Below are 144,179 nucleotides of genomic sequence, written 5' to 3'. Positions count from 1 at the left end.
GTCGCGCTCTGCTTCGCGCTGGGCATTGGCGGCGTCGCGCTGTGCATTGGCGCGGTCTCGTTCGATGTTCTCTTCCGTCTGAAGGCGCCTTTCCTCCAGTCTTATGCGGTCGTCCTCACTCCTTTGTTGCGCCTGGAAGCGCTCTCTTTCAGTTGCAGAGTGTTCGCGTTCACTAAGGGCTTGCGCTTGGAGTTGCGCGTGAAGGCGCTCTCGTTCCGCTGCAGTGTTCGCGCTCGCTGGCTTGTTGCGCCTGGAGGCGCTCTCGTTGTTCGTGCTCGCTCATCTGTTGAGCCTGGAGGCGCTCTCGTTCCATGGCAGAGTGTTCGCGCTCACTTAATTGTTGCGCCCGGAGGCGCTCTCGTTCCACGGCAGAGTGTTCGCGCTCACTAAGGGCTTGCGCTTGGAGTTGCGCGTGGAGGCGCTCTCTTTCCGTGGCGGAGTGTTCGCGCTCACTAAGCGTCTTTGCTTGAAGCCGGTCGCGTTCGGTGGAGGCTGTCAGTGTGGCGATCAAGGCTTGCGCCAGTATCTGGTCCGCCTCGCTGGGGGATGACACTGATGGAGGTGATCGGGTGCTGACAGGGCTCGTTGGAGATCTGTTCTCCTGGCGCGCCCCGAGGTCCATCTCCTGGGCGCGTTTCTCTTCTCTTGGTTGTGTGTCGGGTTCTATCCCTGGAGCGCTTTCTTTATCCTGGAGCGCTCCGGGGTCTATCCCGGTGACGCTGTCTGGAGGTATAGTCATGTCATGTCCCACCTGGTCCCCCCCGTGAGCTGAGTCAGTTTCGTTTGAACCCACTGGGGTCTCTACTGGCAGGGTCGCCAAGTCGATAGGATTTGACATGCTTTGACTATCCGCTTTATCCGTATTTAACGTCTGTTTAGATAAGCTAGGGGGTAGAACGAAAGCGAATTCCTCTAGATATGGAGGTGGCTGACGTTTGCGCTGCGGGCGTTCTAGCTTTGGGGAGCCGCTTGGGGAGTGTTCACCGCTGGCCATGGTTAATATTAATATTATATTAAATATTACACTGATACCATCCGGCTCGAAGGACCAATTGTAACTGAGGGGTTACAAAACCCTGACTGTATTAAAGATTGTGATATATTAAACCACTGCTAGTTATGTACTTTAATTACTGGCCAGACAGTACATCAAATATAGATGGTGAACACCCACAAGAACACGGCATTGACACAGAAATACTATTGGAGGGTAATTTATTATTATTATGCAACGTTCGGTTACAGAATGAGAATTAGGGTCGCGCTTGTATGGCGAAGAATATACGTAAAGTCAGTCAAGAGCATAAGTCACTAAGAATAGCAGGAATCCTATGATGGGTCTAAGCTGACGCCACCTGTTGTATAGTAGCAATTATATAGGGCAACACCGGTACCAACTGGAGACAATGGGTAGAGGAATGTTCGGGTACTCCGTCTGAGTCAACGAGGAATAAAGAGACTCCAGGTACAGGAGTCGGTGCTTGTACTCCCTTGATCCGCAGACAAAAGCAATAGTTGTAATCCAAGATGCTCGACAGCATTGACGACAGCTAGCCAGCCCCTTCCACGAGGCAGGCCCGAGTGGTAATCCTCACGAGGTTAAATCCCAAATGATAGTGGAAATCAACGGTGCTCTTCTCCGGTAGTCACGGTCCCAAAGCAATATAATCCAACCAGGAATGGTTCTGCAATCGCCGGCGCCGATTCTCCTGTGTACATGTCCAACGGTTCTCGCCTAGGACTCCTCGGGTGTGGGCGACGTATTTAGGCCACACAGCCTGGATAAGTGCACTAGCTAAAGACACGACGAACCGATGGGTAATGCTACACACGGAAGAACTGTGGCCGCACGATATACAATAAATGATCGACTATTACTTCACATTAGATTAAGTCGAACTCAACGTTACTTCATTAAACTCTGACACTTTAACATTCTATTCGCACGCGGTTCTCAATGCTCTATTTAGACGCAAGGTTCCTCACTTCACTGCACGTTGACTCGTGGTGAAGGTGGTAAGGTACTGAACTGAACTACTGCTGTTTACACCTGCGCCGTATTTATACTTAAGTGAATATCTAGTCCCAACCTCAGTCCTTGTCTCGTATTACTACGCAGACTCTGGGCATGTTCTGACATGCCTGCAGTTGTCTTTGAACTTGCCGTTGGGGGCTTGCGCGTTGGCGCCTGGGGGCGCTGTCCAATAGGAGAGCGAATATTACTCTGGTCTGTACGCAGGTAAAGGGATATTCCGTGTATATATATAAATAATATACAAAGTATATCAAACGATACATATATATATTCAGTTTAATCTGGCCCTTCACAACACTGTGTACTGTGAATAATGTATACTCAGTAGATAGTAAATTATAACACTACCTTATGCATACTGCACCTTATGTGACACTGTGAATAATGTGAATATTTCTTCAGCTAGTCAGATAGTAAATTATATTGACCATATTGACCAAATTGTTTACACTGCCTGTGTTGTTTTTACTACCTGGCTGTACACTGTGTTGTTTTTACTACCTGTACCCCCCCCTCCCCCCCATGCTGCTATGATGCCTGAATTTCCCCAAGGGGATCAATAAAGGAATATCTTATCTTATCTTATCTTATGTATCTAAATGTCTTGATGAATTGAACATTCATTTAAGTACCTGTATTATTCAGTACATAAAAATTAAACTTCTTCAACTTGAACCTGTGTGTTATGTGTATCTGGTCATCTGTGTGTGATGGAGGAGATATGGTCAGCTGCCCGACAGAGCCTTTATCCTCTCCTCTGACGGAGGCTGTGTATGTTTGAACTGTAAAACCCCACAGTCAGAGCTACTGTACCAGATCGGTCTGAACTGTAAAACACCACAGTCAGTTGCGGGGAGGAAACTGGAGGAAACCCACAAAGACACATGGAGAACATGCCAACTCCACACAGAAAGTACCTGGATTCGAATCGAATATTTGCATCTCTGTGGGGTCCTTATCAAAACAATCGCTTATCAAACCCATTGTGTTTACTGATATATACCATAAACCATTAAGGGTGTCAGTCAGACAAGAGGGAAGACTGTCAGGTTTTAAACTGTGGATACCAAACAGAAGTTAAAGATGACTTTGAACTGTACAGTAACAGTAATCCAGAACTATTTCATTGCACTGATTTTATAGTATGTCACATCAATGTCATTCATGTCTTTCACATTCTACTAAAACTGAATCAAACCATAAACAAGGTGGCCTGTTGGGATGTTAGATCCTAATGTGAAAAACTGATTTTATGTCTGAGGAGAAGACTGGTATTTAGTTCATTAGTCTCTCCGTCTATGTAACTAACCATCTTGTATGTCACACATTTAACAGTACTGTATATGATTGAATTGATTGATTGAAAACTTTAATGAACAGATTGCAGAATGGGTACAGTAGGCCTACAGTACAGCTCAATACACACAATTATTATTATTATTATTATTATTATTATTATTATTATTATTATTATTATTATTATTATTATTATTATTATTATTATTATTATTATTATTATTATTATTATTATTATTATTATTATTATTATTATTATTATTATTATTATTATTATTATTATTATTATTATTATTATTATTATTATTATTATTATTATTATTATTATTATTATTATTATTATTATTATTATTATTATTATTATTATTATTATTATTATTATTATTATTATTATTATTATTATTATTATTATTATTATTATTATTATTATTATTATTATTATTATTATTATTATAATATAATCATTATTTGTAGATCTGGTATGTCATAAATGTCTAGATGTAACAGTACTGTCTATCTGTATGTCATATATGTTATGATGAATTGAAAATGGGGGACCCTGATGTAAACCGTCGGTAGTGTGATAGTAAAGGGTTAACGATAGGTTATGTAGATAACCTAGTTATATTAGTATAGGCTAAGCTCCCGCTCTGAGCCTTACGAGATACTCTATATCGCCTGTGATACCTAATGTATCTCCCACGAACAAAAACACATGCACCCCACCTGTATGGGGCCCCGCCCCTTATGGTGGCACCACCCATATAATCATGACTCTGGTCATGACACACCCTTCCTCGCCAAAAACCCGTCCCAGGAAAAGATCCCTCAAGAGGGAACTCAGGGCGCGCAGAGCGGGAGCTTAGCCTATACTAATATAACTAGGTTATCTACATAACCTATCGTTATATTTCGTATGGCATCGCTCCCGCTCTGAGCCTTACGAGATAATGGGGAAGAGCGGGTGCGAGACCCGACAGATGTACCCCCTGAGGACCCGTAAGCCCACATCAAGGGGTGCGGGGAGCCCTGTCACCCCATCCTTCCTAACGAAGGGGGGGCGCAGTCAACTCCACCTGAATGCGAACAAGAGGGAGCCAGAACCCCTTGAACACACCGTACAGGCGGAACCACGTGTGACTCAACACACTGCGGCCCATACCCATACACTCCCGCTACCCGACCAAAGGACGGGAAGCAGGAAAGGCCACAGACCCCAGAACCGCCTGGGAGACAGAACCCCCGGTCATGTCCATGAGGTAAAACCTTACAAAGGAGCCCGGGGAGGACCATGAAGCTGCAGCACAGACGTCCTCCACCGAGGCCCCACCCAGGAGAGCGGCAGAGGCAGCCACCCCACGAGTGGAGTGCGCCCTGACGCCCCCAGGGGGATCCTGCCCAGCCAGCGTGTAGCAGAGGGTAACACCCTCGCACAACCAATGGGACAGGCGCTGCTCCGACAGTGCCTTACCAGCACGAGCCCCACCGTAACAGACAAAAAGCTGGTCGGTAACCCTGAAATCCTGAGTACGGCTGAGGTAAATCCCCAAGCACGGACTGGACATGACAGGTGAAGGCCCGCATCTAACTCACCAGTGTGAGGAGGAGGACGAAACGCCTGAACCACAATATCCCGGGAGCGGAAGGAACTCCGGATATTCTCAGGCACGAAAGCAGGATTAGGTCGCAGAGTGACACCGCAATCGGTCCGAAAAGACAGGCACTCTGGACGTACCGAGAGAGCACAGAGCTCACCTACGCGTTTAGCGGAAGTGACAGCCAGAAGGAACGCGGTCCTGAAGGACAGCTGTCCCAACGGCGCCCGCTCGAGCGGCTCAAACGGGGCCAAGGACAACCGACCGAGGACCAATTGAAGATCCCAAGTCGGAGCCAAGGAGCGTTGCACCGGCTTAACGCCTCAACGTACCCGTCCCAACAACTGACCTAACAGATGTATGGGGAAGAATCCCTGGCGGCACGGCATCGGTCCCAGACCTGCCTGGCCATGTCCAGACGCAATCCTCACCCGTCAGGATGAGGGCCGCCCCGCGACAGTACACCTGCACCCACATTCTCCCTGCCGGGGATGTGGGGAGCCCTTAGGCCGCGCAGATGGAGGACGCCCATAGCCAGCCGCCCGCCGCCTGGTGCAGACAGGGGGAGCGTACTCCTCCCCGTCTGTCGATACACGACACTGACGTCGTATCGTCCGTCCTGATCAACACCATTTGTGGACCAGAAGGACCGCTTTCAACACCAACACATTGAACGTAGCGCAGACCGGGCAGCATGGTTTGCCAGCTGCCCCCTACTGCGTTGGCCCGACGCATCACCAGCGAGGGAGGCGTCGGTGAAAACGCGACGTGAGACAGCGCCGTAACCGTCCTAGGACGGAACCTCCCGAGCGTGTTGACAACACGCTCCGAGATGGATGCCCATAGCCCTCCAACCGTTGACTGGGAAGAGGAATACTCTACATCCAGTCTACAGCAACCCCAGGCTGGTAGAGACCTGCCTGGTACGAGACCTGACGATCCACCTTGACCGCGAAGGACCAGAACGTCATCAGGGCAGAACACTCCGTAACCCCGGATGACGCAGAGGCCCCAGTGCGGCCTCCACGCACTTGGTGAAGATGCGGGGAGCCAGAGAAAACCGAACGGCAGCCTCTGGTACTCATACGCTAACCCTGCAAAGGAAGCGTAGGTAAGCCCTAGGATGGAAGATCGGGGATGCGCATACGCATCCTACAGGTCTATGGAGGAGAACCAGCCCCCCACCTGACAGTGTTCAACAGGTAGGAGACGATCCAAAAAATGCTGAACCTTCCCATGGGACAGGTCCAGCCTGGGTCTTACACCCCTCCCTCCCGACTTCTCGGGCAGAGAACACCGGGAGGAGAACGCCACGACGATGGCTTGCTTCGTCCACAGAGATTGGATCTCGTCGACCAGAGCTGTCCCTGCTGGAGACCCCGACAACAGGGTCTGTACCAAACCTGAAAACGGGTGGGGTTGTGTAAACACAAGTCCCCGCCTCACCATTCTCTCCATCTACCTCGACATATGGTACTGCCGTAGTCATATGTGACGACACTCCCAACGCACCCGCCGTCACGTGGCGCAGGTCCGCCAGGAACTGTAGATAGTTGGCCCGGTCCCCCCCGCTGTGCGAAGACAACCCTGGAATCGTGCGAGGAGCGCGTTCCGTGTCGGAACACCTGACCCTGACACCACCCACGAGGCAATCGCACCCAAGGGGGAACCCCGACAGAAAAGGGCCTGTCTGATACGGGGGGCTTCCGATCAAAAAAGCCCCCCCACTGAACACCCCTCCAGAACATGCTGAAGGAGTTGTTCCGCAGCCGGACATGCAAGGTGTAAGGCCCCCATGGGTTCCTACACACCGTAGCCCTGCAGTGATATCACTACCACCCCAAACCATGTGAGCTGCGACCACTTGCCAATATTCCAGGAGTGGGAGCACCAACATGATACCTGGCCTGGCGAAGGCGAGGCCGGGGAAGCCCGCACTGTGTGCCTCAAAAGGTTTCGAGCCCCCCTGCTGACAACACTTAAGTTGACAGACGTAACACCAGGCTCAACCAACACAGTTCAAGGTGTGGGAGCCGCTTGACAGCACAACATTCTCACGGACAGACCCAGGCTCAGCCATCAACTGGGTGTCAGCCCCTGTCTCCATGAGAAGCGAAGAATGGGGCCGCATACGCTTCAATGAAGGTTCGCGGCCCGCAGCCAAAGGAGAATGCTCAGAGCCCCGCCTCTGGGGATACCAGAGAGAGGATTGAACGGGGAGCGGGCTGCTCGCGGCAAAATGACGACGGAGTGGTTTACCAACACCGAAATCACCCAAAATGGCCGATCCCTCGGCCGCCAAGACTGTCGGCCTCGCGATACCCTGTCGATTCTCCAACCAGGGCACCACTGGCGGGGGAAACATGGCCGCCTGTCGAGGGCCCCGTCATCGCCGCTGACGAGGCCGTGCTCTCTCTTCTTCTGGCTGCGCGGTGTGAGGCGGTGTAGGGCCTAGGACAATACCGCCCGCGCTCCAGCAGAAGACCAAAATCCCCTGCGGAGAGGGGAACCCTGAGCGGTTATAGCTTGCGGCTGGGTCAAAGCTAATAACGTCAACATCCTCGACGGAGTGGTTTACCAACACCGTGCGCGATGTGTCGACGTCGGCCGGCCCTCAAGGCCCCTCCACCAGACACCATCTCGCCAGGCCGACCCATGGTGTCGGCCGGGCGGGGCATTGTTTCAATATATCAAAAACAAAGGACTGACGTTAACATGGAGCACCAGTGGTGATTGCAAACAGCACCCTCCACTGTGGTGTGGACCATGAAAAGGTTAAATGAATAAAAAGAGCTAAACCACAAAAACTGTAGAATGAGCAAACCCATACACACAAAGTTTAAGGGGAGACGGACCAGACCCGTCTTCATTCAAAATATTCACAACAGAACACCAGCCCTAGTTTAGCCCATTTACCAAAAAAGGTAAACAAAGCCCCCCCCCGCACTACTCCCCCAGTATACCGATTGACCGTCAGTATGAATGGTTTGAGAGGAGAGAAAGCTGTAGCAAGACAGACCTTCTCATAGCAGAGTGACAAAATGAAACAATAGCCCCCTACACAGGGCCGCCCCAGGAGATGGGGGGCCTCGCGTCTAAAAACGCACAGGGCCTCACATTTCTCCCAAGCGGCCCTGCCCTTATACTACTGCAGCCTAACGCCAGGCAATGTGGAACCCAAGACAACAATTGCCTGTGCACAGACACGCAACATGTTTACCATGTCGGCTGGACCCATAGCCCCACTACCCGACGCCAACCCAGATGGGAACACCGTTCAACAAACCCCGCCGGAACACAAGGTAATACCTGGCTAGAACCTAGCCACGACCTACCCCGTTGTCAACCCATTTACCCGAAAAAGGTAAATAGAACTCAAAACCCCACAACAGCTACCGACTGACCTTCATTGATGAACCGGGCAAGAGGCGGGAGAGTGACAACATCTCACGGCGGAGACATTAAAACAGCATAGCAATTAGCAGTAGTGATAGCATGCGGCAGTAGCGATAGCATGTTAGCATAGCTTTAGATGTTTTAGCAGCACGCCCAAGACAGCTTGGAAACCGTTCCCTGCAGAGAACGTTCACCAAACCATCTTGCCCCTGGCGCCAACACACAACAAGGTTGTGTTAACAACACAAACCAGCATTACTAACACTAATACCCATGCCTGAAGACACAGGGCCTACCTGAGTACAAGCTGGCCCGACAGCCAGCCTTGTACAGCTGAACCTCGATGTGCAGTCATCAAACGAGGAACATCACAGGCCCGTCGTGTCGCCGAAAACATGCGTCGAAGATGCCAGGGGCCAGCAACCTCCGGTAAGCTTCCAACATTATTAATCTTCCTTAATCTTTTACATTCCGCTAGCTCGCATGGTGCAAAGCATCCAGTGCGCTGGGACGAAAATAGAGGAAGGGTGTGTCATGACCAGAGTCATGATTATATGGGTGGTGCCACCATAAGGGGCGGGGCCCCATACAGGTGGGGTGCATGTGTTTTTGTTCGTGGGAGATACATTAGGTATCACAGGCGATATAGAGTATCTCGTAAGGCTCAGAGCGGGAGCGATGCCATACGAAATATAACCTTATGTAGTGTGGCAGTGAAAGGGTTAACCTGTGTATTGTCGCAGTGAAAGGGTTAACCGTTTGGTAGTGCGGCAGTGAAAGGGTTAACAATTGTGTGTATTGAGCTGTACTGTATTGTACCCATTCTGCAATCTGTTAATAAAATGTTCAATCAATCAATCAATCATAAATGTAACAGTACTGTATATCGAAGGTTATTCTATAACCCTAGTTATATGAATACTGACAGAGTGTCTCGCTCTGCCATATTGAGATATCATCTATCTCCATGCACATATTGTGCACGTGAAAAAGTTGACACATGCACGTCACTTGCACGTGACCACGCCTACTCCTGTGTGTTCCTACAAAACACAGGAAGTGGTCACGTTTACACCCTTCTTCGTCTTTTTCCAAGCGTGAGACTGTTCATATGCACTTTCAACCAGTGGAACGTTATTATGAAGCAAAGGGAGAAATTAAACAATGTTGGACTTTCACCGGGGGTTCACCAGCCCCCGGACCCTCCCTCGGCCGCCGAGGCTGTCGGCACAATGATAACCTGTTCTCTTTGTTTCCAGGTTATCCCAGGCGGGGGACACATGGCCGCTGGTCGGGGTCTCGCAGCAGCCGCTGGCGAGACCGTGCTCTCATCCCTGGCTGCACGGTGTGGGGCGGCGTGGGGCCCAGGTCAAAAGCCACCTGCGCTTCCGTTGACAAACCAAAAAGTCCATCCACGCAGTAGCGGCCGCTGACGCTGGTGCCTTGTAGGTCGCAGTTCTCGTTAATAGGTCGAGTTGAAAATGTAATGATCTGAGATGCTCTGGAGCAATCTCTCTCTGTCTCTCGGATCAATCAAATCAAATAATTAACACATGTATGTTGTCATTTTAAACAACTCACCATTCATTCATTATGCATCAGCAGCAACACAAACACGCACAGCTCTCTCTCTCTCTCTCTCTCGCTCTCTCTCTCTCTCTCGCTCTCTCTCTCTCTCGCTCTCTCACTCTCTCTCAGATGATGTCAGAACCATTCAATAATAAACACATTTGTAAAGCTCGTTATTTTAAACAAGTTACCATTCATTGTCTGAGTGGTTATGTCCCACATGCAGCGAAATTAGAGAGAGAGAGAGAGAGAGAGAGAGAGAGAGAGAGAGAGAGAGAGAGAGAGAGAGAGAGAGAGAGAGAGAGAGAGAGAGAGAGAGAGAGAGAGAGCGAGAGCATTTTACTAGTAAAGTTACATTTTCAACAAGATTGCTGCTATTTAAACACTTAATGGAAACGGGGTAACGTTAACCTTATGTCGACTGTAGTATTGTATGACCTCGACATAACGTTTAAACGTTAACGTTACTCCATTTCCATGCAGGAATTATAAAAGTGGCCGGCTAACGGAGCTAACAGCTAGCAGTACTGTAACGTTACGTTATGCGGCATCAGTAGACAACGTATCATGTATTAAACTAGAGTTAAGATCGCTAATCTACCTTGTTGTTGGCTTGTTGTTGTTGATAAAGTATATCCACTCCATGGCATTGTCCATCCAGCCTGTGTTGATGTCCATCCATTGTCCATACATGTCCCTCCATGACTGCATCCATATTATAGCTTGCAAGCTGTGTGAGTGAAGAGCTGTGCCTTTGTCCATGTCCGCCTCGAACAGCCTGCAAACTACCTGGCATTCTATCGCCATGCTCTAAGACAAACTCTAACCTTAACCAACTTTGAAAGAGTGCCTAAGCTTAGCCTCAGTGTAGTTACTTGCTGTTGTTGTTGACGAGTCAACTGAACTGCTCTCTGTAAGCCAACCCGAGAAATGCGGCTATGGAAAAAAACTGGCATCGCGTCGGCCAATCAGAGAGCGTCTCCACGAAATGCGGCTATGGAAAATTCTTCACGGAAGTTCACGCGGCTGGGCTAGACCGCTTCAAATCGCGCTCGGATTCCAACATAATAGTCATATTTCAACGCACAACGCCGTATGCACTGATTGGCTGTGACGGAGACAGCGATCAAACTGTGACGCGCACGCAGAGCGCTATCGCTTCTTGCCCGGGCGAGAAATACGAAAAAACAAAAAAAAAACGTCACTTCCTGCCCATGAAAACGCTGTTTTTTTAATTTAGATAATAACGTTATATTGTGCATTGGAAATACAAACATACTTAAAATGAGTAAATATTATTAATTTTAAACATGTTTATATTATTTATAGGGCTATAAAACAAAAAACAAAAAAGTTTTTTTTCTTCTTCTCTCATTTAACAGGTGGGTCGGCGCCCTAGCGCCACCAGTGGCGAGCCGCCACTGCATCCACGGAGAGAGGGGCCCTGAGGAGGAGACTTCTTCTCTTCTCCTCCAGGGGAGACTGCTCCAACCACAGATGTCTGTGAATAAGAGTCGACAGCATCCTAGCCCTCCCTGCGGTTATAGCTTGTGGCTGGGTCAAAAGCTGTATAACCTCAAAACCCTGCACGATGGTTTTGACGTCGGCTGGCCCTAAGACCCCCTCACCCGACACCATTTTCGACAGAAAAGCAGCCAATTGAGCAATGTTATCAGTGGCTGCTAAATTCTGTACTGCGGCGGTATAAGCCTCATCAGCCCACTCAGCCACCTGCCGGGCCGACTCGCCCCTTGGCGTCGGCTTCCGGGAGGAACATTGCTCTACCATGTCAGAGCAATGGACAGATGCCACCTGCTTCTCTAAGCCTGGCACACCTGTCCTCAGCCCCGTCGTCAGACCGCCCACCCGTGTAAAGGGCAAATAAGCCTCAGCCAAACTCCCAACATTAGACACCGATTGACCTTCAGTAATGTAATGGTTAAGCGGCGGGAAAACTGGACACAGTCCCTGCGGAACTCATGGGAGCGGAGTCCCGAAAGCATTAGTATTAGCAGTAGCTGCGCGCGCCATGATAATTGGAAAAACATTTAACAACGTGTCATGTTGACCAGAACCACATTCATCCAAATACACAGCCCCCCGCGCCATCACACCGCCCGGTCGTCTCACGGGACAACAAGCAGCAGTGAAAACGCTAGTACCAAAACCTGCCGGTGTCTGCCCTACCTGTGCGCGGCGTGGCTCGACCGCCGAACGCCGCGCGAGGTCCATCGGTCCACTGCCAAGAATCAAGGACAGACCAGAATAGGGCCACCGTTCCGTCTGGACGCGCAGAGGAGGGTCCGGGGGCTGGCGAACCCCCGGCGAAAGTCCAACATTGTTTAATTTCTCCCTTTGCTTCATAATAACGTTCCACTGGTTGAAAGTGCATATGAACAGTCTCACGCTTGGAAAAAGACGAAGAAGGGTGTAAACATGACCACTTCCTGTGTTTTGTTGGAACACACGGGAGTAGGCGTGGTCACATGCAAGTGACGTGCATGTGTCAACCTTTTCACGTGCACAATATGTGCATGGAGATAGATGATATCTCAATATGGCAGAGCGAGACGCAATGTCAGATATGAAATATAACTGTATGTTAGATTCTTATCCGTATGTGTTGTGTATGTCATAAATGTCATTATGAATACGTAGCGAGAGAGTATTGGTGTGAATGAATGAATGAAAACTTTATTTAACAGATTGCAGAATGGGTACAATACAGTACGGCTCAATACACACAATTGTTAAGGGGATGCAGACCAGAGAAAGACGTTTGTCTTGTTTACATCAGGGTCCCCCATTTTCAATTCATAGTGACATTTATGACATACACAACATACATGACATACAGGTATTTAGTACTGTTACATTTGTGACATATACGATATGCAAATATACAGTACTGTTACCCATAGATCCTGACAGAGTATATATGATGGGGAGGGGACTGTACATTAGGAGGGGGTGGGCGGGTGGGAGAAAAATATACATACGGTGGGGAGAGAATATGGTGGGGAGGAGACTGTACATTAGGAGGGGGTGGGAGAGAAATATACATACGGTGGGGAGAGAATATATACATGCGGTGGGGAGGAGACTGTCTATTAGGAGGGGGTGGGGGTGGGGGGGTTTGGACATTTACGTGGCCAGTTTCGAATTGCAGCCTCCCGTAGGTGCTCTTTAAGAGCGGTTTTGAATGTGGGTAGGGATTCACATTCCTTTACAACTTTGGGTAAGGCGTTCCACATTGATGTGGCATAATTGCGAAACGTGTTTAGTCCCTTGTTTGAGCCGAATCTGGGTTTAACATGATTTGTTGAGCTTCCTCTGGTGTTGTGGTCGTGGTATTCACTGACCTTTGGGAAGTATTTTGACATGTACATGGGTACCTTAGTCGTATAGTGTATCTTGTAGACCAGGCCCATTGCAAGTTGCTGTACTGTGTCGTCTACTCTAAGCCATCCTAGGTTGTCAAAGTGGGCAGGGGTGAGGTGGGTTCTAGGGGTAAGGTCAAGTAGAAGTCTGACCAGTTTGTTTTGTGATGTTTGTAATCTTGTTTTTAGCGCCTTTGAGGTGCTTTGGTACCATGAGGTGCAAGCATAGTCGTAGTACCCTTGAATGAGTGCTCCTGCCAGAGTCTTCAGGGTATTCTTGTTTACCAGAGAGGAGATCCGGTACAAGAATCTAGTTCGTTGGTTGACTTTTTTTATTACCTTGGATGCCATTTTGTCACAGGAAAGATTTGCCTCTAGGATGGAACCTAGGTATGTAATTTCATCTTTCCTTGTGACAATATTGTCACCCACTGTAACTGAGAAGCCGTCGGTCTTGCTGAGTTTGTTATTTGATCCGAAGAGAATGGATGCTGTTTTACCCAGGTGTAATGATAGTTTGTTATCAGCGAGCCAGGTGCAGATTCTGCCGAGTTCAGAGCTGAGGGTTTTTTCAACCTGTAACTTGTTCTTGTCAGAGACCAGCAGGGCTGAGTCGTCCGCGAACAAGAACAAGTTGCAGTCACAAGCTGACGACATGTCATTTGCATAAATTAGGAACAGTAGCGGTCCTAGTATGCTTCCTTGTGGAACACCACAGCTCACTGTGAGGGGGGGGGGATAGAGTACCGTTTACCTCCACCATCTGTTCTCTCCCCTCCAGGTAGGATTGCATCCAGCTCACTGATAACTATCAAAACCAATTGCTTTTAGCTTGTCAATCAGAATGGAGTGATTGACAGTGTCGAAGGCCTTTTGTAGGTCCAGCATGACCATGCCGCAGTATTTGCCCACGTCCACCTCTGGTTTGATGTGGTCGTTCAAATACAGAAGGCATGTGTCAGTGGAGTGGGATGTTCTGAAGCCAGATTGGAATTTGTAGATTAGATTTCTTTCCGCCAGGTACTTTTCGACCTGACTTTCGAGATGGAGGTAAGAATAGAAACAGGGCGGTAGTTGCCTGGGTCTAATTTGCTGCCCTTTTTGTGCAGAGGGGTCACTCTCGCAATTTTGAATCCTTGGGGACGTGTCCCTGTTTTATGGAGAGGTTTATTATGTGTGTGATGACTGGGGTGATGGCGGCTGCTGAGTCTCTGAGGAATTTGGAGGGGATGTTGTCATGGCCAGTGGCCTTGTTAGGTTGGAGGGCGCTCAGTTTTTTGAGTACCTCATCGGTTGTTACCATTTCTAGTTTGAAGTCGTTTTTGCGGACCCCTAGGTTTTTGTAGTATGCTGCTGTATGTGTTCTACCCCATAATGCCCTGAGTGGGAGGGTAGTTTGTTTACCAGTGTTGTGGCCAGTGGCGGCTGGTCAATGGGGGCGCTAGAGCGCCGCCCTCCCTGTTAAAAGAGAGAAGAAGATTATTTTTTTCTTTTTTATAGCCCTATAAATAATATAAACATGTTTAAATGAATAATATTTACTCATTTTAAGTATGTTTGTGTTTCCAATGCACAATATAACATTAATATATCAAATATAAATAATCGTTTTCATGAACAGGAAGTGACTGCAGTGGCGGCTCGTGAATTCTTCTCCAGAGGGGGCGCTATACCAAACATTTTGCAAACATGTACGCACGCATTGGCGAATATTATCACCATTGCCATCAATCAATATATGATCACAGTCAGTCAAATGCAGCCATGCTTCCAATATGCCCTACACAATCAGAGAGAGAGTGAGAGAGAGAGAGAGAGAGAGAGAGAGAGAGAGAGAGAGAGAGAGAGAGAGAGAGAGAGAGAGAGAGAGAGAGAGAGAGATATCGCAACTCTTACTAAGTTGAAACGCACCACTGTCCAGCAGGCAGAAGGGCTTGATAAAGTATATCCACTGTCCAGACTGTGTTGATGTCCATCCATGTCCACACTGCATCCATATATAGCTTCTTGTTAGCCTTAGGCAACAAGTACTGTGTGAGTGACGAGCTGTGTCTTTGCCCATTTCCGCGTCGAACAGCCTGCAAACTACCTGGCGTTCCTATCGCCCTGCTCTAAGACAAACTCTAACCTTAACCAACTTTGAAAGAGTGCCTAAGCTTAACCGTCGAAAGAACTTGCCGTCACGCTCTAAGACAAAGTGTGACTGCATCTCAACAACACAACAGCTAGTATCGAGTAACTATATCTACTAACCAGAAACTGGCGTCGGCCAATCAGAGAGAGTGTCTCCGCGAAATGCGGCTACGGAAAAAACTGACGTCGGCCAATCAGAGAGCGTCTCCGAGAAATGCGGCTACGGAAATTATAGTCGCTGCTTGCTTAGACCGCTTCAAACCGCGCCCGGCTTCCATCATAATACATCATATTTTTTTCTTTTTCTTTTTTATTGATCTTTTTCCCCCTCCATTTTCCTCCGATTTTCCCCCATCCCAATGTTAGTCGTTATGCCAATTTCCAATCCCCTTCCTGGTCGCTGCGCACTTACCCCCCACAGTCGGTCTGGGAGAGTGGAGGCTACCACGTGCTTCCTCCGACACACGTCCAGCCAATCAACCGCTTCTTTTCACCTGGCAGCGCGGATTCTCACTGAGAGGGCGTAGCGTGTGGAAGGATCACACTATCCCACTCAAGTCCTATCCGCGCTTAGCAGGCGCCCCGACCGAACTGTAGGAGTCGCTGTTTACAACGACCCGGACCCACCCCGCCAGCTTCTCCCACCCTCTAATACTGCCAATTGTATTAGTGTGAACGGCCAGCCAAGCTGGTGACAACCCCGGAGCTGTGAGCTGGATTCGAACAGGCGAATCCAGCCGCTCCGGGGTTTAGTGACGAACGCAATCTCCGTTACGCCACCTGACCGCCCCATAATACATCATATTTCAACGCACAGCGCGTTACGCACTGATTGGCTGCGACGGATACAGCGATGAAACCAGTGCACGGCGTGCACGCCCACTGTAAGCGCTATTGCGTCTAGCCCGAGAGAAATGCGGCTAGGAGAAATGCGGCTACGGTAACGGAACGTATTCTCTATCAGACAGTCATGGCTATGTTTGTGAAGAAGATGTTTAAGTAATTGGCTACATCCAGTTTGTCTGTGATGAGCGTGTTGTCCGTCTTTATGTTTATGTTTGAGAATCTGGTTTTAAGTTTTTTACTGCAGCCTAGTTGATTATTGAGTAATTTCCAAAGTTCACATGGTTTGTTTTTGTTTTCCTCAGTTTTGTCATTGATGAAATTTGTTTTTGCGGTTTTGATCATGGTGTTTACGTCATTTCTTAGTCTGTTTCTTTGAATTTTTTGTTCAACCACATGGGCTTGGAGTTCACTGTTTGAGCTTTTGGAAAGCTTTGTCTGACTTTTATGAAGTTCAGAGCATTTTTTGTCTCTGGTTTTCATAGCGGCCAGTATTTCAGTGTGCATCCATGGCTCAGCGCGATTTTTAACCCTGGTGGTTCTTAGGGGTTGATTGAATTGATTGAAAACTTTATTAACAGATTACAGAATGGGTACAGTACAGTACAGCTCAATACATACAATTGTTAAGGGGATGCAGACCAGAGAAAGACTTTCGTCTTGTTTACATCAGGGTCCCCCATTTTCAATTCATCATAACATATATGACATACACGACATACAGATAGACAGTACTGCTACATCTATACATTTATGATGACATACCAGATTTGCAAATACAGTACTGTTTGTGATACAAAAAGAGTCCAGAAAAGAGAGTATACATTTGATGTAGAAACTGTACATTAATGGGTGCCATGTTGTTGAGTATTGTTGTGAATTTGGTTTTGAATCCAAGCTATGTTTCTTCAACCTGTGTACCACTGAGTTCATCTGACCAGTCCATGCTCTCCAGTTCTTGGTTAAAGGCCTCTCTAGACTAGAGTAGGTTTTGAGGTCCCTAGATGTGACTGTTTTGTGACAGCCGGCCTTTTGTTTTAGCTTTTTGCGGGTACAGAAAATCATATAATGATCACTTAACCCGCATGCTATCACCCCTTTATTGGAGATCATGGACTTGTCAGAGGTCAAAATGAGGTCAATGGTGGTTTGTGTTGAATCACATACCCTTGTGGGCAGTGGTGCGTTATTGAAATCATCTGTGGTTGCATGCACCACGTGCACGCGCGCTCCCGGCGCGTGCGCTCGCTCCCGCGAATGCGCATTTAATGTCCCCTCGCTTGAGCACAGACTAAAGACAGTGCATAATTGCCTCTACGAATGGAATGTAACACATGTCTTCACAACAAGTTAGGTGTGAATGTATCTGAGAACATATTTAACACACCTGACGACCGGCGCTATTGATATGCAAATAGCGAGTACTTATCTGGGGTTGCACACCCCGTCCCATGAAGAACGCATGCCTGCTTGTGGGTTGGGTGATTAGCTGGCTGAAACCGTGCAGATCAGAAAACCTACTGAAGGCCTTGAAGACGGGTGCTGCTTTACGTAGCATATCCGTGTTCCAGTCCCCAATAAGAATTTTTTCTACACCCTCCACCCCAGCTAAACACCCATCAAGTGTGTCATTGAAGCCACTCTGTTCTGGCGGTCTATAGATTGTGCCTACTAGTACTAGAGAATATCTAGACAGCGCCTCTATAACAGACGGTCCTGCACAGTAGCGCAGCGACCGGAACAGGAAGTTGAGACGCTACTTGTAAATACACCTGCAGTCGTCCGAGACTTATTTGTATATTGTTTCCTTCTTTATTAAACTGGATGGAACAAATGGAATATCGTTCTTATTTATATACAAATATCTGGATGTAGTCCAATGGATATGATCAGTGGACTGTGGATCAGAGGAGGACGACGAGGTGCGCAAACAGACCGGAGAAAGTCGGATAGTCGACGGAGCCGTCGGCAAACAACACGGCACCTTGTCGACTTAAAGGACCAGGACACTGTTAACGTCGACAATTGGTATGGATTTTTTTTTGCTTTCATTGGATTATAGTGGACTTTTATTATTAGTTCCAACGGAAGATGCCAAAAGGGATTATTTTTTTGGAGCTACAGCTGTAGTCTGAAGTAATTTTTATACATTGGAAGCAAGCTATTAATTATTCATCCAAATAACTGACAATGGTGCTTATAAATGCAGAGTGCCCTATTGAGGATTGTGACTATGTAGCTGAGCATGTAGCGGCGGCCGTGGTGGCGGCCATGTTAAGTGTACACGCCACTATACATGTCGCAGGCGCAGCCCCCTGGGCGCCGGGCGCAAATGCTAAAATGGAGAAGCTAAAGCGTCCCTCCATAGCACTGGCCGGAACGGGCGAGGCCTGGTCATACTTCGTAACCCGCTGGGGTGAGTATAAAACAGGCACCAAACTGGTCGGGCCCGACATAGTTTCACAGCTACTGGAGTGCTGCGAGGAGGATCTGAGGAAGGACCTCACACGCGCGGCAGGCAGGAGCCTAGCGGGCAACGACGAGGAGGACGTCCTCGCTGCCATGAAGGCACTCGCCGTTCGCGCAGAGAACACCATGGTAGCTCGGGCAGCCCTGTCTAACATGCGGCAGGGTTATGAAGAGCCCATCCGGTCGTTCCACGCCCGCATCAAGGGGCAGGCGGACACGTGCAAGTACCAGATGAAATGCACTAGGACAGGGTGCGACCAAGTCAACGACTTCACGGAAGAGATCCTACGTGACGTGATTGCCCGTGGCATTGCAGATTCGGAAATACAGCTCGACCTGCTCGGTGAGAAGAACCAGAACATGCCACTAAAGGACATGATCGAGTATATCGAGGCTAAGGAGTCTGGAAAGCGCTCGGCATCGCGCCTGCTTGACCCTCAGAGCGCGGACACGGTCAGCAGTTCGTACAGGCGGGTGAGACAACAGGACACCCGCGCCAGAGGAGGAGCCAGGCTAGAGAAACCAAAGGCTAAGCCCGAAGGGGTATGCATCCACTGCGGCGAGGTGGGCCACGGCAAAACACCCCAGTGGCACGCCAGACGTGCCGAGTGCCCAGCATACGGTAAAAAGTGTCGGAAGTGTGGCCGCCAGAATCACCTCGAGAGGGCCTGCCTGGGTGGCCGATCGACTAGGCCCCCACCCGGAGAGACAGACTGGACGTGTGACGAGCTCAACAAATGGGCCTAAGCGCAGAGGACCTCATCCCCGTATCCATGACCATGAAAGCTGCGAACAATAAGGGAATTCGGATCCTCGGAGCTGCGGTAGTCAGATTCGCCGGCAACAGTGGTGACGCTCGAAGGTTGGAGACACGCCAAATCGCGTATGTGACGGACACCTCAGACCGCATATTTCTCTCCCGCGCAGCCTGCGTGGACCTGGGAATGATCTCCGCCCAGTTCCCAACACTCTGGGAGGTGAATCTGGCGACATCAGAAGTATGTGACTGCCCCCGGCGTGCGGAGCCGCCGACCAGGCCAACCACACTCCCCATGTTGGCGATCGAGGCTAACAGGAAGGCGTTACGGAGACACTTGTTAGAACTGTACGCTCAGAGCACATTTAACACATGCCCCCACCAGACATTACCGAAAATGACCGGCCCACCACTCCGCCTCATGCTTAATGAGGATGCGACACCGGTTGCCTGTCACACCCCCATCCCTGTGGCCCTACACTGGCAAGAGGAGGTAAGGGCAGGCCTCGACCAGGACGTCTGCCTCGGCGTGTTGGAGGAAGTACCAATCGGTACACCGGTGACGTGGTGTCATCGCATGGTGATCTGCGCGAAGAAGACAGGCAAACCGCGACGCACTGTCGACTTCCAGGCCCTGAACAAGTATGCACTCCGCGAGACCCACCACACCCAATCTCCATTCCACCAAGCGAGATGTGTGCCTAACGGGAAACTCAAGACTGTGTTCGATGCCTGGAATGGTTACCACAGCGTCCCATTACACAAGGACGATCGCCACAAGACGACGTTCATAACCCCATGGGGCCGCTACCGGTACCTGTCGGCCCCGCAGGGGTACATGGCATCGGGGGACGGTTACTCGCGACGGTATGACGAGGTTGTCGCGGACATAGGCAACAAAACTAAGTGCATAGACGACACGCTACTATGGTCAGATACGATTGAGGAGAGCTACTTCCAGGCGGTCCAGTGGCTGGACATATGCGGCCGGAATGGAATAGTCCTCAACCCGGAGAAGTTCATTTTTAGCGCACCCACGGTGGACTTCGCTGGCTTTACAATCACCATGACTGATGTGCGACCGTGCAGTCGCTACCTGGAGGCGATACACGACTTCCCACAACCACGTAATGTCACGGACATCAGGTCGTGGTTTGGGCTGGTCAACCAGGTGGCCTACGCCTTCAGTATGGCCAAGCGTATGCAGCCATTCCGGAAGCTCCTGAAGAGTGGAGAACGCTTCGAGTGGTCCGCGGAGTTGGAAGACATATTCCGTGAGTCAAAGGATGTGATCATCGAAGAAATTGAGCGTGGTGTCCGCATTTTTGACAAAACCAGGCCAACATGTATCGCCACGGACTGGTCAAAGGAGGGCATTGGATTCTGGTTATTCCAGAAACATTGCCGATGTATGCCAGTCAGACCCTTCTGCTGCACTGATGGGTGGAAGATAACCCTGGTTGGCAGCAGATTCACGCATGCGGCGGAGTCCAGGTACGTGCCCATAGAGGGCGAGGCTCTTGCGGTCGCGGACGCATTGGACAAGGCACGCTACTTTGTGTTGGGATGCGAGGACTTGATTGTAGCTGTAGACCATAAGCCGCTGCTGAGACTCCTTGCAGACAGGGCGCTCGATGACATACCAAACCCACGCCTACGGAACCTCAAGGAGAAGACCTTGCGTTATCGTTTCCGCATCGTGCATGTCCCGGGCATGAGGAACAAGGCGGCGGACGCCATGTCACGTAGGCCGGTTGGCACCACACGGCCATCACTTATGGACCTTCCAGATGACAACGCCCACCTCCCACCCAGTACGCACACTGATGTACTGTCCTTCCTACGCCAGACCGAGCCAGGGAATGACGACGACACTGAGGAGGATGACCTGGCATGGTGTGCTGCGGGCCTTGAATCATTGCGGTCAGTGACATGGGATCGTGTCAGGGAGGCCACCAGCAGCGATGGTGAGATGCGCACCCTGGAGGAAATGGCGACGGACGGCATCCCCGACTCAAAATTCGAGATGCCGACGACGATCCGTGACTTCCACCAGTACCGTGAGAACATCACATCAACTGATGGGGTGGTCTTGTACAAGGACAGGGTGATTATACCACTCTCTCTCCGCAGAGAAGTGCTGAGCGCCCTACACGCTGCCCACCAGGGCGTATCGATGATGACCGCCCGCGCAGAATCCTCTGTGTTCTGGCCAGGCATGTCGGCTGACATCAGCGCCACTCGGAGGAACTGCGAGCACTGCCACCGGATGGCACCTTCACAGCCTGGAGCGCCGCCAACCCCGCCGATCCCAGTTGTTTACCCTTTTCAGTGTGTTCGGACTTCTTCATGCACAGGGGCGTGCACTACCTCGTGACGGTGGACCGGTACTCAAACTGGCCGATCATCTCGAAGGCGACGGGGGGCGCCGCCGGCCTCATAAATCACCTACGTCGGGCCTTCGTGACGTACGGGACGCCAGAAGAGCTCACATCAGACGGGGGCCCAGAGTTCACCTCCACCGAGACCAGGTCATTTCTATACAGATGGGGCGTACACCACCGCCTCTCATCTGTGGCCTTCCCCCACAGCAACTGCCGCGCTGAGATTGGGGTAAAGACAATGAAACGCCTTATCACTGACAACACCGGCCCAAAGGGGGAGCTTGACACAGATGCTGTGCAGAGAGCGATCCTGCAATATCGTAACACACCTGACCCTGACACGAAAATATCTCCGGCAATGTGTGTCTTCGGCCGCCCGATACGTGACTTCATCCCGGTTGTACCTGGGAAGTACAGACCACACGAGACCTGGCGTGAGACACTGACGGCAAGGGAGGAGGCTCTCCGCAAACGCCACATCCGCACAGCGGATGCCTGGGCAGAGCACACAAAACGCCTCCCGCCACTCATGGTAGGGGACATGGTCCGTGTACAGAACCAGACAGGGCCCTACCCCAACAAATGGGACAGGACTGGCAGTGTTGTGGAGGTACGCCAGCATGACCAATACGTGGTCAAGGTCGACGGCTCGGGCAGAGTCACACTTCGGAACAGGAGGTTCCTGCGCAGGTTCAGCCCTGTTCGCAACAACCTTCCACCTCCTCGATCAATTTACGACCTGGCGACCCGTGTCACCGTACCACCAGCACTCGTTGTCACACCACGTCTGCCTGACCCCAACTGCGACCTTGTGTCCCCCACATCGCCACCGGTACTCACGTTGGCGAGCCAACCCCGGCGCGGGACGCCGCCTGCTTCGCACACGGTCCTTCAGGCGTCACCACCGGCCCCTTTGGACCCGGGAGCCGATCCCCCACCGGGGCCCACTGTGTCGTCCCCTGCACCTAGGGCGGACTTACGCCGATCCACCAGGGCGACCAGAGTGCCTGCCTGGCACAGGGACTATTCCATGGGCTAGTCACATAATGGACACATGATTTATAGTCACATAGCCTGGGTGTGGGTTATACAGGTATTTGTCCACGTTTTTGTGTGTTTGTTAATTATTATTTCTCAGCCTTTACACAGTATGTTAAAGACTCTGGGGGAGATAGAGAATATCTAGACAGCGCCTCTATAACAGACGGTCCTGCACAGTAGCGCAGCGACCGGAACAGGAAGTTGAGACGCTACTTGTAAATACACCTGCAGTCGTCCGAGACTTATTTGTATATTGTTTCCTTCTTTATTAAACTGGATGGAACAAATGGAATATCGTTCTTATTTAAGTACTGATTTCGCCCTATCGAATAAGATTTCAATCCAAACAGTTTCAATTTCGTCATGGTTAAGGTCAGTACGGTTGATGAATTTGGTATCTTCATCTAATTTGGTGTCTCCGCTAATGTCGCAGCAGGAGAGAGAGAGAGAGAGAGAGAGAGCGAGACAGCCCTCATCCGCATGTGCAGTAGTGCACCGCACAGTACAGGCCCCCAACGCACAGTACAGGCCCCCAACGCACAGTACAGGCCCCTCCTATGTATGGGGCTGCGGCACTGCACATTTACCCTACTCGGCTGCGGCACTGCAGATTTACCCTATTGGTCTCTGGTGAAAGCAAGTCAAACTGCACACAGTTTCGGTTTCGTTTCTGGCTCTGTTTTGGGGAGAAATGAGAACGGGCATTAAGCAACACGCGAACGGGGCATACTTTGCTCGTGACAAAGCAAGACAGTTATGTTTTCATGGGGAGAGAACACGCGTTATGGCTTTGGTTTGGTAAAACCAAATGGGTTAGAGAAAAGTACAGAACCCGGAGTCGATTTTACACCAGTCAGAATTGCGCACCTGTCCGCCGGTAACAACGCGATCGCGTTTGTCAGGGACGATGGGAAGGTATCACTTGTTCGGATGCAAGCTCAAGACGGGAAAATAATAACTGGTAAACCAAGTAAGTAGGCCGACAATTCATACCTCTAATGGCTTAATTCAATTATTTGTATCCTCTGAGTTGACTTTGTTGTGATGTGATCATGTGCCCGTTTTAGAGAGAATTGAGTGCAAGAACATTCCGAACATTCAGGCTGTGTGCTGTGGAGATGCCAGTCTCTTGTTGCTGTCCACTGACGGCGACGTTTTCTCTGTCAACCTCAAAGAATCCAGCGTGCCAAGGTAAGACTGTTATTATTGTTAATTTTAAATGATAGGCTAATAATCATTACCTAACTTTATTCCAACCGGTTTATTCACTGTAATTTTTGCACATTTCATGCAGATTGCTGGATAATCTGCACAACAGACGAGTAACTCAGGTTGTATGTGGAGACCAACATTCCATTGTTTTGACTCAAGGTAAATAATTATGACTAATCTGCAAATCTCAAATGTTTAAAGTGGCAGTTCACCCGTAAATGTCTGAACCCAAATGTGTTCCCTCCCCCTCGTATGTATTTTTACTGTTAGGACCTGTTTAACAGTACTGTATATTTGCATATCTTGTATGTCACAAATGTAACAGTACTGTAATACTGTATATCTGTATGCCATGTATGTCATAAATGTCATGATCAGATTAGATGATTAGATTAGATTATTATATATCTGTATGTTGTGTATGTCAACAAGAGCAAACACAGAGTTGTACCAAACTTGTGCTGTATATAATATATTGCATTTATATAGCGCTTTACAATTTATGCCTCACATTCACTGATTCACTCACACATTCACTCATTCACTCACACATTAACACACAGATGGCGGAGGCTGTTGTTGTAACTAACAGATGCACTGAATTCTTACATTTTAGGCATAGATCATTGTGTACAGTCACACACATGGTCAGGAGTGATTGCAATACCCCCTCGTCAGCGTTTGGCACATGGGTGTAATGAATGAAGTCTTATTTGACCTGTTCTTTTGGTCCAGATGGTTCAGTGTTCACATGGGGCCAGAACTCAAGTGGTGAGTTGGGTCTGGGGAAAAAGGATTCAGACATGATCCGCTCCGCCCAGCTCGTCAAGTCTCTATCAGGGATCCCCGTGGCTCAGATCTCTGCTGGGGGACACCACAGCTTTGCACTCTCCCTCTCTGGTGCTGTGTTTGGCTGGGGCAGGAACGGTGCTGGGCAGCTGGGCCTTGGAGACACAACAGGTAGGATGGGAGGGGGGGGTATTTCCATAGTAAATGTAGCTTGAAAGCAGTCAGACAGTCACGGTTGACACCTGTCATTGAATGACACATGTCTGTCACCTGTATACTGTTGAAGGGAAGTGATTGCACTTATATTTCAGTGGTAATTAGAAAAAAAAAGTCTTACGTACTGTTCAGATAGGCCTACAGCCGCAATTGCACAATATCACATGAAATGGTTTTATCGGTCTTAGTCAAGCAGCTGTGGCAGTTTCTCTTAATGTGGACACAGAGTAAAATCTAAATAATTTGAATTCACTCTAAAACCTTTTTGTGATAATTTGTATTTATTGCAGCAAGATTACATAAAAAAGAAAGTTCAAACAATAACAACCAATCTTTTTTTTTGAGAAAATAAAAATCACTGAAAACTTCATGAAGACATTATGAGATTTTTCATTTTTTTCATTTCAACCTTTATTTAAAATCGTAAGCATCTGAGGTTTCCCTCATTTACAGAAACGACGATTGTACAGTACATAATAAAAACAATATTCACAGAAATTTAAACACCAGATTAAAACAAATTAAAAACGTTTAAAAATCATTTTAAAATATCAACTAAAACAGTTACAGGTAGTCACACAATGGTCTGAAATCATACATTTAAACATTCCAAGGGAAGGGAGAACCTCCAATTTTAGCGTGAGTTGAAGGACATTCCATGAGTTAGAGGCATCAAAGGAAAAGGCTGACTTCCCTAACTCAGAACAAATCTGAGGAACCCTAAGAACCATCCAGTCATTCGATCGAGTTGAATAGGTTCCAATATTCCAATTTAACAGTGAGGAAATATAAACAGGTTGTTTACCAATAAGGGCTTTAAAAATAAATAAATACCAGTGTTTGTTGCGCCTTTCTGCAAGAGAAGGCCAACCCACCCTATCATACAGGACACAATGGTGAGTATCATATCTGTCACCAGTTATAAATCTGAGAGCTGAGTGATATGCAGAATCCAGAGGTTTAAGAGTTGATGCCGCAGCATGCCTATAAATTACATCACCATAGTCCAAAACTGATAAGAAGACTGATTCCACAATTCTTTTTCTACTAAATAGAGGAAAATTGGATCTGTTTCTGTACAGGAAACCAATTTTCTGTCGCAGTTTAGTGGCAAGATTTTCCACATGGAACTTAAATGTTAATTTCTCGTCAAGCCACAAGCCAAGATATTTATACTCAGTGACTCTCTCTATACAAGAGCCACTGACAGTAGATATCCTCACATCATCAAGGTGTGACCAGATGTAGCGTGATTCACTCTGTGTTGTGTCGTGTAGATTGAAAAGACACCGCTACAACAGTAGGGTCAGTTTATGTCCATTTTATTATTCTCCTGTTAACAAACAAAGACAATACCCGGTGATCAACAACTCTCCAACAGCAGCACGTTGTGCTACACCTCGTCCTTCACTGGTCCAGTCAGAAGGGGGGGGGGGGGCAGAAAAACAGAAAACCCCGCGAACAGCAACAGACACATAAAGTGCGCACCCACACAATGCAGTGCAACACCAACATACATACATACAACCAAATCAGGAAGATATTTACAAAATAATAGAAAGGTGTGCAATTATCAATTAAATAAAAAATAAGCGGAAATACAAAACAACGCTACATACCTGTTATCAAACAAAGAAAGACAATACCTGGTGACCAACAACTCTCCAACAGCAGGAAGTTGTGCTCCACCTGCCAATTATCAACGAAACAATCCAAATTACACGACAGTATTTTAGCTGTTTGACACAGTGGACAAAATAGTTATCAAACACCTGAAAATTGCAGCACCAAAACTAAACCAATAACACACAATAGCAATGCAGACGTAGTAATACAACCAAAAATAATGGAGCAACGAAATGCGTACCTCGTCCTTCACTGATCCAGTCAAAAGGAGCACGAACTAGCTCAGTGAAGGACTTTCACCCAAAACAGGTGAATCCATTATTTACATTAATTTATATACACTAAATACCAAACCAAAAAGATTATCTATTACCACTAAACACATTGTAATAACTAAGTAAGATTTCGTTTGGCAAATCAATAACTCAACACTTGGAAATTAATATGTCTAGGGCGGCTGGGTAGCGCAGCGGACTGAGCACTCGTCACCAACGCGAGGGACACTGGTAGCGAATTGGGCTGTCAGCGTTGCCTCCGGCTTGGCCGGCCGTCATACTGGCTCAATTGGCAGAGTCAGCGGGAGGGAAGCCGGTGGGGTGGTATTCTGGTCGTTGTAAACAGCGACTCCTACAGGTCGGTCAGGGCGCCTGCACAGCGAGGGAGGGCGATGGTGAGGGTAGTGTGACCTCCCACACGTTACACGACCTCACCAATGAGAGTCTGCGCTGGCAGGTGAAAAGATGCTGCTGGCTGTCTCCTATGTCTCGGAGTAAGCATCTGATAGACTTCAGGGCTCCCTAGACCGACCAGTGGGGGGCACATGCGAGCAACGACCAGGAAGGGGAGGGGGGAATTGGCATAACGACTAAATTGGGATGGGAGAAAAACACAGAAAAACAGGAGGAGAAAAAGTGGATCAAAGAAAAAAGAAATGAATATGTCTAAAAACCAGGAAGTTACCCCCAACAACATAAAAGTCGAACTTGCCCACTTTGCTCCTTCAAAATAAAAGTGTATCTGCCTTAACTACTAATTTAGATGAAAATAAAGGTTTCTGGTTATAATCTAGCATAATAACAACATTGCACTGCTACACAGACACGAATAATAGGGGCTTGGACATCCATCTAAAGTGTGATTTATTATTTACTGAGGCAGGATGATATACAGTGTGTTTTATTCTTGCATTCCATCTTCTGTAACAGACAGACACACTCCGGTACCCGTTGACTGCATGGACGGGAAGAAGACCGTTTCTATTTCTTGTGGAGAAAAACACACTGCCATTCTGACAAAGGTTGCTTTTATACTCTCTGCTTTCACACAAGCCATTTGTTAACCAGATGTAGCAACACGTGTGCACGCTGCAGAGACGGGGGCTTTCATAGCTGTATCTACTGTAGTTCTGGCGATGGGATACAAATCGCTATTAGGGATCATGATTCAGTTTTGTGATATATTATGATACTATAAACACTGCAATATATTGAGATTTTCTTGTGATGTCAAGGTAAAAGAAAAAGTTATTCAGCTGGAACTCAACTACATAGAATTACATAGAAAAATAAGGACGTAATTGAATAGGTGACTCAAGATATTGTGCTCATTTGATGCAATTGAATGTGGTTGAGTCTACATGGTCCGCATTCCTAGTGATTGAAAATCTTTTTGATGCAAGTTTTAAAGGAAAACTCCAACATTTTGGGAAATTTGCTTATTTGGCATCTACCCTGGAGTTAGACAAGAAGATGCATACCTTTTTCTTCTCTGTGCATGCAGTAGGAGTAGGAAGACGTTGGGAACTAGGCTAATGGAGGAACCTACTTCCAGTGACTGACGCTAAGCTAGGCTAACTCCAGGGTTCCCAAAATGTTGGAGTGTTAAGATACATACCCTTTTCTTCTCTGTGCATGCAGTAGGAGTAGGTCAAGACGTGCACCGTTAGCCTAGCTTAGCGTCAGTCACTGGAAGTAGGTTCCTCCATTAGCCTAGTTCCCAACGTCTTCCTACTCCTACTGCATGCACAGAGAAGAAAAAGGTATGTATCTTCTTGTCTAACTCCAGGGTAGATGGCAAATAAGCTAATTTCCCAAAATGTTGGAGTTTTCCTTTAAGAACAGTGTTATTTTCACATTGATGCCCATGCATGTATTATCAGTATATGATGGCTTTTCAATATTGGTCAATTGATATGACGAATTGGGCTGCTATTGGCTGTTTATAAAAAAAAGTATAATCTTCAGCCGATAGATACTGAAGTTTGAATATCATCCCGTCTGCATCATCATCTTTCACGGGCTGTAACAGGCTAAATTCTAAGCCTAGGACGAAGTAGCCATACCATAGCTAGCTTACAGAAAAAGAGGCAAAATATTGTTTAGGTTTTGCAGAATTTTGACAGAAAGAATGGGCCTCTTTAATATCCTTCCTATAGACCTGTTTGCTGTATACCCCAGACTCAGTGTGTGTGCGCATCAAGGGGGCAAAAGGAACGTAATCCTGGTCAGAACAACAGGGCAGACTACAATATATTTGCATTTGTTAGCCATGCTAGCGATCTAAATAATCAATCCATGCCAAAGCTAGATATGTAAAAGGTGAAAGACTCACACTCACAGCCATGCTGCTGACTTGGCAAAATTACATCCAGCCGTTTTCGTTCCAAACAACTTTTAGTCAGGGGAGTGTCATGGTTTCACCATAGAGCCCCGTCATACTTTTTTAGCGCAGCAGCTTTGCGCAGGTAGGGGGCAACTTAGTCACGTGACTCAGTAGGTATTGCTGATTGGCTCGAACACGGTATGTTTACTTTGTATACAGCGAACAGGTCTATACAGCTATCAGATTTGGCCACCTAAATTCACCATTAATCGGTTTTGATATAGGTTGGGGGAAAAAACCTGTATCTGTCCACTCATTTCCATTATGAAAAGTTGATGTGAGGTTTTCATTGAACAGTAGAGATATAATCCTTAATATTTCTGAATAGGCTAATCGTTTGGATATTACATTCCAGGGAGGCTTGGTGTTTACATGCGGCAGTGGGCGTTACGGCCAGCTTGGACACAACTCTCTGAGAGATGAGCTACGACCCTGTTTGGTGGCAGAGCTCTGGGGGGCAGAGGTCACTCAGATTGCATGTGGGAGGTTAGATTTTTATTACATAGGTCAAAGCTTTGTAAACACGTTTTCATTGTAAATGTGCAATGCCCTCAATACCGTGTGTATATCATATTAACACGAACATCGAGATTTCAGTTATTGTTGAAAATTGTAAACTGTTGCTTGCTCACCTTTAGTTTTGTTCCGTTTGTTAGGCATCACACACTAGCATTGGTTGGTTCCTCTGAAAATATCTACTCATTCGGGTGTGGAGAGCAAGGGCAGCTGGGAAATGGAGTCAAGACGGTCCAGTCTGTGCCTCTACCACTTCACCTACCACTAGGTACGCTACTAATTCTATCAATTCCTATTATATCATGAATTGCTCTTTTTTGTTGTTGATTGAACAAAATAATCCTGAAAACAGTAAACCTTTTGATTGCATTTAATAATTGTATCTTTGCAATCTCACCACAGATACAGAGTAGTTTTATGTTAATTACATGTTAACAACACTGTGCATTGTCCTTGCCTTTTCTCTTCTCAGAAGACAAAAATGGCAATCATATTCTGAGGATATTTGCTGGTGGAAACCAGTCCATAGCGTTGTACCCTATTGCTCAGGTATTTACATGTATTTTTGCTGTTACACTGGTATATTTGCAATATATTTGAACTTACTCGATAATATAGTTCTTAATTATCAGTAATTTTAGAATTGTTAACAGCATATTGCACTTATATTATTTTTGCAGGGGTTTGAAAAAGAAGTCAAAGTGATTAAAACTTTGGACGAGCATACAATAGAAATGTGGCTCTCACAGTGTCAGAATGCAAACTCATGGAAGAAAATACAGAGGTGAGCTGATATTATCAAACAATATTGGCATTGTTTGAACCTTGGTGATCCAAGTCTTCAAGGTATAAGTCAATCAAAAGAAACACAGAGGCCTACAGGCACATTGTGTAATTAACATAGAACAATGCCTTTTATTTACAGAGACATAAAATATATATTCTCCTCTGCATCATGTTTGAATGGCAGCTTCCTTGACACAAGGTAAGACTCGGCTAAATGTATACATGTTTCTCAATTCAATGCTGAAATCATTGTAGATAATGAAAATATGTTTCACATTGCATGTATAATGGTAGTTTGACGTATTGAGTTGTTGATCTTGTTTTCTATCAATTGTAGTCATGGCAACAATCATTACCAGACCTCTCTGAGAAGATCTGGTCTGGACCTGTCTCTGGCTCGGACCGCTTTTGAGAGGCTTGCAACAAAAGACAAAGTGCTAAAAGAGGTATTCTCTTCTTTTTTTTCTCTCCACTTTTTCTCCTTATTTTCTATTTTTCTATCATCCCAATTTCGTATTTCCAATTCTTCCCTCCCCTGTCTTGAACATTGCTAGAGTATGCCTCCCACTGGTCAGCTGTAGTGAGGATAGAAGCCTTGCATCACGTGTCCCCTCCGGTACACGAGGAGGCAGCCTGTTGCATCTTTTCACCGCAACAGCTCAAACTCTCAGTGGCGAGGAGTAACACGCGGGAGGCTCACGCTGCCCCAGATACTTCCTGATTCTGCTGTACAGGCGCACCAACCGACCTGTAGGAGTCGCTGTCCACAACGTCCAATCCCCACCCACCGGCAGTCCAGAGGAAACAACCAATCTAGATATGTCACGATTCAATGCTTTACTTCTGCGCACTGGGCGACGGAGAGATACAAAGTCAATGTTGAGATCACAATCTCCTAGCCCCTTTCGTGACTGTGATGCACAGAGTGAATCCACAGTCACTTGCTCCTCAATAGGAAACCAACCTAGATTTACCATGAAGGACTGGTTCTAACCGAACCGTTCGTTATACAAGTATCACAGAGACGTTTCAAAGGTACTCACAGTTGCACGAGGGTTTCGGACAGACATACGGGATGGTTTGAAATCTCGGTGTTGCTAATAAACATTTGAAATATTCTTTATAAACTGCTCAAAACGGCATTATTTCTGGCGTTGGGTGCATGATGCGCATGCGCTGTGATCACACCAGGCAGCCAACGCCGGAATTAATGCCATTTTGAGCCGCTTATAAAAAATATTTTAAATGTTTATTAGCAACGCAGAGCTTTCAAACCATCCCGTATCTCTGTTCGAAACCCTCGTGCAACTGTGAGTACCTTTGACATTTCTCTGTGATACTTGTATAACGAACGGTTCGGTTAGAACCAGTCCTTCAGGGTAAATCTAGGTTGGTTTCCTATTGAGGAGCAAGTGACTGTGGATTCACTCGGTGCATCACAGTCACGAAAAAGGCTAACAATCTCCAGATTCTGAAACTAAATATGGCGAGTCCTTATCACAAACTAACTATATATATACTAATTACAACAAGACATTCATTAATTGCATTGTACTGTTCACGTGTGGTGCCGTCGTCGCATAAGTAAGGATAGTTTGAATGACATTTCAGCACCAAGTCCACCGAAGTTATTATTACTTCAAAGCGCTACTGCCTATATGGATAAAACAAGGTGTAATAAGGATGTTTTAGGTGGTGGTAGTTTCTCTGTTAGGACATTATAGCTGAAATATATAGCCTAGCTAGCCTATAGTCGGTCTGATATATATTAGAGAAATAGTAAAGTAATATTCGCCAAACAATCTGACGGGCCAGATATTATCACGGCCCGCCACAGCATGCGTAGTGAGCTGTGGCATCATCTAGACTATGCGTTTACAGTGGCTGCACGGATCCACTGAACGGATATTTTGGAAAATCTTCACCTTAAAATGCGTTTAAGAAAATCTTCGTTTATGTCTCTGAAAACACCCTTTACGTGTGGATGAAAGGCCCAATCGTGGAATAAAATGTGCGTTTGGCAAAAGATCCAGATACGTGGGGACATGGCCTTATACTGCACACAATGGGGTATATGAAGGGGTGTGGAGCTTGATAGCTGACGAGCCTCAGCTGCTGCTGCACTGGGGTGAGTTGCTGATTGACCAGCTGCTGCTGCAACTGGGACTGGGAGACACCTGAGAATGGGGATATGTAGACGCAAGAGGGAAACAAAACAACAACAAACAAAACATGCCTATATATACAACAGATAACATACATAACTCCCTCTATATACATACATAAGGACAGGGTCCGTAACAGCCGCCTAGAGCAGGGCTCTACAGTGCGACCATATTGCTCGCATATGCCCCTAAAAATATGTGTGTGCGAACCTCAAAAATCAATTACGCGCACAGTGTGCGAATGCGGGTAACAGCCTCAGTCGTACTTTTTATTTCTCTGCTGAGAATCGTTAAAAAACTACAAGTCCCACATTGCACTCAAGCCAACGGTCTAATCACAGTAGAGTGAAGTGACTGGTTTCATGGGAAATAAAGCAAATGACCAATCGGAAGCTCATTTTCCTTGTTTACTTCCTGAAACTCCGCCATTGCGATCAGGACTCTCGTTTTCCGAGACACTAACTTATTATAGTCTCTCTCTTACCAATAGCAATAGATTTTAGAACACCTAGATTTATCGATAGCAATAGTAATATAACGTTAATGCAACAAAACGAATGCCTTGCTTTGTTAATCATAACGTTGATGCAGTAGCGTATGTCGGTGTGTTGGCTGTAACGGACATGACAATAACATAACGTGTACACATTAAAATTGCGATAATCTATTCTAACATTTTCAAATCGATGCAGTTGAATTTCCCCCTTAGGATCGATGCATTGTTACACCCCTACACCAAAGTCACTGGCCCACTGTGTATCTGTGTGTATAATAACTTGGCTAGCGTTATCAACAGCAGAGATGGGCAATAGGGTCCAGCTGCAGCGCCGGACGGCCGGAGTGCAAGCGGTGTGATGTAATTGGCAGACTCGACTGTCAATCAATGGTCTACCTAACACGCAAACTCATAAACAATGTTTCTGTACTGGAGGTGTACAGTATTTCAATAGGCAACCCTGAAAGGATTATTTTTCTAGAAGAGCAACACAGCCAAAACATAGACATTGTATGCATAAAAGGGGCTAAAGTTAAGTGACTGAACCTTTTGTAGCAGTAGTTTGATTTGATAGTTTATTTGATAGGGACAGCACATGTTAATGAACATCAAGTACAAAATACAAAATGTAAACATGCAGGGTTGTAGCAAGAGCTAATTTACACCCATGCACGCACAGTACAAATATACATTTATTTTTGAAAAAAATAATAAACTCTGTTACTTGAAATATTTTCACTGTGCTCCTAAATATGTTTGGGTGCTCCTAAATTTCTTTGTGTGCTCCTAAATTTTTTCATTTAGGAGCACATGTGCTCCTTGGGAAAAAGGTTAGCGTAGAGCCCTGCCTAGAGGTATTCTCTTCTAGCGACAAAGGAAAATCATCAAATCCTCTTTTTTACAACTGTGCTGAAACTTCTCTGCCTTTGTTGTGCAATATTTAAAGTGGGTGACATCCTATTAACGTAGTAATAACTTTAACTGTTATAGATTGAAGCGGTAGTCCGACGCTCACTCCTCCCCTCGCTGAGTAAGGAACCTCCTGGCGTCGAGGGCCTAAGAGTTTACCTCATTCTCCCCGAGCTCCTGAGGGTCCTGGTTGAACCAAACTGTGGGTCACTGCTCACTGTGGCTGTGGCTGAAGCCATCCTCTCCCTGCACCCTGACAAACTCCAAGTGTTAGGTAACTGTTATGGAACTGATTATTTACTTACTATATACAACCATCCACTTTTTATTCTTCTTGGATTAAAAAACCCTGTATCTATTTGTATTACTTACTCATCTTGTTTGTTTTATAAGTAGGGCACTACATCCATCCTGGGTGATATCTCAGGGGGCTTTCCCACTAGGCATCCGGGGCAGAATCCGAGCATGATTACCCTAAAAGTAGTGTAATGAGAATGCTACGTTCCGTCCCCGGACACGGATAATCGGGACAACTTGAAAAGGTGGTTTGGGGAGCGAATCAGTGTCCCCGGCGACCGAACGATTGCAAATGTGCAAACAACTGTACCAAAACACGGAAGAGGCTTGCTGTAACAAGAGCTTCTGCCGGTCTGGATTGTCTCTCTCTCTCTCTCTCTCTCTCTCTCTCTCTCTCTCTCTCTCTCTCTCTCTCTCTCTCTCTCTCTCTCTCTCTCTCTCTCTCTCTCTCTCTCTCCTCTGAGAGAGACAGTCAAGAGAGCACTCGCAAAATATCACTGTCAACTGCTGCCCACCTCTCCGATCCCGACTGGATAACAGGGCTACAGTAGCATATTTGTCTAGCATATTTGCTAAAATGAATGGACTTAAAGGGGAACTATCTTATAAATTGCCTTTTCCAGTGTTTAGCATTATTTTCTAGCTATGTGGACTTATATTAATAGGATCTATGTCTCTAATTCTCAATTTGGTGCATTCTTCCAATTCTCATCTCACAATATTGTCCCTCACTCAAGTGAGTCATCTGCAATTTAGCGTATCTGTGACGTCAGAGGTTTCTCATCTGCATAATAACGCCCGCCCCATCTATGCTTGTAGCCAACTGCCACAGAGCTGACCCGGCACAGGTCAGGAGAGGGGGCCTCGTTCTACTTAGCTAAGTGGAAGGTTCTGCTTTGTCTGGGGTCATGTATCAGGGCTAGGTCGTTTACAGATTTTGTATTTGTATTTGTAGCACACATCGCTACATTGTCATGCAGCCAACACACACTTGTGAGATGGACAACACATAGGAACACACACACACACACACACACACACACACACACACACACACACACACACACACACACACACACACACACACACACACACACACACACACACACACACACACACACACATGAATTTTCTTTTACCCATCCCGTCGTCCTTTCCCCTCAAGGGCAGTCTCTCTCTCTGTCACTCAAATTGCATTCCGAGTATGGGCGATTCCGAGTTCCATAAACTCACAGGAATTGTGTAAAATTGCCCAAATAGTGAAAGAAATAGTAAAATAGTTCCCCTTTAATCGGTCACTACAAGGTGAAAACACAACCATCCTGTCGCTCAATGATAAAATACAAGCGTTCATGAGGAAACTCGAGCGCTGGAGTAGAAATGGGCCGGATTTCCAGAGCTTAATGAATTTATGGAGGAAAATTAACTGAATGTGAACACAGTGAAGATGTCTATAACAACTCACCTCCAAGCCCTTCTTGAACGGTTTAAAAAGTATTTCCAGAGGAAATCAAGCAGACAGTGTTTCAGTCCAAGCATGCAATCCAGTGTTTCAGTCCATGCAATCTTATTTATTATTTAAATATTGTATTCAACTTTGCCATGGCACTGCCATGTTGCCACTGACAACATCTGGTGTCTTTGTTAGTGGGAAAGACTGGCATTGCACCAGTGTATTGTAATCTGGTATGAGCCGGCAGCACAGTTAAATATTTTCATTATATCAAATGCAAAGTAGATATTTCTGGGGGGGATTATTACAGGCTAGTGTCAATGATTAGCAACAACACTGATTGATTTAAAGTTTTTTGTAATGTCAGATTTAACAACAACTCTTTTCAGAAAAGTGGGAGTATTTCATTTTTAATCTGACATTACAAAAAAACAAGAAAACCGAAAAAAAAAAGATTGTTATGATCAGGGCTGAAGTTGTTCCCCACCTAGGTTATCTAACTATCGCGCCGCCACAACTAGAAACACTGGCCTGGCCTGTTTCTAAGTTCAGTGGCCTGACTGCGAAAAAAATGTACTATAATTATTTATATATATATATATACCGGTATATATATATTTTTTATTATATATCTGCACAGGCCAGGCCACCGGGAAAACTCCCGGTGCTCCCGATGGCCAGTCCGGGCCTGGCCGGCAAACGAGAAGTGCCGTGCATGACGTGGAAACATATGGGTGATTTTGCACAAGCTCCCACACGCTCGCCCGTATTCCGATCCATGCAATAATATTCACAGGGGTATGTCTCGTCATGCGAAACAAGTTCCCAATGCATTGTCCTGTGGGACTATGCCCCCCCCCCCATGGCGAGTAGTTTTCACATACAAGGAATTTGCTTTGGTCGTTTTCGGTGCGACATTAGCGGACAGACATTATCAGACAGATAATCCAATAAAGAGGTGGAGTAAAATAAAATGAGATATGAACTAAGATTAAGCACAATAGAATATAATATAACTATGAAATCAAATATAGACCAGGGCTGGACAACTGTCAAGAGAGCACTCGCAAATATGCAGCGCATATCACTGTCAAGTGCGGTGCGCGTCTCTTGCTAAATCCTGTGTATTTACAGTGCATTTTATGTATTGTCCATTAATACATGCTGTCCCTTCCAAATAAACGAATAAATGAAAAATCGAATGAAAAAATGGTAATGACACAACTGTGCAGTTGAGATATAAATCTAGGCAACACAGGGTTTTCTCTCTCAACAAAGATCAACCACTGTGCCACTGTGGGTCGTTTCGGGAACAAAACAAGATTGTAGTGTGGAAGCTGGCCAGTCGGGAACGGAACGGAGCAACCGTTCCTAATGAGAAAACACCCTCAGACACCACTGTTACGATTTTGACAATCTGGGAAAATGCCACTGTATTCTGGAAAAGGACAGCTGAGCTCCAAACATAGCTATTGTCTCAGCTATGCTTGCCACTATGATCTCCAGCCGATTAGCTACAGTATGGAATTAGCCATTAGCTATGAGTCCAGAGGCCAGCCAGTGGCTCTGACTAGCATAAGAAGAAGTAGAAGAAGGCTTTAATTGTCATGCAACACACACATGCGAGATGGGCGACACATAGGAACACACACACATCATGCATTGAGTCGTCCTTCCCCCCCAAGGGCATCCGGGAGCAGACATGGGTTGCGGCGTGGGCCGCACCCGGGGACCAATCCAAGTGCTCCTGTCCGTCTTCGTCAGGGATACGGCAATGTTAGCGATCTGTTCTGCATGTTTTTCCATTTGGTTTATCTTATTGGGAGGGGAAACCCTTTGCGAGCATGGGGAGAACATGCAAACTCCACACAGAAAGGCCCGGGAGATACCCCCCACACCTGGGTACCTGGCAACGCGACAACCTGGTCCCCAAGCGGGAATCGAACCCAGGACCTTCAAGCTGTGATGGATCACGGTCTATGTGGGTTTTATTTTAGTTTATTCTAGTGTGCTTTGGATGTATTTTCGTCAATCACCAGACACCAGGGCCCTCATTTATCAATGGTGCGTACGCACAGATATGTGCGTAACCCGTGTGTACGATCATTTCTAAGCAAAGTGTGTGACATATCAATTTGAACGTGTGCTTGACTTTGCTTATATTTACGCACAGCTCCGACCGTGCGTACCTGGCGCCCGGTGGTAGAATATTATTATTGCAACGCGGAAATAAGCTTCCGTGCATTAGTTTCAACACTGGCGTGTTCTGTAGTATGACCCGTAATTCATTATAGTTCATTGTAAAATAGCGACAGTAGTGTAATTATTGTCAAACCCTATAAATATAGCATTTGGAATAAGTCTTTCTTTCCGAATGAATGCAGCATGGTTTATATATAGGGTTATCGGAATAAATGGGGTGCACTGACTGGGCTCCGCAGGGAACCGTTTTCAGAGATAGCAGATAGGAATGAATGAATGAATGAGGGGCAGTCTAATTGCAGAGAGAACATAAAAAATATGAACTAGAGTCCGCTATACCCGAGACACCTCCTTCATTTGTACAGCAATTTAAGACCGAAATTGGAGCGTGGAACAAAACGCACAAATGCCATCCCTGTGCACATTCAAGTCAGTCTCCACCCTCTGGTGTTTGGCCACCGGCACGGTCCATTGTGATATTGGAGATGGATCGAGCAATAGACTGTTACTGTACCACCCATGTAGCTGTCAAAGCTCCATCACAAATGCAGTTCTGTGAATAGAAATGTTCTTGTATATGCTCTCGTATTATTGTTTATATAGGCTACCTAATACCGACATCAAAATAGTTTGTATGCCTCTACAAATCATATGCAGGTAGAACATTTACGGAAAATCCGTCGCGATTTGGAATGAAATTGACGGAGAACTTTAATCCCTGGGTATTAATCGAACGAAACGAAGAAAAAGCAGTCATATTCCAGCATGGTTATTAATGACACCAATGGCAAACAGTGGTTAATGGTCTTTATTAGTGTTTGCGCTGCCCAGGCAGCAATGGTCTTTAAGTTAATAGATATCATATCCGACATCACCGCACGTGTACACTTCTGTCAGCTTGTCGCATATTTCTCCCAGGCGTTCGCTCGGCTTAGTCCATTTTTCCACATTTCATGGGGATGTTCCATTACCGTATATGGTTAATTACGGGCGGTTCTATATGCAAATACGTAAAACCGTGCACGAGCGCGGAGCGTAGATCAAGTGATATTTATCAACAGAGAGTACTTGCAGGTGTGCGTGGGACACGTCTACGCACATGTGATAAATCCCAATTTTTCTGTACATTCTGTACACACATTCTAAATTCTGTGCTTAAGAACGAAAATAGAACACTTTCTAAGAATTGTTGATAAATGAGGGCCCAGTTATTTTTGGTTTTCTCATGCGGCATGGTAGGCGTGTGGGCTTGATTGCCACCTGATCAGGTCAGGTGTGCAGTGCCTTTAAGTAGGCTTGGTTGACTGTGTTCAGATGCTTGTCTATTTCATGTTTTCCCTCAATAGTAGAGGAGTGTCCCAAGCTCATGTTTTTATGGTTTTCTCTGTCTCTAGTGCTGTTGGTTTTTTGTTGTTTTCAACTGCTAGGCAGTGGTGGTTACTTTGGGTTTTTTCCCCAGTTATTTTATACTGGTGTTTTGTGTTTCCTACAGCTTTTATCTTTATTTATTTTATTCTTGTGTTTTCCCCCACCCTCTCTCATCGCTCTGCGATTCCAGTGGTTACCCCTTTTTGTAGTGCGGCTGGGTGGCGCAGCGGAGATTGCGCTCATCACCAATGCAAGAGACTCTGGTCTCGAATCCGGGTGTCAGCGTTGCCTCCGGCTTGAGCCAACCGTCATACTAACTCAATTGGCAGAGTTAGAGGGTGGAAGTCGATGGGTGGGGATTTGGACGTTGTGGACAGCGACTCCTACAGGTCGGTTGGGGGACGCCTGCACAGCAGAGACAAGAAGTAGCGGGGGTAGTGTGAGCCTCTCATGCGTTACACCTCGCCACCGAGAGTCCGCGCTGGCAGGTGAAAAGATGTGACAGGCTGCCTCCTCGTGTACCGGAGGGGACACGTGATGCAAGGCTTCTATCCTCCCTACAACCGACCAGTGGGGGGCATAGTCGAGCAACGTTCAAGACAGGGGATGGGAGAATTGGAGACATGAAATTGGGATGGGAGAAAAAAATTGAAAATAAGGAGAAAAAGTGGATAAAAAAACAAACAAACAAAAAAAAGGTTCCCCTTTTTGTGTGTGTGTCCTACACCCCCCTCCGATCCTGACAGAATGGACAAGCCATCACAGGACACAGCAGATGCCCTTACCATGTTAGGCTCTCATGAGCATATTCTTCACATTATCACAGAACAACAGAGCACACATGCTGAGATGTTGAAACAAATACTCAACCATATCCAGAATCCGCCAATAGTACAAACTCCTACACTTCCGGTACCACAAGCACCTCTGGTCCCACTCCATAGTAGTACCGAGCAGAGGATGCTTACACCGGTCCGTTATGATGGGCATCCAGGGAGATGTAGAGGGTTTATCACCCAGTGCAGTCTGGTTTTTGAATTACAACCCTCTACTGTATGTTCAGCACGGAGAGAGCCAGAGTGGCCTATATAATTTCTCTTCTCTCTAATGAAGCCCTCTCATGGGCTACAGCCATGTGGGATCGGCAGACTCCGGTCTGTCCTGATGTAAATCTTTTCATAGCGGAAATGAAGACCGTTTTTGACCATGATGTAAGCGGCCATGATGCGGCTAAGCGACTGATGGGGTTACGTCAGGGTTCAGTCAGCGTGGCAGAGTTCTCTATTCGATTCCGTACCCTAGCCACTGAACCAGGGTGGAATAGGAAGGCTCTGATGGCAACTTTTACCCATGCCTTGTCAGAGAGAGTCAAGGATGAATTGTGTAATGTATTGTGGAGAGACAGGTCATTACCTTCGCAGGTGCCCCACAATGCAGGGAAACGAGTGAACTCGTCAGAACTTGGGGAGGTTCTGCCGAGGTGGAATCATATCCCCACAGCAAGTGATAACCGCACATTCGTCAGTCGAACTGTCCTTAGGTAGAAATAAATACAGCCTCCCTGCTTTCGTAGACTCGGGAGTGGCTGGTTGTTTCATTGACTTGACCCTGGCCCGTAATCTTCACATACCTTTATTTTCCCTACCTGTTCCCCTTGACATCACTGCGTTGGATGGTCGTCCTCTGGGTTCCGGGAAAGTGGAGGAACCTATGGGTCACATTAACTCATTGACCGCCACACTGTTTTCCCAATGGCGCCAGCGTTATTGACAATTTTTGCGATGTTTGCTGACCCATTGTGTGTTCTGTATTATAGCTATGGAGACAATAATAGCTCATTTGACAGGCATTGTTTATAGTCCAACACTGACTAACCAGTTAATTTCTACATACTTTAGTTTGTGCGCTATTCCATGCTAAACATCGCCCCTTTCCAAAATAATCCAGTCTTTTTTTCTAGATCACGCGATATGACATGTTATGCATTATGCCCAAATCGTTCGCGTTGCTCGCCTGAAACTCTAAATATTTCCAAATCAAAGGTATATACCATATGTTTCTTCACAAAATCATCAAGGTGGGGGGGGGGGGGGGGGGGGTCGTTTTACCTCGAAACTGCGATCGTTACCAAAAGCAGGTTTTAGGTTCGGTAAAATACGACACTGTGATCGGTACAAAAGCACCGATTGCTATGTCCTGATTCCCTCTCTGAGGGGGAGGAGTTCCAGCAGCAAAGAAAAAGCAGAGGGAGAAAGACAGAGAGACCATACCCAGTTCAAAAGGTAGGTGATACTGCCACCTGGCGGGATTCGATCGTCATTGACCTCCTCCCGGGAACGACACCCCCCAGGGGGCGGTTGTTTTCCCTGTCAGGGCCTGAAACCATCGCTATGAATAGCTATATCGACGAGGCTCTCGAGGATGGTTTCATCCGCCTTTCTTTGTCCCCGGCAGGAGCTGGGTTTTTCTTTGTGGGGAAGAAAGACGGAGGGCTCAGACCCTGTATTTACTATAGGGGCCTGAACAAGATCACTTTTAAAAACTGCTACCCTCTCCCTTTCATGTCCACGGTATTTGAACGCCTGCAGGGGGCGTCCTTCACTAAGTTGGATCTTAGAAATGCCTACACAACCTGGTGCGTGTACGGGAGAGGGATGAGTGGAAGACGGCCTTTAATACCCCCAGAGGACACTATGAATATCTCGTCATGCCTTTTGGCCTTTCCAACTCCCCTGCGGTCTTCCTCCACTGTCGGCTTTTTGGGGTACAAAAAGTTAACTGACAGTTAACCACTACACCACCACATATTGTTGCTGTTGCTCTGGCTGTCAGCTAGCTTTCCCCATTCTGGACACCCATCCAACATAACGCCATTCGCAATAGTTTCCAATAATTTCCAAACATTGCCCCTTATGGTTACTCCACTCTCATGGGCTTGTCCATAGGTATCAATGTCAAGGTAGACCACCCTCTCAGTATATGACACTGGGTGCTGAAATCCCAAGGATTATATGGAGGAAAGCAGGAGGCCGGACCAGCACTCTAAAGTACTGGTCCGGCCTCCTGCTTGTCCATAGGTAGTAATAGGATGCTGAAATAGTGGCAAGTTAAGTCACATCTAAGAGATAATAGCTACATTTGGAGCGCGGCTCTGCATATTTTCATATGGGGCGCTGCATCCTCCACACATCCAACTGTGTCTCAAGCAATGTACCAGTCACCACTGAACTTCATAAAAGTCAGACAAAGCTTGCCAAAAGCTCAAACAGTGTTTTCCAAGCCCACGTGGAAGAACTCAAAATACAAAGAAACAGACTAAGAAACGATGTAAACACCATGATCAAATCCGCAAAAAGAAATGTCATCAATGACAAAACTGAGAAAAACAAACCCTGTGAACTTTGGAAATTACTCAACAACCAACTAGGCTGCAGCTAAAACTAAAACTAAAAACCAGGTTTACAAACATAAACATAAAGACAGAAAACACTCTCATCACAGACAAGCTGGATGTGGCCAAATACTTAAACACATTCTTCACTAACATAGCCACAACACTGGTAAATAAACGACCCTCCCACTCAGGGCATTTTGGGGTAGAACACGTCCTAGCATACTACAAAAACCTAGGGGTCCGCAAAGACGACTTCAAACATGAATTGGTAACAACAAAAAAACTGAGCGCCCTACAACCTAACAAGGCCACTGGCCATGACAATATCCCCTCCAAATTCCTCAGAGACTCAGCAACCGCCATCACCCCAGTCATCACACACATAATAAACCTATCCATAAAACAAGGACACGTCCCCAAAGTCTTCAAAATTGCGAGAGTGACCCCCCTGCACAAAAAAGGCAGCAAATTAGACCCAGGCAACTACCGCCCTGTTTCTATTCTTACCTCCATCTCGAGAGTCATGGAAAAAATTGTCTACGAACAGGTCGAAAAGTACCTTGAGGGAAAAAATCTAATCTACGAATTCCAATCTGGCTTCAGAACATCCCACTCCACTGACACATGCCTTCTCTATTTGAACGACCACATCAAACAAGAGGTGGACGCTGGCAAATACTGCGGCATGGTCATGCTGGACCTCCAAAAGGCTTTCGACACTGTCAATCACTCCATTCTGATTGACAAGCTAAAAGCAATTGGTTTTGATAGTTCATCAGTGAGCTGGATGCAATCCTATCGGAGGAGAGAGAACAGATCGTAGAGGTAAACGGTACCCTACCCCCCCCCCCCCCAGTGAACTGTGGTGTTCCACAAGGAAGCATACTAGGACCGTTAGGGTTCCTAATTTATGCAAATGAGATGTCATCAGCTTGTGACTGCAACTTGTTCCTGTTCGCGGATGACTCAGCCCTGCTGGTCTCTGACAAGAACAAGTTACAGGTTGAACAAACCCTCAGCTCAGAACTCGGCAGAATCTGCACCTGGCTCGCTGATATCAAACTATCATTATACCTGGGTAAAACAGTCCATTCTCTTTAGATCAAATAACAAACTCAGCAAGACCAACGGCTTCTCAGTTACAGTGGGTGACAATATTGTCACAAAAAAGTCAACCAACGAACAAGATTCTTGTACCGGATCTCCTCTCTGGTAAACAAAAATACCCTGAAGACTCTAACAGGAGCACTCATTCAAGGGTACGACTATGCTTGCACCTCATGGTACCAAAGCACCTCAAAGCACCTCAAAGGCTGCGGTTACACTAGCCATTTCATTTAGTTTCATTTAGCTTTTCAGAACGCTGCGTATTGGCAGGCAAGTAAGAGTTAAGTTAGACGTTGTTTTGTTTCGTCTACTATATACATGTAGTACAATGCCAAAGCAGTAGGTGGCGATGTAGTTCAAACATGAAGGCCATTTTCAACCAATCAGAAAGGTTAAACGAGTCACTCCACATCCTGCTCAAAATCTCAAAAGCCACCATCTTTATACCTCGCATGAGCCATTTAGCCACATAGCATTTATTTTTCAGCAAGAAATAAAGTGCAATAAACAAAAATGGATACATTCACTGTGTTCTGCCTCATTTGTTGATGATTTGTTGATGAAACAAAACTAACATCAACACAATTGACCACCAAGAGCGGAGTTTAGTCTCACAAAAATATCGTCGATTTTGTTAGCTTACGTGCTAACGTGATTGGGATATGCCAGTATAACAGTATAGCATTGTGGCTAGCAGCGAAGTAACGTTAATACTAGCAGAATGAATGGATTTAAACGTTATTTAACAGATTGCAGAATGGGTACAATACAATACGGCTCAATACAAACAATTGTTAAGGGAATGCAGACTATTGTAGCTTGTTATATTAATCAGCGTCCCCAGAGCGATAGTTCAACTTGACTAACAGGGTCTGAAAGTAACGTTAGCTAGGTAGCTAACGTTAGCTCACGAGCGACGCTAGCCAGCCAGCACCTGCGAAAACGAATGCCAAACTGATGATATCAGACGTTGATATCAGGAGCTATCAGTAGCTAGATAACATTAGACAACGCCTCATGTATTAAACAAAAGTGAATAAATAGATGACTGGGCCATATTGTTTAATGCTTGTTATGTTGAAAGAGGAGCTCTGAGCTGCTCATGCAGTCGACTCTTGCGTGGTAAGGGTTTGTTGACATGACATGGGTCTGGGAGGGGGAGAATTTGGCGTCTGTCTCTACTGCGCATGGGCATTGGGCAGAACGGCTCCGTATCCGGCTCGCGCAAATTACATGGCACCATTGTCGGCGAGTTTCAGCAAGTTTCCAAAACGAAAACACCTTTTCAGCGTTCCCGCTAGGGAAACGCGTTTTTCTGCCAAAACTGCGTTTCTTTTTAACTTGGTCATGCAAACGTAATCATTCAGCAACAAAACGTTGCTGTTTTAGCCCAGTGTAACCATGGCCAAAGACTACTGCTTGACCTTACTCCTAGAACCCACCTCACCCCTGCCCATTTTGACAACCTAGGATGGCTTAGAGTAGACGACAGAGTACAGCAACTTGCAATGTTCACTGCTGACTTTCACCCAGTATTGTGATGGCCGCCGTGTGAAGTGCTGAGCAGTACTCCTTAGCCTAAACCTCTGTATTATGCCTTTAATCATTGTTTGATCTGTGACCAACGCAAATTTTCTCAAACTGGATTCGCCCCGTCAGAAACGGTAGAGAGCTTGGAAGCCTACATTGACTCGTTGTATCACAATAAAGTTATGCTGAACCAGGCAGACAAACGAACTAGGTCTGAACTGGGCTCTACCGACAATGACGACTCATCGGGTGACATCCGTGAGTCTCTAACACCGATAAAACAGCAACTCCAGAAACTTAATTTACTTGATCAACTGACAAATGACGTGAAAGATCTCAAATCTTCTGTGGAGTGGAATAACTCGCTCATCGAAGTGCTAAAGGCGGACAATGCCTTACTTCGGATTGAAGTCAACAAACTGAAATGTTTGACAGGCGAACTACAAAAGGATCGAGCCAGCATGGCTAATGACATTCTGGATCTTCAATGCAGAAGCATGAGGGATAATATTATAATTCATGGACTTGCAGAAATACCAAATGAAACTCACCTGAAATCCGAAGGGCTGTTAAAGTCATTTCTGGCTAACAACTTGAAAATGGGGACGGAGGAAACCGAAGCAATCCGCTTCTCCAGGGTGCATCGCCTGGGGAGGGCCAGAGTCGACCAGCAGCGGCCCCGTCCGATTGTGGCCAAAGTTATCGACTCCAAAATGAAATACTCTGTCATGTCCAAGCGGAAAGAGCTGAAAGGTTCCAAGTACTCCATTAGTGATCAATTCCCAGCCGAGATAATGAACAGACGGAGGCTGCTGTACCCGATCTTGTCAGAGGCGAGGAAAAACGGAAAGAATGCTCGGCTCTTTGTTGACAAACTCTATATCGATGGCATCCTTTATAGGAATCCTCGTACAACATATACTGGCTGAGTGGTGGTGAAGATTATATCGTTTGCGATGCTCAGGATGATCTTCGGAATATCCAGCATGCTGCCCCAGTAGCCCTGAAACGTACGAGCTCGAGCGGCATGCCTCGTAGGGCTACTGCCTCAGCAACTGTAAACATTTGAAGCATGAGGACGATGCCAGTAGTTCGGTGATTCTGCAGCACGCATGCTTCACAGCCGATGTAAACATGGACGCATGGTGATGACGTCAGCAGCACGCTGTCCTTACCAAGACTACCTGGACTGCATTCTGTGATGTTGATACTGCAGACAGCTGTAGATAAGTTTCTCAAGACATTCTTTTGCCTATTTTCCACTTTCTTTTAATGTTTCTTCTCATATATTATTTCTTCTCATATATTATTATTTCTATTACTATTAATATTGGTTATACTAGTTAATGAATTGATTGGTTGGTTTATTGATTCATAATTAATATTATGTTATTTTCCTTTTCTTTCATTTAGATTTCATGTCTTTTGCATTATTTGTATGCACGTAGATATTTATGCACATATGTTGGTGTGCATGTTTGTATGTAGGTATGCATGTTGTGTGCATGTTGCGTGTGTATGTGTATATATATGCATGTTGAATGTTTCTCTGTGCGTATGTGCATATGTATGTGCGTGTACCTATTTGTATGTATTTCTGTATGCACTGATATCATTGTCCATCCGATCTCTCTCTCTCTCTCTCTCTCTCTCTCTCTCTCTCTCTCTCTCTCTCTCTCCCCCCCCCATCTATATTCTCATTTTTTGGCTAGGGAGTTGTGGTTATCGTTAGGCTACTCACCCAAAATCCTTGGGCCTATGAGGTCAAGGTTAAATGGGCTGGGTGGTTCTGTGTTGGTTGTTGATTTGATATTGTCTGTCTGTGTCTTGTCTGTTCGTCTTGTCTTGTCTTGTCCTATCTGGTTATGTCTTGTCTTGTTATGTATTGTCTTGTTATGTCCTGACATGTTCATTATGCTTGCTCAACTCTCTATTGTTCCTGGATCTATGCTGTTTTATTGGGTCATTGATGGTATTCTCCTAATTACTAAAGATCAAGATGGATAATACAAAAGGACTTAAAATTATACACTTGAACATAAGGAGTCTCAAACACAAAATTGACCTATTGCGGCCGTGGGTGGAACAGCACAAACCCAATGTAATTACACTTTCTGAAACCTGGCTTAATAACAAGATATCCAACAATGAAATCAAGCTAACTAATTATGTCATATATAGAACTGATAGAGGTTTGAGAGGTGGTGGTGTAGTCACTTATGTGTCATCAGATCTTGCTGCTGAATTAATTGTGCCTGCAGTTGTCCCTGTTAATTTTGAGGGCATTTTTGTGAAGGTAATCCTACACGAGAACAAATATATAACTATTGGTAACATCTATAGACCTCCTTCAGCTCCTGCTGATTCCTTCAACTGTTTAGTCTCCACCATAAATTCAATTCATGACAAAAATGAACTTGTAATTTTAGGAGATTTTAACCGTTGCTGGTTGGATAAAGCCTCAAAAAATGCTAAAAACATAGACGGAAACGCTCGCGGTTGAATCCGTAAAAATATTTTTTCGGATGTGCCTTTTGTTCATACGGCAACGCCGTTTTTGCGGGGAGAATCCGCAAAAAAGTGAAACCACCTTCCTGGGTGGAAATCCTAGAAACGATACACCTTCGGCCCTTCGCGCTATCATCTGAACAGTCAAACCGCATAAAACTATGACGAAAGGGGAGCTCCCGTATCTCGGCGCTATTTCGGCGTCAGGGACAACCGTGCTCGTCACGGATCTGGGGTACACGAGTTCGACTCCCGGACTCGCCGTATTTTCTCAGTGTCTTCCCCTGATCTATATCCCATTCAACCTGTTTCTGTCGGTCATGCTTGACCAGAAAAAGCGATAAACGCTAAAAAATGAAGTTTAAAAGAAAAAAAGAAAAAAAACGATGACGAAAGGGTTCTCAAGGCTCTCGTTGCGTACTGCTTACGTCGGAGGCATGCGCCAGTAGCCTAGAAGCACAAACAAAGCGAACAAGCATGTCTGATTCTATCCATGGAGATCACCTGAAGGCTACATTGGCAGTACTTTTAAATACACAAGAATCAGTCCAGCGGCTATCACAACTAGTGACTGGAGCCACTGTCTGTGAGTGACTCTGCTTTGGTCCAATCACATTCCCCCACCCACAGTCTGCGAATCAGAGACAGAGTAGGGCGGGTCTTCACAGCATGCCTGGTTATCTCAACAACCTGAGGCGGTGTAGCGTATGGGTTAGCGGGGCTCTGTCGTCTCGAGTCGACTACACTTTTACAGCCTTGTCTGCACGAAGAATTCCCTCCCAAAACACTAGTCTAAACGCAAAATTAAAAGTGAGATCGCAAGACGACTTCTGCGGTTTCTGTTGAGACTCTCTCCGTCTAAACATGGCCTAACCCAGCTAATAAGTGAGCCCACTCGGGTTACACCCACTTGCCAATCTCTGCTCGATTGGATCTTGGTCTCACACCCTAATCGTATTATTGATTCAGGTATTTCGGCATATTGTCTTAGTGACCATTGCATGGTGTTCTGCATTTGGAAAATCAAATTACCCAAACTTCCCCCAAAATTTCAAAAAATTTGACAAGATAGAAAAATCAATGTTGATGAATTCATTATTGATCTAATTTCAGTTAACTGGGACCGATATCAAATCATCTCAAATGTTCATGAAGCTTGGGAATTCCTTCACACGGAACTAACCAGAATTATCGACAAACATGCACCATTCAAAACTATCAAAGTCAAGGGTAGTCACCTTCCATGGATAACTTCTGACCTCATCAGTACCTTCAGGCAGAGAGATAAGGCATGGGCCACATATCGTAGGACTAAGGATCATGCAAACTGGGAAACATACAGACAGCTTAGAAATAAAAGTAAAATATTTACTCGGAATGCAAAATCAAATTATTATAAAGAATCTCTCAACTCTGATTTTAAAAACACTAAACAATTTTGGAAAAAAATTCAAACTAACTAATTCAACTGAGAAAAATACTCATTGTAATCAATTAAAAGTTAACACCATATTGCATAATCCTCTTCTTGTAGCTCAAGCCTTTAACCAACACTTCTCTTCAGTTTGTACTCCCACAATACCGGATCCTTATGTCATCTGTAACAATGCACCACCTTGCAACAGCTCCTTCTTGTTCACGAAAATCTCACCTATTGATGTTCTGAATGCCATAAAAGACCTCAAAGTGTGTAGTGGCCCAGGCCTAGATGGTTTAGAAAGCAAATTTCTCAAACTTGCTCCACACATTTTGATGTACCCCCTCTGTGATCTCTATAATCTGTCTTTATTATCACATGAAATACCATCCATCTGGAAGCACTCAAAAATCACTCCTCTCCACAAAGCAGGCAATGTACTACAGTAGATCCCAATAATTACAGACCAATAGCAATTATCTGTTCCATAGCAAAAGTCTTTGAAAAGTTAATTTATAAACAACTGTCTAATTATCTCAGCAACAACTATATTTTATCACCTTCGCAATCTGGTTTTCGCTCCAATTATTCCACAACTACTACTTTAGTAAAACTCACTAATGATATTTTCTTCAGCTGGTAATGGTAATCTCACTGGTGCAATATTTATTGATTTAACAAAAGCCTTTGATTTGGTCAACCATTATCTCCTATTAGACAAACTGTACGCTATTGGCCTCTCACGCAATGCCCTACTCTGGTTTAATTCATATCTGCACAACAGAAAACTGTGTTGCTATACAGGATGGTAGATCTGAATTGGCAGTACAGGAACGTGGGGTGCCTCAAGGCTCAACATTAGGCCGGCTCTTGTTCTCAATATTTATTAATGATATCCCCTCAATTTTCACAGGTTATAATGCTCAACTCTATGCCGACGGTGATATATACATCTCAAATTACCTTACCTCAAATTCAGTCAACACTGCAATCAAATTTCAATAAACTCGAATCATGGCTCTCTGCTAATAAACTACTACCGGTAATCAACAAAACTAAAACTAATACTATGCTCTTTGGGACCATCCATAATCTTGCATCCAAAACCATTAATCAACCATTTAATATCACTTGTCTGGACGGTACACAACTGCATAGAGTTGATCACATTAAATACCTTGGTCTATGGCTTGATTCAGAACTCTCATACAAATGTCACATAGATAATATTGTCAGAAAAGTCTACTTTAGTGCTGGTGTTCTCTACCGCAACAGAAAATGTTTCACACTCCCTGTCAGAAAGAAACTGGTTCATCAACTAATTTTACCCATCATGGATTACGCTGATGTAAGTTAGTTTACCAAACTGCATCTAAAACCAACCTTCTTCCACTAAACACATTATTCAACCGTTTATGCAGATTTGCTATTGGCTGCCCATATTTGACACACCACTGCACCATGTATGAAAACCTTAAAGGGGAGATGAAGCATAGCGATATAAACATAGTCATAGCATCAAATTAGTATTTAGATAAACCACAGAAAAGATCACGTTATAAAAATAAGGCGTTTCTAAGAAAAAACGATTTGTTATGTCCATTTATGTAGCATTTATGAACATGTGCACCGCCATTTTGTTGCTGACGTCACGGTGTTGGTTTGGTCTGGCTCCTGGTTTACACTGCTGGTTAGCTGCCTAGTAAACATGGAGTGTCTTGAAGGTCAGTCAGTAAATGCAACGTTGCCTACCAAACAACGGGACCGCCGCGGTGGTTCTTTTTGTATTGCTCCTGGCTGTTCAAACTAATTTTACCGTGTGAAAGAGAGAGGAAAGTTGGTTAATTTCCACAAACTACCAGTGAAAAAAACAGTGTTGTTGGCACGTTGGCTGGCTGCACTCAAGCGGCGCGATCAGCCTGTTGGACAGGGAATGAAGATCTGCAGCGAACACTTCATTGCCTCGGATTATGTTGTTGATGGTGGGAGGTTTGTCCAGAAGACCACTAATCAGCTGAAGCCCGATGCGGTTCCCTCGGTCTTCGACAGACAGACCGGCCCAGGCAGTTCAACCAGCGTCGCGGAGCATTTAGCCTGCTGGCTACCTAGCTACGGTTCAACCAGCGTCGCGGAGCATTTAGCCTGCTGGCTACCTAGCTACGGTTCAACCAGCGTCGCAGAGCATTTAGCCTGCTGGCTACCTAGCTACGGTTCAACCAGCGTCACGGAGCATTTTGCTGCTGGCTAAATTCTCCACGACGCTGGTTGAACTGTCTGGGCCGGTCTGTCAGGAGCAAGGAGCAATACAAAAAGAACCACCGCAGTCCCATTGTTTGGTAGGCAACGTTGCATTTACTGACTGACCTTCAAGACACTCCATGTTTACTAGGCAGCTAACCAGCAGTGTAAACCAGGAGCCAGACCAAACCAACACCGTGACGTCACCATCTAAAATGGCGCCGCCATTTTAGACATCAACTGAGACACTGTGCACAGCTATTTTTTAAAGTTCCAACAAATGTAACCACCTCAGTTGGCAAAAAATCATTCATGTTCAAAGGTCCATCTGACTGGAATAATCTTCCAGTTCATATTCGATCTATAACATCCTCCCAACTGTTTAAAACTGCGCTGTCCTCTCACCTTGAGATTACTTGTTCATGTTTCCACCAATAATAGTATAACAGATCTTTGAAGCAATCACTTGAATATGTGCTCTGTGTTTTATTGTTTGTTTGTCTTATGTTCCTCTTGTTTGCTGTTGTTTGAACCTGTTTATTATTAATTTTATCTTGTTTTGTGTTTGGTTTTTGTTTGTTTCTTTTTGTTTTGTTATGTTTAATACAGATATGTAATTTATGTATTTTGTAAGCTGTGGACCCCCTTGAAAACGAGATGGTTCATCTCATGGGGTAATTCCAAATAAAGAATTTCAATATATAATGGGCCTGGTCTACAAGATGCACTACACCACTAAGGTACCCATGCACATGTCGAAATACTTACCAGAGGTCAGTGAATACCATGACCACAACACCAGAGGGAGCTCCACAAATCATGTCCAACCCAGATTCGGCTCAAACAAGGGACTAAACACGTTCCGTAATTATGCCACATCAATGTTACGCCCTACCCACAGCCGTAAAAAAATGTGAACCTTCAAAACCGCTCTCGGCACCTACGGGAGGCTGCAATTCTAAACTGGCCCTCGTAAATGTCTGAACCCCCCTCCCACCCACCCACCCCCTCCTAATGTGTTCCCTCCCCCTCGTATGTATTATTTACTGTTAGGATCTGTTTAACCTCTTCCATCCGTGCCGTCCGGGGCCGGACCGCAAATGACATCACGTCATAAATCAATCTGTCTAGACTCAAGTATAAACATCATAACCATGTCACAACAGCAGTTATAATGTATATTATCATCAATACGTTAGTTTACCAATAGGTTAAAGTGTTACGTTTTCGTTTTTCTATTGTTTTGGTCGCGAAAGTCGACCATTTTGGAAAAGATTTACATTCTATAATAATATTTCAAATTGCATTGGTCCGGATGGGAGAATTCAGTACTGTATCTACAAAACCTTCTGTTTAATCATCTTCCCTTTATTAATTTCCTTAGGTTTTCTGTACACATGATCTCAAGAAGGTACTGAATGAGATCAGTGGCAGTTTTTCATGTCTGGTCATTTTTAGCATGGTGTTATTCACTGTCAAAGATGCAAAGAAAAATCATAATTCATGTTCTCCTTTGTTTCGTCACAATTTAAGCAAGCCTAGTAATAGACACAATATTTCTATATTATATATATTATATTATATATATATATTATTCAATATTAGATTAGATTATTAATCTGTATGTTGTGTATGTCATAAATGTCATTATGAATTGAAAATGGTCCCATTTCTTTGTTGTTCAGTGGCCAGTCAAGAGGTATTTTTCTGACTTTGAGGTCGGACTGTATGCAACTGTACACATTTAGTCTTTTTTGGGGCTCAAAGGTAGCCTGACACGCCAGACCTATGGAACGTATGCAAGCTAGTTCTCGAGCTAGCCCACGTTCCATGGATCTGGCATGTCAGGCTAGCTCGAAGGGTGACTGCATCAGTTGTCTGGGCTGAAACTTTTGCTGTTGCCTTGATTTTGTATGTGTTTTCTGTTATTTGTGTAACAGGAATCTGTGTTTCCTATAATGCTTTCAGAGGGCCTGTGGTCAAGAATGCCCCACTCTTACTTCAGAACGGCAGTAAAAACATTCCAATCTGTCACAGCGTCACTGTTGTCCATTGAAGATGAAGAGAAGAGAATAAGTGACGAGCCACTGATGAGCACTTTGGGAGTCCTGCAAAAGCTGTATTTTGTGAGTGTTGTGCAAATGTCACAGTTTAAATAAATTTTTCTAATAGCAGTAGTCAACACACAACTTTTAGCTAATTTATTTTTAGCTAAACTATTAATATAAGGTAAGAAAATATCAAGAAAAGAAGAAAAGATCTACAGTACAAGTAGAGATAGAACTAGTACATGACTAGTAAGAGACATAAGGAATAACTTTGCAGGTTATCAGCATTAATGAGAGTTATCGGGTATGGAGGTATTGAGGTTACGTGTGGTATGGGAGAGTCTTGACAGTGACGTGTTTTCCGTTCTTGCTTGGGGAAGCCAGCAAAAAAAAAAAAAATTGGAGATTTTTGGCAAATGAAAGACAGATTTGCCAGGTCATTGACTGTAAAAAAAACTGTTAAAAAAACTGTAAATGTCTGGCAGCAAATACTTTTTTTGGGGTGTTTTTACATATAATTCAATGTAATTTAACATTCAAGAGAATTAAGCAATCGAATAATCATGTAAAAAAATTATTCTTATTAAATCGATTTACAGATTACAACCTTTATTTATTGGTTAATATTTTTTTTTTTTTTTTTTTATCTTTTTCCCCCTCCATTTTCCTCCGATTTTCTCCCATCCCAATGTTAGTCGTATGCCAATTCCCAGTCCCTTCCTGGTCGCTGCGCACTTACCCCCCACAGTCAGATCATCTGGGAGAGTGGAGGCTACCACGTGCTTCCTCCGACACACGTCCAGCCAATCACCGCTTCTTTTCACCTGGCAGCGCGGATTCTCATCGAGAGGGCGTAGCGTGTGGGAGGATCACACTATCCCCCTCAAGTCCTATCCGCGCTTAGCAGGCGCCCCGACCGAACTGTAGGAGTCGCTGTTTACAACGACCCGGACCCACCCCGCCAGCTTCTCCCACCCTCTAATACAGCCAATTGTATTAGTGCAGACGGCCAGCCAAGCTGGTGACAACCCCGGAGCTGTGAGCTGGATTCGAACAGGCGAATCCAGCTCACAGCTCCGGGGTTGGTGACGAACGCAATCTCCGCTCGGCCACCTAACCGCCCCTATTGGTTAATATTTTGATCAAAAGTCATTTACTGTATTTTTATGGCATTTACACTTAAAGTAGAAAAACAAAAGTACCGTAAATCCTCAAATATAGGACGGGTCTTCTATTTACCTCAGCTGCAAAGAGCACCAGGCCTTTATTAGAGAGAGGCTTATATAAGAGGCAGGCCTTAATTTAAAAAAATTACACTCATGGACATAATCCCTTAATTTTCAGACTTTTATTGTATTATTATTATTATTATTATTATTATTATTATTATTATTATTATTATTATTATTATTATTATTATTATTATTATTATTATTATTATTATTATTATTATTATTATTATTTTTATTTTTTAATACTTACATTGTCTGTCTACATTTATTTAGACTAGCATTGGTATTTAAATATTGAGTGCAGTTGAGTAATTGTGGGATTAACGTAATTCACACACTGAAGTTGGAACTGTCTATACTAGGTTGCGGGGTCCGGGGACAGTTTAGCGTGTGGTACCTTCTCGACTTCCTCAGTCGAATCGAGTTGTTGACATGTAGGCAATAGCTTTAGCTGACGCTATCATAGCATCATGATCTGTAATGTGTCAACTGGACAACGCCAGCCTCATCTGCCAACGCCATATAGATAGCGAACGTTAACGTTTGCAAACGAAGTCAACGTCATCCAGCTGACACCACAGATCTAGATATTATGACAACGTTAGCTAGCTTTGCGACCTTATATTAGAGACCGGCCTGTGTTTGTCTAAATGCATCAAACCCCTGGCCATTATAAGAGGCCCCTCCTTTATTGGAGGTCCCTCCTCTATTAGAGGATTTACGGTAATCTGTAAAATAATACTGTTTTTTTTACAGTGTAGCCAGGTCATTGAGCCCTAGTGTTAATAGGGGTGGGACGATACATCGATCCAGATTGATATATCGATCTATTATCAATAATCAAATAGGATCGATGCAACGTAAAAAGATCGATTCATATTGCGATACTCTTATTTTGAAAATCCTGAGAGTCATATCCGCCGGCGCCCAGTATTGTGAAACTCCGTGTAGACAGCAGAGCAGTGCTACAGAGCGTCTATTTTGCGACCCGATATAAGTCTGTGCAGTTTTTTCCCCGCAACGGGTCAAATGCATCTAACATGCTTTGCATCGTCGCCATTCCTTTATGCCCACGTCGCGTTAAATATCTAAATGAACGTCACGTTGGCTGCTTAAGCTAACTAAGCTAAGCAGTTAACCGAGAGAGAGAACAGGAGAGAGGACAGGGGAAGGAGGAGGAGGGGCGGGGGCATTCTGTGTGTGGGGACTGGGGGAGGGGCATTCTGTGTGTGTGTGTGTGTTACTGAGGATGGACAGATAATGTTGATATTTAAACATGAATACATAATAAATGTATTCATGATCATCATGCAACATAAAACAATTGTAGGACGTTTGGGAGAGGAAGGGGTTTTAGCTTGCGTGTTGTGAGTTCCAAAACATTTTACTTAAAGTTTAAAGCTCAATATATAAAAAGTGAACAGGAGGTCTATTTGTATTAAAAACAATAGATTGTTTTTCATTTAAATGTCTGGAAGAGCTCAAAAATAAAAACATCAATTGATATTTCCGTAGCCTTTTTTTAGTTGATCTAAATGTGACTGATTGTGTTAAATGGGCACATAATATCGCCTCATATCGATCGCAGGCACCTGAATCAAATTGTATCGTATCGTGGCAGACTTTGTGATATCGGCAAATATCGTATAGTTGTCCAAAGAATCGATATCGTATCATATCGTGATGAAACTGGTGATTCCCACCCCTAAGTGTTAACAGGGCAGTTGGGTAGTTATCACACTGGAGGCAGAGGATAATACTCTTCTGTACCCGCTCCAGCTGGGATGAAAGGGCCCGTGTGATGGCAGCATTCCATGCAGGTGCAGCTTACTCCATTAAAGGTCATATGTATCCAGTCAGTAAGTCATCTGTGGAGATGGAAAATCATTTGAAACGCATGAGGAAAAATAATTTCCTATTAGTGTTTAATAGTCATAGCATCTACCTGGCTGTTCCAGCGAAGGTCATTCTGATCAATGAGACCAAGGATCTTGAGTTTATCGGAAATTTACATAGGTGATTATTGTGTGATAAGTGTGTTATGTTATTATTATATGTTTCCTGTACTGTAGGTCAACAGCAACAGTCCAAGACGACTGTCAGACAAAGTCTTCCACATAAACATCAGATTTATCCTTCGGGGTGTAAGTACCTGCACTAACTTGAACTATTACAGGCCAGTTTAAAGGGGAACTCCACCCAAATTAAGAATGAACAATGTTAAGGGGGCCTAGGTCAATTAAGTAAATATTTGTGAACATGAGCTACTCTCTCCCAAAGCCATAAAACAGAGAAGTAAGAATCAAACTTGTGATGTCATCAGGTATAAAGACTGGAACTTCTCCACAGACAATGGATGGGAGACAGTTTGAATGTTTGTTTGAGTTTTTATTTTTTTATACCTAAATGAGCTTTATTTAGTAGTGTTCTCAGTGCCATCTTTACTATCTTTCCCAGTGCATTGTCAGGGTATGGAGCAGATTCAGACTTTATATCTGATCTCATCACAGGTTTGCGCTTTTAGCACTATTTAACAATATATATACCATTTATATAGTAGGAATGACATTTATGAATTCAGAAATGTGATGTTGTTCCTCTTTAACACTTTCACTGCCCAAGTTTAATTCCTTATTAGTCCCTTGAATGCCCAGGGCCACTTCAATGTTAGCGTTAATATCGCCTAATCTATGTTTTAAATTATGGCTATGTGTCTAATCTGCCCGTCGCTTATCAAAGACTCATTTTCCAGTCAACATTGTTGTAGCAGATTGTTTTTGTATCGGTTCATTTCCGTTTTCTACCATTCTGAAAAGCACTCGGTTTCACGGAAAAAAGAAGAGATTCCCTGATAATCGCCTTTTCCTGGAATATTCTAGAACGTTGTCATTTTTCGGGCCTATTTATGAATCGTTTTCAAATAAACGCTAGATTATCGATAGTATATGTGTATGCATGCACGCTCTTGCGGCGAGCCGAAAATCTAGTCTCCTATTTCCTGACGGCGCGCACAGTCAAACAGCGATATCACATAATCACATAAAAACGTATATATCCGTGAAAACACGTCTGATTATCCTTAGACTGGTAACATAGATTCCTTACCTGAGATCAGATGGTATCCAAATGGATTATTCCAATTCCTGATCGCCATTCGAAAAAATCGCTCCTTTTAGTGATCCACCGTGTATACTGTAAAACACATATTCCCCGCTGCTCTGAGAGTCCAGCATGAAGCTGGTAGACGCCGGTTGCATGAGTGAGAAGTAAAATGTGGAGTGCAGGGTTTTTTTTCTCATTCATTTTCATTGAGTTTAATCCAAAAGGGTGAATTACCATCTGGGAGACGATAGGGGGCGCTTTTTTCACATCTGAGCGCCTGAGGTAGCTGAATTTCCAACGGTAGACACGGTTGATGAAATATGATTTCAGATCGCTAAAAAAAATTAAATAAAAGAACAAACGAATATTCTCGTGATTGGGCATTCAACCCGGGCGGTAATAACCAGAATAATCTCGGGCGTGGCATGCAAAGTGTTAAGTGTAAATGTACCACAAGCTAATAAAATTAAAAAAAAATGTACCATAGAAACAATGCTGATTTATTTTTCTAACAATCTCCCAAGGACACAATCTTTGTTATGTTTCATCTGTCTGAGCGTTCTGCTCTAGCCTTTATTGGGGATATTCGTCATCCGCACACTTATTGTGCGCACGTTGAAAAAACTTCTATGCACCTACATCCACCGTGGCCACGCCTGCCCCGTGTTTCCTTAAAACACAGGACGTGGTCACCTCCACGCCCTTCCTCATTATTTTCACGCGTGAAGGTAGCTATATGCGCCATCAAACAGTGAAACGTTACAGACGTTATGAAGAGAAAAGGACATTGGACTATCGAAGTCTTTTCCAGGACTTCCCCAGCGCGTCCAGATGGAGTATCGCTGGGTGCCCGATGCTGGACTTTCTTCAGATTCCCGTCACCAGCGTGGCAGAGGACTGGAGAACGTCGTCAGACGGTATGCGGTAGTCGAACCGAACCGTGTCCAGGTATGGCCGTTAACGGCAACACGCGGCGCTGTCACTGTCGCCCATTGCCCCATGCAACCGGGCGGCATGTGCACAGCGCAGTGGGGTTTGTACTCGGGTGAACGCAGACAACAAGCAATGTTATTACGTGTTTTTCCCAGTATTATGCCGTTCGCGGCCACAGCCAATGGGGTTCCACTCCCGTGTGTCGGGGGGGGGGGGGGACCCGAGCCCGGGACCCTTATATCGCTGACGGACAGGTGGTGTCTAGTGTTAAGGGCCTGACCGAGGCTTATCTACCTTTTGCACAGGTAGACGGCCTGGTGGGGGGGCTTAGGACTGGCGTGCCGCGCTTAGACAAGCTGCTTGCCTCTGTCCTTTGCCCAGATATGGTAGAGTGGCACCCCGACCGGAAGCCGACGCCGAGGGGCGAGTCGGCCCGGCCGATGGCTGAGTGAACCGACGAGGCCTATACCGCCGCAGTACAGAACCTGGCGGCAACCACTAACATTTCTCAGTTAGCTGCTTTTCTTTCAAAAATGGTGTCAGGCGGTGGGGGCTTGGGCCCGGAGGACGCCAATACCCTTGCGCAGGGTTTTGAGGTTATGCGGCATCTGTAACACAGCTGCAAGCTATAGCCTCAGGGAAAGGGATGACGCGTTCAACATTGACATATGTGGTGGGAGCAGTCTCCCCTGGAGGAGGAGAGGAGAATTCCGAGGATGGACTTTTTGGTTTATCAGCGGAGGCGCCGGCGGCCTATAGCCAGGCCCCCACGCCGCCCCACACCTCACAGCCAGAGGTGAGAGTATTGTCTCGTCAGCGGCTGCTGCGAGACCCCCGACTAGTGGCCTTGCGACCCCTGCCCTAGACACCCTGTGTAAAGCACATAATGACACAGAGACATGGGTTCTCACGGTGCCGACAGACCCGGGCGGCCGTAGGTTCAGGCGAATTTGAAGTGCCCGGCTCCCCCCCGGGAGTAGACCGACATCATCTCACTGTGTCTATTAAAACTATCTGTTCACCCCCTCGTATGCGATACGAAAATAAAGGCTCTGTTCCCGCTCTGGCGTTGGGCCACGTTACTATTCCTGCCGGGAAGCGTAAGCGGCCCGACATGTCACTTCTCATGGCAGAGGCTGATACCCAGGTCCTTGCTACGCATGGGTTTGTCTATGAGAATGTTGTATTTTCAGAAGGCCCCTCTGCCACACGCTCGGCGTGTGCGCTTGACGAGCCTGGCGCTACATATGATGACGGAGCGGGTTCCCCTGTCTCAAAAAAAGGTTGTCAAGAGTGGAAACCCCTGGCCGCATCACAGCAACGTAGTGTCACAGCGCGGGTTCCCCCAGCCCTGCCCTCGCCAGGCTGGGTATTAGGCTTGTGATTCCCCCGTCCGGACTACCAGTCCTAGCAGCGGCAGTGTGTCAGGCACACGTAATTTGAGTGATAGTAATATCATTACAGGGTTACAGTGTGTGACGAACTTTTACTCAAGGCAAAGTAAAGACCACACGTTGTGCATGTCCAGCCGTAGAGCAGGCCATCCCCAGCTGGCTCAGCGCTTTGCTAAGACGGGACAATGCTCAGCGGGGGAACCGTGTCATCCACTCCCTGACATAGGCATGCTGACTGCTGTTCCCCCCGTTTCAAACCGCCCCTTTCTGTCGAGGTCCCCCCATGGGTGCAATTACCCCGACCCCAGCCTCGCTGGTGGAGTCAGGGTGCAAAACCCCGACCCCACAAGATACCTCGCTGGCAGAGTCAGGGTTCGCAATGCACAGCGGGAGGGACCGGGCCTCCTATCTACAATTCTTAGCAGGTCAGCGCCAGTTAGCTGCGAGACCGCTTTGCGATTTGTCGGCATGGATAGAGAGAACGATGAGATTGGGGCTCGTGTTGCCATTTTCACCCCCCCCCCCCCCCCCCCCCCCTCCGTTTTTGGGTTTGAAACGGACTCTGTTATTAGAGGCCAGTGACAGCCCTGGCAGACGAGATTCAATCTCTGTTGGCGAGGCAGGCCATCGTCACAGTCCTGAAAAAGACGCTGGGGGACGTGATGAGTGGGGTCGACTCCCAATATTTTCTGATAAAGCAGGAAAACAGGGGGTATCGGACCCATACTGGACCTGTCCTCGTTCAATCATTTGATTGCGGGGAGACGGTTCAGAATGTTGACCCTCACCTCCATAGACCTGAAGGATGCGTATTTTCACATCTCGATTTTCCCTCCTCACAGGAAATTCCTGCGCTTCCTTTTTCAGGGAATAGCGTACAAATACCAGAGACTGCCGTTCGGCTACTCTCTGACCCCTTGCACTTTCACCAAGTGCTTGGAGACCGCGCTGGGGCCTCTGTGCCGTCGGGAATAAGAGTTTTATTCTACCTGGACGACATTCTGGTCCTCAGCCGGTCGGAGGAGGTCGCCAGGTCTCACACCAGGCAGGTGGTGGAACACCTCACCAGCCTTTGTTTAGCTGTGAACTGGAAGAAGAGTACTCCTCTTCCCAGCCAACAGGTGGAGTACTTGGGCTTGATTCTAAGCTCAAGGTCTATGAGGGAAACTCTCTCAGAGCGACGTCAAGAGGATATTCTCGGTGCGCTCGGGGGGTTCCATCCTGGCAGGACGGTTACGGCATGGTTTGTAATGTGCCTGCTCGGCAGGATGGCGTCTGCCCACTCTGTGGTCCCACTTGGTCTCCTCTTTAGGAGGGAAATACAGAGGTGGTTTTTCAGTATGAAAATAGACCATGTGAGAGGCAAACGGAAGCGCCTGAGAGTCCCCACTTCAGTAATAGGGGACCTCAACCACTGGAGGAGGCCGGGAACCCTTACCGACGGGGTCCCCATGGGCAGCAACACATCGCACATGACGGTCTTCTCCGACGCCTCCCTCACAGGATGGGGGGGGGGACATGTTGGACCAACGCGGTAGGAGGCTTGTTGGCCTGCTCTGTCTACCCTACATATCAATGTGTTGGAATTGAAGGCAGTGCTTCTAGTCCTCAAACGGCTCCGCCCTCATGTGATGGGCGAGCACGTTCTGGTCAGGAAGAACAGCACAGCGCCAGCGGCGTATATCAACAGACAGGGAGGAGTGCGCTCCCCCGTCTCCACCAGGCAGCGGTCAGACTCTGGCTATGGGCATCTCGCAATCTGCGCAGCCTGAGGGCTCTCCACATTCCCGGCAAGGAGAATGTGGGTGCAGATTTGATGTCACAGGGAGGTCCCCACCCAGATGAGAACTGCCCCCTCTGAAAACTCTTTTAAAAAACAACTAAAAACACATTTGTTCAGACAGGCCTTTGGTCATACATAGGCACTTTTTCTTGTCCTCACTGTTCATATAGTTTTGTTTTTTAATTAGTGATTCATGATTTTATCCAAATTCTTTTATTCTACTTTTTTATCTGGTTTCACTGTTTTTTAACTGCTGTCTGTTGTTGTTGTCATTTATTTCTGATTTAGTTTTGTTGTGTTTTTTATATAAGCTGTAGTGTAAAGCACCCTGTGAATTTGTGCTGTGAAGGGTGCTATATAAATAAAAGTCATTCATTCATTCATGAGGGGTCTGGACCCAGACATAGTCAGACTGATATGGAACCGATTCGGGGAGGCCGCGGTGGACCTGTTTGCGAGCAGCCAGTCCCATCAGTGCCCCCTGTGATTCTCGGTCAGTCGGAAGGACAAGCCCCCTCTGGGAGTAGATGCCTTCTCGACGTACCTGTGGCCGCCCGGGATTCTATATGCGTTCCCCCCCATACATCTGATAAACCAGCTGTTGGAGCGGGTACGCCAGGAGCGCATGACTTTGATCCTGGTCACGCCAGACCGGGGCACAGCTTTGTGGTTCCCAGCCCTATTTCAACTCCTGGTCGCCCCACCGCGGCCTGGTCGACGTGGGCCCTCTCTCAGGCATACGGCTCGGTGTTTCTACCACCTGTCCTGGGGCGGCCTCTAATGGCTTGGCTGCTGAGAGGTTGAATTTGCAGGGGATGCGTCTTAACACTGCTGTGATTAACACCATCCAGAACATGCGTGCTCCGTCCACTACCGCGGTTTACACAGGGACGTGGCGTATGTTTCGAGAGTGGTGTGAGGCCTGGACCCAGTATCATGTCCCCTGAACTTGGTTCTGTCCTTCCTCCAGTCTATCCTGGATAGGCTCTCGGCCTCGACAGTGAAAGTATATGCCGCGGCTATATCTTCTTGTCATGTGGGTTTTTTATTTTATTTTTTTATTCTCTCTTTCTCTGATTTTTCTCTGTTTTTCTCCCCGTCCCAATTTAGTCGTTGTGCCAATTCCCCCCCTCCCCTGCCTGGTTGTTGTGCGCATGTTCTCCTACTGGTCGGTACAAGGGAACCCTGAAGTCATCCGCACGCTTCCTCTGACACGTGCGGCGACAGCCAGTGATTCTTTTTTCACCTGGCAGCGAGGACTCTCATTGGTGAAGAGTAACGCGTGGGAGGTCACGCTGCCTTCATCAAGTCTTGCCTCCGCTGAGCAAGCGCCCAGACCTGACCTGTAGGCGTCGCTGTCCACAATGCCAGATTCCCACCTATGACTTCCCTCCCCCTAACTCAGCCAAACGAGTTAGTATGACGATCAGCCCACGCCAAGGCAATGCTGACTCCGGGAGTCGAGACCGCAGCCTCTTGCATTGGTGACGAGCGCAATCTCCGCTACGCCACCTGACCGCCTTGTCATGTGGGCTTTGAGGGCAAAACGTTATTCAGCCACCCTCTCGTGAGACGTTTCTTGCTGGGCGCACAGCGCCTCAAGCCTGTTGAACGTGCGCTAAACGCGTGGGTGAGCTATGCGCTCTTTCGGTTCGGCCCGAGTGTCTGTCTATACAGGGTAATAGCAGCGTTACTCTGAGGTCCAATCCAGCCTTTGTGCCAAAAAATATCCGGAGTTCTTATCGCTCCAGGGATATTGTGCTACAGGCTTTTCACCCTCCCCCTCACACAGGTGAGGCGGAGAGGAGCCTTCACCTGTTGTGTCCTGTCCGTGCGCTGGCGGTGTACCTTAGACGCACACAGGACCTCAGGGCTACCAGTCAACTACTTATCTGTTACGGTGGCCCCAACACGGGTAAGGCGCTGTCCAAGCAACGCCTGTCACATTGGTTGTGCGAGGGCATTGCCCTCTGCTACACTTTGGCCGGACAGGTAACCCCCGCAGGCATCAGGGCACACTCCACTCGTGGAGTGGCAGCCTCTGCTGCCTTGCTTGGGGGGGGTCTCGGTGGAGGACATCTGCGTTGCGGCCTCTTGGTCCTCCCCAGGCTCTTTTGTCAGGTTTTACCTCATAGACATGACTGGGGGCTCTGTCTCCCAGGCAGTCCTGAGTACCGGGACTTCTCCTGCGCCCCGCCACCAGGTGGGCTAGCAGGAGTGTGTGGGTGTGGACTGCAGGGTGTTTTCACATGCGGTCCCACTCATGTTGTGCGTCCTAGAGTGGCTGTTCCCTATTATGCATATTGGTCCGAGTTCCCTATCCCCCCGCTCCTTGTTAGGACGAGTGGGGGGACGAGACCCCCCTCTCCATTTTGATGGGTGCAAGGGCCCTCAGGGGGTGCATCTATCAGTGGCTGCCCGTCCGCTCCCCCTTTTTGGTCCCAATAAAGGCTAGAGCGGAACGCTCAGACAGATGAAACATAACAAAGGTTATCCTATAACCCTAGTTATGTGAATACTGGCTGAGCGTTCCGCTCTTCACGCCCTGAGGACCCTTGGCTGTTTTTTCACGTGTGAAATTCAGACTCGGAAGGGCGTGGAGGTGACCACGTCATGTGTTTTAAGGAAACACGGGGCAGGCGTGGCCACGGTGGATGTAGGTGCATAGAAGTTTTTTCAACGCACGCACAATAAGTGCACGAATGACGAATATAAATATTGTATTGTCAATATATAATAGGCTAGAGCAGAAAGCTCAGCCAGTATTCACATAACTAGGGTTATAGGATAACCTTCGTTATTAATCTTTTGTTTACAACAAAATGAAATTATGTAGATCAAGAAATAGCATAGCCTAAAGATTTTTATGGGGGGATAACGTTTGTAGTTCTTAAGTTAGAAATATATTTTATATACTTAGTACTGTGAATAGGATGTCTTAGGAATTAAAATCAAAACAAAGCATTACAACCACACATCTAGTGAACTAAAGACCATAGCATTGAGATGAAATGCCCCTTTAAATACTTGGTCAAGCTGACAAGCACCTGTTTTCTAATTCTATCTTTAGATTCGATTCCTGGAGCAAGAGCTGCGATGGATACAGTTCCCTTTTCCTGAATCTCGAATTCGGGATCCCAGCAAGGTGGCAGAAGCCTTGAACTTTGGCAAGGTTTGGTGATTTACCTAAAGTCATTGAAAACAGTATCATTACATTAGGGCTGGGTGACAAGGAAAGCAATTATATCACAATAAGCAGACAGAATAGTTTCTATAGTGATAAAAGCTAGACCTATATCACAATATTTGGTAGGTATGGAAATAAATAACATGTTTTTTTATTTATTTATTTTTTATTATCTTTTTCCCCCTTCTTTTTCCGTTTTTCTCCCATCCCAATGTTAGTCGTTATGCCAATTCCCAATCCCCTTCCTGGTCGTTGCGCACTCTACCCCCTACCATTGGTCCGGGAGGGCGGAGACTATCGCATGCTTCCTCCGACACATGTGTACCCAGCCCACCGCTTCTTTTCACCTGGCAGCGCAGACTCTCACTGGGAGAGTGTAACGTGTGGAAGGTCACACTACCTCTCCTAGATCGTTCCCTTGCTGTGCAGGCGCCCCGACCGAACTGTAGGAGTCGCTGTTTACAATGACCAGGACCCACCCTCGCCGGGTTTCCCACCCGCTAACACTGCCAATTGTGTTAGTATGGACGGTCGGCCAACCCGGAAGCACCACAGCTGGATTCGATCCCACTGTCTCTGTGGTGGTAGACAGACGCTTAGTCCGCTGCGCTACCCGGCCGCCCTATAAATAACATGTTTATAATCCAATCCAATAATCCAATTGATGGTAATACATTTATACATGAGACATCTGATTTAAATGTTTGCTTTGTAGCAGTGGGCCTATACAAAACTGTATCACGATTCCACAACATAACCCCCCCCCCCCCCCCAGATAGACAATCAACTATAAAAAAAAAAAAAATGATATATTGCCCAGCCCTTGTTTCCATTATATCACTTAACCTTAATTTCTTTAATTAATTCTTCCTCACAGGATAGGCTTTCCCTCCTGATGACATATCCCTGTATCTTAGATAAAGAAACCAAATATGAATCGTGGGTGTTTGACAACGCAAAAACCGAAGTAAGTACTTAATTGAAGAAAAGTCTACTCTGTGAACTCTTTTGGACACATTGATCATTTTTATACTTACTACAGTATGCGTCTGTGTTATTTTTCTTTACATCAGGCTCGTTATCTGGAAGGCCTTGGCATCTGTTTTAGAAATTACATGATTGTGGGACGTGAAACACTGCTACATGATACCCTCCATTGCCTGCGAGAACGTTGCTGCTTCCTTGAAGTGCCTGGTCCTGTAGAGGTTAATTTTGTTTATAATTTTCATTATTTTTGCAAATATGATTCTTGGAAGTCCTTCTCTCTTGCTTGCTTTTCATTTTGTATTGTCAATATATAATAGAGCTACAGACCTTTCTTTGCTATACAGAATTACATTAATTAATGTCCACGTCACCAACAGACCATTTCAATGTTTCTAAACAATAACACAATATGGGCCTATGTACACATGGGCAACTTATGATACTCCTGGAACATCCAGTATGACCGGCGAGATTGTGCATGGAATGGGTGATGTTTTCTAGTGTGAAACACAATCACAAAGGTGGCTTGTTCTGAAGATATAAATGTTTTCTTTGATAAAAGCCCTATAGCCAAAAGAGAACTTTGAGCACCATATTTTCCCAGCACCTTAATAACATTTCATACTGCAAAACCTAGGCAAGACTAGGCAAAACATACGGTTATCCTATAACCATAGTTATATGAGTATAGCGAGCCAGTGGCGGCCGGTGGGTACTTCGCCACTAGGGGCGCTATACCAAACATCTCTCCCTCTCTCCTTCTCTCTCTCACACACAGCGCGACGTGGAATCGATTTGTTACACAATCAGACCTATTATATACCAAGAATAACTTCAGTATGAGTACAGGGCTGTACACATATTTTGCATATTGTTAAACGAGCCAAGGCTAGCTATTAAACTATGGATATGAATCGAAAATCTGGGACCCTGATGTAAACAAGACAAACGTCTTTCTCTGGTCTGCATCCCCTTAACAATTGTGTGTATTGAGCCGTACTGTATTGTACCCATTCTGCAATCTGTTAATAAAGTTCTCATTCATTCATTCATTCAAACATAGACGATATTGAACAAGCCATAATCCACGTATTTTCAATCCGAGAGAGCTGCAGTAGTTAAATCAATGAGCCATCGACATAGTCAGTGTGGTAACGACGTAACGTTATTATTGCATCCAAGATTGATACACGGCTGGCTAGGCAGTTGGTAGTCATAGTCTTGTGTTATAAAATAAATAAACAATCTGCAATGTCTCGCTTCATGAATGGCCAGCAGTAGCCTAACAGTACTGCTCCTAAAAAAAACTATTTACAAACGTTAACATTAACCACAGAGAGAGAGAGAGAGAGAGAGAGAGAGAGAGAGACTCACTGTTTAGTTGAAACGTCCAGGGCAGGAGAGCTTGATAAACGTGTATAATCCACTGATGATGTATTCCAGACCACTGTCCACTGTAGTCTTGTCTCCAGACTACATCCGCCATATAGCTTGTTAGCCAAGTGTTAGCTCGTTAGCACAACACAAGTACATTCCTTTGTCCATTTCCGCTCGAACAGACTGCAAACTACCTGGCGTTCTATCGCCATGCTCTAAGACAAACTCTAACCTTAACCAACTTTGAAAGAGTGCCTAAGCTTAACAGTCTAAAGAACTTGCAGTCACGGCACGCTCGTCTAAGACAAACAGCTGCCTGCATCATTCTCACAACAACACAACTATCTCCACCGACCAACCTAGGAACCAACCTAGCCGGAATAACCTAGAATTGGAACATTAGAAATTGGATTCGGCCAATCAGAGATCGTCTCTGTGAAATTCTGCTCCGGAAAAAAATACTGGCGTCGGCCAATCAGAGAGCGTCTCCGCGAAATGCGGCTACAGATATTCTTGACGCTACTGGCTAGACCGCTTCAAATCGCGCCCAGATTCCAACATAATAGTCATATTTCAACGCACAACGCGTTATGCACTGATTGGCTGTGACGGATACAGCGATCAAACTGTGACGCGCACTCAGAGCGATATCGCGTATAGCCCGGGCCGAGAAATACGGAAAAATAAAAAAAAACGTGATGTCACTTCCTGCTCTGGAAAACGAGTGTTTTTTAATTGCGATAATAACGTTATATTGTGCATTGGAAATACAAACATACTTAAAATGAGTAAATATTATTCATTTTAAACATGTTTATATTATTTATAGGGCTATAAAACAAAAAACAAAAAGATACTTATTCTTGTTCTACTCTCATATAACCAGGCAGGGCCTGAAGGGGGGGCGGCGCCCTAGCGCCCCCCAGTGGCGGCCGCCACTGTAGCGAGCGCTCTGCGCTCTAGTGGAACTATCCCTTTATCCAATCTAGCACTGAATAATTTTTCTCCATGTACACACCCATCCGCCTGGCCACACCCACATCCGCTCCTCTACATAAGCGGGGTCGTGGCCATACGAACAGCTCCTTCCCAAGTCTTTCACCACCGAAGGCGAAGACTACGGGGTCCTCAGTGAGTCAGCGCAGAGCGCTCGCTATACTCATATAACTATGGTTATAGGATAACCGTATGTTATATATCGTATAGCTTACGCTCTGCGCTCTAGTGGAGCACAGGAGCTGAGCAGAGCAGAAGCTCGACAAATGTACCCGCTGAGGCCCCCCACAACCATCAGAACCGGGGAGGACCCGAGCCCCCGGACCCCCCTAGAGGGGGACGGGAGGGAATCGGATCCGACTGTGCGAAGAGGGTTTAGTAACTCAACGCACAGGGTGAGCAGATCGTGGGACTTACCTTCACACAGAAGGACCCGCGACTACTCAGGCGCGCATCCCACATGCCACTAGGGAATGAACGGGAAGGGAAAAAAACCTGTTACAGCCCCTAACATCACGGGGTCAAAGGCCAAGAACCCAACCCCGTGGCAAGGCCGTAGCAGCGGAGCGCGAAGGAGGACCCAGCCCCAGGAACAGCCTGAGGGCCAGGACCCCCCGGAAAAGGGGGCCTGGTGAGGCCAACGATGCCGCAGCATCGAGACCCCACCAGACGGTAACTAGTGACACCACCCCCCACATCGCCAGCGTATCGGACAGGGCCCAATCCAAGAGCAGGCCCTTCCCCCCTACAGCACGCCGCCCTGAAGCACTCCACAGAGGCTACACCCCCACAACACTGTGGGGCCAGTCGGCGCACCGGGGAGACAACCCCCAAAGAGGTTGATCCCTCAATTCTGGCAACAGGTCAAAAGCGTAACTCGACCTGTGCCCGGAGCACTGCGGACTAGACAGGCGCCTAAGGGGTCTACTGTGAAACAGCACCCTGGCGGAAGGGGCGTTCGGTATGCTGTGCACCATGTCGCAGCCTCCACAAAAACCCGACCCCCTAGAGAGGCCGAGGCACAGAAGGCTGACATGATTGGCAGACGTCATGAAAAGTGCGGGGGCACACTCGCAGGCAGACGGGGTCAAGCCCGGCCTAACCCGAGAGTCGACTCCGCTATCAACACACCGGCGGGGAACCAACCACCCCCCTATGTTTAGTTTAACAGGAGGCGGTTGTTCCCTTAACCCACCAAGAAAAACCTAGAAACAGAGTGTTTCAGTTTTCAAAGGGTTAACCCAGGCCAACAGGTCGACGGGAATGAGTCCGGACCTGGGCCTGGCGGACCGGGACCTACACAGGGATGCCTAGAGGGGTTGACAGCAACCACCTCGACAGCCCCCTCCCATACCTGCCCAGCAGGGGGAGGGAGGAGTGACACAATGGAGAAGGACCAGGCCCCCTAACACAGCGCAAGGTACAACACAGTATGGACCAAGCACGTCACTGTTATGGGCAAGCCGTAGTGGCATACACATGACACACATATCCACGACATCAATCCCTGCGAAGCCCGGACAGAGCACAAAGTCCTTCGGGGTACCAGAACAGCAGATATGCGCCCCGGCGGACAACGGGTTAACTGACTTGGTCCGGCATGACCAGAACCAGTCCTGCGTCCTAGTCACGCCGCCATCCCCAGTCGTAAGAGGGGGGTAGGTACGCGTGTCGATCTAAAACATCACAGAGGGCGCCACCAAGATGGACAGAACGTGAATGCGCTGCACCTGGCGGCCCACCTCATGGGCGTGAGACCCCTCCGCCAATGTAATGATCTACTCCGTCATCTCCCCCCGGAGATGCACGCAAGTCACCGAGTCTTGCACTGGCGCTCGGTAGAGAAAAAAAATCTCCTTCCTAGTCGCCCGCATAAAAAACGCTGTTTCTATAAATTGGGCAACCAAGGCGCGCCGGCCCAAAATGATAGGTTATGTATATAACCTAGTTATGAGTACTGGCTGAGCGTCTCTCATCAGGGAAAAACCCCCTCAAGGGACCTCAGGGCGCGCTAAGAGCGAGACGCTCAGCCAGTACTCATATAACTAGGTTATATACATAACCTATCGTTATATACTCGTACTGGCAATCGCGTCTCGCTCTTCGCCATATCGAGATATGGGGCAGAGCAGACGCGAGGCCCGACAAATGTACCCCCTGAGGACCCGTAAGCCCTACCACCAGGGGGGAGGGGAGTCCCGTCACCCCCCCTTCCTAGTGAAGAGGGGGCAGCAGTCAACTCCACCCAAGCGCGAAAAAGAGGGAACTAGAACCCCTAAAACGCACAGCACAAGCGGACCATGTGTGACACATCACCTCGTGGCTCACACCCACACATCCCTGCTAACCCACCGAAAGGCGGGACGCAGGGGAGGTTCCAGACCTCAGAACCGCCTGGGAGACAGAACCCCCAGTCATGTCCATGAGGTAAAACCTAACGAAGGGACCCGGGGAGGACCAGGAGGCCGCAGCACAGATGTCCTCCACCGAGGCCCCCCCTAACAAGGCGGCAGAGGCCGCCACCCCACGAGTGGAGTGCGCCCTGACCCCCCCAGGGGGGGCCAGCCCAGCCAACGTGTAGCAAAGGGCAATGCCCTCGCACAACCAATGTGACAGGCGCTGTTTCGACAGTGCCTTACCAGCGCGAGAGCCGGCGCTGTTTCGACAGTGCCTTACCAGCGCGAGAGCCACCGTAACAAACAAAGAGCTGTTCGGTAGCCCTGAGGTCCTGAGTCCGGCTGAGGTAAACCCCCAAAGCCCGGACTGAACACGACAGGTGAAGGCTCGCCTCTAACTCATCAGCGTGAGGAAGCGGATGAAACGCCTGAACCACAATATCCCTGGAGCGAAAAGAGCTCCGGATATTTTTTGGCACGAAGACTGGATTAGGCCTCAGAGTCGCACCGCTATTGACACGAATAGACAAGCACTCAGGCCGCACCGAGAGAGCACAGAGCTCACCCACGCGCTTAGCGGAGGTGATGGCCAGCAGGAAAGCAGTCTTGAAAGACAGCTGTTCCAAAGACGCCCGCTCAAGAGGCTCAAACGGGGCCTCGGACAACCGGCCGAGGACCAGTTGAAGGTCCCAACTCGGAGACAGAGAACGTTTCACTGGCTTAAGGCGCCGAGCGCCAAGCAGGAAACGCTTCACAAGAGGGTGGCTGAACAACGTAATGCCCTCAAACCCCTCATGACAAGAGGATATAGCCGCAGCATATACCCTCACCGTCGAGGCCGACGTTTATCAAAAATAGACTGAAGGAAGGTAAGGACAGCGTCCAGGGGGCAGGACACCGGGTCCCAGCCCCCCACCTTACACCACTCTTGGAAAATACGCCACCTACCCACGTAAACCGCGATAGTGGAGGGAGCATGCGCGTTCAAGATGGTGTCGACCACAGAAGGGTCCATCCTCTCCAGACTCACCCTCTCACCAGCCAAACCATCAGCGGCTGGCCCAGCACAGGGAACTGCCACAGAGACCCGTGCGCTTGAGAGAGGGCCCGCGATGACCAAGGAACAAGCCACGGCGGGGCTACCAAGAGCTGGATCAGGACCGGGAACCACACAGCTGCGCCCTGGTCCGGCGCAATCAGGATCAAGGTCCTGCGCTCCCAACGTACCCGCTCCAACAACTGACCTATCAGATGTATGGGGGGAAAAGCGTACAGAAGCCCGGGCGGCCATGGATACATCAAGAAGGCATCCACCCCCAAGGGAGGATCGTCCCCCCGACTGACCGAGAACCACAAGGGGCACTGGTGGGACTGTCTGCTCGCAAACAGATCATCCACCAAGGCTTCCCCGAAGCGGTCCCAGACCTGTCTGACTATGTCTGGACGTAGTCCCCACTCATCGTGACGAGGACCGCCCCGCGACATCACATCTGCGCCCACATTCTCCCTGCCAGGGATGTGGAGCGCCCTCAGGCTGCGCAGATTGCGAGACGCCCACAGCCAGAGCTCGAACGCCGCCCGGTGCAGATGGATGGAGCGTACTCCACCCTGTCTGTTGATATACGCCGCTGCTGTCATGCTGTCCATCCTGACCAAGACGTGCTCGCCCACCACCAAGTGGCCGAGCCGCTTGAGGACCAGTAGGACCGCCTTCAATTCCAACACATTGATGTGCATGGCAGACCGGGCAGCATGGACCGTCCAGCTGCCCCCACTGCGTTGGTCCGACACGTCCCCCCCCATCCCGTGAGGGAGGCGTCGGTGAAGACCGTGACGTGTGACCGCCTGCCGCCCATGGGGACCCCACTGGTGAGGGTACCAGGCCTCCTCCAGTAGGCGAGATCCCCCCGTATTGACAAGGGAACCTTCAACCGTTTCCACTTGTCTCTCACCGGGTCTATTTTCATACTGGAAAACCACCTCTGTATCCTCCTCATGAAGAGGAGGCCAAGAGGGACCACAGAGTGAGCAGATGCCATCATACCGAGCAGGCGCATCACATACAGCGCCGTAACCGTCCCGCCAGGACGGAGACCCCTGAGCGCGTCGAGGGTAGACACTCGCCACTGCTCCAAGAGGGTTGCCCTCATGGGCCTTGAGCTTAGAACCAAGCCCAAGTACTCCACCTGTTGACTGGGAAGAGGCGTACTCTTCTTCCAGTTCACAGCAAAACCCAGCTTGGTGAGGAATTCCACCACCAGCCTGGTATGAGACCTGGCGACCTCCTCCGACCGGCTGAGGAGCAGAATGTCGTCGAGATAGAAAATAATTCGTATCCCCTGACGACGTAGAGGCTCCAGCGCGGTCTCTACGCACTTGGTGAATGTGCGGGGGGCCAGAGAGTAGCCGAACGGCAACCTCTGGTATTCGTACGCCACGCCCTGAAACAGGAACCGTAGGAACTTCCTGTGAGGAGGGAAAATCGGGATGTGAAAATACGCATCCTTCAGGTCTATGGAGGTGAACCAGTCCCCCACCCTGACAGCGTTTAACAGGTGTTTGACGGTCAACATTCTGAACCGTCTCGCCACAATCAGACTATTGAACGCGGACAGATCCAGTATAGGTCTGACACCTCCCGTTTTTTTGGGCACCAGAAAATAACGGGAGTATGGGAGCTCCCGTAGCTCACCGCATATCTCGGCGCTATTTCTGCGTCGGGGAAAACCGTGCTCGTCACGGATCTGGGGGACACGAGTTCGATTCCCGGACCCGCCGTCATTTCTCAGAATGTCTTCCCCTGCTCTACATCCCATTTCAACCTTTTTCTGTCGGTCATGCTTGACCAGAAAAGCGATAAACGCTAAAAAATAAAGTAAAAAAAATAAAAATAACGGGAGTAGACGCCCGACATCGCGTCCTCCTGTGGGACCACGACTACGGCTTGCTTCGCCAATAGAGATTGGATCTCGTCGGCCAGAGCTGTCACTGCTGCCGACCCCGACAACAGGGTCTGCACCAAACCTGAAAACGGAGGGTGGGGTTGTGCGAACTGCAAGACAAGCCCCCGCCTCAACGTTCTCTCCATCCACTTCGACATATGGCACTGCTGAAGCCATATGTGATGATACTCCCAGAGCGCACCCGCCGCCATTTGGCGCTGGTCCGCAAGGAACTGTAGATAGGCGGCCCGGTCCCTCCCGCTGTGCGTAGCCAACTCTGAACCCGCCAACCGTGCGGGCAGGGCGTTTCGTGGAGTCGGGACAACGGTCCCTGATACAACCCACGAGGCAATCGCACCCAAGGGGGGACCCCGACAGAAAGGGCCGGTTTGATACGGGAGAAGCTGACATCATACCAGGTGACAAAAGCTCCCCCACTGAACACCCCTCCAGAACATGCTGAGGAGTTGTTCTGCAGCTGGACATGCAAGGTGTGAGGCCCCCATGGGTTCCTACACACGTAGCCCTGCAGTGATATTACTACCACCCAAATCACGCAAGCCTGCCAGACCACTGCCGATCTTGCGGGAGTGGGAGGCACCAACGTGCTACCCGGCCTGGCGAAGGTCAGGTCGGGGAAACCCACGCTGAGCATTCTTTCGAAGAGGCCTCGAGTCCCCCTGCTGACAACCTTTGAAGGTGACAGACGTAACACCAGGCTCACCAATCGCAGACGCATAACGCGTGGCGAGGGAGCCACGTGACAGCACAACATTCTCACAGACAGACCCAGGCTCAGCCATCAACTGGGTGTCAGCTCCTGTCCCCATGAGAAGCGAAACGTGGGGCCGCAAGCGCTTCATTGAAGGCCCGCGGCCCGCAGCCAAAGGAAACGAATCAGAGCCCCTTTTCCTCTGGTGTTGGGGGAGGGAGTGATCGGAGAGCGGGCTGGACACAGCAGGACGGCGACGGTTTCTTAGGCCGTGCTCATCCAATGTAGCCGATCCCTCGGCCGCCAAGGCTGTCGGCCTTGTGGACACCTGTTGACGTAACGCCCAGGGTACCTCCGGCGGGGGAAACATGGCCGCCGGTCGAGGGCCTCGCCATAGTCGCTGACGAGGCCGTGCTCTCACCTCTGGCTGCATAGCGTGAGGCGGTGTGGGGCCCAGGCCAAATACCGCCCTCGTTTCCGCAGGACGACAAAAAAGTCCTTCCGCGGAAAGAGGAGCCTTAAGGAGAAGAAACCTTTCCTCCTCCCCATGGGAAGACTGCTCCAACCAGAGATGCCTATTAACAAGTGTTGATATAGCATCCTGATCCTCCCTGCGGTTATAGCTTGCGACTGATTCAAGATTTCTATAACCCCAAAAACACGCACAATGTTTTCAGCGTAAGCTGGCCCTGTAGCCCCACTACCCGACGCTAATGTGGATAGAAAAACAATCAGCTGAGCCACGACACTGGCCGCAGCTAAATTCCATCCTATGGCAGTATAAACATCATCAGACCATACTGCCACCTGCCGGGCCGACTTGCTCTCAAGCATCGGCTTCCGGGTGGTACACCGTTTAACCCCGCCGGGGCACAGGATCGATGCTACCTGGCTCTCCAGCCAAGGCACACCTGCCCTGCGCCCTATTGTCAACCCATTCACCCGTAAAAAGGGTAAATAAGTCTCAGCAAAACCCCCCACATTAGCTACCGACTGACCTTCATCAATGAACCGGTTAAGAGGAGGAAAAAGCGGTGACATCCCACAGCGGGGAACATTAGAACAGTGACCCAGAATTATAGCATTAGTATTAGCAGCGCGCTCCAGGATAGCCTGGAAAACGTCCAACTCAAAGTCACGTTTACCCAGATATCCTGCCCCTTGCGCCAATACACAACTCGGTTGTCTCACAGGACAACAAGCAGTATTACTAACACCAGCGTTAATGCCTGATGGCACAGAGCCTACCTGAGTGCGAGGTAGCCCGATAGCTACACATCGCACGCCGTCCCTCGATCTGCTGTCAAAAGACGAGGAAACCCCAGGACAGACCCGACATGCCGTTGGAACATGCCGAGAAGATTCCAGGGGCTGGCAAATCTCCGGCGAAAACCCAACATTGTTCAATTTCTCTTTGCATTTCATAACACTAGTTACACAGGGTGCAAAGCACGTCCATGATGGAAAACGAAAAAAGAGGAAGGGCGAGTATGACCACGCCTGGTGACTTATAGGAGGTCACTGGGGCGGGGCCTGGTCAAGTGCAAGGGTGCTTTGTTTTTGTTCATATAGTACAGTAGGTACAGGAGATGAGGTATATCTCGATATGGCGAAGAGCGAGACGCGATTGCCAGTACGAGTATATAACAGTGGTTCCACATAGGAAGCACCCAGGGCCAGCGCTATATGCATGTCAAGAACCCGAAACACATCAATGGTGAATTCTAACAAGAAAACACCAGACGACGTCCCCTCCATGCTGTCTGGGACGAGCAGCAGGAAGCCGGTCAATAAGATACAGACACGGGCGACTGAGGGCAACCCCGTCAATTCCGCTCCTCACATAAGAGGGGAAGACAGAAGTTCCCCCAGAGAGACCTCCATGTGAGTACAATTGAAAAAGATACATGCAATAATAATTGGGCCAAGTGACCAACAGCCCAATACACACTGTAATAGAGAGCAGAGCAGAAAACGAACAGTTTTCGAATGCAACGCATCGTCCAACTTTGACAAAGACAGCGGTCTGCAGCACAGAGCCTGTAACCTCACGGACGTCTCCTGGCCAATAGGAAACGCACCCAGTGACGTATCCCATGGCCGGGGGGGAAATCCTGTGACCCACCCATCCCTGTGACGCGCTGCCCCTCAGCCGACAGGGAAAACTGCCAGGCAGGAGGTCCCACCTCCCGGCCAATCAGTAAAGGGGGGGAAGGATTTTATCAGCCCACCCCTCATGACCCCTCACCCCTGAAACGATGCAACGACAAAGCAGAGCCATGACACCAGTCATAGCGTGCCACATGAAGCGCATTTATACCTGTTAGGGTAACAGCTTCACATTCTGCACGCCAGCCACAGACGATAACCTCGCCTGTGCAAAAACTGGTTTTATACATGGCTTCAGGCTAATGTGCGAACCTGCGACGCCCCCCCACCCCCCTCCTGCAGCCGGACATGGTGCAGGCCCGACTACATCTTCTGCCAAAGATTATGTCGTAGTCAGAGTGCCAGGGCCTGCTATTCTCACGGCTATGCCAATGGTTGTAGCACAAGCTAAACCGCTAACTCTAGGCTAACTGATAGCATCAAGCTAACGTTCCCAGCCGAGCACAGCCGGCAGCTAACGTCGTAGCTAACAGCTAACTGGCTAACAGTTAGCTCAACCCGGCTATTGCTAGCCACTAGTTCATGCAGAAGCAAGCTAAGCGGCTACCACTGAAAACTGTACAATGTGAGAAAGCAATACAGGCCAACACTTCAGACAGCCGCTGTCTTTTCCTCTTCTTATCCGAAGAAAAAAAGGGAAAAAAGGCAACACACGTCCCTCTTCAGAACGGTGTTTACCAGACACAGCGGTGCCGGCAACAAGCCCCTCGTTGTACGCGGGCTTATAGCCAACTTGAGCATGGAGATATTCTCATAACGAACACCAAGCTCACCTCCCTCGCACCGGGTGATTTTCATCTTGAAAATCGGGGCCAGCACTGCGACAGTGGGTATCCGTTTGTCCAGAGACTCGGGGAATTGAACCGCAGATTCGGAATCACAGTCCCAGGAAAACAAAGCTCTTACTTGAGGAGGAGCTAATGTTAACATGGGGCATCAAGCTAGAACCCCCTCCACGCCGCTAAGGGGCAGCGAAAAGGATCCCAGCCTGGAGCCGACCTTCGTAAGCTGTGTAGTTGTTCCCCCCACAACCAACACACCTGGTGCCTGCGTCGCAAAAAAACACAGCCGATCGCCTCCCAAGCAAAGTGTCCAGCTGCAGAGCCGGAGGCAATGCCGGCAGGGATTGCTCAGCGACGCGAGCCCCTAATACGAAACGCCGGTGGAGGTCAGAACCCGATCATCTTAATCTAGACACTCCGGTGGCGAAGACATTATCGCTGTATAATGTCAACGCAGCTCCTTTCCTCCAAACGTAGCTCCTTTCCAATAACTATTTCGGCACTAAACTCAAGTGGTGTATACAGACACTTGTCGTGGTGAAAATAGGGAAGGAGCTGTTAGTATGGCCACGACCCCGCTTATGTAGAGGAGCGGATGTGGGTGTGGCCAGGTGGATGGGTGTGTACATGTGGAGAAAAATTATTCAGTGCTAGATTGGATAAAGGGATAGTTCCACTAGAGCGCAGAGCGTAAGCTATACAATATATAACCCATTTCTAATGACATTAAACATTTGAGTTTAGCATTACCTCAGATTGTGCATGGAATGGGTGATGTTTTCTAGTGTGAAACACAATCACAAAGGTGGATTGTTCTGAAGATATTTATTTTTTCTTTGATGAAAGCCCTATAGCCAAAAGAGAACTTTGAGTACCATATTTTCCCAGCACCTTACATTTCATACTGCAAAACCTAGGCAAGACTAGGCAAAACCCATTTCCAATTACATTAAACATTTGAGTTTAGCATTACATCAGATTGTCAAGCTGTTTTCAATGTCAACAATGGTGTTATTACTAGACTGTCTACAGATAGGTGTCCATGCCAGGCTACGCCTGTGCAAATGTATGAACACACAATGCAGGGGTAAAAAGCTAGTGTGATCTCAATCAGAACAACAGGACATATTAGTTAGGTGAGGTGAGTGATATAAACGACAATGAACAGATGAAAATGTCACACTTGCAACCATGCTAATGTGGAAACATTTTATTTTCTCCATTCAAGGTCTCTTAACTCCTATTGGACCTTTCAGAGCAGCACTGTGTGAAAGACTTATTTTATGTCATGTGTCGTCACGTGTAGTTCTCATAGATTTATAACTTTACACAGGTATTCAAGCTATCGCCATTGCTTAGCAGACAAACATGTGACATGACTCATTTAAACCATTAAATGCAGACTACAAAGAGTGACACGTTCAGCCGAACGCACAATTGGAGGGGGGCTTCCCACCCTCCAGAACATTTACAACAAGCGGTGCAGGGGGAAGGCTAAAAGAATCATCAAGGACTCCAGCCACCCGAACAACTGCCTCTTTGAACTGCTGCGGTCAGGCAAGCGATACCGGAGTCTTAAGGCGAGCACAGAAAGACTCAGAAGAAGCTTCTATCCCCAGGCCATCAGGCTGCTCAACGAACAACAAACACTATGCAACAACCATCAAATGCACACAGCACACACATCCACACACACTCACTTTAAACTAACAACTCACTGCAGCACCCACTTTACACACTTTAGAACACCTAAACACACTTACACTTTATATTTATTGGTAAAGGATTTGCACTACAACTCGTACACCTTACTGTAAATTGTACCTAAATTGTACCTCATCCCATTTCTGCTCTGCACTATATAGTATTGTATATTAGTACATTGCATAGTATATTGTATATTGTATGGTAACTCGGTTACTTCTATTCTGCATCGAACATTGTACATATGTCTATACCAGACCTGGGCATTGTACGGCCCGCGGGCCGGATACGGCCCGCGGGATGATTCTGACCGGCCCGCGAAAGATTACATGATAATAAAAAAAATATATATATATATATATTTTTTTTTAACTTTTTTCTTTTCATGTCAACGTTCACACCCACAATATACGCTTACCTAGGATTTGACTTGATTCAACAACAAAGCAGTCGGGGGAAGCCGAAAACGGTCGAAAGTGTGGTTATTTGAAGTTTGGATTTCTTTTTTCACAACTGAGGTAGGTAGATAACATTTTTAGAGACTAGTACAGAAAAAAGGTACCGTTGGGTACCGGTATCGATTCACAGGTACCGGTACCGTATCGGTTCAAATGTGAACGGTACCCATCCCTACTGAACACACAACTGCAGGGCATGAAATGCATAGCCATGTGAAAGCCTTCATGACAAAGTTGCAATTAATTTCAAGGCAACTAGGCAGCAACAATCTCAAACACATGAAAACCCTGAAAGAAGTCAAACCATCAGCTGATCACCGGCACAGGTACTCATCCATGTTGGGAGCACTGCATGATGAATTTTCAAGGCGTTTTCAAGATTTCAAAAAGGTTGAGGATGAAATGCAGCTGGTTTCCTCTCCCTTTACCTGCAGTACTGTGTTGATAGTGCACCCACTGATGTTCAGCTTGAACTCATTGACCTGCAGTCTGATTCACTACTGAAAGAGCACTTTAAGTCAGCATCACTGCTAGAGTTCTACTCTGCTCTCAAGGAGGAGAACTTTCCAAACATGAGGAGACATGCTCAGAAAATGTTGGTTCTCTTTGGATCCACCTATATGTGAACAGACATTCTCAGTCATGACGTTTACCAAGTCCAGGTACAGATCCTCTCTCACTGATGAACATCTGGCAGCTGTGCTTCGCATCTCCACCTCAGACATGCAACCTGACTTTGATGAACTTGTTAAAGCTCAACAGAGACTGGATTTATCACACTGAATGAAAAAAAAAGAGCTGAAGAACACTAAAATGTGGAAATATAACAAGTGAAATGGGACAATTGATATATATATTTTTTTTTTTTGCACAGTTCTGAAAACATTAAATGTTTAATATAGGCATGTAGAGTAAAAAAGGCTACTCGGACACTTTTCATGTCTTGTTTATTTTGGCTATAAGATGATGTGATGTCTTTAGAAAGCTAAGAAAATCCTTGTTTCAATAGTATATGAAACTCAAAATAATAACTTTATTTGTATAGCACTTTTTCATACATGCCCTTTGTTATTAACACTTTGGGTGCCGGAAAACGCGTAAACACGTCATTCCCGGCCATGCTCAAGTTGCCGAAGACGCTTTACAGCGTCTTTAATATCAATATTTCAAAAATCGGGGATCGGATTCATATTTCCCCTCCGCTGGCCTGAGATCCACCAGGAGGACCCACTGAGCTCTCTGGCGGTTCAGGAGCGCCATCTGGTGGCCGATCGGCGCAATCGCTTAACAGGAAGTGCCGTAGAGGTTGTGCTGGTCGGCCGTATTACTTCCGGGCACTCGCTATAGGTCACGGGACTCGATCTCGACACACTACATAGCGATCGATTGCCAATAACTCGATAAACAACATGATTTGGACGTATATACCATTATACAAGCTGGAGATGGACCGGGTAAATCGACATCCCATAATGGTAAAATTTCTACTCTACGATGATCGCCCAACGGCGCGCGGAGACTGGGGTGAGTTTTAGCGTGTAAAATTACCGTCTTCGATACTAACTGCTATTATCAACATTTGACCCACATTAGATGATTGGTATAACGCTGCCCACGGAATTATAAACGCCCCCTAGCCCATCCGGTCAACATCAGATGACGTGTAGTAACTTCTAGAAGTACGTCTAGTTGGAATTTTTTATATCGCGCTGATTGCCATAAAACTGTATTGCATCATCAATATAATGTATTTGGGGCTATAGATCACGTTCTGGAGAAAGCTGCAGAAAGAGATGAAAACATACTTATACATTAGACCATACTTTACTATGAATATGTGAATGAAAAAGTTTAACGTTGCTACACAATGAACAATACATATAGGACTTTGAATGGGCCCTAATAATGGCAATGTAGCAATAGAATTAAAAAAGTTATAGCCCTGCAAAGAAGGGGACTTTCTCTATAGACAATGATAATGAATTTAACCCATGGCAGCCAAAGTGTTAATGTTTCACATTTTGTTTATCATTTTGGAAATAAATTCTATTTGAATAAATTATATTTTTGAAAGCTAACCTCACCTTTTAATTGCCAAATAATAACATACACTCTTACCAGGGGTCAAAACAATGCCATTTACTGCTTTTTATATAGAAATAAAATGTATATTATGCATAATTGAGTTTGGAATTTTGGCCCGGCCCTCCAACATATTTTCAGTTGCTCATTCGGCCCCCGGGAAAAATAATTGCCCACCCCTGGTCTATACTGAACACTGTGACCTCTATTTTTACTTCTATTTTACATGCTATACTATTTTTTTTTCATACTTATCTTGTCTAGCACAGTCTCTGGAGCGTAACAGTAAGAAGCATTTTGTATAAAAATATTCTGTACTTCTGTATGACAACTATTAATGAAACTTGAAACATTAACCTGGCCTGCTTACATCTGTTATTGTTTAATAATTTTTAAGACTACAACCTCACAATTAAGAGTTTTACTTCCAAACACAGCAATGCGAGAAAAGGAGAGGTGTCCTGGTCATGCAAGCTTTTACGGCTAGGTTGTCCAGTTCCTATTTTATAAGTCAAACTGACGACTCACTAGATTAAAGTGTTTGCTGAAAGGACAGATCAGCTTTGGGCTGGAGAGAGCAAGTTGAGCAAGTTTCCCAGAGGTTCATTATTAAACGCCCATGTTCTCAATCAAAGAACCTTCAAATCAACCTCAGCATATTTACAATCAGGACACCCATCTATATTCGACCTACTGCACACTTTAGTACCAACAAAGAAAAAAGTAAACAAACCTAAACCCAATTTCGTTTTTTTTTTATTTATACTGTAGGTAAAATTCAAAGAGGAGGATGGTGCCGATTGTGGTGGTGTGTCACTGGAGTTTTTCACCCTCCTCAGCAAAGAACTTCTCAACTCAGAGCCGCAGATACTGTCAGTCAACGAGGACGGACTGGCCTGGTTCACGCAAAATGTATGTGCTGTATTTTCTGAGTTACCCTGTTTTATAATATTGCTGTTTCCATTTTTTACTGAATACTCTTAAGCTCTTAGGCCCTAGCCATATTTTCAGAAAATTCATCTAAAAGTACATACCCAAGTAAATGGAAGATTGCTCCACTTCTACAAGGTCCATTAGCATGTGCTTGGTATCTAGGGACAAAAGTGATCTCATTCAGCAGCTTCTTAAGATTAAGTGTACTACAAATCTAAGCAAATTAACAAAGGGAAGATTATTTACAGGGGTTTCTGTAGATATAGTACTGAATTGTGCCATCCGGACACATGCAATTTGAAATATGAATATAGAATATAGAATATTAGGCCTATAAATGACCTTATTATGGCCAAGTCATACATCTATGGATCGGCCCAAATCTCCTCTTTCCAATGGCAGAGTTAAATCAGGATTTAGTACCACCAGGTGCCCGTTACAGGGCAGAAAAGACTGTGAATGAAATCTACTGTAAGTACTTTTGTATAATGTCCATAGCGCCGCAATTTTTTACCGGATTGTTACCGGATTACCGCGTTTTGTAGACGTTCACAGAAAGGTAAAGAAACAATATACGTTGTATTTTATGGCAATAACATTCAGGTTTGTTCGACCCGTGAGATATAATCAGTTAGAGCACTGAGGTCATCGATTTAGGTACTTTTAGATGTCCCAAGGTTTAGGTTTAGGCTAAAGACTAAAGACTAAAGGCGACCAAGCTTTTCCGGTGGCTGTCTCCATGTTGTAGAATAGTCTGCCCAGACACTAGAGATTTTTATGTCGCGGCTGAAATCTCACTTGTTTTCATTGGCTTTTTGAGGCTTGTTAAGCCTCCTGGTCATGTTGTGACTATTTAGTCGAGTGAATGTCTGTTTGCCTCCATTAGTGTCTTTCAATTGATAATTTTGCTTAATCGCAGGTCAAATATGGATTAATATCCAGCAATTTCATATCCTATTTGTTGCCTAAAATCTTGTCAGAAACATATTTCAGTGAACTGTTTTGGTGATTCACATTGTCGCTTTAAGGATACTGGGTATCTTCGTTCCCAGTATCCTAAAGTTTCACACCTGGTTATAGCAACTAGAGTTACCTGGTTATAGGTAACTATACATTTACAAATTAGTATTACATGATAATGCACTGGCCATTGATTATTTTATCAATGTAACAGGTAAAGAACAGTGGCTTAGGTTTAATGTGAGTGTAAAAATAGAAGATATAATTCTTTGGAACCCTTTGGAGGGCCAAAGATAATGTTGGGGAGGGCTGAATTCGGCTCGCAGGCCCTACTTTTGGCAGCCCATTACTAGAGTTACCTGGTTATAGGTAACTATACATTTACAAATTAGTATTACATTTCATGTCAAACTAGCAAGATATTATCCTTCTCATCCATATACTTCTTCAAAGAAGAAATAATTTAGCACAAACTTGTTCTATCGTGAGCTACTTTATTTTACATATAACTTTCCTGATATAGTAAAAACATTGTAAGAATATACATTATATAATATTGTATATCTAATTATACTGTATGCATTTAGTTACAGCTCAAATCTGACAGTCTTTTAATCTCTTGTCATCCCCACAGGAGTGCAGCGTGACTGATGAGTTCTACCTGCTGGGGGTGCTCTGTGGGATGGCACTCTATAACCGATGCCTACTCAACCTCCTCTTCCCTATCGGGCTTTTCAAGAAACTCCTGGGTTTGAGGCCAGGACTGGACGACCTGAAGGACATGTCACCAACAGAAGCAGAGTAATTCTATTCTACTAGCTAAATCATCATGTCATTGTAGAATATTTCAATGAGGTTTGGGGTTTTCTAATAATGCCTATTTTCCATAATCAGGGGTTTACAACAGCTGTTGAGATATGAAGAGGAGGTTGTAGAAGAAATGGAGTTGGATTTCGGTTGGGTAAGAGTTGATGCTCAGAAGTAACAAAGAGTAATTCTAGTTTTCAGTACTTAGATGCAATAGATATAATACTGTAATAATAATTACAATGGATACAATTATTCAAATTGATCTCTTCCATTTCTTTTAAGTCTCGAGGTCAAGAACTGCTACCAGATGGAGTGAATATCCCAGTAACAAAGGTCAATAGGTATGTCTAACAATACAATTTGTTTATGATTGTGATGTCAGTTGCAGAATATCATGGAAATGCTGATGATAAAGCATGGGTCTTCTGTGTCACACACAGGCAGAAATATGTTGACCTTTACGTTGATATGGTGTTCAATAAGTCAGTGCAACATCAGTTTGAGGAGTTTGAGAGAGGCTTTTTGGACGGCTGTCCCTCACAAGCATGGAGAATGTTCCACCCTGATGAACTAATGACACTTCTCCATGGTGATGGAGACTTTGAGTGGAAGGAGCTGAGAGAGGTGAAGTTCATACACTGAAATCAGCTACAGATGTTTTATTTTTTAGATACCCAGATTCTCTGCAACATCATAACAGAGGTGTGTGAGAAACAAGGTGGCAGAAAGCACTGTCATTCATACTTAAATTACATTTTCATCTTTCTTTTCCTGACAGAATGCCAAATATCAAGGCTACACGTCCACAGATGAGGTCGTCCAGAACTTCTGGGTCGTCTTCACAGAGTTCTCTGAGGAGCAAAAGAAGAGTTTCCTCAGTAAGCGCAAAACAAAACTTGTGACCTATCTCAAGCAAACTTTGTTTGTCCGGAGGGAAGCAACAGTTGTGATTGGAGGATCAAGAAAAGAGGGCAGGCTTGAGATAGGTCTAAGATAGGTAAAAGGAAAATATTTCTTGTCCATCTTTAACTCTCTTGTATTATTCATATAGTTATATTTTAAACTCATGGCTTAGATCACGACAGCCATAGAAAATAGTAAATTCTTCCAATGACAGGGAATGCCATCCATTCTAAGAATTCACATACCCATGCCCCCCAGAACCGCTCGGTCTGTTTTTGTGAACATGCACCATTTTCTGATAAAGCTAGAACTCAGAGAGGGACCATTTCTGATGTCACCTGGATGTATAATTCAGGGTTGCTCCATAGACAATAACTTCGGGGGCCCATGAAATGTTTATGTGAGCTATAACACGCAACATTTGATTTATTTTTCTATTTTTATAAACCTCATTTAAGTGTGAGAACTCAACATTTTATGCCTCCAACAAAATCAGTGGCCCGTTCATTGTCTATGGAGCAGCCTTGGATTCATAAGTACATCCAGGTGACATCACACAATTTGAGGTTTCTCTCTTTAATTTCCAGGTTTAGAAGAGAATGGCCACAGATATTGACAGATATTGATATCCCCCCAGAACTAGGGCCCTTTTGAGGAACTCTGTGTGTTTCCACCATGGGGGACCAGGATCTATCTGTTCTGGGGGGTAGGACTTTTCCGAAGTGCACAAACTTTGGGGGTGGTGCTTGTGGCACTGAATATTCTGATTGGTCGAGTACTCGCAGCATTTAATTTCAACCGGCATTTAAAAAAATCTGCTGCACAAACCAGTTTTTTGTTAATTGAGCTATGCATTAAAAACAAAGCGATTTTTTTTATATTGTGCTGTCAGAACAGTTCTAAGTTTGTAGCTCAAGTATTTAATGAGACATTTAACGTCCATTTCTCCAATGTCATCTGCTTTCAACCAGGAAATTTGAACATGAAATGCATATTATAAGCTGATAAATCTAATGATCTATGCACAAAACTGAAATCTTTCTAGCAAATCTCTTAGTTACAACAAGATTGTATGAACTAAGCAGGTTTGTAGCTCAAGCGTTTAAAGACCACTATTGCCTATTACTAGGCATCTGGATTCCTGTGAGTTGCCAGTGAGTTGTCTGTTGCACATTCCTGTTCAATGCAAGGATCAATATAAGGCAAAAGAGTATGCAGGGAACACTGTTCTGTTCGTTTAGCAGTGATCATGAAGATCTGATCAGAGAAAATTGTCCTTTTGTGTTCTAGTGAGACACTGGAATGCCTTTTTCACACAGGGGACTAATTTGCTTAATCTTTGCAGATCTTTATACTGCAGTGGAAACGCAGACAACAATGGGCTGAAGGAAAGAAAAAAAAGTACCGTAAAATGTAGTTTCTGGGACTAAAGGTTCAGGCAAATTTTGGTCAAAACGTGGCTTTTGTGTTCTTCTTCTTCCAGCCTTTCTGACTGGAACGGAGAGGCTGCCGAGAGGGCGCCTGTCCAGACTGCGAGTGACGATCAAGGTCCTTCCCAAGCCTGATCCAGATGAACACTACCCAGAGGCGGAGACCTGCTTCGAGGCCCTGCAGCTCCCCATGTACAGCAGTGTCCACGTGCTTCGGGAGAGACTTGTTCATGCCATCACCTATTGTGATGTGATTGGGAAAACCTGAAGGTTCACCTCATTCTCGTCACCATACCTGAAAACGTTCATCTAACTCTCATCAGCATTCCTGAAAAGGTTAATCTAATTCCTATCACCAGACCTGAAGAGGTTCATCTAATTCTTATCACCAAACCTGAAGAGGTTCATCTAATTCTTATCACCAAACCTGAAGAGGTTTATCTAATTCTTATCACCAAACCTGAAAAGGTTCATCTAATTCATATCACCAAACCTGAAAAGGTTCATCTAATTCTTATCACCAAACCTGAAGAGGTTCATCTAATTCTAATTCTAGTAATATCTAGTATAATATAAGTAAAAGTATATTCTATATTGTAATATACTAAATTATGTTATATCTAGTCAAATTAATGGAAGAACAAATATAAATGTAAGGGGGTAGGGATCAATAAGCTTAGCTTCCCTCTACTCCTTTTTTGGACATGTCTGCTAACCAAACACATTGCTCTTGACCTTTTGTTTATAATTCCCTTTTATTTATTTTTATTTTTTTAATGTTTTTTTTAATGTTTTTTAATTTGTTATGATTGTTTGGTTTGATGGAACAAGATACCGTGATTTGTTTGGAGAAATATGGAGAAGTACATGTTCAAAAATAAACTTTTCATTAATTCATTCATTCATTCATTCATTCATTCATTCATTCATTCATTCATTCTTATCACCAAACCTGAGCCGCTGTTTACTGACATCAGGCCAAATTATCACCTCTCCAGTAATGAATTGTAAGATGGTTGAAATGATTGTCGTCAGCATAACTGAGCATGTTTTCAAGTCCAAACTATAATGTCACTAAAAGTCAGTGTATAATGTATAATGCTTTGCTGTGCAAGGTGAACCTTAGGTCGGCATAGACCTGCTGTATGTACAGTATATGAATGTTCTCTTGGTGAGATAGTTACCCTATGCCATATGCCCCATGCCATGCTTATACCTTGAATGTACACATATCAGTATGTTTAACCTGTTAAGCCTTAAGGTCCCCCTATAGGGGGACCCTGCTTTTCTTTATTTTAGATCCCCAATTATCATATCATGGGGTATCATTGGAAAGCCACACTCATTGGCTACATCCCTGTGCAAAGATTTTCGAGATCGCCAAATGATTGACGGAACTAGAGCCCCGGGAGTCGGGGGTGGTAATGTGTACTTTTGCGTACTTTGGGGCACGCCTCACATATCGGCATGTAACTCGAGAATGGATTTTGTCACCTGAAAGGGCAATCGACAGGCAACAAATAGGGCTTTAAAGAAATGCACACCCGAGCCACTAGAGGTCGGCAAAGAATCGTCCACATGTGGGCCCTTGGATGTTAACACTTTAATCGCCGGAGACGCCGAAACTTGTCATTCCCCGCCATGCTCATTCTGCCGAAGACGCCGTAACACGTCTTTGATATCAATATTTCAAAAATCTGTGATCAAAATCATATTTCTCCCCCGGGGACCTGAGATATACTGCTGAGCTCCACTCAACTCTCTAACGGTTCAAGAGCGCCATCTGGTGGCCGATCGGCAGATCGCCCAACAGGAAGTGATCTGTGGATGAAGTGGTGCTCACCCATATTTCGTCCGGGCACTCGCTATAGTTAGAGGGACTCCATCTTGACACTGAACACCGATCGGTGCAAATAACTCGATAAACAACATGATTTGGACGTATATACTATTATACAACCTGGAAATGGATCGGTATTTCTACATCCCATAATAGCAATATCTCTGCTCCACGCTCATCCCCCAACGGCGCGAGGAAGCCACGGTGAGTCCCAGCGTTATTTTTTAATGTCTTCGATACGAACTGCTCTAATGATCATATCACCCACACTAGATGAATGATATAACGTTGCCCACGGAATTATAAACGACCCCCCGCCCATCCGGTCAACATCAGATCATACGTAGTAACTCCTAGAAGCACATCCAGTTGAAATGTTTTATCTCGCACAGATTCCTACCAAACTGTATTTGATCATCAATATAATGCATTTAGGGCTATAAATCAAGTTCTGGAGAAAGCTGCAGAAAACCATAAAAACATACTTATACTTTAGACCGTATTTTAGTATGAATATGTGAATGAAAAAGTATAACGTTGCTACACCCTGAACAATAGATATAGGACATTGAATGGGCCATAATAATGTCAATTTAGCAATACAATTTAAAAAGTTATAGCCCTGCAAAGAAGGGGAACTTCTCCATAGACAAATAGAGCTGGCTAGGGATGGTAAATTATGAATTTAACCATGGCGATCAAAGTGTTAACATCCCAGGGAACTAATGTTAAGAGGTCAATGTTTTTAAATATTTTTTTTTGTAGCCAAGAGTAAAGACCATAACCCTATCAAAAACAGTAGTCAAATAGTATATTTTCATTTTTACTGATGTTTTATATGTTTTATCGGAAATACAAATTTATCTGAAAATGCGAATTATCGTAAAAACCGCAAGAAATGACTAAATCCAGATTCAACCCTGCCATTGGAAAGAGGAGCATTTTCCCTATCCGTAGATGTATGATTTGGCCATAATAAGGTCAAGTTCAAGGTAAAATATGAATTTATAATTAAAGTAGATTATCATTAATTACTGTATCTACAAATCCTTCTGTTTAATCATCTTCCCGCGGTTAATTTGCTTAGATTTTTTGTACACATGATCTCAATAAGGTGGTGAATGAGCTCAGTGAGCATTTTCTCGTGCCCCGTATCAATTTTTGATCATCATCATCTAAATCATAATTAATTTATTCATTACAATTTACTCAGCCTAGTAACAGACACAATATTTCTGACACTGGAAATACTTACCCCCAGGTCCCTAGATGCACAAGAACATGCAAATTGACCTTGCAGAAGTGGAGCAATCTTCCATTTACTTAGGCATGTACCTTTTAGGCGAAAACGGTCTACAGATTAACAGGTTAAGCCCTACACCCTACATAGATATCTATCAGTAGCATGAGCCCTGTGCCCTACACCATATGATGCAGCTGTGAGATTAATTAAGACAATGAAAAGGGACCATATCACCCCTATTTTAGCTTCTCTGCCCTGGCTCATCATTTAAGATCTTAAAGTGGTAATATCTTGAATTTGGGTTTTTGGGGGAATAATATCAAAGACAACCAATCAAGTCTAATGTGTAATGTGTTCATCAGAGATAAAATAGCACACATATTAACTTTGTTTTTTTTTAATTTCTTCACAAATTAATATGAACTAAGATTTTCGATCATTTAAAATGAGGACCCTGTAGACTCAACCACTAAATAGTTTATTCCTGCTGTTGGTACGTGGTTGAGTCTACACAGTCCTCATTTCAAATAATCACACATTTTTATTTTCACAATTGTTGTTGTTTTTGATTCCCTGTGTACCGTGTCTTCACAGCACCAGTGAGAGGAGCCTACAGCTTCACATTTACTGCAGTTGACTGGACATCAGGGAAGAACATGGAAATCATGTATAAAAATGAAGAGAGAATCTTTTGGCTGGGTGAATACAATAATAATGCAGTCATGGAGTACATAACTAGTGGCATCACCCTAGAGCTGGAGGAGGGGAACATTGTGTACATGCGTTTACCATCAACTCGCAGGCTTTATGATGACTATAACAACCACAACATGTTCACTGGCTCTATCCTATCTGACCACACGTTGTATTGTGTGGAGCTGAACAAAAATACTTTGATTTTTGTTTAAAAGCCTTTATTTTCACATGTTTGACTGTAGCAGAGGGTCAGAGTCTGATGGTACCTTGTTATTTTTGTTTTGCAAGACTGTCTGAAGTATGTTCACTGTAAATGCTAGATCCCATGGTCTGGAAGGATGTTTTGTAGATAGTGGGAGTGGTTATGGTTAAGTTAGGGAATATGTTTATAAACAACTTTGAATGTGAAAAAGTTGACGAGTCACAACTTTGCAGCTTGGACAAAAGGTGATGACCTGTGTTTTCTACCGGTTTCTACCTTCAGTGAAGACAGTGTGTTTGTTCAGGCCTCTTCTTGACCCCATAGAGCACTCTTCCTCCTGTCAATAAACTCATTATCAATAATATGAGTCATCTGTTGAACTGTGTTTATTTCTAAGACTGTGGTTGCCTTGTTCCATTATGATGTTACTATGTAAACAGACCACGTCATGGAGTGGGGTATAATTTTACAAACTGAAATGAAGAAGTTATGTTATCGTTTAAATCTACACTAAGCTGTGAAAGAGATACCTTTATGATCGGAGAGAGCCATGAGTAATAAAGAGACATCAAAGTCGTCGAAGAGATTGGGAGAAGAGAACAAGTAGTCAATCCTGGAAAAGGTCTTATGTTTGGCAGAGAAACAGGAAAAGTCCTTTAAGGTAGGTACGATCAGGAGCTTTGATAACAGCTCTACCATCTCTTTGATAACAGCTCTACCATCTCTTTGATAACAGAGAGCTCTACGATCTCTTTGATAACAGCTCTACGATCACTTTGATAGAGCTCTACCATCACTTTGATAACAGCTCTACGATCACTGATAACAGAGCTCTACGATCTCTTTGATAACAGAGCTCTACGATCAGAGCTTTGATAACAGCTCTACGATCAGAGCTTTGATAACAGCTCTACGATCTCTGATAACAGCTCTACGATCACTTTGATAACAGCTCTACGATCACTTTGATAACAGAGCTCTACGATCACTTTGATAACAGAGAGCTCTACGATCACTTTGATAACAGCTCTATGATCACTTTGATAACAGAGCTCTGCTATTCTCTTTCTCTCTCATACTCAGAAAAAAAGCTTTGGATATTTGTTGATTTTCGAGTATAGTTTTCTTTTTTTTTTTACATATTTTAAATGATCTGATTGTAATCACTTTTATCCCATTGCTTTGATTGTCAATTAAATTATTGGGTGGGGGGCGCCCGAGTGGCGCATCACATACAGCACTACGGTGCAACACGGCCCACCCGGGTTCGACTCCCGGACCCGGTGGCCTATAGCTTATTAACAGCGGAAGAGTGCTGCAGAGTGCTTCCGCGTTTTCCCTGATTGGCTGCGACACGCCCCGCGGCAGCGTGGCAGCCGCGGAGCGGCAGAGCTTGCGGCATTATGTAGCCGTAATCCCAGATGTTTTTCATTCGATGCTTAGCTCAACTGCCAGCGCTGCCGTGCTGTGGATCCTGCGGTCCGTTGGTGACAAGTTCGATTCCCTTCAATTTTTTTTTTTTTTTTTTTAACGTGCATTCTTTCGCCGGTTAAGTTTAGGCATGTTAACTTTAAGCATTGTTTCGGAGTTGGTTATGGTTAAGGTTAGGCATTGTTTCGGAGTTGGTTAAGGTTAGAAGGGTTAAGTTTAGGCGCTGTTAAGGAGCTGGTTAAGGTTAGAGTTTGTCTTAGAGAATGGCAATATTCTTTCGGAGTTGGTTATGGTTAAGGTTAGGCATGGTTAAGGTTAAGGTTAGGCATTGTTTCGGAGTTGGTTAAGGTTAGAAGGGTTAAGTTTAGGCGCTGTTAAGGAGCTGGTTAAGGTTAGAGTTTGTCTTAGAGAATGGCAATATTCTTTCGGAGTTGGTTATGGTTAAGGTTAGGCATGGTTAAGGTTAAGGTTAGGCATTGTTTCGGAGTTGGTTAAGGTTAGAAGGGTTAAGTTTAGGCGCTGTTAAGGAGCTGGTTAAGGTTAGAGTTTGTCTTAGAGAATGGCAATAGACAGCCTATTTCCGCGCTGCAGCGCGAGGCAATAGAATAGACAGCCTATTTCCGGCTGCAGCTCTCTCGCGCTGCCGCGGTCACATGGGCGTCATGGCCAATCAGAGAAAACGCGGAGGCACGCAACGCACTCTTCCGCTGGGAATAAGCTACATGCGACCCGGTGATCTTTGTCGAATGTCTTCCCCGGTCTATCTCCCATTCCTCCTGAATGAATGAATGAATGAATGAATGAATGAATGAATGAATGAATGAATGAATGAATGAATGAATGAATGAATGAATGACAACTTTATTTAACAGATTGCAGAATGGGTACAATACATTACGGCTCAATACATACAATTGTTAAGGGGATGCAGACCTGAGAAAGACGATTGTCTTGTTTCCATCAGGGTCCCCCATTTTCAATTCATATAGAAATTTATGACATACACAACATACATGACATTTATGGCATAGGGACATATAGGTATTTAGTTTCTCTCTCTCTCTCTCTCTCTCTCTCTCTCTCTCTCTCTCTCTCTCTCTCTCTCTCTCTCTCTCTCTCTCTCTCTCTCTCTCTCTCTCTCTCTCTCTCTCTCTCTACCGGACTGCTCGGTAGCAAAAATCAATAAAAACATTTAAATTCTTGGGTAGGGGAGGGGTGCCAGCGAATACCTCTTGGTACCAATTGCCCGAGACAGTCTCATGGCTTACCATTGTTTAGAGAGGCTAAATAAAGGTTGTGTATACGTTTTGCTGTGTTACTGCAGATGCACAGTTCTTTCATGTTGAATATTGATCACTACAACTTTCCATCATCACTACACCTACATTTAGTAGGGTCAAGATTCAAGAGGTTTATTTGTCACATACATACCAGGGCATACAGTGAAATGCGGGTGGCCATGCCCGCTTTGATTGTGCAATAATACTAAATAATAAAATAGACATAATAACCAGGTAATAAAATAGTCTATACTAGATATCCTTATGCTATGCTTGCTATTTCTAAACTATACTATACAAGAACCACATCAGTTCTTTCCTTAAAGTGACCTTTATTTTCCTCTTTCCTTTAAGTGTCCTTTACATTTTGTTTAAAGTGACCGTTTGTGTGTGAGCGAATGCAGCATGTGTGTTGTGTGTGTGTCTGTGTGTGCTTATGTGTACTTGTGTGTGGAGAGTTCAGTGTTCAATGTTCTGATCATGTTGGGTCGGGTCATGTTGCACACGGAACCCTCATTTAGCATCTTTCCCTCAGGATGATTGGAGTATTCTATTCTATCTCATTACCAACATTGTGAACATTTTAATAATTGGGACAGAAATGTTTCAGTTATTATGTCAAGGCTTACATTTTTGGTATATAGTCTTGCTTCTCTGTATTTGTGGGCCAGAGGGTCAAATGATGGGAGTCAAAGCTTAATTATGCCACAACAATGTGGAATGCCCTACCCAAAGCTGTAAAGGAATGTGAATCCCTGCCCACATTCAAAACCGCTCTTAAAGAGCACCTACGGGAGGCTGCAATTCGAAACTGGCCACCGTAAATGCCCAAAACCCCCACCACCTCCTAATAGACAGTCTCCTCCCCACCGCATGTATATATTCCCTCCCCGCCGTATGTATATTTCTCTCCCACCCACCCGCCCCCTCCTAATGTACAGTCCCCTCCCCATCATATGTATATACTCTGTCAGGATCTAGGGGTAACAGTACTGTATATTTGAATACCGTTTATGTCACAAATGTATCAGTACTAAATACCTATATGTCCCTATGCCATAAATGTCATGTATGTTGTGTATGTCATAAATGTCTATATGAATTGAAAATGGGGGACCCTGATGGAAACAAGACAAACGTCTTTCTCAGGTCTGCATCCCCTTAACAATTGTATGTATTGAGCCGTACTGTATTGTACCCATTCTGCAATCTGTTAAATAAAGTTTTCATTCATTCATTCATAATCATGATTTCCATAGGTCCACGTCTGTGAGTCATGTATGTAGCATTACATGCATTGGAGCATTTGGATGTTATTTGTGATTTAGTGGAATTTTCCCATTATGTTCATGTTTGGACACCAGATCAACGTGCTTGTATCACACTTAATAGCGAGTTTTTAAGTGTCCAAAGATTGTGACCCCCCCCCCCCACACACACACACATTTTAATGGTTTGATCCAGTGCCTCCCACGGTCCCTCCCCCAGCAGTCAGTGGCGCATGCTGCAGGTAGGCTGAGTGATTATCACAGGCGACCGAGCAATCCTTTTCAGTAAGTTGTTCAAACAAAGGATATGTTAGACATGTCTTTACTTCTACCACTCAATACAATACAACACATTTATAATCATCACCTTCTCTTAATTTTCGCTGCATTGAATTACAAATCACTTTATGTTAGCTAGCTGTTAGCTGACGTTTGCTAGCTAGTAGCTAGTAACATCAACCAGTTGTGTGTGTGGTTGACTAGCTAGCTACCTGGTAGGTCGAAGCCCAGAGTTTGAGTTTATTAGGATCCCCATTAGCTGTTGCATGACAACAACTGGTCTTCCTGGGGTCCACATAAAACATTACATTCGACAAGACTTTTACAGAACAGTAAATAAAAAAACTGATTTCCGAAGTCCATTTTCCTTCAAGCATTGACTTTCATATTTTCCATCAAATACCACTTATTTTCTGATTTTCATTTCATTGGAAAGAAAATAATGATAATAAAATAAGAATAAAGTACTTATATCTGCATTTACAGATGCCAGCCTTCAATTATCTTATGGTACAATACCTGAAATGAAAATAAAAGAAGAATTAAGAATGAATTATAGAATGATAGAAGATAATATCAAGTCAAGTCAAGAGTTTTATTTGTCACGGCATACAAGTATACAATGAAATGCGGGTCTTGCCCGCAATGATTCGTGCATAATACAATAGTAATATATAATAATATAATAAGAATCCAATAGAACGACATTGTGCAATAATACAAGTAATCAAAGTAGGGCATATCGGTATATGTACATGAGTTATTTACAGAGCATGGTAGGACATGCTAGGTCCTGTGGTAGTGCAATACACTGTTAGCTACGGATGAGGCACTGGGTCTTTATGTACACTAACACTGCTATACAATGCTATATTATACAATCTCAAGTTATACTATACTATTCTTAAAGTGACCTTTCCTTTTGTAAAGTGACCATAAGTGTGAGCGTGTGCAGCATGAGTGTGTGTGTGCTCATGTTAAAGTGGCTGCTAGTGTGTGAGCGTGTACGTGTTGTGTGTGTGCTTGTGTGTGGAGAGTTCAGTGTTCAAGGCTCTGATGGCCTGGGGGAAGAAGTTGAGCCGAAGTCTCTGTCCTAGTTGCTGGTGTTCGCAGGCATTTGCCTGACCGCATCAGCTTGAACAGGCTGTTGTTGGGGTGGTGAGGGTCTTTCAATATTCTGCAGGCTCTGGATTTGCACCTCTTAGTATAGGACCTGCAGGGGTGGTAGTGCAATACCCGTGGTACGCTCGGCTGAGCGCACCACTCTCTGTAGGGCCTTCTTGTCCTGTGCCGTGCTGTTTCCATACCAGGCAGTGATGTTTCCAGTCAAGATGCTCTCTACAGCTCCGGAGTAGAAGGACTGGAGTATCTTCCCAGATACTCTGAAGTTCCTTAACTGTCTCAGGTGGTAGAGGCGCTGCTTCGCCTTTTTTATGACTGAGTCTATGTGTGTTGTCCATGTCAGATCCTCTGAGATGTGGACCCCCAGGTACTTGAAGCTGCTCACCCTGTCCACGGTAGCCCTGTTTATCCTCAGTGGTGTGTGTGTCCCCTGCTGTCTCCTCCTAAAATCCACGATCAGCTCCTTGGTTTTACCAATGTTCAGGAGCAGGCTGTTGTCCTGGCACCAGCGTTCCAGTACCTCAACCTCCTCCCGGTAGGCCTTCTCGTCGTTGTCCGAGATCAGCCCCACCACCACTGTGTCGTCCGCAAACTTCACTATGGATTTGGAGCTGAACTTGGCCACACAGTCATGTGTGTATAGTGAGTACAGCAGGGGGCTCAGAACACAGCCCTGGGGGGACCCGCCGATGCTCAGGGTGATGGTGTTGGAGGTCTGACCCCCCACCCTGACCGCCTGGGGCCTTTCACTCAGAAAGTCCAGTATCCAGGCGCTCAGAGCGGAGCTCAGACCCAGCTCGATCAGCTTGTCCACCAAGTCTGGTGGGGACTATGGTGTTGAACGCTGAGCTGTAGTCAATGAACAACAGTCTCACATAGCCCCCCTTCTGGCGGTCTAGGTGAGAGAGGGTGCTGTGCAGTACTTGGGAGACCGCATCATCAGTGGACCTGTTTGGCCTGTATGCAAATTGCATAGGCATCCATATCACTGGGGTGGGAGGCACAAATGTGATCCTTGACCAGCCTCTCAAAACATTTCATAGCCACAGAGGTGAGTGCCACCGGTCTGTAGTCATTGAGACCTGGCTGTTGGGGAGGATTTCTTTTGTACCGGGATAATGGTAGACATCTTGAACCAGGCAGGGACCACTGACTCCGCCAGGGATAGATTAAATATGGTGGTGATGAACACAGGGGCTAGCTGGTTAGCACAGGACTTAAGATAGAAGCCAATCTCCTGTAAATAACCTGCACACTGTGTGTGCGTGTGTGTGTATCCAGCCAACCAGGTAGAACATGGCAGAAAAAAGAAAGAATACAGACATCAGAGCATTTTTCAGTACACCAAAACGCAAAGTAAGAACCCTAGTAGCCTAATATCGCAAAGACTTAAAGGGCGGGATCCACAAAGAATGGATTGCACAGTGTTAATTGCACCCTTACTTACAATTCATTATGAATTGAAAATGGGGGACCCTGATGTAAACAAGTCTTTCTCTGGTCTGCATCCCCTTAACAATTGTGTGTATTGAGCCGTACTGTATTGTACCCATTCTGCAATATGGTAATTAACATTTTTTATCAATCAATCAATCAATCAATCAATCAATCAATCACACTGGCTGCAGTGTTGGAGAGAGACACACACAGAGAGAGGGAGCGAGAGATAGTTAGTTATTATAACTTATAGTTAACCCTTTCACTGCCACACGACAGCCGGTTAACCCTTTCACTGTGACAATACAGAAGGTTAGCCCTTTACTATCACACAACCGACGGCGATGCTCCATCATTAGCATCATTAGCTTCACGGTCGTGTGGCAGTGAAAGGGTTAACGTTGGCTGATAAACTGAGTAAGTATTTGTGAGAGAAATGATAGTTAGCTGATAAGCTGATCTAAGTATTTCTCTGATTCCAGGGAAGGATATTGGAATGGACTGGCTGCACTGCAACCGCTGCTTCAGGAGGAAAGGGCAGAACTTTGCTCTGTCCAACTGTGGTCACATCTGCTGTGAAAGATGCCTCAACCCAAGTATGATGACAGTTCTTTCTCTTTCTCTGCCCGCTGCCACGATTCAAACTGTTCTGCGTGTGCCACAAAACCACCTGCTTTGTTTTTTTCTTCTCAATATCAGCGAATGTTTTTTGGTTTTTGACACCGTCCTGATTTATGTTTTTATTGCCTTGATTTCACATAGAACAGTGCATTGTTTGTGGAGCCAGTTGCAATTACCTGCCCATCACAGACAAGGTTGGTTCACTGGATGACGACATGGTGCCAAGATTATTCAGAATGCCTCTCCTCTTCTCTCTTTGTCATCTTCATCTTGTGTTTGTACTTTTTATATTATTATATTGTATTTGTATCTATACTTTAAGTGTATCATCTATAGTGTATATAGATACTGGACTGTATAGGACTGTGAAGCTATGCATCCCCCACCCTGTATCCCCCCCCATGCTGCTTTGACACCCGAATTTCCCCAAGGGGATCGGATTGGATTGGATTTTATTGACAACAAACATAACAACATTGACAGATCAACATTTGTATTTGCCTTGTCACGGATAAAACGAAAAGTCCAGGACTTATTTCCATCGTTGTCCCTGTTGTTACTGGTTTCAAGTGGCACTATGGCATTGCATCGAGCATTCTTAGTGCATAATCTAAAGTGCATGTAGTAGTATTCATGTTTCAGTTTTTAAAACATTTATTAAAAAAAAGCATCATTCATGCTCATTGGTGCATTAAAAACAATAATTATTTTCATCAACAAAGTGCATATTACTCATCGTTCACCAGAGGTTCAACACATAATACCGTCGCACCAACATTACAGTATAATGTCAATAATAATGTCAATAAAGGATCATCATCTTATCTTATCTTCTCAAATCTTCCTTATTAGATGCAGCCTCGGGAACAGGTGTTTTTCAAGGATCCTGTGAAGCTCATGCAGTCTCGTTTGGAGCACATCGCACAGGTGTCTTATCTGCAATCTGCACTTACACAGCTTGATATCAATAAAAAGGACCTGAGCTTTTTGCCACAAAAATCCTGAGGGGAGTTATTATCCAATTACTATGATCTTCTCATAGAGACCCATACTATACTAGCTTTTTAAAACATTGAACATGCATGTAATAGTGAAGCCTTCTGTGTGTCCAGATCGCCCTGTTTCAGCAGAAGCAGAAGGAGAGAGTCACAGCCTACTTCAGACACAGATCTGTGGAGACGGAGAGGCGCTTAAAGGACATCACAGAGCAGTGCGGCAGGTTAGCCCCAAACGTTGTTGTATTTTGGATGGAAACTCAATAAAAATCCCCACAGACTGATATAGTTTCACCTATGCATTTCTTGTCTTGCTGGTTGGTAGTGTTGTCCATACAGTTGCTCCATGGTTGCTCTAACTTGCTTTGTATACTATATATATATTAGAGGTGGGCATAGATCATTTTTTTTAATCTATCTGCAATCCTGGATTAATCTAGATTAAAATTGCTAAATAAAAAAAAATCTGCAGAAGGCATTCAAAATATGCGTGTTCTACCCAAATAATGACCAGAAGTAAGTCCTTACTTTTTCTTTCCTCCTTATGTTTCTCAGGCCAGGTGGCCCATTACACCATGAGCCCATCTCCCGTTTCCAAAATGCATTACAGACTGTTTGAAAAAGCTGTTTTGCTATGATAATTGTTAATGAAATATCAAAATAATGTTCAATAAGATGTACTTGTGTTTAATAAGTTGTTTTATTCAGAAGTTAACACAAATAAATAATATTACCAGTACAGTACAGTATCTAGCACACTCTCAGGAGCAAAACAGAAAGAAGCATTTCAAACTTGAACTATGTGACATGGCTTGACTCAATCAGTCCAATCTCTATTTCTCCTTCTTCCACCAGTCACTCAGGCAGACCAGCTTGTTTTATGTAGCGGTGTCTACTTATAGTGCCTATAATATTTTTCCCGTTGGGTGCCAGACAGGGCCAAACCCTGCCAATGCAAATCAACTGCTCTAGTGGAGTTGCTCAGTGGCCAATGGTGTCAACTGTGGTCCTTCCTAGCTGCTAGGGTGAAGGGACTTGGCTTGGCTGGGACGCCTGTATTCGGTGGTGGAGGGAGAGGGAGGAGGCGTGGGTTGTCATCTTTCAAATATATTTGTAGTTAAACAATTATATTTGATTTATTAGCCTATTCGTAATAATTCGTTATTAGCCTAGCTAACTCCGTATTATCTTGGCTTACCTGCAGTGGACGTGCATGGAGATGGAACACTGCGAGCAAAGCAGTCGAAAACGGCGTATTTCTCCAGTCTAATGTTATGTTTTGACAACAGATGTTTTGACAAATTGCTTGTATTGCCACCCATACTTGCAAATGTTTTATTGCACTTGTGGCAACGTGCGTTGTCGGCATCGACTTTCGTAAAGTGTACCCAGACTTTCGTTTTGTTCTCTCCGCCATGATAATAATAATAATAATGAGTGCAGAGCTCGGTCTGTGTCCTCAGCGCTTCAACACTGAGTCACAGATAGGCCCCGCCCTTAAGTACCCGTATGTGTATGTGTGAGTGAGTGAGCGGCTCGCTTCTCGTGCAGACAGAGAGAGGAGAGGAGACCCAAGTTTGAGAAATAGATTAACGGCGTCGATTGTATTATCATGCGATAACAGTCCGGCGTTAACGCAGCACGTTAACGCCGTTAACGGCCCAGCTCTAATATATATATATATCAAACGCACCCTATAGGACTCATCATCGCACACTGTATAGTCTAACTGGATAGTCCTCACTTACTATGCGCAGAATGCAGCACTGGTTTATTTTATTGTATAAAGCCATTTCAGGCAAACTACCACAGTATATATGTGCCCGATAATTTTTTATTTGTTTACATAATCAATGGCATTCTGCCATCTACAAAGCTTTCTGATTGGACAGTTCATGTCTGCCATGCAGGCCTGTATGTGGGGTGTGACGTCACCGGCTACATCAGCCTAGCATTGTGCTGCAACAGTTCACATCATGGAAAACTGAACCATTAATCGCAAATGTAACACTACAAGCAACTATGCAAAGTAGTGTGAGCGACCGTAGAGCAGCTGTATGGACAAGAAATTTAGATTAGATTAAAATTAATTGTCATTTATAATATATATAATAATATAATAAAGAGGTTTGGCATCTAACCAGAGTGCAAATGTAACAGTAAAGTGCAGTAGAAATATACCATTTACAGGTGATTAAACTGGATATAAAATATATAAATGTACTACTGAGTAATAGTGCTAATCAGATGTATGTACAGTGTTATCGTACAGTGATACAGGCATAAAGACACTATGGTAGTAAGTCATAGGCTACTGGCCTGCGGTATAACTAGTGTGAGTAGGTAAGGGATATGTACAGATATAAATATAGTATCTACAGTTATATAAAAAAGGCTAATATGCAGGTATATACAGACAGATGTGGATAAATATTATATATGTATACAATAAATATAAATATATATATACAGTATATGTGGCATTATTGTACCATATCCTTTTCTGTTCTGCTCAGGCAAATTTCAGAGCTGAAAAGACAGAACTCTGAACTGAAGAAGCCCCTTTCTCAGAGAAGGGTAAGTGTTGTAAGCAGGTCTTCACAACAGAAGGTTGTAAGTTGTTGCCTTTGTACTAGGGGTGTAACAAGGCATCGATCCTAAGGTGACCATTCAACTGCATCGATTTGAAAATTTAAGAATTTAAGAATCTAATATAGGCTATATATATATATATATATATATATATATATATATATATATATATTTTTTTTATGTCGGTTTTTTATTGACCTATAGTCCATTCATGCTGGGTGAATCAGTTCCCCCCCCCCCCCCCCCCCCACATTTGTGTATACATTGTTTTGGGGGGAATTAACTGATAGAAAATTAATTGAATCGCATCGAATCGAATCGTGGTCAAATGAAGATATTTCATGATGCATTGAATCATTGCCTGAAGAATCGTAATCGAATCGAATCGTTGTGAGGTTGAATCTTTACACCCCTACTTTGTACTAATGTCAGTCACAGGACAAATTCCTTGTATTTGGGAGACACTGACATTGTCAGTGTTGTGACAATACAAATGATTATTTAATGTAATCCTTTACAGCTTTCACCAGGACTGGCTGTCGCATCCCCAGGTAGGGCTAATGATTTGTGTGGGTGTGACATGGTCAGATCATTCTTAAAATGTCAATGATACATTTAAGGGGACAAGTTGATTAACCTTGTAAACTTTTATGTTTTCATTCAAGTCATCCCCCGGTCACGAACTATGAGGTACTATATGCATTGTGAAATCATGTTCAAAACTATTTCATTCTTTTTTGTTGTTGCATCATCACATAATACATGTATCTACTTTATATACGTATATATATATTTTTTATCTACCTCTTGTAAACTCCATCAGTGACAACTATGCAATCTGTAGCTTTCACATTTGAGTCTGTTGTGTGAGGTTGGGAAGCCTTGACTACAGTCTAATGGAACATCTCTTTTGCACAAACATGAATCTGTTTGTGTCTCTTAATTTCCCAAGTCCAGCTGAATCCCAGGAGAGAGACAGATTTCCAAGACATTCTCTCACAGTAAGCCTCTTAGTTACATAGACTAGATCAGGGGTTCCCAAAATGGGTTCTGGATTTCAATGCGGTCTACAGCAAACAGACATTTATTTGAATGAATTAATGAATGAATGAATGAATGAACTTTATTTAACAGATTGCAGAATGGGTACAATACAGTACGGCTCAATACACACAATTGTTAACACTTTGGTTGCCTAAGGTTAAATTAATGATATACCATATGTTACAAAGGATCAGATTAAACCGAATATATATATTTATTGATTGATATATATTGCATAGTATTTGTATATCGTTTGATATCCCTTGTATATTCCTTGTACATATACACGGAATATCCCTTTAGCCTATTACAGACCATAATATTTCATTCTCCTATTGGACAGCGGTCCACAGGCGCCGGGGCCGTGCCTCCAGAGTCAGGTTCAAAGCCACCGTCAAGACATGTCTGTACATGCCCGGCCTTGCCCAGGGATACGAGACAGAAATGAGGTTGGCACTAGATTGTTCGCCGTGCATATAAATATGGCGCAGGTGAATACAGAAGTAGAGTTACCCAATAAGTTGAAGCCTCACCCACGATACTCCGTGCGGTGAAGTATGGCCTGTTTGGCCCCAAAATAGAGCATTGAGACCGCGTGCGAATTAATAACTGAATTGTCAGAGTTTGGCGCTATACCGTCGAGTGCGACATATTTCTATTAAGTCAGTAATAGTCTATTTGTGTATAGTGTATCGTGCGGCTAAAGTTCTACAGTGACCAGCATCACCAACGCTTCCTCGTATCAGCTAGAGTGCTTATCCAGGCTGGGCTGCTTTCATGGCGCTTTCACCCGAGGAGACCTAGACGAGAACCGTGTGGACATGTACACTGGATTAATCTACCCGACGACTACATAGCCCTTTGCGGCTGGATTATATTTGTTTTGGTCCTGTGATTTATGGAGCGGAGAATCGCCGACGCCTACACGTGTTGGATTTACCCTGTGAGGAGACCAGTCGAGTCTGCGCCTCAGAGAGCCTGAGGCCGGCTAGCTTTCTTCACTGTGGAGCTACAGTCTACGGAGAACAGCTGTATTTGTCTGTGGATCAAGAGACTATTGCACCGTCTCCTGTACTTGGAGTCTCCTTAGTCATCGTTGACCAGACTCTCTACTAACGACAGATCCTCTACCCCTGCTGGCTTACAACCGGGGGGACCCTTCCAGTATCTCCCGCTATATATTACTAGTGTACCATAGATATAATTCCCTAAGATTCAGGTTGTATAATTACCTCCTGCGTAACCAGAGAATGGACATTCATTATTGATTTGCCTACGCACATTCCTTTGCCTTATAAGCGCATCCAAAGTAAAATACAGAGAAGTATATTATGTACCTTTTGCTGCAATAAATACTTAATTACACCTTGGTGTGGAACCGATTCATTGTGGGAAGTGTTCATCATATTTATATATCATGTACTGTATGGCCAGTAATTAAAGTACATAAAGCGGTAGTGGTTTAATGATACCATACTTATCAATACAGTCAGGGAATTGTACCCCTCAGTTACACCATAGATTGCCAGCGCTATTTGTCTATGGAGAAAGTCCCCTTCTTTGCAGGGCTATAACTTTTTAAATTCTATTGCTACATTGCCATTATTAGGGCCCATTCAAAGTCCTATATGTATTGTTCATTGTGTAGCAACGTTAAACTTTTTCATTCACATATTCATAGTAAAGTATGGTCTAATGTATAAGTATGTTTTCATCTCTTTCTGCAGCTTTCTCCAGAACGTGATATATAGCCCCAAATGCATTATATTGATGATGAAATACAGTTTGATGGCAATCAGCGCGATATAAAAAATTCCAACTAGACGTACTTCTAGAAGTTACTACACGTCATCTGATGTTGACCGGATGGGCGAGGGGGCGTTTATAATTCCGTGGGCAGCGTTATACCAATCATCTAATGTGGGTCAAATGTTGATAATATCAGTTATTATCGAAGAAGGTAACGTTACACGCTGAAACTCACCCCAGTCTCCGCGCGCCGTTGGGTGATCATCGTCGAGTAGAAATTTTATCATTATGGGATATATTTTTACCCGGTCCATCTCCAGCTTGTATAATGGTATATACGTCCAAATCATGTTGTTTATCGAGTTATTGGCAATCGATCACCGTGTAGCGTGACGAGCCAGAGTCACATGAACCATAGCGAGCGCCCGGAAGTACTACGGTCGTCATGACAACCTCTATTCAACATCCTGTTTTGGCGATTGCGCCGATCGGCCACCAGATGGCGCTCCTGAACCGCCAGAGAGCTCAGTGGGTCCTGCTGGTGGATCTCAGGCCAGCGGAGGGACATTATGAATCCGATCGCAGATTTTTGAAATATTGATATAAGGACGCTGTACAGCGTCCCCCGGCAACTTTAGCATGGCCAGCAAAGACGTGAAAAGACGTGTCCCGGCACTCAAAGTGTTAAGGGGATGCAGACCTGAGAAAGACGTTTGTCTTGTTTACATCAGGGTCCCCCATTTTCAATTCATATAGACATTTATGACATACACAACATACATGACATTTATTTAAATGGGGATCTTTGAGATTGGCACTTTAGCTATTTCATTCACTGAAAGTTATGAGATAATGTATCATGACTATTTTGAACATATAGGTCACACCTGGATCAGCCACCTCCATCTCCAGCTCTCTCCACGGACGCAGATACAGTAAGTGTAGTTACAGACACTTTGCATGTATATTTAGTTAAAAAAAAATATCCTGTGATTAAACTGGATACTGATAAATATACTCAAAGGTAAGGCAGTATTTCTACTTTCCAGCCCGTCCTCACCTTCTCACCCGGCCTTTCCTTACTTTTCCTCCTTTTCCTGGCCTAAAAGTCTCATTAAGCTGAGCAGATCATCTGATTATGAACATATTTTAAATACTAGTCATAGTGATGTCACTGCAAAATATATCAATATTTTAAATACTAGTCAGTGATGTAACTGCAGAATATACCAGTGAATAAAAAAAATTAATCACGATGTTGGGCTCAGTAGTCGATGGCTGATGTCATCATCCCTAATACAACATTTTGTGGAGGGATCTTTAAAATATGAATGACACGTTTAATGGACAAGTTGATAACCTTGTAAACGTTTGTTTTCTTTCAGTGACCCCTCTTTCACGAAATATGAGGTAGGATGTGCACAGTGAAATAATTTCCAAAACGACCTGTATTTTCATTATCTTTTGTTATACTATACTATACATGTAGCTACTTTATATATTCAAAACATTTATTTTAAAACTTTAAAGGTGCAGTAAGTGAATGAATGAAAACTTTATTTAACAGATTGCAGAATGGGTACAATACAGTACGGCTCAATACACACAATTGTTAAGGGGATGCAGACCAGAGAAAGACGTTTGTCTTGTTTACATCAGGGTCCCCCATTTTCAATTCATAGTGACATTTATGACATACACAACATACATGACATTTATGGCATAGGGACATACATGACATACAGGTATTTAGTACTGTTACATTTGTGACATATACGATATTCAAATATACAGTACCCATAGATCCTGACACAGTATATACATATGATGGGGAGGGGACTGTACATTAGGAGGGGGTGGGTGCGTGGGAGAGAAATATACATACGGTGGGGAGAGAATATATACATACGGTGGGGAGGAGACTGTACATTTGGAGGGGGTGGGTGGGTGGGAGAGAAATATACATACGGCGGGGAGAGAATATATACATGCGTTGGGGAGGAGACTGTCTATTAGGAGGGGGTGGGGGTGTGATATTTTCTTTTGTTCAAATTATAGCTCTACACAGTCATTTAGTTAGATAGTAAATTATATTGACTTATTTGTTTACACTGCTTGTGTTGTGGTGTTTTTACTACCTGTACCCCCATCCCCCATGCTGCTATGATGCCTGAATTTCCCCAAGGGGATCAATAAAGGAATATCTTATCTTATCTTATCTTAAAAAACAACAGTACACTATTCTTTTTTGATCCACTTTTTCTCCTATTTTTTCTGTATTTTCCTCCCATCCCAATTTAGTCGTTATGCCAATTCCCCCCTCCCCTTCCTGGTCATTGCACGCATGTGCCCCCCACTGGTCGGTCTAGGGAGCCCTGAAGTCTATCACATGCTTCCTCCGATACATAGGAGACAGCCAGCAGCCTCTTTTCACCTGCCAGCGCGGACTCTCATTGGTGAAGTGTAACGTGTGGGAGGTCACACTACCATCACCATTTCCCTCCCTCGCTGTGCAGGCGCCCTGACCGACCTGTAGGAGTCGCTGTTTACAACGACCAGATTACCACCCACCGGCTTCCCTCCCGCTGACACTGCCAATTGTGCCAGTATGACGACCGTATTTTCTTTGTTAAAATAAGCTCTACATTCCGACAGCCATCACTAATATTGAGTGTCTGGTCAGTAACATGGGTCTCCCAGTCCCTCCACTCTACAGTAAACAGCCATCACTGATATAGAGTGTCTGGTCAGTAACATGGGTCTCCCAGTCCCTCCACTCTGCAGTAAACAGCCATCACTGATATAGAGTGTCTGGTCAGTAACATGGGTCTCTCAGTCCATCCACTCTGCAGTAAACAGCCATCACTGATATAGTGTGTCTGGTAACATGGGTCTCCCAGTCCCTCCACTCTGCAGTAAACAGCCATCACTGATATAGAGTGTCTGGTCAGTAACATGGGTCTCCCAGTCCCTCCACTCTGCAGTAAACAGTCATCACTGATATACTGTAGAGTGTCTGGTCAGTAACATGGGTCTCCCAGTCCCTCCACTCAGCAGTAAACACAAAATGCATTTCCTGTTCCCACTTTATCCAATCAGGAGAGAGAACTCAACACTGCAAAAATGGTTCAACAATAAGAAATAAAAAATAGTTTTAAGCAGATAATGTGCTTGAAACAAGTAAAATAATCTGCCAGTGCAGTAAGTAAACCTGGCTTGACAAGATCTCTTGAAATAAGTACAAATGTCTAAGGTTCTCTCTCCTGATTGGATAAAGTGGGAAGGGATACCAGAAAATATATTTTGTGTTTACTGCAGAGCAGAGGGACTGGGAGACCCATGTTACTAACCAGGCACTCTAGATCAGTGATGGCTGTTTACTGCAGAGCAGAGGGACTGGGAGACCCATGTTACTGACCAGACACTCTATATCAGTGATGGCTGTTTACTGCAGAGTGGAGGGACTGGGAGACCCATGTTACTGACCAGACACTCTATATCAATGATGACTGTTTACTGCAGAGCAGGAGGGACTGAGAGACCCATGTTACTGACCAGACACTCTATATCAGTGATGGCTGTTTACTGCAGAGCAGAGGGACTGGGAGACCCATGTTACTGACCAGACACTCTATATCAGTGATGGCTGTTTACTGCAGAGAGGAGGGACTGGGAGACCCATGTTACTGACCAGACACTCTATATCAGTGATGGCTGTTTACTGCAGAGAGGAGGGACTGGGAGACCCATGTTACTGACCAGACATTCTATATCAGTGATGGCTGTTTACTGCAGAGCAGAGGGACTGGGAGACCCATGTTACTGACCAAGCACTCTAGATCAGTGATGGCTGTCGGAATGTAGAGCTATTTAACACTTATTTGAACTTGTTTTTTAAGAAAATACCACTTACAGCACCTTTTAAATCTGACTCACTATGGCAGGGATTCCCAACCGTTTATGCAAGTGGCTGCTATTAGGGTGGACACATTTCTGTGGCCCCTACATTTTAATATGTATTAAAATAGTCTACTGTTTTTACACAGTGTACAAACCGATGTTTCATTCCTTGGGGACAGAAATCCTCTTGTGTCAGTGACAGCTGTATTTTAGGCAGCTATATGTGTTTCTGTCCAAAAGCAATTAGTTGTAGTTTTATTAAAAAGGACCCCCAAGGTTGGGAAGCCTCAGGTTGGGAAGCCTTGACTACAGTCTGATGGAGACCACAGTGCTCAGGTTGAGAAGCCTCAGGTTGGGAAGTCTCGACTACAGTCTAATGGAGGCCACAATGACTCAGGTTGGGAGGCCTCGACTGCAGTGGCTCAGGTTGGGAAGCCTCGACTGCAGTGGCTCAGGTTGGGAAGCCTCGACTGCAGTGGCTCAGGTTGGGAAGCCTCGACTACAGTCTAATGGAGGCCACAGTGCTCAGGTTGGGAAGCCTCGACTACAGTCTAATGGAGGCCACAGTGCTCAGGTTGGGAAGCCTCGACTACAGTCTGATGGAGGCCACAGTGCTCAGGTTGGGAAGCCTCGACTACAGTCTAATGGAGGCCACAGTGCTCAGGTTGGGAAGCCTCGACTACAGTCTAATGGAGGCCACAGTGCTCAGGTTGGGAAGCCTCGACTACAGTCTAATGGAGGCCACAGTGCTCAGGTTGGGAAGCCTCGACTACAGTCTAATGGAGGCCACAGTGCTCAGGTTGGGAAGTCTCGACTACAGTCTAATGGAGGCCACAGTGCTCAGGTTGGGAAGCCTCGACTGCAGTCTAATGGAGGCCACAGTGCTCAGGTTGGGAAGCCTCGACTACAGTCTAATGGAGGCCACAGTGCTCAGGTTGGGAAGCCTCGACTGCAGTCTAATGGAGGCCACAGTGCTCAGGTTGGGAAGCCTCGACTGCAGTCTAATGGAGGCCACAGTGCTCAGGTTGGGAAGCCTCGACTACAGTCTAATGGAGGCCACAGTGCTCAGGTTGGGAAGCCTCGACTACAGTCTAATGGAGGCCACAGTGCTCAGGTTGGGAAGCCTCGACTACAGTCTAATGGAGGCCACAGTGCTCAGGTTGGGAAACCTTGAATACAGTCTAATGGAGGCCACAGTGCTCAGGTTGGGAAGCCTCGACTGCAGTGGCTCAGGTTGGGAAGCCTCGACTACAGTCTAATGGAGGCCACAGTGCTCAGGAGGTAGAGCGCTCGTCTGGTCATCGGAAGGTTCCCGGTTCAATTCCCGCTCCTCACGGGCAGCATTTCGAAGTGTCCTTGAGCAAGACACTTAACCCCTAACTGCTCCCGATGAGCAGGTTGAGCACCTTGCATGGTCGCCTCTGCCGTCTGTGTGTGAGTGAATGGGTGAATGTGAGGAACAAAATTGTAAAGCGCTTTGGATAAATGCACCATTTAGCATTTAATGGAACATCTCTTTTGCACAAACATGAATCTGTTTGTCTCTTAGTTTCCAAAGTCCAGCTGAATCCCAGGAGAGAGCCAGAGTTCCAAGACTTTCTCTCACAGTAAGCCTTTTAGTTACATACACTCAGGGGTGTAAAGTACTTGAGTAATTGTACTTCGTTACAATACTTAAGTACTGTTTTGGGGGATTTGTACTTTACTCAAGTATTATTAGGTTTGTATACTTGTACTTTTACTCAATTACATTTCAGAGAATAAAACATACTTTTTACTCCTTACATTTAAAATGCAGACCTACAAAGTACAAATCTCGCAGGTCCAACCATTTTAATTAGTATATTTGTTTCTCTGGCCGAACTAACGTTAACATTATTAATCCTGCGGTCGCACTTTATTTTTATTTTTTTTTATCCACTTTTTCTCCCATTTTCTATATTTTCTCCCATCCCAATTTCGTATCATCCAATTCAACCCTCCCCTGTCACGGACGCTGTTTCTTGCCTCCCACAAGCCGGCTGCAATGTGGACTAAGTCATACATAGCACGAGTCCCCTCCGGTACTTGAGGTAACAGCAGTCGCATCTTTTCACCTGCGCAGCTCGATCTCTCAGTGGCGAGGAGTAACGCGTGGGAGACTCACGCTGCCCCCGACACTTCCTGATTCTACTGCGCAGGCGCACCAACCGACCTGTAGGAGTCGCTGTCCACAACGCCCGATCCCCACCCATCAGTTTCCCACCCCCTAATACGGCCAATGTGTATTAGTACGGACGACCAGCTAAACTGAAAGCAAATGTGGAGCGCTGGGCTCGAACAGGCGAGCCCAGCGTCTCCAGATTTCGTGGCGAGCGTCTTGCCCACTACGCCACGTAGCCGCCCCATGGTCGCACTTTATTTAAAAACAGCCAATCAAATCCCCATCAATGGAAAATGAACCCGCCCATACCCATGCTGATTGGTCTTTGTGCAAGACTAGAAAGCGGAGATCTTTGATTAAACACCTGCTATCTGAAGAAGAGACTGTCAGAAAAAAGTTTTTACTTTTACCGGTACTTTTTAGTACTTAAGTACATTTAAAAGTAGAAACATTTTAACTTTTACTCAAGTTTGTTTTTAGCCAGATACTCTGACTTTTACTTCAGTAAGATTTTGAGACGGTACCCATACTTTCACTTAAGTATAATTTCTGGGTACTTTTTACACCCCTGCATAGACTAGATCAGGGGTTCCCAGCGTGGGTTCTGGATTTCAATATGGTCTACAGCAAAAAGAGGAATAGTTTATTTTCACTATTATTGAATTCACTGAAAGTTAGCCTAATGAGATGTAATCATGACTATTTTGATCATAGGTTTCTCTCTCCACCTCTGGGCAGGGATCCCTGACTAAATCAGATTTAATAACAAATATTCTCTCTGATGGGGGAGATGGAAGAGACAAAGGGGATATGTGGACTAATTTCAATTTATATGGGGGTCCTTGATATGAAACGTTTGGGGACCACTGATCTAGATATTTTATTTCAGACTTAACTAAACCAAATTGTAGTGATTCTAATAAACAAGATGTTTTACAGTGGTATTGCAATGTGAAATATTGCTGCCATCTTCTCACCAGATTCCCCAGACTCCACCTGGGTCAGCCACCTCCACCTCCAGCTCTCTCTACGAACTTGGACCCAGTAAGTGCAGTTACAGACACTTTGGAAGTACCTTTAGCTTTTACAAATATTCATTAACCCTTTCACTGCCACACTACAGAGGGTTACCCCTTTACTATCACACTACCCGACGGTAACCGTCGGTAGTGTGATAGTAAAGGGTTAACCTTCTGTAGTGTGGGAGTGAAAGGGTTAACCTGTTGTCGTGTGGCAGTGAAAGAGTTAAACTGGATATATTTAAATAAACTCTTAACAGGAATTAATATATTTTTTTAAAGGAACACCTGCCTCATTAATCACTCCTACCAGGTAAGAAGCAGTTCCTTAAGTCTCTTCCGGTAAAAAGGTTGTTTTACCAGCTTATAAATGTGATGCCAAGTTGATAATTCTTCATTATTCTCAGGACTCTGCGTCTGCCTCCTGACAACTTCCAGTTCCAGAGAAGGGATCGTCATTACGGACATCAAGGCCTTTAAGACATGTACAATTCTGGAAACAGTTACTCAATTTAGGAGTCATTGACTTTATATGTAATCGTTTAGGCTGTTATTTTGTTGGGAAATAATTTTTCCGATTCATATTCACCCAAAAATACTTCACCTAGAATTGTCAATGCCCTGTACCTCGGTTGAACCCACGTGATTTATATATTTTAGTTATGATGTTGCATCTTTATTAATGTTAAAAGTTATCTGAATGTTGAGGAAAAACTGTACAACCTTACCTTAAAGGGGCAGTTCACCCAAAATAATTAGTTAAATAAAAACATGTTTACCCCTTACCTGGAGTACCATCTATGATTTGCCTAGTTGAGTAACCAGGTCATGATTTCTGGAAAAAGACATCGCTTTTGAGTTTTTTTTATGCGTTTCTTTTCCGTTTTGAGCACCACAGAGTATTGTATTGGATGTGATGGCAGACGTCTCCAAAACGAGGCAGATCACACTGCAACTACCTGGAGCGACAGACAGCACTACGCAGTAAGGATGAACTGCCCCTCTAATGAAAATGGATCCAAGTCTATTTTTAACTTTCAGTAGTATTTTGGAAACCTATGAGCAGTTTCTGTAGAGGACATGAGCAGTAATCTACTTGTTACATGCTAAATAGAATATACAATTTATCGGATATTCAACTCTTTCCAAATAATGAGTTAATAAAGGTTTACAATTTTGGATACAAATTATCATCTGGAATTTCTTTTTAAATAAAAGTCAAACTGCTTTTGGTCACTTCTATTGATTATTATTCAAACAATGGCTGCAGTATGAAAATGTATAATGTAATGAGGGCGGGGGTCACACAAACATTTATAAAAAAATAAATAATACTGGTTACCACTGACACAATTGTGCTAATTAAACATCGATATTAAATGGGTAATTAAGAACTGAGAGGTTAAGAACAAATGCTAAGTTTTCACCAAATTAAGATGTAAAACCTGCACTATGGAAATATTTCATGAATAAATATACTGTGTCCACTTTATTAGGTGTCCATTAAGTGTTGTAGGTGTTCGTGAAAGACATGGTCTCATTTCTATAGCGTAAAATGTTAATGACGCAAATTTAAAACCATGCTCAATGTGACCTTACTTTAAGAAACATATTTTTGGTCACATGTAACACTATGCAGTTACTTCTCAGTCACAAGCAGGGGCGGGGCTAGGGGGTGGCTACTTGGGCTCAAGCCCCGAATATTTTCTGAAAAGCCCTGAATCTATTTAAAAAAAATATTTATATATATTTTTTCTTTTTTTTCTTTTTGACAATTAATCATTGTTACATGAAAATATGTTTGCACCAGATTTAGCAGAAGCTAATTTCCATCTGTAGTCTATCCAGCTGCTAACTGTATTTGAGTGAGTTAAGTCTTGGTGTTATGGTAGACTCAGACCTAAGCTTTAAATCACAATCAACAAGTTGACAAAAACATAATTCTTCCACCTTAGAAACATAGCTAAAGTACGGCCATTTATAAATCAAAAGGACGCTGAAAACCAGATACATGCCTTTATCTCAAGCCGACTCGACTACTGTAATGCACTCCTTACCGGCCTCCCAAAAAATACGATGATAACTATTTTATTGCAATGCACTATTGCATTATTTTATTCTATTTTACTAACTATTTTATTGCACTGCACTATTTTACTTTGTATCAGTGATCAATTCTTGTATGAAAGGTGCTATACAAACACAGTGTATTATTATTATTATAAATTATTATAGTTTGCTTCATTAATTAAAGGGTGTGAATTTAAGTGTTCTCTACTGCCTTTTGTCCGCTTTAAGGTGGTGCAGGCATTAAAGCGTTCCGTCTTGAGACGGATTTCCGTCTATTTGATTATATTTATATAATATTTTAATTGATGTTAATAAAAAAAAAATCTTTTTTTTTATATATAAAGTTTGCCAATAGGGATGTTTCAGTAGTATTGGCACTGGTAGTAGTCGTAATAGTAATCCAGTCTATTTTTTTTCTTCTAAAAAATAAACTAGTTCAACACAGGCAACCACTTTTGCTTAATTTCTTTGATGGCTCAAATGTATGCTCTAGTGTCTAGTCGATTTTGTGTTTTGAGCACAAAGATCATCATAGATCTAGCCTCTTAATTTTGCTCTCAAAGTGCACCAGATTGATGCATTTTTTTTTTTATATTTTTTTTATTATTGCAAAACAAAAATTATTAAAAGTCAGTACTCAACACACAATGCATAATGAAACTTTCAGTAAAGGTGGTTAAAATATATGCAAGTACAGAAACAAGATAAAACAAAAATAGTCTATAATAACATTTTAACCGTATACAGTGTATATCCAGCGAAATTACAATTATATAAATGTTAGTATATAATATACCCCTAATACCTATTTTCTAAAACCCTACACACATATGCTCCAGCTCGAACCCCCCCCTCCCGGACCCCCTCTTGGATAGTACCTCCATTATCCCTCACTCCTAACCAGACACTACCATTATAAGCTAGCTTTTATTCTCTCCACCACTTCTAACCACATTGACATTTTGGATTCATTGAGACCCAGAATTCTTGCTGTAGATATTTCTTGATATATCACATCGAGATATGTAAGAAACCACACTTTTCGGCACATTTTTTCCGGTTGAAACCAACGTGATGCGATCAGTTTTTTAGCTACTGTGATACCCGATAAAACCAATCTCTTTAGTTGTGGATTCACTGCAAACTCAAAAACATCATTCAATAGTAATACCGAGGGGTGTACAGGTATATTCCAAGATACGAGTATTGATAATTGTTGGGACACATCTTTCCAGAATGCCTTAACTGGTGGGCAGTCCCAATACATGTGCATAAATGTTCCTTCGTCCCCATTTGTACATTGGGAGCATTTGGAGTCTTGTTTAAGCCCCATTTTGCACAGCCTTATAGGAGTCAAGTATGTCCTGTGAATATAGTTCAGATTGATTTGTTGATGATCCGGGTTCCTTGATGTAAGTCGGACATTTGCCCAGGCTCCTTGCCAATCAAAGTCATTTTCCAGGTCTGGTATATCCCTCCTCCAGACAGTGTCTAGTTGAAGGGTTTCATACGAGGACGTTAGTAATTGATAATAAAAACCTGATACAAAACCTCCCAATGTTTCTCTTTCATAGAAAAATTTGTGGTATCTGTGGTGTTCAATTGGTATGAGTAATGGAACACCGTGAGACCTCAGACAAAGTCGTAACTGTATGTAAAAAAGCCATGTGGACTCGGTGAGGTTAAACTTTGTGCATATTTCGACATAACTACAGAGGCCCTGGTTATTAAAAATATCCCCTAATGAGTGTATGCCTTGCTCTTCCCATATAGGGAATCTTATAGGGCGTTTTCCCATTAAGAGTGCATTGTTATTGAATATGGGAGTGTGATTATGCCATTCTTGAGGGTTAGGATATTTCTTTTGTGTTTCCCGCCATGTTCTGATTGCATGGGTAATTATTGGGCCAAATTCTCGCTCACAATGCTTGATTGAAAGTTTAGTGTGTGCTATGTCTTTCAGTCTCTGTGGGGCTACTATGTTTTCTTCTAATTCTCTCCAAGATACCAAAGCCTGGGGGTCAAACCATATCTTCAATGGTCTTAATGTGAAGGCCTTAAAATATTGTAAAAAATCTGGAACTGCCATGCCACCGTCTGCTTTATTTCTCTGTGCGGTGGATCTTTTTATGCGAGGTGGTTTGTTATTCCAAATAAATTTGTATGTGGAGGTTTGTAATCTTTTCCAGTAGCCCTCTGGAGGAGGTAACGGAAGCATTGAGCTGAAGAAATTGATTCTTGGTAATACATCCATCTTAACTATTGATACCCTTGCCTGTACTGAGTTTTTAAGTTTTGCCCACCTGTCCAGGTCGTCTTTGATTTTGTTCTGTATTTTTGTGTAATTGTGCTTCACCGTTTGTCTTATGGTGGGAAATATTTCCACTCCCAAGCATCTAAAATGTTTGACCATGGGTATCGCACCTGGGAGGGTTGTGTCTTTTTTTGCACTGTTAAGAGGAAGAAAAGCCGACTTAGGCCAATTTATTTTAAATCCCGATAAATCACCAAAGTTCTCTATCAACTTGAGTATATGCGGCAATGTGTTGTTGGGGTTTTGCATGAACGATATTACGTCGTCCGCATATAAACAAATTTTATGTTGTGTGCCCTTGATTACTATTGGTTCTATGTGTTGGGATTGTCTTATAAATTGTGCTAAAGGTTCTAATGATAGATCGAATAGTCCGGGACTAAGAGGGCAACCCTGTCTGGCTGAGCGTGATACCGGAAAGATATCGGAGATGAATGTGCCTGTTGTAATCCTGGCCGATGGGTCCTTGTATAGTACTTTAATCATATCAATGAATCCTTTTCCTAACCCCATCCTTTCTAATACTGCCCATAGAAACGACCATTCCAACCTGTCAAATGCTTTCATAGCATCCAGGGATAGCATCGCCTTAGGTGTGGTGTCCTCTTTGTCTGCATCTAGTACGTGCAGTATTCGCCTTATGTTATCATTGATCAGGCGACCTTTTATGAAGCCTGTTTGGTCCGGATGAACTAAAGACGTCATATGCTTTTGCAATCTGATGGCTAATATCTTAGAGTACAGTTTGACATCGGTTCCGAGGAGGCTTAAAGGTCGGTAACTACCGCACTCAGTGGGGTCTTTGTCTTTTTTGTGAAGAACTGAAATGAGTGCGATATTTTGGTGTTTATGGAAGCTTCCCTCTTTGACTGAGTATAAGATCATATTTAGTAATAAGGGTCCAAATATGTCCCAGCAAGAAATGTACATTTCTGATGGGATACCGTCAATTCCCGGAGCCTTGCCGTTTTTCATTCCGGATATGGCCTTCTTGAGTTCTTCTAATGTGATCTGAGGGGGCATGCCCCCGTACCCCTCTGGAGGGGCAGAGGTTCACCCACCACCACAGTCTCACTAAATCCTGTGGGAAACACTGAGGATTCAAATTTTTTTACGGCTGTGGGTAGGGAGTTCCACATTGTTGTGGCATAACGTGTTTAGTCCCTTGTTTGTATGATAACAAGCCTTTTAGTTCATGGTTCAAAGTAATGGGAAAAGGGTGCTAGCTCGCCATCAATCAGAAGCTATCCACAAGACTTGCATTCACGCTCTCCAGCACACAGCCTCCCTGCCTGGCACAACAACCACAACAGTAGGGTCTATAGTCACAGTCAGGACAGTAGGCTCTACAAGTAGGCTCCCTTAAAACGCTAACGCTATTAAAAAAAATACAGTGGAGGTTAAAATAAGAATAGACTTGGCCTGAAAAAAGTTCAGTCAGGAGATTTTTTTTGTTTTAATCCCTGGGTGGTGGTATAAGTTAAAGGTTGTGGTGTCGAAGTAAAAAAAATCCTATCTGGGCTAAGCCCCAGATCTCCTACAATCCTAAATCCGTGCCGGTTTTCCATAGTGCAGATTTACATCTTCTGAACTTCTACATACAATATACTACTTACATTAATTTGTCACGACTAATCAAATAACAAACCAACAATGTAGAAATAATTTTATTAAATACATGTACTGACATACCTGAATGCTACACATTTGCGCTTGAATTAATAATCTGAGCCTGTAGAAATAATAATAATGTTATTGCTTTGGATTATTTCAATCAAATTGAATGTGCTAGCTCTTGGTTTACACATGGCCCCTCGCCATTTCTGTTCTAGTTAGTCTAGACTACACTATTCCTGTTGCCAGAACTCACTCCTCCTCGAATCTAGGCCAAGTTCTACCACTGCTATATCTACAGGAGATTATAAACATCCTAACATCCTCTCATATCTACAAAGATTTACAGTTAACACTTTGAGTGCCACTCACGAGATATCTCGGGTTTTTAATAGTGACGTTGAATGCCACTCACGAGATTTCTCGGAATTCTTTTTATTTTTTATTTTTAGCGATCTGAAAAATTATTGCATCACCCGAGCCTACCCGAGTATAGCCGAGCGGCGCCGGCGATCACTGTGGAAAAAAGCGCCCCCTGTCGTCTCCCAGATGACATAAGTGATTTTGGAATGGACTCAATGAAAATGAATGGGGGAAAAAATCCGGTACTCCACATTTTCCAGTCCACTGATCCAGCCGGGGTTACCACAGTTCATTCTGGAACCGCAGATCCCCGCTGATCATGGAGTTCTACAGTATCGCGTTGGATCCATACACATATCGATTTTTTCGAATGGTGATCAGGAATTGGAATATACCAGTTGGATACCATCTGATGTCAGGTAAGGACTTTATGTTATCAGTGTTAGGATAATCAGAGTAAGTTTGATGAAGATATAGGCTGTTTTGTGAAATGTCTTCTTTCGGTTTCACTGTAAAAGTCAGAGAGGAAATCAACGAGGCGATTATCCGTGCGCGGCCGTAATGTGCTTGCGCGCATGTATAATATTGATCATCTAGCGTTTATTTGAGAACGATTCATAAAAAGGCTGACGAATATCAACGTTGTGGAATATTCCACTAAAAGACGATGTTCATAGAATGCTCCAGAATGAGCTGTTCAAAACGGGGGCTTTTCTAACTGCTCTGAAACGGAAACGACGCGATAAAAAAACAATCTGCCTTGACAGCACTGACTGGAAAATAGTCTTTGATAATGCGATGGGCAGATTAGACACATAGCCATAATTTAAAACATAGATTAGGCGATATTAACGTTAACATTGGCGCCGATGGTGGCATTCAGCCGGTAAAAAGGAAAACCAGGCGTGGCGCTCAAAGTGTTAAGGCAGAGACAAAAATACTGATGGAGGTGAGTGCAAATCAAGTGATCCAAATAAAAGGTCGGGAAGTCGACCTCTCAAACCCGTCGCCCTCCTATATATATTAAATTAATTTGATAATTGTTAAAAATCCAAATTACTGGTTGTAAAAGAGTGCTTCTCAGCTCTGGATGAAGAGTCCAGGGATTTCCTGGGAGAGGAAACTACGACACCGCACCCCAACTCCCCCGACTGTCCCAGTTGCCTTCACCTCAACCAGACCATCATAGAGCTGAAAAGCAGAATCTCCACCCTCCACTCTATCCACCAGACTGAGCAACTCCTGGACATACTGCTTCCTGACTCACCTGACACCAAACTGCCTCTCACCACCTACTCCACTGCTACAGCTCCAGAGCCCTCCGGCCCCTGGCCTGGTTCTGACCACAGTCTTTGCCCACAGCCATCATGCTCCACCCCACTGTCATCAGACCCCTGGACTGTTGTCGAGTGCAACGACAGGAAACGGGGCAGGACCCCAGCCCTCACCCCCCATTTGCTGCCACCCATACACACAGAAAATAGGTATTCAGCTCTGAGCACCATGGTCACCCCCCGGGCCTCTCCTGCACGTAAGCGGATCAAGAGTCTCAGCCGATGCCTCATCCCACCATCTACCAATCCAACAGACAACCCACATGCACACCCAAGCCCTGCCACTCGACGCCCAGGTTCTGTTAATTTCACCCCTTGTCCCTCTCAGCTTCCGCGTCCTTCCACTGAGCGGTTCAGAGAATGTGCGCTGAGTGAAGCAGCTGTCCTTGTGCCCCAACAAGCACAGTCCAGACCAGCCCTCCTCCCCACTCCTGCCATTCCATCACTCTTGTCACTAAACTTAGAGCAGCCACCCCATAGAACCAGAGGGGTTGCGGAGGCTGGAGCAGCGTTCCCATTGACCTGGCCACCGCAGCGCGGATCGCCTCCCCTCCTCCCAGCATTCCCACCCCCGCCCATTACGTCAAACCCAGAGGCCACACCAGCCAGAGATCTGTCGAGCGGCCGCATCCAGGCTCGACAAGCCCACCACCAGCCCCCCACCTCCTCCTCCCTCTGTACTTGTTATTGGACCCTCCATGGTGCGCCATTGTCACTGTTCCCAAGGGTGAAACCTGCTCCTTCTCCGGTGATACGGTCCTGGATATCAACGCCTGCATCACCAACCTCATCGAAGACCGTCCACAGATCTCCTCCGTCATCATACACATTGGGGCCAATGACATCGGGCACAAACAGTCAGAGGTGCTCAAAGAAAGTTATAACACACGCATCACCACCGCGGCTACAACTGGTAAAACACTCATCGTCTCCGGCCCCTTTCCATCTCCGAGATACACAGACATGATCTTCAGTCGCGTAAGGAGCCTCCACATCTGGCTTAAGGCATACCGCGTCTCCAAACACATCACCTACATTGACAACTTCCAGGCCTTCTGGACGAATAGAAATATCTTTGCGAAAGACGGTCTCCACCTTAACTGGGTTGGTGCTCGTCTGCTCTCCCTCTCCATGGAGCTCACCCTGACATCTTTCCCGGTGCCCGTGTCCTTGGATCAGAAAGAGAAAGCAGCAGGTGTGAGTGCAGCGGGGGAAGCTGCTAATGGCAGTATCTATCTACAGCGACACGGGTCAGATGAAATCCCCACATTCATGAGAAGTGGTCTCTGCAGATTACACAGGAGATTACACACACACACACACACATACACAAACACATCTGTTTTTTTTTTATACTTGTTTATCTTATTATTTTCTTAACCTTGTCTTTTAACTGCCTTGCTTACTGGGCATACTCACTATAACTGCACCCTGTGTGCCACTGTTTTATATTTCATACGTTTACATTGTTTGTCTTGTTTTTAAACTCCACTGACACTTTTGCCAAGATCATTGTTTTAATCTTGACTGTTCTGTTTTTATGCCCTGTAAGGTGACCTTGGGTGTTTTGAAAGGCGCCTCCAAATACAATTTATTATTATTATTATTATTATTATTATTAAAGGTAGAGTCTGTAATGCCATCAAACAGTGACCTTTAGGCCCCACTTGGTATGATCCTTGTGTAACTGGTCTAAGGTCACCCTCTCTGTGTCGTCGTCGTGTAGTGGAAGTGAAGACTCAGTTGTGGCAATTCAGTGTGTTTTATTTCACCTGGAGAAGACATTCCACAGGTACATATCAACACTTGGCCAGCAGATGGCGTCAATAACTTGCCTAGGCTCCTTCCTTACTCAGCCAGACTGAACATTTTGAATGATACATTGAAATATCCATTAAAATAAAACAACACAATGAAATAATACAAAATAACCAATAAGATATCTCCAATTACCTGGAGAAGACATTCCACAGGTACATATCAACACTTGGCCAGCAGATGGCGTCAATAACTTGCCTAGGCTACAAGGGGGGAGAAATATGTCACGCAGTCAGAACGAGGCCTACACGCATTGTTCAGCCATTACCACAAACTCAGTCAGCATGTGTCATACAATAGTTCGCCACCACAGCTAAACCACATTACAAAAAGTGCAGAATTGTTCGCATTAACACAGTTACCAATATATACAACTCCGGTTCATTGCCCGGTAAATTATTTACAATAGTACGTTCTTTTAAACCATTAATAAGTTCTGGGGACATGGGACAGCTCTTACCTCCTTCCTTACTCAGCCAGACTGAACGGAAGGAGGCGGGCGACAAAGTAAGTACGTCACTTCGGCAGGAAGTGACGACGGCTTCAAAATAAAAGACTATGAGAGTAAAAGATAATAATAAACAAATTAAATTAATAACGTTAGGGAGGGATCTTTGTGGAATACAACATTAGTATATTTTATATACCTGCTACATACTCCCCCCCTGAATTCCGCTAAAATCCCGAACCTACAGGACACACTAACTGGGACCTCCAACACTACGTCAGAACCGGCACGGGTTTACCTGAAGATACACATCTTCAAAATCAACTATAAGTCACCTGTCACACAGGTTCAGAGAAAACAAAAGGGTGTACAGTCCTATGTTTCTCCTAGAATCACTCGGTGCCTTGTACACCAAACCACCCGGCCTACTCGAATCCCATACCTCATCTGTGAGCACATGTGGTAAATACGCCACTTACAGTGTCACAGTGCAAGATAAAATAAAAATCAATGAAACAAAAAAAAACTGAAAGAGACAGCACAGAAAGCCTAGGACAGAGTTAGAAGAGACTGGGAACTCCTACCAACCGAACGGCCTCTGAACCATCGTCTCTATCAAACGGTTGACTCTTCTAACCACCCTGCCAGCCCGTGTCCTGACTACACCCTCTGTGCCCCTCAGTGTAGGTGCACGGCAGTCTCGGTCCCGCTCTACAATAGCCGGAATGACTACAGGAATAACGGTCGGGGCCCTTGGCACTGTGTCTGATGTGTCAACTGTAGACACTGGTCTGGAGGACTGGGCACTACTTGCATCAACCACCGACACTGTCTCTATATCAGACTGATCTTCGTCCACATCAGCTATGTCACAGGAGCCATGACTGGTAGCCTCTTCAGCCCCACTCAACACCCATGCCTCCGTCCTATCCTCTGAACCCCTCTCTCCCTCCAGAGAGTCGACGAGAGCCATCTGAGACCCGTCCTCTGATCCTCTCCCTTCCTCCAGAGAGTCGATGAGGCCCATCTGAGACCCATCCTCTGATCCTCCAAGACTGTCTTCAGTCTCCGGCGCGTTCCCATCAGCAGTCTCTATGGGTAGGAAGCTGATATCCAGAATCAGGTTGCGATGCACCACTCTCGTCTTCCCCTTTTCATCTTCCAACTTGTAGACATGAGCCTGTGGGTTGCTGTCCATGACAGTATAGACTGTTGGTTCCCACTTGTCCGCAAGTTTCTTCTTCCCCCTCTCACCCTTGTTTGCGAGGAGCACCCTGTCTCCCACGTTCAAGCAGATCCCCTTGACTTTACGGTTGTAACCTCTGGCTTGCTTGTCTTGCTCCTTGACAGCATGTCTCCGAGCAACGTCTGCTGCTTCATGGAGGTGGGACATAAGCGTTGTCGCGTAACTGCTGTAGTCAACAACCACTGGGTCATGCAGAACCTGTCTGAACATTACGTCAACAGGGAGCCTCGGAATCCGCCCAAACATTAGGTGGAAAGGTGCATACCCAGTAGTCTCATGCACCGTCGCATTGTATGCAAATGTCAGAGTCTGTATTTGCTGAGGCCACCTGGCCTTCTCCCTCAGCGGCAGCGAACGGATCATGCCTCCCAGGGTTCTGTTAAACCTCTCGGTCCCTCCGTTCCCCATGGGATGGTAGGCGGTAGTGTGTGACTTGGAGACTCCCGACAGTCTAAGCAGTTCCGCAATGAGCTCGCTCTCGAAGTTGGCTCCTTGATCCGTATGTATGCGCTTCGCAAATCCATACACACAGAACACGTGATCCCACAACTTCCTCGCAACTTGCTTCGCTTGTTGATTCGAGCAGGGAAAGGCATGTGCCAACTTCGTGAAATGATCCGTCAGGACAAGGACATCTACTGAACGCTGATTGTTATCCTCTGCACTCCAGAAGTCCAAACACACCAGTTCCATGGGAGCGGAGGTCCTTATACTCTCAAGCGGAGCCCTGGCAGACGGATCTGGAGTCTTGGCCAAAATGCACCTCTGGCAGCACTTCACATAGTCCTTAACTTGGCGCTCCATCCTTGGCCAAAAGAAGCGTTGTCTTGTCAGGTAGATCGTCCTTGCCTGCCCTTGATGTCCGGCTAGGTCATGCACGCCCCGCAAGGCCTTGTCCACTAGACTCCGGGGTAAGACGAACTGAAGCCTCCTCTGCTTGCTCAACGGATCTTTGGTGATTCTATAGAGCACTCCGTCAGTGACCTTCAGTCTCTCCCATTGTCTGATCAGCACCAGAGCACTCGCGCCCAGACCGTCACTCTCTCGCCTCGATGGCCTCCTCTGTCGAGTCAGAAAAGACGTGACCTTTGAGATGTCAGGGTCACTCTCTTGGCTCCTCTGAAGCTCTGTCAGGGAAAAGGCAGGCAGCGAATCCTGTCCCGGCGGAGCAAGATGTTGAACGGTCTGTACCAACTCTGTCGCCCTGGACTCTGCAGCTGCATCCCAATGGTCATGAGAATCAAGGACCGCCTTCACAGCGCTGTCACACAGGGGCGGCGAACACTGGGACTGCATCACAGCGACGCTCTCTGACCTCTCCGCCCGTTGACACTGGACCCTCAACCGGAAGGCATCTTGAACTCCGTTCACTCCAACCTCACCCGCTTCGGCGAGCAGATTGCCGTAGGACTCAGTGACCAGCCGGCGCCCAACCGTCTTGGCAAACGGATCCCGGCTGAGAGCATCAGCCACCACATTCTTGACTCCTGCGATGTGCTTCAGGCTGAACGTATAAGGAGCGAGCTTCGCGACCCACCGTTGTTCACAAGCGTCGAGCTTAGGCTTTGTCATTATATAGGTGAGTGGATTATTGTCCGTCCATACAGTGAAGGAGTTGCCCTTCAGCCAATGGCTGAACTTGTCACACACACTCCACTTCAGTGCGGAAAAACTCGAGCCGATGGGCTGGGTAATTCTTCTGAGAACTGCTCAGGGTCTTGCTTGCGAAAGCTATGGGGCGCGCTTTACTTTCACCAGCTGGTACTTGTGACAACACCGCCCCGAGCCCGTCCAATGAAGCATCGGTCGACAGAATCAAGGGACGTGAGAAATCAGGATGCGCCAGAACCACGCAGTCCAGCAGACTCTCTCTTAGACTGACGAAGGCGACGTCACACTCTGAAGTCCAGTCATCGGGTCCCAGTCTCCTGAATGTTCCTGCCTTCACCTTCACCTTCGTCCCTCCTTTCCTCCTCTGTCCCCCAGTCAGGGCGAACAGCGGTTTGGCGATGGAAGAGCAATTAGGGATGAAGTGCTGATAGAAGAAGACCATTCCCAGATAGGACTTTATCCTCCGCACTGAGGGCGTGCACCCGTCTTCTTCCATCAGATCTGTGCTAGACATGCTGGATATGACCTCCACCTTCGCAGGATCCACAGCCACTCCGTTACCATCTATGATATGGCCCAGAAACTTGACAGACGACCTCATCAGATGACACTTTTTCGGGCTCAACTTGAGGTTGTGGTCTCGCAGTCGCTGGAAGACGACCTCCAGTCTTTGTAACGCCTCCTCTTCCGTCGATCCGAAGACCAGTAGGTCGTCCAGATAGCATAACAGGCTGCTGAAGTTCATGTCTCCGAATATACTCAGCATCATGCGCATAAATGAGGCAGGACTATTGCACAGTCCCTGCGGCATTCTATTATACTCATGCAGGCCTATCGGTGTAGTGAACGCCGTGTATCTCTTATCCTCTTCAGCCATGGGAACGTTGTAGAAGCCGGACGTCAAGTCCATCGTGCTGAATAAGGTGTTCCCCCCCAAGGCGGCCAGACAGTCCGACTGATGTGGAAGAGGATGGGCGTCTTTCAGTGTTCTTGCATTCAACCATCGGAAATCGGTGCAGATCCTCAGATTACCGTCCTTTTTCCATACCATCACCAGCGGTGAAGCATAATCGCTCACTGATTTTCGGATTATCCCTGGCTGCTCCATGTCTGTCAAGACCTGTCGTAGTTTCTGGTAGTGAGCAGGGGGTACTCTCCGGTAAGGAAGGCGGAATGGATGATCATCGGTCAGTCGAATGCGGTGGACGAAGCCCTTTGCCTCACCACAGTCCATCTCATGCTTGGAGAAGATGTCGGTGTAAGACTCGAGCAGCTGGACCAACTTCTCCTTCCCTGCGTTGCTGGTATGACAGGGTTGGATATCGAGTTTGTCAAGACCAACATCACGTAGCCTCTGCTCGAAGTCAGAGGGACTGGTTGCCGTATGGTGCTCAGTCGCGGGAGCGCTGTCGATCCGACTACAGCCTTGGAGTAGCTCCAAATCCTCCACAGCTAAGCAGGGAGACACATCTGCCAGCTTACAGTTCCTCCTCAGCGTAACAGGTCTGTCAGACAGGTTGGTGACCTTCATGGGGACCCACCCATCACCCCACAGAGGTGTCACGACCCGACCAACCATGATATTACGTGGCATGGACCTTGATGAAGTCGGCTCCACTATCACAGTGCTTCCCGGCGACATGACGGTGTTCTTGGGTAGTTTACCCCAGACGAGGTGTTCTTGCATCGCCAGAAGAGTGATCGACTGCTTGAGCTTGACCGTGCCGATCTTATCCGGTACCTTTTCACCCCTCCATCGGGACGTATTCGCCATGAGGTCCAAGAACTGTTCACACCCTGGGGATGAGGATGGGCTACAGACGGAGATGAGCCGCCAGTAATCGTCACTGTCCTTCAACTTGTGCATGAGAAACTTGATCACATTCGTGCCGATGATGAGATCATCCCTCTGGCCCGGCACCACAAGGACTGGTACGATGCAGCTCACTCCATATACTTTCAGTTCAACTTCGTACACACACTTCGGTTTAGTGAGTTTTCCTCCACACCCCACTAAAACCACGTCCTCAGTCATCGGTTTTTGTCCTTGCAATACCTTTCCTTTCAACATCCTTTCCTCTGCATCTTCACTGAAAGTACAGGCCATGGAGCCTGAGTCGAGCATCCCTTGCATCTGAAACATATTATTCACGTTGACTGGAGCGTAGAACAGCTCATCATACGGCTCAACTCTTTGCGTGTTCTGTGCTATGATCTTCACACCAGCCGGTGCTGCACTGCACTCTTTCACATAACACTGTTCATGTTCACTTTCAGCACTGAGGGTCTGACTGTCCTCACCCACACGTTCCCTCCTCCAATGCGGGTTAGTCAGTTTAAAGACTGCTGCTCCCTGGGTGAGCGCGCGCCCTGGCCTCTCTGTCTGGGAGGGGAACTGTGACAGTCTCTGTGGATATGGCCAGGTTTAAAGCAACCCAAACACAGGTGCTCCCGCATGCAGTGTCCCACAGTGGAGTGCTCCGCCGATCTGCATATCTTGCAGTCAAACTGTTGTCGTCCATACATTGGCTGGTTGTTCTGAGCCATCGGCTGGTAGCTCTTAGGGACCGGCAGAATGTTCTGAGCCATCGGCTGGTAGCTCCGAGGGATCGGCAGAATGTTCTGAGCCATCGGCTGGTAGCTCTGAGGGATCGGCAGAATGTTCTGAGCCATTACTTGACTATTCTGCGCCATCGCTTGACTGTTCTGAGAGAGTGTCCGGTCAAGCAGGCCGATCAAGGTCATCAGACAGTTCCCATCTATCTGAGGAGCAGACGTGACACTCGCTCCCACCTGGACAGGGGGCGACTCTGGAAGGTTGAGCGTAGACAACCCCTCGAACACAGGTGTCTGGACATGAACTGTTAAAGGTCTCCCCAGACCTGCACGGTTTGTTCTGGCGTCCCACTGTCCTCTCATGCTGATCTGATGACGGTCAACATGTTCCTGTATTTCACCAGCTGTCCACTTCTCTGGCGCTTTGAACCGCAAGATTGCAGCAAGGGAAGGATCAGGGCAATACTTTACGAACATCATGGTCACCTCTCGACGGGGGTCATCAATATGTCGCCCATGCCTGCTCAGGCCCTCCTCTGCTGCATCAACAGCCTTGTTGAGTCGGATCCAATACTCGACAGGATCCTCCCCTGACACAGGCACAGTGTTATAGAAATCCGCAAGAGGCATACTTGAGCATGACACGCCACCGAAATGTTGTTTCAGTATGTCAGTCACAACCCTCGGGTTCTCTTGAGGCTTTAGTAACGGGTTGCTACGGAGCGTTATCTTTACAATGTCCCTGGCTCTGCCCATCAGTCTGGACAACATCTCCTGATGCTGCTCGTCCACTCCTATACCTCTCTTCCTCAGGTAGGTGTCCATGAGCTCCTCCCACTCATGCACTGAGAGCTTGTCAGATCCATCTCCTCTGTACACTGGAGGCTCCCTCACATCCGACTGCATGACCAGCTTTACGCCAGTCAGGTTGAGTGTGGAGTCGACGCGTGGTTGGCTCCCGCCCGGGCATCGAGCCCGCTCTTGACTGCCTTCATTCGCCCGGCTCTCTCCCCTCATCTGAGCCGATATTGACTGCCCCACCTGCTGGGCGATGTGTGATATCAGGTCACTCAATGCTGGGTCGTTCCTGTCGGGGATGGCCGTAGGTGAAAAGGCAGGCCTGTGGGCAAAGGGTGTGTGGCTCGGTAGATGGGTTGAGGTGAAGACTGGGGAACCTTCATTGCCCGGGGCACTAACCTGCTGGGTCTGACTGGGCGCTCGTGACCTCCCTTCACCACCCTGCCAGCCCAGTGAGTTAAATCGAGCCAACAGCTGTGCCCCCCTCCCGGACGCAAAATCACTAGGGCCATGAACCACCCTCTCCTCAATGGCTCCCCCCTCTACAACAGACCCGCTCTCTGAAACGGCCTCCTCCTCTACATTATCGTGATCCATTCTATTTTATTTTCTAAAATGGGCTATCAACAAAGGAGAAAAAAAAATTAAATATATACTGCGGATCACAATATGTTTACCTTGGCCATTACCAATACTATGCCAAAATAGTGGAGAAATATTTGATTATAATATTTTTCTTGGCTATTCCACTATGAGAGGGGAGAAGAAAAATATATAACAAGGTCACTATATTTTTCAATTGGTTATTCCACCACGAAAGAGGAGAAGAAAAATATATAATGAGGTCACTATATTTTTCAATTGGTTATTCCACCACGAAAGAGGAGAAAAAAAATATATAACAAGGTCACTATATTTTTCTGTTGGCTATTCCTATACCAGGAAAGAGAATAAAAATATATATATACGTTGGACACAATATTTTTCAATAAATCAGAAATCAGAAATCAAAGAAAGAAGAAAAAAAATTCACTTCGACGACACTCTTCCCGGCGACCAATCTGGCGTTGGTTCTTGTGTTGTCCTGGTCACGGCACCACTGTAACTGGTCTAAGGTCACCCTCTCTGTGTCGTCGTCGTGTAGTGGAAGTGAAGACTCAGTTGTGGCAATTCAGTGTGTTTTATTTCACCTGGAGAAGACATTCCACAGGTACATATCAACACTTGGCCAGCAGATGGCGTCAATAACTTGCCTAGGCTCCTTCCTTACTCAGCCAGACTGAACATTTTGAATGATACATTGAAATATCCATTAAAATAAAACAACACAATGAAATAATACAAAATAACCAATAAGATATCTCCAATTACCTGGAGAAGACATTCCACAGGTACATATCAACACTTGGCCAGCAGATGGCGTCAATAACTTGCCTAGGCTACAAGGGGGGAGAAATATGTCACGCAGTCAGAACAAGGCCTACACGCATTGTTCAGCCATTACCACAAACTCAGTCAGCATGTGTCATACAATAGTTCGCCACCACAGCTAAACCACATTACAAAAAGTGCAGAATTGTTCGCATTAACACAGTTACCAATATATACAACTCCGGTTCATTGCCCGGTAAATTATTTACAATAGTACGTTCTTTTAAACCATTAATAAGTTCTGGGGACATGGGACAGCTCTTACCTCCTTCCTTACTCAGCCAGACTGAACGGAAGGAGGCGGGCGACAAAGTAAGTACGTCACTTCGGCAGGAAGTGACGACGGCTTCAAAATAAAAGACTATGAGAGTAAAAGATAATAATAAACAAATTAAATTAATAACGTTAGGGAGGGATCTTTGTGGAATACAACATTAGTATATTTTATATACCTGCTACACTTGCTGTGTGGCGTGTGGGTCGTCCTCGCTGGCCACACCTCTGGCTCTGAGGTGAGGATGAAAGCCCAGGGCCCTCATTTATCAACAATTCTTAGAAAGTGTTCTATTTTCGTTTTTTTTAGCTTTAGCCCCGGATGTTTTTCTCCTAGCCCCGGATCTAAAAAAAAAATCCTTTTTTTTTTTTTTTTTTTTTTTTATGGCAGCATCCCAATTGTCTGTGCTGAATGTTTGTTAGTGTTTGGTATTTTTCTTTGGTTTTTAGTACTTTTAAACATCGATTTTTAGCAAGTAGTAGTTTTCATTTGATCCTATATAATTTTTTCATTCACCGATTTGTGGACTTTTTTTTTTGTGTCTTGAAAGGCGCATTATAAATCAAATGCATTATTATTATTATTATCATCCAGGAGGGAAAAGACACTTTGGATAGTAGGGACTGCATCTCTGCCTTTCCTGGCCAGGAAACACTTTGCAACTGTGATCTCCTCTGGCAGTAGTTGGATATTGTAATGTGTGGCGAGGGGTTGCAGCAATTCCACTGAGAGAAACTGGTCTGAGGCTGGATAACATGCCTGTATGCCTCTCATACGTTGTTCTCCAACTCATGAGAACCTGCTCTCAAGCTCTTGCAGCATTCTGTCGAGGACTGGATAGAACAGTCTCTGTCTCAGCTGATCTCCATGAGGTCTGAGCTTGTGCCACAAGATGACTCAACTACATCCTCGTCTATCATTTTCTGCTTCCTCCTTTGACTGGTAGTATGTTCCTCAATTTTTTCGATTGCTTAAGCACGATTTTGAAAACAGGGCCCAGTGTTTTAAAACACTACACACAATTAGCACAACCACACACACAATTATCAGAACACCTCAGATCCTTTGCTAAATTAAACACAAACTATACACTAATTTATAAAAACGACATTTTGTTACCATATGAAACACGTTTCATATGACTTAATTCTGTTTGAACCAGTTACACACTGCTGTGCTTAACCTAAAACACATTTAGCAATTCTACTTCTCGGTGATTAGAGTACTGTAAGTGAAGTACACAGAGAATGTGCAAATATACAATAAATTCACCAAACTACACAAGACCAATGCTAGACTGATGAAAATATAATTTATTTATCTACATCTACCCAAATCAATGATGCAGACTGATGAAAAAAAGAATTCTCTCCATATACCCAAATCAATGATGCAGACTGACAAAAATATACATTTTCTCTCCATATAACCAAATCAGTCAACATTTCAACATGGAGAATCACAACAAAACATGTCCCAGTTTTCATGCTACTACAGTGTGCATAACACAGTAAGCTCAGCAAATATCAGACAAACATAAAATACTGTATCCAGTACAGGTTAAAATGACAGTAAAAGAAAAACAAAAAGAAAACATTTAAATAGAGTACAGAAAATACTAGACATAATCTCTTTGCCTAGCTGGATCTGGCAAGAGATTATTTTGTTGCGATTCTCCATGTTGACATGTTGACTGATTTGGGTATATGGAGAGAACATTTATATTTTCATCAGTCTGCATCATTGGTTGTCTTGTGTAGTGTTTGGTGTATGTATTGTATATTTTCACGTTCTCTGTGTACAGTACTTCACTCTCCTTCCGTTTTGGTTGAAGGCAGGTGAACTCACCTGCTGCATTTTTATAGTGCTTAAACCTGATTGGTGTATCTACAATTAAGCAATGGTGTGTTTGTGCATCTGATTGCTGTGTTTAACCAATTGGCTCATATGTGTGGTAATTTGACATTCTATGTGTAATGTAATGCAAGTGTGTTTAGTGTTTTGCAAATCACTGTGTATTGTTTTGCAAAAAGTGTGAGTTTGACTTTGTGCTTAGGGGTGCAAATCTGGGCCTATGTTTTGCTCCTTGAGTGTAAGGTTTTGATAATTGTGTAATACTTTTGATTTGAGTGTTTATGCAATCGAAGAAAACTGTAAAGACTAGAGATTAACTGTTTATTTCTTTTGTACATAGGCTGTGCATAATGTTTGTTTGTTTATTTGCTTATGTGTATGATTCTTAACTGTGTTTTTATTTTGTTATTGGTGTATATGTGTGTATGTAATGTATGTATATGTATATATGTATGTATGTATGTATGTATGTATGTATGTACTGTATGTATGTATGTATGTATGTATGTATGTATGTATGTATGTATGTATGTATGTATGTATGTATGTATGTATGTATGTATGTATGTATGTATGTATGTATGTATGTATGTATGTATGTATGTATATGTGTATATATGTATATTTGTACCCTCATTGGGGCCTCTTGGACCATATCAATGTTTTATCTGGCTAAATAAAGGTTAAATAAATAAATAAGAAACTGATGATTTGGTCCTGTTAACTTTGAATTTTCTATGGGGACTGCCCATATCCCTCTCATGGACCTGGACCTCACTTTAAAAAACTTGAATCTAGTTCTTCAGTATTCGTCTCTAATTACTCTAAAATTGCGTATTTCTGTGTAAAAAAGTCAATATTTTTTTGGATCCATCTGGATCTCTGGTCATTCATTTAGTAAGTAGGCACATGGAGACAAGTCAAATTCCGTTTCTAATACAGATTTTGTAAATGAATGAATACAATTCCAGAATCGTTTTAGTTTATCACAGTGCCAAAACATGTGTAGAAATGTTCCTTCGTTAGTTTTACATCTAGGACAGTTTATTGAATTATCTCTAGACATTTTATGCATTTTTATTGGAGTTAGATAAAATGTATGGATACATTTAAAATTAGCTTCTTTGATTTTGTTACTTGTAAATGGAAAAGCAATTTGAGCAGTCCTTCCAAGCACATAGTGTGTTAAAAACAGTGAAGCAATTACCTATGTTTCTTATCTTTTTTTTTGATCAATTTTTTTTATTATTATTCACATGAAACAAGACAACACATTAAACACAATCACAATACATAGAACTTCACAAGAAAATAACAAAAACAATAATAATACAGAATAACAATTTATACAGACAAAGAGAAAAGAAAACAGAGTTCAACCTTCTAAATTTTAAATCCAAGGGGTACTATCCAATAAATGGTATTTCCCAGTGTTCAGCCCCGATTCCTGGCTGTGTGACCCTATATTAATAAAACATACATCTCCAATTCAACACAAGGACCACTTTTTGAGAACACGACCCGAAAACAGAGCAATGAACCTTCATGACAAAACAAAAACCTGTAGAGGTGTTCCATAGACTCACAGAGACCGTGTAAAAGTGACCAAACAGTGAAGAAATAGTTAAATAGCTGCCCCCCCATAAAATCCCCAGCTAAACTCAAGAGGACAAGACAAAAGACAAGACAGACTAAACATGTCCTCCTCCCCCTCCCAAGAGACCCCCGGACACGCACCTCAACCCCGCTCAGCCGCACACGGCGGTCCTGACCTTTTCGGCTGCTGCAAACCACAGGTCAATACCTGCCTGTCCCACCCCAATCACCGCGCCGTGGATATCTCAAGATAAATCACATCCAATAGTGTTAGGGACCAGTTAATCACTGTAAGCTTCTCAGGCTCCTTCCATCTCATTGCTATTAGCTTCTTCGCTGCTGTGACACCAGCTAGGACAACCCTTTTTAGTTGAACGGACGCAGGTAGTGTCGTTATATCGTTCAGGAGTAGCGTAACAGCTGTGAATGGGATAGTTAAGCCACACAGATCTGAAAGTTTGTCCGTTATTGACCTCCAGAAGCGGGCCACTGGTGGGCAATCCCAATACATATGCATATAAGTGCCAGTGGCCTTTTGAGAGCACAAAGTGCACCGAGAGTCGGTTATCAGTCCCATAGCAAATAGCTTCCTAGGTGTAAGATAGGTCCTATGAATATAATTAAAATACATTTTCTGGTGATTGGGGTTGCGGGAAGATAATGCCACATTTGCCCAAACATCATCCCAGTCAAACTCGGGGTCCAACTCGGGGATATCCACCCGCCAGATTGTATCCAATGATAAATTTTTATACGTGGATTGAATTAAGAGTGTATAAAAGTCTGAGACAAACCCTCTGGAGGTCGTCCTGTCCACTATGAGCCTGAGGAAGGGGTGTGGGTGCAAAGCTTGAGCCCACGGCACGCCATGCGCCCTCAGCGCTGACCTTAGTTGAAGGTAAAGAAAAAAGGACTCGCCAGGAAGATCATAAAATTCTCTTAAGTCCTGAAACGCACGGAGGCCGTTCTTATCATAAATATCCTCCAGAGTATGAACTCCCCTCCTCTGCCATTGAGGAATATTAACCGGCTTGTGCCCAACAAGTAATTGCTGGTTATTAAAAATTGGAGAGTCCAGGTGCCATGGGCATTTAACCCCACACGACCTCTGTACATTACGCCACGTTTGGATCACGTGAGTTATGATCGGTCCATACGTCAGCCGACATTTCGAAATAGAGACAATGGAGTACACCACATCCTGCAATCTTAGCGGTGAGACCGCCGCCGCTTCTAAGGAGCGCCAAGATACCGCATCTACAGGGTCTAGCCAACACATCAGAGGTCTCAGTGAGAAGGACCAGAAATAAAGCTTAAAATCAGGGATTGCGAGGCCCCCATCTTGTTTCCTACGTTGAGTAGTAGCTCTTTTGATTCTCGGGCGTTTGTTATTCCAGATAAATTTAGATACCATCGATTGTACCTTGCGCCAGTGGTCTATTGGAGGGGGCAGGGGGAGCATTGAGCTAACAAAATTTATCCTAGGCAGAACGTTCATTTTGATTATGGAAGCTCGGGCTTGTAGGGAGTTAGGAAGGGACGACCATCTGTCTAGATCCTGGCGTATTTTATCATAAGTACCCGTGAAGTTGTACTTAGTAGTTTGACTCAGCGTGGGGAATATCTCTATACCTAAGTGTTGTGAAGGATCAGATTAAACCGAATATATATATTTATTTATGGATATATATTTAATAGTATTTGTATATCGTTTGATATCCCTTGTATATTCTTTGTACATATACACTGAATATCCCTTTAGTCTACTACAGCCCATAATAGTTCATTCTCTCATTGGACAAGAACCTGGCGCCAGCAGACAAGCCCCTTGAGTCAAGTTCAATAGTGCCGACGAACATGTCCCAACTAGCCCCGGTTCCGCGTAGGAATACGGCTACCGAAATACGAATGGTACTATTTGTTCACCGTGCATATAAATATGGCGCAAGTAAAGTAGAACTTTCTTTTAGTCCATTAGTCCTTTACCCTCCAACCTAGTAACAGACGTGAAGCCTCACCCACGACCCACGTGTGGTGCAGTATGGCCTATTTGGCCCCAGAATAGGCATTGAGACCTCGTGTAAATTCATAGCTGAATTGTCATAGTTTGGCACTGTACCGTCGAGTGGGACGTATTTCTATTAAGTTAATAATAGTCTATTATGTATGGTGCATCGTGCGGTATCGAGTTCTAAAGTGAGTAGCACCCCCATCGCCTCCTCGTGTTATCTAGAAGCTTAACCAGGCTGGGCAGACCACGTGTGGTGCTTGCATCCGAGGAGTTCTAGACGAGGACCGAGGGGGACCTGCACATTGGATTACCTACCCGGACGACTGCTGAGCCTATACGGCATGGAATATCTATTTGCTTTGGGTGCTTTGATTTGTGGAGCGGATAACAGCCAACGCCGGTGAGTGTTGGAATTACCCCCGAGAGGAGCCCAGGTGAGACGGCGCTCAACCCAGACCGAGGCCGCCTCGCTTCTCCTTCGTTGTGGACCTACAGCCTACAGCTACCGTCTACAAGAGGGCCCAAGTGTATTCATCTGTGGATCAAGATCCTGCGGGCACTGTGTTCTGTACCTGAATTCTCCCCAGGAATCGTTGGCCAGATGGGATGCAGCTGACGGCTCTCCAGACCCCCCCCCCCTACTGACTTACAACCAGCAGGACCCCTTTAGTATCCCGCTATAATCCTTAAGTACCATCGCTATAGTTCCCTAAAGAACCAGGTTGTATACTTGCTTCCTGCGTAACCAGAGATTGGACATTCAGTGTTGATTTGCCTACGAATACTCATTTGCCTTACAAGTGCATTCAAATCATAAATGTAATTAAGTGAATGTTGTATATACCTTTTGCTATATTAAACCTTCGACTGTTATATTTGTGTGGACCTGATTTCATATGTGGGAAAGTGTTCATCATACTTAGATATTGTGTACTGTATGGCCAGAAGTTAAAGTACATCAAGCGGTAGTGGTTTAATGATACCATACTTATCAATACAGTCAGGGAATTGTACCCCTCAGTTACAATTGGTCCTTCGAGCCGGAGGGTAACTAGTGTAATATTAATATAGTGTTATTAATATTGAAATGGCCTATGATGAACACTCCACGAAACGGTCCTCCTAACGTAGAACGCCCGCGGCGCAGACGACAGACACCTCAGTACTTAGAGGATTACGCTGTCAGTCAACTACCTAGCCTTCTACAGACGGTAAACGCGGTAAAAGTAGAAAGTAAAATTATGTCTGACCTTAACGACCAGGTTACCCCGACCACAGAGGCCCTAGTGGGTTCTAATGTAACTGACCAAGCTCACGGTGGGGACCAGGAGGGAACAGACATGCCTTTACCCCCCGCCAATACCGAAGAAGTAGTCCCCGACCAGCTCCGGGAGGAAGACAACCCTCCAGAGGTGGAACCCTGCACGGAACAAGATGAGGAGAGCGCCGAGGAGATAGAGCTCCAGGACTCCCCAACGAGTACAGCCAGGAGCGGCTCACCTCTACAAGCGTCTTCCCCCAGCGAGGCGGAGAGGATGCTGTCACAGGCGTTCCTCGTCAGCCTGACAGCCTCTACCGAATGCGATCGACTCCAGGGTGAACGCGATCGACTTCAGGGTGAACGCGATCGACTCCAAACACAGCAACGGAGCGAAGAAGAGCACATACGCCTGGAGATGAGACGCCTTCAGACGGAAGAGAATATGGCAAGAGACCGGTCCGACACCCAGCACGCCGCTGACGGTGCCCAAAGAGAAGCAGAGCGCGACATCGCTCTCATCCAGCGCGAAGCCGAGCGCGACAGACTACAGGGCGAGCGCGACAGACTACAAGCGCAGCTAATGGAGCAGCTGATCACCAAGGCAACACCCTCTCCCTCCGCCAGGGGTTCAAGGGCCTCGTCGAGACAACAGTCAAGGGCAGCATCCCCTAACCGACCAAGCGACCCTGAACTTGACCACCAGAGAGAGCCTATACCCCCCGCAGACCCCCTTCCCCGACTGGTCCAAGCGAGACCCAGCTACAAGGAAGGAGCAGCATACACTGCGGAGAGGCTAAATAAACGACTACAGGATCTAGAGGACCTGACAGAAGAAGAAGAGGGAGAGGAGGAGAACCAAGCCCGACGACAGCACAGTACTCCACTGGACCAGGAGGTCAAGTACAGCCCAGGCTATACCCCCGCGGCGCTGCGCTACAGACCCCCGACTCTATTCACGGGTGAGCATGACGCACGACCAGCCCCGAGGAACAGCACCTGGACCAGCGGGCCATGGTACCCTGCCGGTACCAGCCCACAGAGAGGCGCAAGAGGAGACTCGCCTAGGAGGCCTCTCTCCCAACGCTCACCGATGTGCCAGCCATCCACGGCGTCATACATTGGCACATCGACGTTTCCAGACTTCACCCATGAGAATCGAGCACAGTACACGGAGCTCCGGATGTGCTTAGAGACAATGATGGTGGATGTCGTTGACGAACGCCACAAGTATGCAATATTACTGAAGCACCTGAAAGTACCCCGAGCGCACAATATAGCGCTAGCCTATGCCACCTCTACGACCCCATACACCGCGGCTCTAGCAGCGCTGGACCAGAGATATGGACGTATATGGGATTACGTAATCCAAGAGATAAGGCATATTGACCGCCTACCCCCAGCAACAGACAATCGCTCACTAGACGACCTGTCTATAAAAGTGCAGTCCCTGGTAGGGATGCTGGGAGCGCAACGAGAAAAGGGTATGCACGAGCTATACGCCAACTCTAACGTCGAGAGGATTTTAGAGAAGCTGCCGCCCGCCAGACAAGAGCGCTTTAGGCGGCAAAGAGACCACCGTGATCCTAACGGTCCCGAACCATCCCTCCTCGATTTAGCCGATTTCCTGACGAGAGAAGTCAGCAGCCTACGCTTGGATACATTCGTGCGGAGCACACCAAGCTCCAGAGAGGGACCTAGGAGAGTAAACGATGGAAGAAGATCAGTGACTGTCATGCACCAATCAGAATCAGTACCGAGCAGTAAGAACCACAGTACCCCCTCGAGAAAAGAGAAGTGGAAGATGGTGTGCCCGTACTGCGAGAAGGAACACTGGCTGTCACAATGTGACCTGTTCAAGAAGATGAATGCAGAAGAAGTGAGTCAATGGATAAAGTCCAACAGGCGCTGTTACCGATGTGCGCGCAGTCACATGGCAGCCGAGTGCCGCCTAAAGAAGAGGTGCAGTCGGTGTGACGGAGCCCACCTAGATGTCCTACACGACAGTAACAGAAGAAAGCCTGCACCTGCACCATCGAGCAGCACAAAGGCAAGTGTCATGTACATTGACCCCGCCAGCAGCAGCGGCGCCCAGGTGCTCTTAAAGGTAGTCCGTGTAACATTGAGCCACCAAGATAAAGTCATGGACACTTACGCCGTCCTTGATGACGGGTCAGAGAAGACCCTTCTCCTCGCATCCGCTGCGGCCCAGCTGGGACTGCGGGGGAGCGAGAACCAGATGACGATTCGGACAATAAGAAGAGATTTAAAGACGATAAAAGGCGAGAATGTCTCCTTCACTATCGCAGCAAGCGGGCAGCCAGAGAGACGGTATAGGATTACAAATGCTTTCACCAGCCAAGAAATAGGACTATCACAGTACACCTACCCCATCGCTAAACTGATGGATAAATATGTGCACCTGCGTCAACTACCTATCCCGCTCATAGACGGCGCCACCCCGACCCTGCTGATAGGCTCCGACCATGCAGACCTCATAGTCCCGATAGACCGGGTCCATACAGGACCCAGAGGCTGTCCTGCAGCAGTCGAGACCCGCCTAGGATGGACATTACAAGGCCCCCTCGCTAAATCTCTCAACCGAACAGCAGCCACTAGCTGCCTCCACTCCAGAGTGACAGAAGAAGACACCACTCTCCTGCAGCATGTCGAGAGGCTATGGACACTAGAGACAATGCCCTTTAAGAACGAAAAGAAAGACATTCGTTCTAAAGAAGACATTTACGCCATAAACCTCCTCGAGCAAGGGACAAAGAGAGTCACAGTCAGCGGAGTGATGAGATACGCAACTCCACTCCTGAGGCGAGAGGGAATGCCCACCTTTCACGCCACGAAAGAAGCTACGGAGCGGTATCTATTGAACACAGAGCGGCGCCTAGCCAAAGACCCCGCTCAAGAGAGTGTGTACCGCGCTGAGATTGAGAAGCTAATCACAGCGAGACACGTAATGAAGATTGACATTAAAGAGGCCGATCAGACGACCGAATCATGGTACGTGCCGCACCACAAGGTCCACCACAACGGCAAGGATCGCATTGTGTTTAACTGCAGCTACCAGATCGGATCCCAGAATCTGAATAAAGAGCTCTTGCCCGGCCCCACACTCGGCCCCTCTCTACTAGGCGTGCTACTACGCTTCCGCCAGGACAAGGTGGCTATCAGCGGGGATATCAAAGGGATGTTCCTGCAGGTGAGACTAGTGGAGGAGGATAAGCCCCTACTGCGGTTCCTATGGAGAGAGAGGATCGGAGATGAGCACCCAGCCATCTACCAATGGGAAGTCCTCCCCTTCGGAACCACATGCAGCCCGTGCTGTGCTACATTTGCACTGCAGAAACACGTCGCAGAGGACCCAGCAGCAGATGAAGAGGTCCGACACAGTGTGAAGAACAGTTTCTACGTGGACAACTGTTTACAAAGCGTTTCGACCCAAGAAGAAGCCGAGGCTCTCCTACTCAAGCTACGCGCCTCCCTGATCAAAGGCGGCTTTGATCTCAGGCAGTGGGCCAGCAGCGACCCGCAAGTATTGCGCAGCCTCTCCCCCGCGGACAAGGCAGCCAGTAGCGAGACCTGGATGGCGACCATCCCAGGAGAAGCCCAAGAAATGACACTAGGACTAGTCTGGCGCTTCAAAACAGACTCGCTCCACTATAGACACAAACCCCTGACCACGGAGCAGGGAAGGTCGACGGCGATACCGACCACCAGACGGAGTGTGTACAGAACACTCGCCAGACAATATGACCCGTTGGGATGTATTCTACCTTACACCACCAGGGCAAAGATGATTGTACGAGCACTATGGGACAAGGACCAGGGCTGGGACGACCCAATACCCGCACGCCTTGCCTCCACATGGAGAGAGTGGGAGACGGAACTCCGCTCACTCCCAGGCGTCAACATACGCCGCAGCTACTTCCCACCCACAGTGAGGCCAGAGACATGCAAGATGGATCTACACGTCTTCAGCGACGCCTCCGAAGTAGCCTATGGATCTGTGGCCTACTTGCGTGCCCAAGAGAAGGGAGGAGAGATACACACCGCTTTCATCCTGGCTCGCTCAAGAATAGCCCCACGAAAGCAACAATCTATCCCGCGTCTAGAGCTCTGCGCAGCCCTAGCAGGAGCGCATCTAGCCACGTTAATCCAACGTGAACTCACCATCCCGGTGCAAAGAACAATCTTGTGGTCAGACTCTACGACAGTACTCACATGGATCAAGTCTGATTCATGCAGATACAAAGTCTTCGTGGGAGTCAGAGTCACAGAGATTCAAGAGTTAACAGAAGCAGCAAGCTGGCGGTATGTGGACACCAAACACAACCCAGCTGACGTCATCACCCGGGGAATGTCCCTAGATGACCTCACCCGTCACAACATCTACAGTGACGGACCAGAGTTCCTCAAGCTCCCGGAAGAAGAGTGGCCTACGCCCACCCCACGGGAGGCGAGTAAAGAGGAGGCTGAAAACAAGAAACCTATGTTCTGTGGATTGAGCACAGTTGCCTCCACAGACCCCAACATAGATGATTGCCTCACCCTACAGAGTGCGCAGCTAAAGACATTCCTGTGGCACCACCCAGAGATTCAGCCCACCACTGACATTTCAGCAGCTGACTACGAAGAAGCAGAACTTCTTCTACTACAACGAGCCCAGAGAGACTCGTTCCCCGATGAGCTAGACTGTCTACAGGGAGGAAAGCCTGTCCCATCAGACAGCAGACTGCTCCACCTGGCACCCGAGAGTGACGCCCATAATCTCATCAGAGTGGGTGGTCGTCTGCGGAGAGCCCCCGACCTACCGGATGACGTTAAGTACCCGATAGTCTTGAACAGCCGACACAAGGTCACAGAGCTGATCATAAAGAAATACGATGAGGATGTGCACCACGCAGGAGCAGAGAGAGTCTTCGCGGAGATCAGACGTCGCTATTGGATACTTCAAGGGAGAGAAGCAGTGCGACGCTTCCAGCGAACCTGTCTAGACTGCCGAAAGTGGCGCGCGCAGCCCAGCATACCCCGGATGGCTGACCTACCTCCCTGTCGCCTCCGACTCGGCGACAAGCCCTTTCACTCCACAGGCGTGGACTGTTTTGGCCCGTTGTATATAAAGAAAGGAAGAGGAACCGAGAAGCGGTGGGGTATTGTATTCAAATGCATGACCACCAGAGCGATACATATCGAACTCCTTCCAACCATGAGCACAGACTCATTCCTTATGGCCTTCCGAAGATTCACATCGCGGAAAGGAAAACCGTCTACATTGTTGTCTGATCACGGGACAAACTTCAAAGGCGGAGAAAGAGAGCTGAGAGAGAGCTTCCAAGCTATGGGCCCAGAACTTAAGACCCACCTCGCTTCATCCCAGATTGACTTCCAGTTTAATCCCCCGAACGCACCCCACTTCGGTGGAACCTGGGAACGAGAAGTACGTTCTATAAAGACAGCCCTGTACGCCGTGCTTGGGGCCCAGACTGTGGCGGAAGAAGTCCTAATGACAGTCCTCACGGAGATCGAGGGAGTATTGAACTCCAAGCCCCTCGGTTACGTCTCAAGTGATGTAGCAGATGTCGACCCAGTCACCCCCAACACACTCTTGATGGGGCGGCTGGACCCCGCGCTACCCCAGACAATGTACAGGCCTGAAGAAGCGAACGGCCGAAGAATGTGGAGGTACAGTCAAGTACTGGCTGACAAGTTTTGGAATAGCTTCCTACTCCACTATCTACCGTCTCTACAGACCCGCCAGAAGTGGGTAAAAGAGAGAGACAATTTGACAGAAGGAACAGTCGTCATGATTATCGACCAGTCACTACCCAGAGCTATGTGGCCGGCTGGCCGCGTAAGCAAAGTGATCACCGGTGCCGATGGCAAGGTCCGAGCAGCTGAAGTGCTCGTCCAAGGGCGGACTTACACACGACCCGTGGCGAGGCTAATAGAACTGCCAAGACTCCCAGACACTATCGATGACGACCATGACCCCACGACTTTGTGAGTTGACTGACCCTTACAGCGGACCTTGAGTGGTAGACAGTGCGGTTAATCTGTCTCTGCTTAGCTAATTAGGTGGGACTAATTAGGGGGCGGCTGTTGTGAAGGATCAGATTAAACCGAATATATATATTTATTTATGGATATATATTTAATAGTATTTGTATATCGTTTGATATCCCTTGTATATTCTTTGTACATATACACTGAATATCCCTTTAGTCTACTACAGCCCATAATAGTTCATTCTCTCATTGGACAAGAACCTGGCGCCAGCAGACAAGCCCCTTGAGTCAAGTTCAATAGTGCCGACGAACATGTCCCAACTAGCCCCGGTTCCGCGTAGGAATACGGCTACCGAAATACGAATGGTACTATTTGTTCACCGTGCATGTAAATATGGCGCAAGTAAAGTAGAACTTTCTTTTAGTCCATTAGTCCTTTACCCTCCAACCTAGTAACAGACGTGAAGCCTCACCCACGACCCATGTGTGGTGCAGTATGGCCTATTTGGCCCCAGAATAGGCATTGAGACCTCGTGTAAATTCATAGCTGAATTGTCATAGTTTGGCACTGTACCGTCGAGTGGGACGTATTTCTATTAAGTTAATAATAGTCTATTATGTATGGTGCATCGTGCGGTATCGAGTTCTAAAGTGAGTAGCACCCCCATCGCCTCCTCGTGTTATCTAGAAGCTTAACCAGGCTGGGCAGACCACGTGTGGTGCTTGCATCCGAGGAGTTCTAGACGAGGACCGAGGGGGACCTGCACATTGGATTACCTACCCGGACGACTGCTGAGCCTATACGGCATGGAATATCTATTTGCTTTGGGTGCTTTGATTTGTGGAGCGGATAACAGCCAACGCCGGTGAGTGTTGGAATTACCCCCGAGAGGAGCCCAGGTGAGACGGCGCTCAACCCAGACCGAGGCCGCCTCGCTTCTCCTTCGTTGTGGACCTACAGCCTACAGCTACCGTCTACAAGAGGGCCCAAGTGTATTCATCTGTGGATCAAGATCCTGCGGGCACTGTGTTCTGTACCTGAATTCTCCCCAGGAATCGTTGGCCAGATGGGATGCAGCTGACGGCTCTCCAGACCCCCCCCCCCCCTACTGACTTACAACCAGCAGGACCCCTTTAGTATCCCGCTATAATCCTTAAGTACCATCGCTATAGTTCCCTAAAGAACCAGGTTGTATACTTGCTTCCTGCGTAACCAGAGATTGGACATTCAGTGTTGATTTGCCTACGAATACTCATTTGCCTTACAAGTGCATTCAAATCATAAATGTAATTAAGTGAATGTTGTATATACCTTTTGCTATATTAAACCTTCGACTGTTATATTTGTGTGGACCTGATTTCATATGTGGGAAAGTGTTCATCATACTTAGATATCGTGTACTGTATGGCCAGAAGTTAAAGTACATCAAGCGGTAGTGGTTTAATGATACCATACTTATCAATACAGTCAGGGAATTGTACCCCTCAGTTACACTAAGTATTTAAAATGTTCCACTATGGGGATATCAGCTGGTAGTCGCACCGCCTTGGCCAGCTCATTAAGAGGTAGGCAGGCTGATTTGTTCCAGTTAATCTT

General features: G+C 45.6%; 2 protein-coding genes across 5 annotated transcripts; both read left to right on the top strand.

Moving 5' to 3' along the window:
- Positions 1-23,584: 23,584 nt before the first annotated feature.
- herc56.1 (HECT and RLD domain containing E3 ubiquitin protein ligase 56.1) lies at positions 23,585-88,006 on the top strand. Of its 3 annotated transcripts, none has more exons than XM_084319367.1 (24): positions 23,585-23,868; positions 23,966-24,089; positions 24,193-24,269; positions 24,846-25,070; positions 27,947-28,038; positions 29,758-29,888; positions 30,059-30,186; positions 30,391-30,467; positions 30,599-30,702; positions 30,844-30,903; positions 31,042-31,150; positions 34,356-34,548; positions 53,826-53,914; positions 57,141-57,212; positions 65,351-65,452; positions 66,345-66,434; positions 66,541-66,672; positions 82,844-82,984; positions 84,600-84,766; positions 84,860-84,926; positions 85,058-85,116; positions 85,216-85,399; positions 85,554-85,653; positions 87,162-88,006. In XM_084319367.1, the coding sequence occupies exons 1-24, from the start codon at positions 23,655-23,657 to the stop codon at positions 87,374-87,376; spliced, it is 2,952 nt and encodes a 983-aa protein (XP_084175493.1). In that variant the 5' UTR covers positions 23,585-23,654; the 3' UTR covers positions 87,377-88,006. The 3 variants fall into 3 exon arrangements, with proteins under 3 accessions (XP_084175493.1, XP_084175492.1, XP_084175494.1); XM_084319366.1 differs by having other exon boundaries at positions 53,757-53,914; XM_084319368.1 differs by having other exon boundaries at positions 53,757-53,914; positions 85,554-85,772; positions 87,162-87,288.
- A 7,290-nt stretch (positions 88,007-95,296) lies between these two features.
- LOC311232537 (E3 ubiquitin-protein ligase RNF212B-like) lies at positions 95,297-113,201 on the top strand. Of its 2 annotated transcripts, XM_084319370.1 has the most exons (15): positions 95,297-95,353; positions 98,389-98,502; positions 98,669-98,721; positions 99,380-99,454; positions 99,640-99,746; positions 102,039-102,099; positions 102,635-102,665; positions 102,780-102,804; positions 103,067-103,115; positions 105,788-105,842; positions 106,293-106,317; positions 110,357-110,414; positions 111,931-111,994; positions 112,252-112,282; positions 112,377-113,201. In XM_084319370.1, exons 2-15 carry the CDS (start codon positions 98,403-98,405, stop codon positions 112,447-112,449), a joined length of 807 nt encoding a protein of 268 aa, XP_084175496.1. In that variant the 5' UTR covers positions 95,297-95,353; positions 98,389-98,402; the 3' UTR covers positions 112,450-113,201. The 2 variants fall into 2 exon arrangements, with proteins under 2 accessions (XP_084175496.1, XP_084175497.1); XM_084319371.1 differs by lacking the exon at positions 110,357-110,414.
- The last annotated feature ends 30,978 nt before the right edge of the window (positions 113,202-144,179 follow it).

The sequence above is a fragment of the Notolepis coatsorum genome, assembly GCF_963971535.1.
Source record: "Notolepis coatsorum genome assembly, chromosome: 7".
NCBI lineage: Eukaryota > Metazoa > Chordata > Actinopteri > Aulopiformes > Paralepididae > Notolepis > Notolepis coatsorum.
Note: the sequence above shows the minus strand (reverse complement) of the source record. Positions and strands in the feature narration are given on the sequence as shown.

Coding starts and splice junctions, on each gene's coding strand:
- LOC311232537 (XM_084319370.1), top strand. CDS start 98,403: ATGGACTGGCTGCACTGCAACCGCTGCTTCAGGAGGAAAGGGCAGAAC. Junction 99,747..102,038: donor ATCACAGAGCAGTGCGGCAG/GTTAGCCCCAAA, acceptor TGTTCTGCTCAG/GCAAATTTCAGAGCTGAAAA. Junction 112,283..112,376: donor TCATTAATCACTCCTACCAG/GTAAGAAGCAGT, acceptor CATTATTCTCAG/GACTCTGCGTCTGCCTCCTG.
- herc56.1 (XM_084319366.1), top strand. CDS start 23,655: ATGTTTTCATGGGGAGAGAACACGCGTTATGGCTTTGGTTTGGTAAAA. Junction 29,889..30,058: donor ACTCAGATTGCATGTGGGAG/GTTAGATTTTTA, acceptor TCCGTTTGTTAG/GCATCACACACTAGCATTGG. Junction 85,400..85,553: donor AGTGGAAGGAGCTGAGAGAG/GTGAAGTTCATA, acceptor TTTTCCTGACAG/AATGCCAAATATCAAGGCTA.